A 144,179-nucleotide genomic window follows, 5' to 3' on the forward strand; every position below is an offset into this window, starting at 1 on the left:
TGAAGTCAGGTAGTGTGATTCCTCCAATTTCATTTTTCTTTTCCAATATGTCTTTGGCTATTCAGGGCCTCTTTCCCTTCCAATAAATTTTATTGCTAGTTTTTCTAGTTCATTAAAGAATGTTGTGTTGATTTTTATTGGGATTGCATTGAATGTGTAGATCAGTTTTGATAGGATAGACATCTTAATAATATTTGTTCTTCCTATCCATGAACAGGGAATATTCTTCCATTTATTTAGGTCTTCTTTGATTTCCATGAACAGTGTTGTGTAGTTCTCTGTGTATAAGTTTTTTACATCTTTAGTTAAATTTATTCCTAGGTATTTGATTTTTCAATTTACTATTATATATGGAATTTGTTTCTTGATTTCCTCCTGAGATTGCTCATTATTGGTGTACAGAAATGCTATTGATTTTTGAGCATGGATCTTATATCCTGCGACTTTACTGAACTCATTTATGAGTTCTAGAAGCTTTCTTGTAGACTTCTCAGGGCTTTCTATGTATAGGATCATGTCATCTGCAAATAATGAAATTTTTACTTCTTCCTTTCCAATTTGGATGCATTTTATATGTGGTTCTTGCCTCAGTGTTCAAGCAAGTACTTCTAGAACAATGTTAAATAGAAGGGGTGATAGAGGACATCCTTGTCTTGTTCCTAATCCTAGAGGGAAAGATTTTAGGATTTCACCACTGTTAATGATGTTGGCTGTGGGTTTTTCATACATACCATTTATCATGTTCAGAAAATTTCCTTGTATTCTGATCTTTTGCAGTGTTTTTATCAAGAAAGGGTGCTGTATTTTGTCAAATGTTTTTACTGCATCCATAGATATGATCATGTGGTTTTTTTCCTTCAGTCTTTTTATATGGTGTATTACATTGATTGATTTTTTTTATGTTGAACCATCCTTGCATAACTGGAATGAATCCCACCTGGTCATGGTGTATAATTCATTTAATGTGTTGTTGAATAAGATTAGCAAATATTTTGTTGAGGATTTTTGCATCTAGGTTCATTAAGGAAATTGGTCTGTAATTTTCCTTTCTTGTGGTGTCTTTGTTTGGCTTTGGTACTAGGGTAATGTTGGCATCATAGAATGAGTTAGGCAATGTTCCTTCTGTTTCAATTTTTTGGAAGAGTTTCAACAAGATTGGCATTAGTTCTTTCTGGAATGTTTTACAGAATTCACCTGAGAAACCATCTGGCCCAGGTCTCTCCTTAGTTGGGAGGTTTTAATGACTGATTCTATCTCTTTACTTGTGATTGGTTTGCTGAGACCGTCAATTTCTTCTTTTGTCAATATAGGCTGCTTATGTGTTTAAGGAATTTGTCTATTTCCTCTAAATTGTCATTTTTGCTGGAATGTAGTTTTCAAAGTATCCTCTTATGATAGTCTTTATTTCTGTGGGGTCAGTGGTGATATCTCCTTTCTCATTTCTTATTTTGTGTATTTGCATCTTCTCTCTTTTTTTCTTTGTTAGTCTAGATAAGGGTTTGTCAGTTTTATTCATCTTCTCAAAGAACCAGTTCTTGGTTTTGTTTATCTTTTCAAGTGCTTTCTTATTTTCTATTTCATTTAGTTCTGCTCTTATCTTTGTTATTTCTTTCTTTCCTCTTCCTTTGGTGTTCCTTTTTTTTCTTTTTTACTAATTCCTCCAAGTGTGCTGTTAGTTCTTCAATTTTAGCTCTTTCTTCTTTTTTGATGCATGAATTTATGGCTATAAATTTCCCTCTCCGTACTGCTTTTGCTGCATCTCATAAGTTTTGGTATGTTGTGTTATCATTTTCATTAGTTTCAAGGTAGTTATTAATTTCTTTTGAGATTTCCTCCTTGACCCACTGTTTTTCTAAGCATGTGCTGTTTAATTTCCATATCTTGGTGCAAAGTCTGGGCCTCTGGCCCTTGCATATTTCCATTGTGGTCAGAGAAATTGTTTAGTATGATTTCGATCTTTCTGAATTCACTGAGACTTTCTTTGTGGCCTAGCATATGGTCTGTCTTGGAGAATGGTCCATGTGCACTTGAGAAAAATATATATCCTGCTGTATTTGGGTGTAATGTTCTGTATATGTCTATTAGTTTCAGATCCTCTAATACACTGTTCAAAGTTTTTGTTTCTTTATTAATTCTCTTTGAGATGTTCTGTCCAAAGTTGTTAGTGGTGTATTAAAGTCCCTCATTATAATTGTAGAGACATCTATTCCTTCACTTAGTTTTTCCCGTGTTTGCCTCATGTATTTGGAGGCACCCTTGTTAGGAGCATAAATGTTTATGATTGTTCATTTGTCTTGAAAGATTATCCCTTTCACTAATATGCAGTGTCTATCTTTGTCTCTCACAATTGTTTTGCATTTAAAGTTTATTTTGTCTGGCATTAATATAGCTACTCCTGCCCTTTTTTGATTATTGTTTGCTTGTAAGATTGTTTTCCAGCTATTCACTTTCAACCTCCTTGAATCTGTGTGTCTATGATGTATTTCTTGTAGACAGCACATAGTTCAGTCATATTTCCTTATCCAATCTTCCACTCTGAATCTTTTGACAGGTGAGTTTAATCCACTGACATTCAGTGTTATTACTTTCCAGGAATTATTTTTGTTAGCCATATTTTCTTTGGACTTGTGTTTGTCATATTTTTCATATTTTTCTTCTCTTTTTGTCTTTTTAGTTTCTCTTACCCTCTCCTCCAATTCTGTGTCTTTTATTTTTTATTTCTTCATGCAGAACTCCCTTTAGTATTTCTTGAAGGGCAGGGTTCTTGTTGGTATACTCTCTTAGTTTCTGTTTATCTGTGAATATTTTGAACTCTCCATCATTTTTGAATGCTAGCTTAGCTGGGTAGAGTATTCTCAGTTGGAAATTTTTTTCTTTTAGTACCTTGACTATGTCATACCATTTTCTTCTTGCCTCCATGCTTTCAGATGAGTAGTCAGCACTTAATCTTATGGAGCCTCCTTTGTATGTGATGTTTCTCTTTTCTCTTGCTGCTTTTAGTATTTTCTCTTTTTCTCAAACATTGGATAACTTGACAAGTTTATGTCTTGGGGTAAGCCTGTTAGGATTTATGCTGTTTGAGGTGCATTGTGCTTCCTGGACATGTACATCCATCTCCCTCAGTAGATTTGGAAAGTTTTCAGCCATTATTTCCTCCAACACCCCTTCTCTCCCCTTTCCCTTCTCTTCTCTTTCTGGGATGCCTATAATGTGTATGTTTGTGCATTTTGCATCGTCATTCAGGTCCCTAATTCCCAGCTGGATTTTTTCTATCTTTTTATCGATCAGTTCTACTGTCGGTTTGATTTCAGATGTACTGTCTTCCACATTACTAATTCTCTCCTCTGCCTCTTCTAATCCACTGTTTTTTGCTGAGAGTGTATATTTTATTTTTTGAATTGTGTTCATCACCATCATATCCGTTATCTTTTTGTGTGTGATTGCAATTTCTTCTGTATTCTATCCAAGTGTTCTCTTCATATTTTTAATCTCTTCCTTTACTTCATTAAATTGGTCACTAATACATGTTTTGAGAGCTTTAATTACTTGTTCCTCTTCTTGGTTTTTAGTTTGTTTATTGGATTGGGCCATGTTTTCCTGATTATTGGTTTGGCATGTAGTTTTTTGTTGCTGTCTGATCACCATTTTATCTTGATGGGTTTAATCAGTTCCTTAGTTTCTTTGTCTAGTCTTGATGTTTAATTAGTTGTTGTTCATGCATAAGTGTTATGCCTTCTCTTTGTCACTTTGTTCTTCTTACTCTATTTTCTTGTTGCTGGCTAACTTTAAAGGAAAATATTAGGGCCAGGGAAAGCAAAATGAGTAAGAAAAGAAAATATATAAAGTAGTATTGGTAATAAATGTTAACAGAGCAACAATGTGAGATCTAGGAGAATGGATATTAGACTCATGTAAGTTGTGTAGAGTTATAGCAGTAAGTAGAGTACCTATAATGAGACAGTCAACTGAATATGGGGAGGAATATAGTATGATTTAAAAGGCCAGTGTTTTCATGAGAGATGGAAAGAGAAAAGAAAGACCATAATATAAAGAGTGAATAAAAGACAGAAAACAGAACAAAGGTATTAGAAATAAAAAGTCAGTCAATTTGGGGGCCAAACAAAGGGAGGTGGAATGTAAGAGAAACAATAGATGATGGAGGACAGTAAGATATAGAGGAAAGGGGATAGTGTTGGTGGCCAAAGTCAATATACACAGAAAAGAGGAAATGGAGGATGAGGGAACACAGCAAATGTGAAGCACTCCCTGCAGCACCTATTATATTAAAAATAATAAAATAAAAAAAGAAAAGGGAAGGAAAAGAGGGAAAAAGGGGGGGGACTAAAAAGGGAAGGAAGCAAGCAAGAAAAGGAAAAAGAGAAAAAGAGAAGAGAAAAAGAGCCTTGGGGGGATAAAGAGGAAGAAAAAACCAGAAGACAATGCAGCAATAACAACAGCAACAACAACAAAAAAACACCAAAGTTTCAAGCTAGGAATCCTCTTTGCAGTTAAATAAGATGCTCAGGGATCTGACTTTCCCCCTTTCTCCCTTCCTCACTTCCCTCTCTCCCAGGGCAGCAGGAAAGGTGCATGAGGGGTCCAGTAGGAGATTCAAGTGGGTCCTTGGTGAACCAACTCAACACAGAAGACAATGACTCTTTATTTCCAGTGAGAGAGCACCTACACCTCACCAGAAACTCCAAATATGCTATTGGAAGCTTCAAAAGCACATCCCACAGTCCCTCCCCTTTAGGTGTGCTAGGAGAGGGCTAATTGATTTTCTGACTCCACCTTTTCCCAGACCAAGTTTTCTATCCCAGGGTGTTTTGGTAAATTGGGCTTTCTCAGTAGATTCACCTCTCCTTTCTTCTCAGGCTCTCCGCAAGCCAGCTGGTATGCTCCTCCAAGCTCAAAGAAAAAAAAAAGTGGAGGGCTAGGATAATTAATCACTGACGGACCTCAGGGCTTGCTGGATTCAGGAATGGGAATTCCAGGATATTGCAGACTCAAGGTATGTGAGTCTGCAGAGCATGGGCTATGGGGATTTAGGGGATACTGACCTGGGAACCAGGCATCTGGTAAACATGGGGTTTGGGCACGATGCAACACAATCAACAGATTTCAGTGATCGCAGCAGCCGCCAGCCCTAGGGAGAAGGGTCCCACCCACAACTTCTGCCCTCCGTATCAGAAACCCAAAATTCTACCTCTTGCAAGAACCTCTTTTGTCACTGTCTCACCAAATCAACGTCCAGACACCTCCTGCCCTGCAAGCCCCTCAAACAGCCCAGTCCAGCAGGACTCTGACCCTACTCAGCTGCTTCTTTGCAGGAGAGATTATGAGGTGCACTCTCTCTGGCTCCATCTTGCCCTGCCTCCCTAACTTATTTTAAGAAGCCAATATCACCCTCATTCCAAAATCAGATAAAGATATCACAAGAAAATAAAATTACAGACTGATATCTCTTTAGAATATAGATGCAAAAGTCCTCAAGAAAATACTGGAAAACTGAATATAACAGAACATTAAAAAGAATTATACATGGTGATCAATTGGGATTTATCCCAGGTATGTGATGTTAGTTCAACATAAGAAAATCAATTAATACAATACATAAGCTTAACAGAATGAAGGGGAATAAATCACATGATCATTTCCATTGATACAGAAAAGGCATTATAAAAATTCAGCACAGCTTCTTGGTAAAAACACTTAGAAAACTAGGAATAGAAGGTGTGGCAGTTTGAGATTGTTTTTGAATTCCAAAAAGAAAGATTTTGTTTCTAAGCTGGTCTGTTCCTCTAGGTGTGATAGCCTTTGATTGTATTAAATTCAGCTGAGATGTCTTTGATTAAATTGTGTTAGGAATGGGGCTTTGATTTGACCAGTAGAGTGTAACTCAGTTTGAATCCCCAACCCCTTCATGGGTTATGTGAATGGACATTCGATCAAGGAGCTGCACAGAAGTAGATACACAGAAAAGATACATAGAGGAAGAGATACAGCTCCATAGACATGTCAGAGGCACTGGGAAGAGAGATGAGCTATTTGCCTAATAGTTTGCTGCTGAGCCCAGAAAGAAATGAGCCCTGGGGAGAGATAGGAGCCTTATGCCAACCTACAGCTGAGATAGGAAGAAGCTGGACCCATGGGGCCTAAAGAGGGAAGAGGAAGGCTGAACCCTCACAGACATTGCCCACCATCTTGCTTCAACATATGGCAACAGAGGCTGGTAAGGAAGTAATGTTGAGTTGGACTCTTTAGGGCCTTGTGACTATAAGCTTCTACCCCAAATACATACCCTCATAAAAACTAACAGATTTCTGGTACTTTGCATCAGCACCCCTTTGGCTGACTAATACAGAAGGAAACTTCCTCAACATTACAAAGGTCATATATGAAAAACCTACAATTAATATCATACTTAATGGTGAAAGACTGAAAGCTTTCCCTCTAAGGTCAGGAAAAAGAAAAGAGTGCTCACTGTCATCCAACATTGTACTAGAAGTTCTAGTCAGAGCAATTAGGCAAGAAAAAAAGACATCCACTTTGCAAAGTAAGAAATAAAACTTCACTATTTGCAGATGACATGATCCTATATAAAGAAAATCCTGAAAAATCCATGACACAGATCCCAGAGCTAATAGACAAATTCAGTGAAGTGATGGGCTACAAGACCAATACCCCAAAATCAGTAGTGTTCCTATACATGAGCCATGAACAATTGGAAGAAGAAATTTTTAAGAAATCCATTCACAAGAGTAAATAAAAGAATCAAATATCTAGTAATAAATAGTACTATGGATGTAAAGAACTTGTACACAGTAAAACACAAAACACTGCTAAAAAAATCAGACCTAAGTAAATGAAAGGACATTCTGCGTTCATGGATTGGAAGACCAAATATTGTTAAGACGTCAATTCTACCCAAAGTGATTTACAGATTTAATGCAATACCAAACAAAATTCCAACAACCTTCTTTGAAGAAATGGAAAAGCCAACTATCAAACATAACTGGAAGGTTAAGAATTCTCGAATAGCCCAAGCTATCTTGAAAAAGAAGAACAAAGTTGAAGGACTCACTTCACAATCTTTAAACTTATTACAAATCCACAGTAGTCAAAACAGTATGGCTCTGGCACAGAAACAGATATATAAGCTAATGGAATGGAATTGAGAGTTCAAAAATCAATCCTCACATTTATGGCCTAGTGATTTTTGTCAAGGGGGCAAAGATCACTCAATTGGGAAAGAATAATCTCTTGAACAAATGATGATGATAAAACTGGATCAACATATTCAGAATATGAAGGTGGACCCATACATCACAGCATATACAAAAATCAGTTCAAACTGGACCAAATATAAGAACAAGAACTATACAAGTCCTGGAAGAAAATATAGGGAAGCATTTTCAGGACCTTGTTTAGACAATGGTTTCTTAGACTTTATACCCAAAGAACAAGCAACAAGAAAAAACACATAAATGGGACCTCAGCAAAATTTAAAACTTTTGTTCATCAAAGGACTTTATAATGAAAGTAAAACAACAATCTACATAATGAGAGAAAATATCTGGAAACCACATACCCAATAAAGGTTTAATATCCAAAATACATAAAGAAATCCTTCAACTCAACAACAAAAAGACAAACAACCCAATTTAAAAATGAGTAAAAAGTCTTGAATAGGCATGTCTCCAGAGAAGATACTATACAAATTGCCAAGATGCTAATAAAAAGATGCTCAACATCATTAGCCATTAGAGAAATGTAAATCAAAACCACAATTAGATACCATTTCACACCCATTGGAATGGTTATTATAAAAATGGAAAATGACAAGTGTTGGAGAGGATGTGGAGAAATAGGAACACATATTTATTGCTGTAAAATGGTGCAGCCACTGTGGAAGACAATTTGGTGGTTCCTTAGAAAGTTAAGTATAGAATTACTATATGACTAGGCAATCCCATTTCTAGGTATATAGCCACAAGAATTGAAAGCAGGAACTCAGATATTTGCATGCCAATGTACTACAATTTTTAAAGATGGAAGCAACCCAAGTGTCCATCAACTGATGAATGAACAATCAAGATGTAGTATATACACACAATGGAATATTATTCAGCTGGAAATGGACAGAAGCTGTGATCCATGCAACAACATGGATGAACCTTCAAGGCACCATGTTGAGTGAAATAAGCCAGACATGGACGTGAAATAAATTAGAAAAAGCAAAGTCATACAGTCAGAATCTGGAATATAGGTTACTAGGGGAGGGTGTGGGGATAGAAATAGGGAGTTAGGCTTAGAATGTATAGTGTTTTGATTTGGGATGATGGAAAGGTTTTGGTAATGGATGGTGTTGGTTGTTACACAACGTTGTGAATGTTATTAACAGCACTGAATTATATATTTTAATATGACTGAAAGTGGGAAATTTTAGTGTTATATATATGTACTTGAATAAAAATTAAAAAAAACAAAAAACTCATATGCTTGTGGTTTAATATCAGTGCTTGGCTATACCCATCTGTGTGAAAAGACATTTTTAAGATGGCCAATGTAAAATTTCATTACAGATCTAACAGATGAGCATTTTTATGAGCATTTTGATGATAGGGAACACTAACTTTCTAATTATGAAAAATATTCTCTCCCCCAAATAACCCATTTTTCTTATTAGTAGATCCATATTATTTTTTAAAAATATTGTTTTCTGTCTTGTTATATAATTATGTTCATAACAGCATTGATTTTACCTCTGGGCCCTGCAAATCCCAAAGTGTTTACTCTCTGTCTTTCCCAGAAACAGTCCCCGTACCCCCCCCCCCCCCCCCCCCCGCCCCAGGGTTCTGCTTATTACACCACTATAGTGTTGCTGACAAGGGTAAGTCTAAAAGACCTGGACCTGTGTGGGCCTAAAAGGCAGCACAGGACCAACCCCTAAGGCCTCAAGGAAAAGGGAGGCAACACTCGAACTCCAGAAGCTGAGGGCCTTGATCATTTGTTGGACGCAGGACGTGTCAATCCTCACTTCTCAGCAAATGAGCTTAGAGTTTGCTCTGTTGTCCCTTTGTGGCCTCGCCCCCCGTCACCTGGCCAGTGAACTCTTTCCCGCCTTTTTCACCTTGGGCTCAAGGGCAACCGTGGTAAGGGTTCCTGGGGTGGGATTCCTGGGGTGGTTTTCCTGGGGTGGGTTTCCTGGGGTGGGGCCCCTTTCCATCGCGGGACCTCCTCGGGCCCCGTCACAGACGGTTGTCTTCACAGCGGCCGCCTCCTGGGCCGCCCGTCGCCTCAAAGCAGCGAGCGCTACCAACCAACCGCCTCAGTGGCCGCCATCTTTGCCGTCGTCGCCGCAGCCCGCTCACCGCCCAGTCGAGGTGCTGACTGGTGATGTCTGCCGCCGACGAGCGAGAACCGGGCCCAGGCCGCGACCACGCCGTGGGCGCGGCGGAGATGGGCGCGGCGGAGGTGGGCTCCATGTTGGCCGCCGGCGGCAGCGAGGTGGTCCTCGACCCCGGGCCAGGCGGGGGCCGCCCAGCGCCTGTGGCGGGGGCGACCGGAGTCGCGGGGGTCATCTCCCCTGGGGGACCGGAGGCGCCCGCCGGGGCCCTTCAGGAGGAGGAGGGTGGGCAGGCGGCGGCCCCGGCTGGGGTGCAGGAGGGCGGCAGCGCAGAGGAGGACTCGGACATCGGGCCGGCAGACGAGGAGGACCAGGACGTCGAGTCGGGCATGGACGTCGTCGTGGACGCCCATCAGTTCCCCATGGAGGGCTTTCGGTTCATATTCCTGGATCTGGTCCACTCCCTCCTCCACCGCATCTATTATAACCACCATATCCTGGTCCGGCCCCACGGAGGCCGCGTGATGATGAGGCAGCGCCCCGGGACGCCCGAGGACCCGGAAGAATCACCCGCGGTCCCCGTGCCCGAGCTCCCCACCGAGCCACTCCCGCCCTGGCCGCCCCAAGACCCGGGAGAGGGCCCCGCATCCTGGGGAGCAGAGGGCCCGGCTGAGCGCAACGCGCCTGCCGGCGAGCCCAAGAAGCCGAGAGAGGAGGCGGCAGGCCCTGAGGGTGAGGAGCGGGCGGGCGCGGCTGCAGGGCGCGGGTGGAGGGGGCAGCGCCCAGGGGCCCAATCCGCGAGCGCCGGTGGCCTCTCGGCAGGCGTGTGGAGTCGGCGCAGCGGATTCCCCGGCCCAGCGCTTGCCTCAGGGGGAGCAGGCGGGTGAGGGCCCTTAGAACACTTAAGGCCGGTGTACCCAAGTTAAAGCCCAATCCTAGACCTTGAGAGTCTGGAGAAAAACACCTTGCCCTCCACCCACAGCTGTTTGATTAGCGATCTGACCTACCAATGCAATTATGAGCCCACAGATGGATGTCAGGGCTCAGGATGTTCAGGAAGGAGTTTGGGAGGAAATGGAAGGGAAGCCAGGAGGAAAGAGCAAACAAATTTTGGTTGATGACTTTTAAAAATATGAAGATTCTCAGAAAGTCCATCGCCTAGAATGATGAACTGATAAGGGAGCACTTAGAAGAAATTAAATATTCAGGAAATTGGGGAATCCATGAGCTCCACCATAGAATTTGTCTTTGAGGCAAATGAATGGTTTTCCAAAAAAAGTTGTGACCAATACACACGGAATGCAGTCAGACCCTGATGATTCTGATCACTTCTTCTCCAAAGAGCCAGAAATAATCAGCAGCATTGGGTGTGAGATTTACTGGAAAGAGGGTAATAATATCACCTTGAAAACTATCAAGCAGCAGTGTAAGGGCCACGGAAGTGTATCAACTGGTAGGAAGATGCCTACCTCTATTTTCGTGAGTTACTTTTATCCCTCCTGATTCTCTTGAGGGAGGAGTACTGGGTGCTGTTACTGATTATGAACTGGGATGTTTTTCCATGAATGTTTGGTCCCAAAGTCTGTATTGTTCTTCACTAAAGAAGCGACTAAGCATCAGTATGAAAACTCGGATGAAGAGGCCCAAAAAGCCGGTGGTGAGGAAGAGAAAGAAGCAGAGCAGGAAAAAGAAAAGAAAAATGAAAAACAAGGACCTGGAAAGGATCTGAACCTAGCAGAGGGCAGCCCCTGAAAATCCAGGTATCTAATGTGTAGCCTTGAACATCACCCAACCATTCCTGGCATTTACCTGTTACTGATAGCTTTATGTTTGTTTACAATTCTCTTAGTAAATTAATTACAAAAAGGATAGATTAAATTAGCTTTAAATTCAGTATAGCTTAGTAGTTAATAGAATACTTGTATACATAATAATAGAAAATGCAATATATTTTGAAATACACTACATGGCTACTAATTTGTTCTGTGAGGTCCTTTGTCCTCGACCTGTAAGATTACTAATGGGTGAATGCAGGAGACCTAGTAACCAGTATTGTTTAGAGAACCGTTAACAAAAGCAGCAGCTAAAGTAGCTGGGTCATGTACCAACTGGGCCTTTATCACTTGGCCACTGAAATGCAGTCTCTTGTCCTAACCAGGAGACAATGCCGTTTAGAATGTGACTACTTACAAATAGTTAAAACCTTTAAAGTGTTAAGTAGGACCACATTCAATGATAATACCTAAGTATTCATTCAGTAGTAGATTTTTGAATTCTACATGACAGTCAAAAGAAAAGAAACTTAGTCATTGTATGATTATTGTTTCTTACAGTATATCTTCCTTTTGAGTATATTTGAATGATTTATTAACATTTTTCTTTTTCTTTTTGCATTTCACAGCTATAAAAGCCTCTTTCCTATATGATAGATATGCAAACTAAGGGTCTGGGAAGATAAGGGATATCATTTGTGTAACTAACACAGACTTTTAAGGTAGAGAGGTTTATCTAAATCCCGGAATTGTCTATCAAGAAAAGAAAATGAGTATTTATGGTGTTGGGCAGGAGAGAGACAAGGTTGGTGCAGTCACATGATAGAAGCTCTTGGAGGAGCTCCCTGATATCCAAGGGTACAAGTTACAAGAGGAAAAGGTGGTAGTCTTTCCTTGTTGAGATATAAGCATACAAATGCTGCAGACATACATAAAGGGCGACTATTTTCTTAGATTTAAAAAGCTACTGGTGCAGGTTAATGTTGTATAATTGTTCATTTTATCTCATTTCATCCTTTAGTTGGGAGGAATAGAAAGAAAAGGATGGAGAAAGAAGAAAGAATCTGTTCTTCACTTTTTTTAGGTTTTGCAGTTTTTAGAAGCCCAAGGGATTTTTGTCAACACTGATTTCATCCCACAGTTCATCACCCAAAAAATGATATCCAGTGACGTCTGACTTTTCTCTTACCTTTCACAGATATAATTGACAGCATTTGTTCAAGTTAAAAATAAAAGTTTGTTTTAAATGACCAACCTGAAATATGGGTAGATTTTTTTTTTAGATAAATAATCTTGACTCAGATCTCTCTTTTTGTTTTGGCCCACCTTATCTTCATTGAAAGGGATCACTTTCCACCATTTGGTAAGCCTATTTTCACTTATTTTATTGAAGACTAAAATATCTTAAAACATCAGGTTTAAACAGTTCTTTTAAAGAGAGGGTTGAAGGTCAAGCCATTAGAGCTATGCTGCCCGTTTCATTATTTGCTAGCCACATATGGCTACTCAACACTTGAAATTTAGCTAGTCCACTTTGAGATGTGGTACAATTATAGAAAATAATGTAAAATAACTCAATAATTTTTATACTGATTATATGTTGAAATAATGTGTTAAACCAAATATAGTCTTAAAATTAATGTCACCATTTTTTTACTTTTTTCTATTAAAATTTTTACATGGCAAATTATATATATAACATAACATTTCCATTATAACCATTTCTAAATGTACAATTCAGTGGCATCAATTATATTTACAATTTTTGCTACCATTATCATCATCTATTACCAAACTTTTTCTTCACCCCAAACAGAAACTCTGTACCCTTAAGCAATAACTCCCCATTTCCCTTCCAACCAGTTCCTGGTAACCACTAATCTATTCCTGTCTCTATGAATTTGCTTATTCTAGATATTACATCTAAGTGGAATCACAATGTTTGTCCTTTTGTGTTTGGCTTATTTCACTTAGTATAATGTTTTCAAGGTCATCAACATTATAGCATGTATCAGAACTTCATTCCTTTTTATAGCCGAAAAACATTCCATTCTATGAATATACCACATTTTGTTTATCCATCTGTCAAATAAACATTTGGGTTGTTCTCATCTTTTGGCTTGTGAACAATGCTGTTATCAACATTGGTGTTTTTACTTTTTAATGTGGCTACTAGAAAATTACACATGTGGCTGTGTAATATTATGGGGCAGAGCTGCTTTAAAGCATGTTTTTGAAGGAAACCTTATGGATGACCCAGCTTTCCTGGAGGTCAGATGGTGCTGCTGAACCTGGGTCCAGACTTTGATTTGGAGCAGGTTCTCAAAGTGTGGTCCCCCAACAAACAGAGTCACATCACCTGGGAAGTTGTTTAAAATGCAAATTCCCACCCAAGACCTACTGAATCAGAAACTCTGAAGGTGGAGCCCAGCAATCTGTTTTAACAAGCATTCGAGGTTTCTGATGCACACTAAGGTTTGAGCACCTCTGGTTTAGAGCAAGAGGGGAAGAAACTGTGCTTTTTCTACAGTAGGACCAGCTAATTTATTGGTTTGCAACTGTTGCAGGTAAATTGAACTGAAGGCAAGGGCTGGCTTGGGAGGCTAGAACTCACAGTGGGCTGAGACACAGATGGCAAAGATTAGGTGGTAGCAGAAAAATGCATAAGGGAAAAAGCTAGCTGCAGAAGGATACAAACATGATACTATATATATATATATAAATTCTAAAACATACAGAATGATCACCATATACTATTGTGTATACAAATATGTAGAGTTAAAGGCATGCATATGGCTGGTGCAGACAAATGTAGCATGTATAATTGCATGCATGGAAAAGAAACACCTCATTTAGGAAAGTGGTTATTTCCTGGGGAAAGAAAGAGAGGGGAATTCTGTTGCAGAGGGGTAGACAGTAGGCCTTCAACTCTATTTGTAATACTATATTTCTTAAGCTGGGTGGTGGATACGTGGATGTTTTTAGCAGTATTCTCTATAACTTTGGGTAGGTCTGAAATATTTCCTAGTAAAAAATGAGAAATAAAAAAGGGAAAGGGAGAGAGTAGGCTTAATCTCTGGAATCTCTTGAAGGAGAAAAAAAAAGGTGAAGTCATAGTTGATGAGAGTGGAGGATAAGAGAAGGGGGAAAGCCTAGGGATTTGAGGCTAGACAACTTTATTTCCACATTTAGTTAGAGTCCTAGGTGCTCTCTCAGTAGCACTGATACCTTCTTTCATATTGTGTGGTAGCACATCTCGTATTCTAACTTATATTATTTTTAAAAATTGAGGTGAAATTTGCATAGCACAAAATTAGCCTTTTAAAAGTGAACAATTCAGTTGTATTTAATAATTCACAATATGCTACAAACACCACCTCTAGTTCCAATACATTTTTTTAAAAGATTTATTTTTATTTATTTCTCTCCCCTTCCTCTCCTCCCCACCAGTTGTCTGTTCTCTGTGTCTATTTGGTGCGTGTTTTTCTTTGTCCGCTTTTGTTGTCAGCGGCATGGGAATCTGTGTTTCTTTTTGTTGAGTCATCTCGTTGTGTCAGCTCTCCGTGTGTGCAGTGCCATTCCTGGGCAGGCTGCATTTTCTTTCGCACTGGGCGGCTCTCCTTACGGGGTGCACTCCTTGCGCGTGGGGCTCCCCTACGCGGGGGACACCCCTGCGTGGCACGGCACTCCTTGCGCGCATCAGCACTGCGCATGGGCCAGCTGCACATGGGTCAAGGAGGCCTGGGGTTTGAACCGCAGACCTCCCATATGGTAGACGGTCGCCCTAACCACGGGCCAAGTCCGCTTCCCCTCCAATACATTTTTATTATACCAAAATAAAAACCTGTACCCCTGAAGTAATTTCTCCCCATTCCCTTGTCCCCCCAGTCTTTGGCAACCACCAAATTCTATCTATATGGATTTACCTATTCTGGATATTTCATATAAGTGGAATAATATAATATATGATCTTTTGAGTCTGGCTTCTTTGACTTAGCATACTGTTTTCAAGGTTCATCTGTGTTGTAACATGTATTCAGTACATCATTCCTTTTTGTGGCTGAATAATATTCCATCATATGTATATATTGATTTGTTTATTCATTGGTTGATGGACATTTGTGTGTTTTCACCTTTTGGTTATCATTAACAGTGCTTCTCTGAACATTTGTATACAAGTATTTGTGCATTATTTTATATGTGAATACTGCCCCTACCTGCACCCCTTGGGTCAAGAACTTCTGAATGGTTGGGTCTTTAAAGAATTTTATTTATCTTCCTTTTCTAAAGCCCTAGACACTGAGCTTTCCACTTATGAAATGCTCAATTAATATCTGTTAAAGTGAAGTAACACTTCAGCAACCCTGTTATGTCAGTGTTGATATTTTAAAAGAAATTATCATGTAGTATTCTTTATGGCTAGGACTACATGGTGAGGCATAGGCACAGGGCTCCTTGGCATCATTACTGAAACTGAAAGGACAGGCCAAGTAGACATTTACCCATGTAGTGTTTGAGGGCCTTCAAATTGGTTCTGATTTGTTAGTGTCTATGCTGTACTAGTTGTTAATATAGTATTGCTCTTAGACCCAGAAGGGGAAACCTCTGTCCTGAGCTCCATGCTTCAGATGCCACACTTTGGCCCTCTTCCAGCCAAACCACCCCCCCAAAGGGCCATGAGTTCATATCTGGGGACCAAGGGGCTGTGCCCCCACTAGACCATGCTCCAGATACTGGGACCACTGAACAGTCTCAAATCTGCTTCCAGGGCCTGTGTGTGCCTCTTCCTGGGTCTGTCCTTTGGAGTGCTGACTATACAGGCCTAAGGGCTGTTGTATGCGGGGAGCAGGGGATGGGGCCTGGTCTAGTAGTCTAGAAACCAGGTCAGGGGCAGGGTGGGGAGATAAGGGTTAGGGAGGAGGAACGGATAGCTCTTCCCATACTACTGGAGCAGGCTTAGAGGAGTCTGAGAATTCTAAATTCCGGCCTAGCCTCTCAGGTCATTATGAAGTGACATTTGTCATTTAAGAAAATATAACATTTATTTAATGGCTTATTAGTTGATTGAAACATTTCAGATATTTAGACATAGGATACATGGGCCTCCTACTAAACTCTTGTCCTGACCCTGAAAAATGTTACAGGTGGGCCAGATTAAATATCTGATGTATCACCCCTTCCCTGTCTTTACCACACTTTGTTACCTGGGAACACACCTGGGCCCTGTGCTTCTGAAAATGGCTTGTTGCAGTAACCCATCCTGCTTTAGGGCTCAACCTAGTCCCTGGGCGAGAATGGAGTACAATCACCAACCGTGGCATCCCTCTCCCACCAGTCTCTTTCTTTGCTCGCCGGGCAAATCCTCTTCTTCAATACCACTTCTTCCTCCTCCCCCCATAAAATAGCCACCTGGGGCCATTAGCATGGTCAGACACACCTGTGTGGAACCCCTTTAGTATCAGCACAAGCCCTCTGAAGAACATTCTCCTTCTCTGACAACCCTAAGGTCTGAATTGCCAATAGCCTAATGATTTTCCTTTGCAGGTCATGAACAGACTTAGATGGACCACAGAACAGGCTTTATTGTATTTATTTACTTTGCTAATAGCAAGAATCAAGAAAACTACAAAAAAAGTTGAAAACTTATCAGAGCATGCCTCTATGCATCAAAAACACTTAATCTCTTCATTTTTAAAAACAGAGTTTTGTTGTTAAACCGTGGGAAAGAAATTATTAATGGAGAGTTCTCAGAGTGAGAATAACGTAATAGTGAGCTACCCTGAGAAAAGGGGCGAGGGAGGTGTAACAGCTACTCTACCAAGATTATCTGGTGAAGGGCATCTACCTAAATGAACTGTTCACTACGGGAATACAAAGGAATCCAAATCACATCAATAAAAAACCTAGCATTATCAAAATTATAAAAAAGATACAGAGTCAGTAAAAATAGATGTTTTATAGATAAAACGCAAAATCCAGCATGGGGTTGTATGGTGTCATATACTGTCATCAACAAAACCAAATAACAAGGATTTAAGTTAGCGCTGGCCCCTAAATGCCTCTAGGTTTTTTGCATGGGGCAGGTACCCCACTCAGAATTTAAAAGCACAGTTAGATGTCCAAGCCTTCATTTCTGGTTAAGCAAGTGGCTCTGAGGTGACAGAGGCAGATACAGCAATAGCCATATCGAGAAGTCACTTTTGGGTCCCCTAAGAAAATGACTTATGTTTACTGTTCAGGCTCTAGGAACTCTGTTAGTATTTGATGAGTTGGGGGGACTGGAATAAAGGGTAAGGACATGGAGAGGAAGATTTAACTAACTTCCAGAGAACCTGGATGGAATTCTAGGGTGGTTTGCTTCATGGAAATCCAGCCAAGTAACAAACTGACTTTTGTGGTAAAGATGCCTATATTTTCACTACTCTGCCTATGAGCTCTTAATGAAGATGGCCCTACCTAAGAAAAACACTGTGGCAGGATGAGAAGGGAAGAGTGAAAAATTACTGGACTACATGCTCCCTCTCCTCACAGTTGACCATGACTCTCGTCTTCACTTTTCCTCTCCAACTATCCTTTTTTTTTCAAACCTTCCCTCTTCCTTTTGGCAAGGGGAGGTATGAGTAGTTGGATGAGGAGATGGGGGCTATTCATCCTAGTAACTTTTGAGGTATGTGCCTCTAGGAATGAGGGCAGGGAGAAGCTGATTTGATCACTCAGGTTAGCAGAAAGTCAGTTCAATGGCTTTGGGATTGCAATCTTGCTTTGGTTTAAAACCTTGTGAAGTAGAGCCTATTGAGAGAAGCAACTAGAAGCCAGGCTACATGGAGGAGTTCCCACCTTAAGGCTAGAGCCAGAGGGGAAGGGACCTCTCCAGTATTCCCAGACTTCCTTCATGGTGATGAGTTTGCCATCTGCCTGAGACCGAAGGTACATTTTTTGGCATCTGTAGAAGGCTGAATTTTGACAGGGTCTTAAGTGCTTAAACAACAGGATATCTATGACAGGCTATACATTTCTGGGTGATTAGAAAGGATCTCATTGGCATTGGGGTAAGAGGTAAAACACTGATGGACTAATCATCCTGAGGAAAATGATAATCCCCAAGAAATGTTCTGCCTTATAGGGAGGCACTCGCTGCTGCCGGACTTGTGGCAGGTTGGCATGGAACATATGCATAGCAAGATCTCCACATAGTGCTTTGTCTGTTACTGTCACCCAAGTTGTAGGCATTGGGGACCCCAGGGATACAGAGAATGTGTTTCAATGGGTAGTAGGTTGATTGGGGGATGTGCTATGCAAAGGTTTTCTTGGAGACCCAGAATTTTCACTTCATCCCTTCTTCTAGGAGCTTATAACTGCTTTTGCAAAGCTTGGCACAGTAATCAAAGAAGTGAAGCATTTAACTAAGCTTATAAAGCCTAAAAGTCAATCCTTGGGCCAAATTATCTGGACTTTTCCATTAGAAATACTTGATATGGTCAAGGGAAATGACAATCTTTTAGTTGCTCTAATAAAATGTTTTTGCTTTCTCCCTTCTAAAGCACATTGTCCAAAGTTAAATATTTCACAATTCTACACCAGTGCAAATATTTTCCATATTTTTATAGAGGAAATGCTGAGTTTCCTGATGCTGGGAGTCACTGCACTAAAGATTAGGAATTCCTGGCGTTTTTTCATTCAACTAATTATAAGCTTTAATTCCCATTTCTAAGGCATTTTTGGTTAATAAAAAAAAGTCAAAGCTAGGAAACAACTACACTACTAATTACAACTATTGGTAATTATGATTTTAAATGTTGATGGTCTACCCACGAACTATTTATTGCATAAGCTCTGATATATGGCTCCATGCTTGGGCTTTCTTCTTGGCCAGGGAGAACCAGACTGGTTCAATTGGTTCAATCAGCTCAACTGGTTTGTGGCACACAGCTGGGAGAATTGAAGATCTTCTGATTCCTCTTCCCATGACAGGCACTTGAAATATCTCATCTTCAAATCCAACTGGAACCACAGCAAATAACACACAAGCAGTAAGAAGCCCCAGAGAAATTGGGATATGTTGTTTATGGGATGCAGTCACATTTTTCCTCTTTTCAAATTTCCTCTGAACCCCATGCTCTTAATGTTTTCCAAATCCTGCACCCTTCATTGCCAGGCCTCTAAAAGTCAGTGCATGAGTAATGCCATGAGTGGTGAGTGAAAGAAAAAAAATCAGTATGGCTATAGTCTGAGGGGCCTGGATATGGGAAGGCCCGAGAGATAATACCTGCAGCTGTAACTGCCCATCTTTGGGGGGTTAATTTTGGACTGTCACATCTTACATTTTTGAACTGACCCCAGAGTGGATTTCTGCATGGTATATGTTCAGTTTTAAAATTCCAAATAAGGGAATGTTATTTTTGTTTTGCCAATTCATGATGTGCTATGAAATGACTGATGACTCGATAGATCCACACAGTAACAAATCTACTCTAACAGGTAGTAACAAACTACCCTACCAAACAGTCTCCTTACCTCCAGTTCTACTCCCTCCCCATCCTGTTTTATGGCCAATTGACTCAGTGGCTTAGACTTAACCAGTGTTTCTCAACCCTGGCTACACATTAGAATCACCTGTGGCTCTTTTAAAACTACCATTGCCCAGGCCATTGCCTGAACCACTTGATTAGAATCTCTAGGGATGGAGCCAAGACCATCTGTAATTTTCAGAAAACTCAAAGGTGACTCTAATGCACAATGAGGGTTAAGAACCACTTGACAGGAGTATAGTACCCATGTAGACCACTAATAGCTATGAACAGATCAGCTGCTGCTGTTTCATGGCCAGACAATGGGCTTGTATGTTCCTAGTCTCATTTTTTCATGAGAAGGACTAAGGGAAAGAGACAAAGACAGTTCAATATAAATCCATCCTCCCCTCCCCCTGCTCCTGCTAAAAAGAAAAGCACTCTGGTAAACACACCCTACTGATGAGACCACATTCTTTTATATCCCAGGAACATGTTTTTCAGCAGTCGTTTCCCTATCTCTCACACCCCTGCACAGAATACAGAGGGGCTGAAACAAGCCACTCAAATAATTAAAAGCACTTGAATTTTGTCAAAAATAGGCTCAATTCAAGGCCATTGGGCCTTTATAGTGGATTATTTTTAACAATTTCATTAGCAATGTAGATGATGAGAAAATGTTGCTTTGCTATGAACTGGAAAGTGGCTTGATATTCTCCTCTTGCATACCCAGCCACAGTATTTTAGTGATCACAGTTTTGTGCCTATACAGCTTCCTCACTGGAGTAACAGACTGAAGAGTTATACAGTGGATTTATGTTAGTCATAATTGTTGAATTTTCCTATAACTGGCTAACATCTGTGTCTAATTGAAAGGCCATGAGAGAATCATGAAATTGATTTGGGGGCAAGAGATAAGCATTGCCTGAGCTTGAAATTGCAAGAGGTTCACAACATTGTGCCAGGGTTATTTTTGGGGTGTGTGTGTGTGTGTGTGTGTGTGTGTGTGTGTATGTATGTAGTTACCTGCTTTGGTCAACTTAGGTAGCATCATTTTTGCCATCTTCTTCCGTCTATAGATACAGGAAGTTAAACTCCTTCTTTGTTGGTATTGATTTACGAGGTCAGCTTCCTTGAATATAAAAATGAAAACAGAAAGTTTATAAGTTCTGATATGGAAACAGCCAGTTATTTATTCAGAAGACCATAGGGTGCAAGCCCTGTTCTGGATAATATGAATTCAATGGTGGTCAAAAGGAATAAGACATAGACGATAGATGATATCTATATCTATATAGATATCTATATGATATCTATAGATAGAAAGAGAAGGAAAGAAGGAAGGGAGGGAGGGATGGAGGGGGAGAAGGAAGAAAGAAGGAAAGAAATAGCCCCTTGGTTTTGAGTTTAGGTTCACAAAACCTAAGCTGCCTTGTTTACCACCTTTCAGACCTGGAAGAACATCTGTAATTTATGATTAGGTCATCTGATCATACAAGTAGTATAAACAGTGCAACATGAGAATTATTTAATTTGAGAGCAACCTTTCCCCTAGCTCTTTTCAAGCACTTAACAGCTAACTCTAATAGAACGTTGAGGTTACAAATCCTTTGATTCATCGAAGTGAGTTCTGTAGTTCTATTTATTTTTTTTAAAAATTTGTATTTTTCCATTTTATTTATTTTTTCTTCTTTATTTTTTTTAAATGTTACATTAAAAAAATATGAGGTCTCCATACACCCCCCCACCCCCTCACCCCACTCCTCCCACATCAACAACCTCTTCCATCATCGTGGCACATTCACTGCACCTGGTGAATACATTTTGGAGAACTGCTGCACCACATGGACAGTGGTCTACATTGTAGTCTACACTCTTCCCCATCTCACCCAGTGGGCCATGGCAGGACACACAGTGTCCAGCATCTGTCCCTGCAGCACCACCGAGGACAACTCCAAATTCTGAAAATGCGCCCATATCGTATCTCTTCTTCCCTCTTCCTACCATCAGCAACTACAATGGCATCTTTCTCATAGTTCTATTTAATAAAACTTGCTAACAGCTGACTTGAAGGATTTCTTGTATTAGAAAGCAATATAACTGTAGATCTTTTCAAAATAATACAGCTTAGCCTTTTCAAATTAATCTTCTCCACAACTGATTTAAATAATGAATTTATATAACCTAGTGCATCTCCCTCTGGCAAAGCCTCATCCAGAGGCATCCTCAAATCCTTCAACCCAGAACCCTAATAAAGGTCTACATCTACCAAGGTGGACTTTGCTTCTGTAAGATCCTGTTACCATAAAATGCAAATGGTTAAAAAAGTCTTTAAAACAAAGAGTTTTAAACAGGTCTTCATGTGGTCTCTTACCAAATTGAGTAAGCGCTTAAAAGTATTTTTTTGTTGTTGTTGCAGTTTTGACAACAGGGGTTCTCATTCCAACACCTCCCAAGACATTGCAAATGGGACGTTGGAAGCAAGATGTCATCCCTTATCTATATGTGGTATCATTAGCCTAGTTCATAATACTTTTTTTTTTTTACCTACAGAGGTGCCACACTAAGCCAAATCAATATGTAGAAATCCAAACATCAGACAAAGGTAAATCATTGTGTCCTAGTATGGAAAGGTGCCCAGAAAATGAAATATTAAATGAAAAAGTAGTATGTACAGTTTGATTCAATTTATATTTTAAAAATACATGTACTTATTTATAGGCATAAAATACCTATAAGGAATAGTCACTGAACTCTTACCCTAGTGGTTACTTTTGGAGGTTTTTATGACTTACTCCTTATTTCTTAACAAATCTTGTGGAACCGTGCTATAGAGTATGTAGGATAGGGTTTGGTTTACAAAATCTCCCCGGATTTATTACTTTTCACAAACACTTTGTGGCAGTTTGATATTATTTATGAATTCCAAAAAGAGATAGAGATTATGTTTGTAAATTTGTCTGTTCCACTGGGCATGATAACCCTTTGATTATATTAGATTCAGCTGTGACATTGATTAAATTATGTTAAGATTAGGGTTTTGATTCAACCACATCATTAGAGTGTGACTCAGCATTGAGTCCCAGGCCTCTTGGTGGGTTGATAAAATAGACTCTTACATGGAAGTAGATACACAGGAGAACACAGAAAAAGACATGGCAGAGGAGAGATGAGACATTCACCTGATAGTTTACAGCTGACCTTGTGAAAAGACCAGACCAGCTGAGCCCAGAAAAAGACAAGCTCTGGAGAGAGAGACAAGTCCTCCAGCCTACAGCTGAGATCAGAAGAAGCTGGGCCCTTGGAGCCTTAAGTGCAAGAGGAAGGCTGAGATTTTGGTAAGGAAGTAACCTTCAGTTGGACTCTTTAGGGCCTTCTGACTGTGAGCTTCTACCCCAAATACATACCCTTTATAAAAACCAACAGATTTCTGGTACTTTGTATCAGCACCCCTTTTGCTGATTAATACACCCTTTAAGAAATAAAGCACAACATGCTTGTGAAAGAACAAGCATGAAGATTTTCCGTGAAGATTCCTCCTCCCTTAATGAATGCACTCGAAGAAAAGGGGAGCTGCCTGCCTCATAAAGTTTCCAATAGAAGCTTACTCAGGGATTCCAGCCACCTTTGGGAGTGTTTTCTGGGCTACCCCATGTCCTACCCCAAATCCATGCTCCTTAATTTCAGATTTGGTTCCAGCTCTCATCATGGTATTAGGCTCCTTCACAGGAACATGGGCATGAAAACTCCTCTGCTTCTGCTTTGCCATTGTTATCCAAGCTGGCTCTGAGGTGGCATAATTTGACTGTTGACCAGGAGCTTTTTCTGAGAAAGGAATAAAAAAAGAGTTAGAACTGGAACAAGACAGCAGGGACTTAAGCATGGCTGGGGCCTACCCACAATAATGTCCCTTCTTTACTTGTTATCTGTTGATGTTCATTTGGCAATTATGAGAAGGGCCCTCTTCTTTCCTACCCTGCCCCAAACCTGGCAAGGCAAGAGTTCCTGGGGTACTTAAGAAGCTTATACTTCAAAATGGGCATGCCGTCCCCTTTCTGGTCCCTTTCCCTCTCTTATACCTTATTCTTCCTCTCCCCAAATCAGGGTAGGATAATGTTTGCCAGGGGGCTGGGAAAATTCCAAGGGGTCAAGAGACTCAGGCTACTGATAACATTCCTCTGTCTCCAAGGGAAAAATGAGGAAGTATTTCTTACTTCGGAGTCCCTCACACAAGACTGTGTGTGGGTATTCATGGATGTTTTTTTTTTAATTTTTTTTATTGACTTTATAATAATATTACATTAAAAATATATATGTGAGGTCCCATTCAACCCCACCCCCCCACCCCCCCTCTCCCCTCCCCAACAACACTCGTTCCCATCATCATGACACATCCATTGGATTTGGTAAGTACATCTTTGGGCACCTCTGCACCTCATAGACAATGGTTCACATCATGGCCCATACTCTCCTCCATTCCATCCAGTGGGCCCTGTGAGGATTTACAATGTCCGATGATTACCTCTGAAGCACCATCCAGGGCAGCTCCATGTCCCAAAGACGCCTCCACCTCTCATCTCTTCCTGCCTTTCCCCATACCCATCGTCCACCATGTCCACTTTTCCCAATCCAATGCCACCTCTTCTATGTGGACATTGGATTGGTTGTGTCCATTGCACCTCTATGTCAAGAGGAGGCTCAGATTCCACATGGATGCTGGATGCAATCCTCCCATTTTTAGTTGTAATCACTCTAGGCTCCATGGTGTGGTGGTTGTCCTTCTTCAACTCCATCTTAGCTGAGTGTGGTAAGTCCAATAGATCAGATTGTAGGTGCTGGAGTCTGTTGAGGCTCAGGACCTGGCTATCACATTGTCAGTCCAGAGATTCAAATCCCCTAAATATATCCTAAACCCCAACATTAACTGCACCTCCAACACATTAGCATGAAAGTCTTATGAAGGGAGATCCCATCTGAGTCCAGATTCATCACACATAAACACCATTTACAAAGAGGGGAAAAATGTTCCAAATCTCTAGCTATCAGGGAAATGCAAATCAAAACTACAATGAGATACCATCTTACACCCATAAGATTGGCAGCTATGAAAAAAACAGAAGAATACAAGTGCTGGAGAGGATGTGAAGGAAGGGGAACACTCATCCACTGCTGGTGGGAATGCAGAAGGATCCAACCATTCTGGAGGACAGTATGGCGGTTTCTCAAAAAACTAGCCATAGATTTGCCATATGACCCAGCAATACCACTGCTGGGTATATACCCAGCAGAACTGAAAACAAGGACACAAACCAATATATGTACACCAATGTTCATAGCAGCATTGTTCACTATTGCCAAAAGTTGGAATCAACCCAAATGCCCATCAACAGATGAGTGGATCAATAAAATGTGGTATAACTCAGCTAAGATGGAGGTGAAGAAGGACAACCACCACACCATGGAGCCTAGAGTGATTACAACTGAAAATGGGAGGATTGCATCCAGCATCCAGGTGGAATCTGAGCCTCCTCTTGACATAAAGGTGCAATGGACACAACCAATCCAGTGTCCACATAGAAGAGGTGGCATTGGATTGGGAAAAGTGGACATAATGGACAAAGGGTATGGGGAAAGGCAGGAAGAGATGAGAGGTGGAGGCGTCTTCGGGACATGGAGCTGCCCTGGATGGTGCTTCAGAGGTAATCACCGGACATTGTAAATCCTCACAGGGCCTACATGATGGAATAGAGGAGAGTATGGGCCATGATGTGAACCAATGTATATGAGGTGCAGAGGTGCCCAAAGATGTACTTACCAAATCCAATGGATGTGTCATGATGATGGGAACGAGTGTTGTTGGGGGGGGGAGAGGGGGGGGTGGGGGGGGTGGGGTTGAATGGGACCTCACATATATATTTTTAATGTAATATTATTACAAAGTCAATAAAAAATTAAAAAATTAAAAAAATAAAAATAAAAAAAAAATAAAAAATAAAATGTGGTATATACACACAATGGAATACTACTCGGCTGTAAGAACAAACACACTACAAACACATGTGATAACATGGATGAATCTTGAGAACCTTATGTTGAGTGAAGCAACCCAGACATTGAAGGACAAATACTACATGACCTCAATGATATGAAATAAACAAGCTGCCCTAGATAGCAAGAGACTGAACGATAGGCTTACAGGAAATCATGGATGTTTTAAGGCATATACAATATTATGTGGTGAATGTGAAGGTACAAGAGTTTGGGGAGAGATTAACGCCCTAAAGGCCACTTAGCCCTAGCTTCTTAGATATTTTAGGTGAATGAAGAGACTGGAAGTACAAACATTTATATTAAGATTTCAGGCTGAGAGTCTGAACATAGTGCTCTATTAATAAGTTGGCTTTACTCTCCTGTTACTTTTTCTGGAACTGTAGTTGGTGCTGGGGTTTAATGTATACCCAGAGGACCTGAATCTCTGGACTGACCATATGATAGCCAGGCCCTGAGCCTCAACAGACTTCAGCTCCTACACTCTGGTTTATTGGACTTATACCCCGCTCAGCTAACAGGGAGGTGAAGAAGGTCAACCACCACACCAGGGAGCCAAGAGTGCCTACAACTGAAAGCAGGAGGATTGCATCCAGTATCCATGTGGAATCTAAGCCACCTCTTGATATAGATGGGGAGTGGACGCAACTATTCCAAGGTCCACAGGATGGAGGAATAGAGTATGAATTTAGAGTGGACTTACCGATATTCTATTCATGAACTATTATGATTAGTAATCGAAGAAAATGTGGCATTGGTGTGGAGAAGGTGGCCATGGTGGCTGCTCGGGGTAGGGAGTGGGAGGAAGAGATGAGATGTGGGGGTGTTTTCAGGACTTGGAATTGTCCTGGGTGGTGCTGCAGCGACAGTTTCCGGACATTGTATGTCCTCCCATGGCCCACTGTGTGGACTGAGGGAGAGTGTGGGCTATGATGTGGACCATTGACCATGAGATGCAGTGGTGCTCAGAGATGTATTCACCAAATGCAATGAATATCTCATGATGATGGAGGAGATTGTTGTTATGGGGGGAGGAGTGGGGTGAGGGGGGTGGGGGGTATATGGGGACCTCATATTTTTTTAATGTAATATTAAAAAATAAAGACAAAAAATAAGTTGGCTTTAAAAATTCACTTGCGTTGGGGAGGCTTAGTACATGTAAAAGAATTTTGAGAAAAGCATGAAGTTATAGCATAATGTAAGGTATAGAGGATGGGAGAAGAGGGAATGGGGAGATCATGTGATCATATGTCCATTACAGAATGTGGATGGGTATCCACAGGGAGATTCCCTTGAGAAAGAGAAGAGTCAAAATTAACCACCTCCAAATCAATTAATCTAAAATAGGGCACTATCTTGTCCCCAAATCCACAAGCCAACCCTAAAGGAACATCTCAGTTGGCAAGATTAGAACACACTTCCTCTTATTCAAGACTTTGATTTCTAGTTCTTCCTTCCACTTGGTACCTACTTGCCCTCTGGGAAGATAAAATCTTACCTGGGATCTTGTGAGCAGGTTGCTTCTTAGCCATGTCTTCAGATTTGGGCCTGATCTGTTGCTTCTCTGCCAAGTCAGGTATTGTAGTGAGGTTCTCTGAGGTGCCCAGGTGCCTCTGGAAAGTGCTTCTTCTGACTCTCTGTTCTTTACCAATTGGTGATGGAATTGGGCCCAAGCAGGATGAAGGAAACTTGGTAAAGTCAACTTGTTTCTCACCCTTGTATTTCTGTGAGGAAGGAATTTTCTTTAGTCGAACTCCGAAAAGGTTTTCAGCATCAGTGCCATTGGTGGGTGAGCTAGAATGGCTGTTATTATTTTGATGACTACTCTCAAGAACTTCCTTCTTACAGTAAGGACCCCCAGAAAGGGATGTTTGCCAGGCTGGAGCGATAGTAAACTTCACAGATTTGGTAGCAAGGGTTGAGATGTTCTTAACAAGGTCTTCAGACACTTGGCTTTCTTTCTTGGTTTTGTTTGGAGAAGCTAGACCTTTTGGTAAGGGCCAGCTACTAGAATTGCCCTCAAAAACGATTCCCTCAGCAGTAGTTTTCATAGAACTTGAATAAGCTTGTTGGTGATTTTCAGGGTTTCCAAAAGTCTGAAAAGGGTGTCTGGGAGGCATTTGCTCCTCAGGACAGCCTCCCTCTAAAGGTACACTCCCTGAGCCCATTGAGAAAATCTGTGGCTGGAATTCAGACCCATCTAAGGTTTGGAAAGGATGTCTGGATGGCAGCTGTGCTTCAGAACTCCTCCACTCTTCAGGAAAGCTCTCAGAAACAGAGGCAATTTCTTGCTGGTGCTCAGGCTTCCCCAACGCCTGGAAAAGGTTTCTGGGAGGCATCTGCTCTTCAGAACTTCTCCCCTTCTCAGGAGCACTCTCTGAACCTGAGAAAACTTGCTGGTCTTGAGGCCTCCCCCAGGACTGTAAAGGATGCTTCAGAGGCAGCAGCTTCAAAGACATGCCACTTTCAATGTCAGAACTCTCTGAACCTGAGAACACTTGGTGCTCAAATTTAGGCCTCAACAAAAATTTAGAAGGATGATTTGAAGGCAGGGGATCCATATAAATGCCCCCCTCAATATCAGGGCTCTCTGAACATGAAAAGATTCGCTGTGCCATAAACTTCACAAATGACTGGGAAGGACGCCTGGGTAGCCCCGATTTCTTAGAAATGTCTTCAACAGGGTTCTCTAGACGTGAAGACATTTCCTGGACTTTAGACCTTAAGAACTGAGAAGGATATCTGGAAATGCCCTCCTCAACAGTAGCACTTTCAAAACTTGAGGAAATTTGCTGGACTTTATGTTTAACAACAGCCTCAGAAGGCTGTCCAGGAGGCAATGGCTCTGTAGAAATGACTCCCTCAGCTACAGAGCTCTCTGGACCTCCAGAGACATGCTGCTGTAATTCAAGGTTCACACATGACTGGAAAGTATGTCTGGGAGGCAGCAGCTCCACAGAACCACTCCATTCTGCAGAAGTACTCACTGAACCCGAGGAGTCTTCTTGCTCAACTACCAGTCTCATCAGGGACTGAGAATCGTGTCTAGGAGGCAGCAGCTCCATAGAATTGCTCCTCTCAACAGCAGTGCCCTCTGGGCCTGCAGAGACTTGTTGGAATTTCGGCCTCACCCAAGGCTGGAAAGGGCATCTGGGAAGCAGTGGCTCCATAGAACTGCTGCATTCTGCAGAAGCACTCACTGAACCAGAGACTTCTTTCTCAGCTTTTGGTCTCATCAAGGGCTGAGAATAATGTTTGGGAGACAGCAGCTCCATAGTAGTGTTCCCCTCAGCCACAGTGCTTTCTGGACCAGTGGATACTTGCTGCTCAACTTTAGGGCTCACCCATGGCTGAAAAGTGTGTCTGGGAGGCAGTGACTCTACAGAACCACTCTGTTTTGCAGAAGTACTCCCTGATTCTAGGATAATGTTCTGTGGCTGGAATTTAGGCCTCACTGAGAACTCGGGAAGACCAGAAGGCAGCACCTCCATTAAAATGCTCTTCTCAACACCAGTGCTCTCTGAGATTTGCTGGACTTGAGAATTTGTCAAGGACCGGGAAGAATATTTGTGGATCAGTTGCTCCATAGAAATAATCCTCTGAGAAACAATGCCCTCTAAACCTGTGAATTCATTTTCTTCAACTTCAGCGTTCATCAAGGGCTGGGAAATAATTTTAGGAGGCAGGGGCTCCATAGGAATGCTCCCCTCAACAGTAGCACTCTCTGGACTTGCAGAGACTTGTTGCTCAATTACTGGTTCCATCAGGGGCTGAGGAAGACATCTGGAAGGCAGTGACTCCATAGGAATGCCCCCTTCAGCAGCAGCACTCTGTGGAACTACAGATATTTGTTGCTCAACTACTGGTCTCATCAGTGGTTGAGGAGGACATTTGAAAGGCAGTGGCTCCATAGAAATGCTCTCCTCAACAGCAGCTCTCTCTGGACGTGCAGAGACTTGTTGCTTAACTTTAGGGCTCACCCAGGGCTGGAAAGGGCATGTGGGAGGAAGCAGCTCCATAGAAATGCTCCTCTGAACATCAAGAATTTTTGGACCTGTGGACAGTTCTTTCTCGACCATGAGTCTTGTCAGGGGCTGAGAATGTGGTCTGGGAGACAATAGCTCCATAGAAATAGTCCCCTCAACAGTAGCAATTTCTGGACCAGGGAAGATTTGTTGCTCACTTTTAGACCTCACCAGGTGCTTAGAAGGGATTCTGGGAGGCAGTGGCTCCATAGAAATTCCCCACTCGAAAGCAGTGCTCTCTGCACCTTCAGAGACTTGTTGCTTAAATTCAGGGCTCACCCATGATTGGAAAATGCATCTGTGAGGCACTGACTCCACCGAATAGCTCTGTTCTGCAGAAGCACTAGCTGAACCTGAGAAGACTTCTTGCTGAAAATCAGGAGTTGTGAAGGGCTGAGAAGGGCAATTAGGAGGCAGTTGCTCTGTAGAGACACTCAGCTCTTCAGGAGTGTCCTCTGAAACTGAGGAGATTTCCTTTTGGACTTCAGGCTTCCCCAAGGCCTGGGAAGAGTATCTGGGAGACAGATCTTCCTTACCACTGCTCCAATCCTCACCACTATTGTACTTTTCAGTGCATCTATTTGATTCTGTAGAGACTTCATCTGTAGGCTCCCCCAGAGCCTGGGAAGGGCACCCAGGAGTCAGCTGCTCCTCACAACCACTCAATTCCACAATAAAACTTTTTGATTCTAAGACTTTTTGTTCATCTTCAGGCTTCCCCAAGGACTGAAAAGAGTTTCCAGGAATCCACTGCTCCTCAGCACCACTCTTCCTCTCTGGAGCACTCTCTGAATCTAAGGAAACTTTCTGGTAGTCTTCAGGCCTCCCTAAGAACTGGGAAGAGGGTCTGGGAATCACCTGCTGCTCAGAACTGCTCAATTCCACAACTAAACTTTGTGGTTCTGAGAAGACTTCTTGTTCATCTTCAGGCTTCCCCAAGGACTGGAAACAGTGTCCAGTCCTTGGGGAACTTCTTTGCTCCTTAAAACCACTCTCCTCCTCTGAAGTACTCTGTGAATCTGAGAAGACTTGTTGACAGTCTTCAGGCCTCCCCAAAGCCTGAGAAAGTCTTCTGGGTAGCAGCCTTTCTACAGAAATATCTTCCTCTGCCATAGCACTTGCTGTGCCTGAAGCATTTGCTATAAAAGTCTGGAGAACATGTCCAGGAGGTTTTTCTTTACAGATAGTTAGGATATCCTGGGCTGACTCCATTTTAAATTGGGCATTTGTCAAATCAAGGCTGGAAGCTTCCCCTTCTGACTGCATATGAGAAGAATCCATAAACACCTGGGCCTCCAATGACACTGAGCGAATATCTTCTTGGGTTGTAGAAGGGCTTTCCACCACTGGTAAAAGTGGAGCTCTGGCTTCTGTCTTCTTGGCTCCAGAAGCCCCATCTTCATAGTATGATGGTAGACCACTAACTGTGGATTCTTTCATGTCCCCAGATATGGCTTGTGGTGCTAATGCGTTTTTGGCTTCGAAATTTATGCCAGCATTTCTCCTTCTCATGTCATCTTTATCTGAAAGCAACTCCTGAGGGGTAGCTGTTTCTGCTTGTGGAGTTGTGGGTTGCTCCACAAATTGCTTCTCCAAGGGCAGGTGCCAGAAGGAGCAATCCCTGGCAGTCTTCTCGGCAGGTGGGGACTCAGCTCTGTCTCCTGGGCTGTGCCCTTGGCCAGATTGTTTAAGTCTTCTTCCTCTGGTTCTGCACTCGCTTGTTCCTGAAGAACTTGGTCCTTTTCTTCCATGTCTTCTTCCATATGCTTCTGATATTGGGTAGTGCTGACTTCTAGCAGTATCAGTGTTTAGAGCCTCATCTGTTGTCTGCTTATCATAAATCTCAGCTTTGCTGCTTTTTTCTTGGTTTGAAGGACCTGTACCAAATAGAAAAAGGAGAAATATGTGTGCTTTTGACTTCCTAAAATAAGAATACTCTGCCCTAGCCCATGGGTACCTATTTACTGTTTAATTTCCTAGTATGAAGAAGCATCTATTGAGAAGATAGAAAGCATCTTGGTCACTACAAGCCTTGGCAGTTGAAAAATCTTAAAGGGAAAGCCCAGTTTTATGAACTGATTCCAGGGTTGGTTCATCACTATTTTATCAATAGTCTAGTCTACCATTAGGTATGGGACACATCAAAAGGCAAATTTTGAATTTGTAACAATGATTACCTTTGAAGAGACTGACTGGAATAGAGGAAAGGGAAATATTTACTTTTTAATTGACATCTACATTTTCTACTTAATATTTACCTGAACTGCTTGAATTTTTTATATTGTGTGTGTTGCTTTACTTTTTTAGAAAGTTGCCCACAGAAGTTATGTGGGAGGTAGGATCATGGGCCCCCCTTTCCTTCTATTTTCTACCCTTTTGTATTAAAATAATCCTATGTAATATTATATATACAAAGCAATTCTTAGAAAGCCTAAACAATTGCATCAGTCCACAGGCCAAGCACAAGGCAACAGTTACACAGATTGCTTCTCTGTAGTCCTTTTACTGAAGAACTCCATTTGATCCCCAGGTGGGAGGGAGCCTCCCTTCCTTTCCTCCCTTGCCATCTAATGCATATCTAGCTCCATCTTGTAGTTTCATATCTAGAATACAGCAGTAAGCAGACCTGGTTGCACTCCAAACCACTCCCCACTATATGGAAAACCAAAGTATCTACCCCCATGGATACCTCAGTTCTATCCTCTGTGCATAAAAAAAAACTATTAAAAATAAATATGAAAACTATTTAAAAGTAAAAGAATTTATTTAATTTATTTCTATGGGGGAACCGTTTTGCTAGTTTTCATGGGAAAATATGTTTAGGGGTATCCTGTCTTTGAGCCCACATGTGAAATTCTTTGTGGCAAAAATATAAAATAACTGTTCAACTTAATTTGTAGAAGTGGAATTTTGTGGGTTTTTAAAGAGAAGTTGTAGAAAAAATCATGCATAAAATACAGAGTTCCCATAAACCACCCTATTTTTAACACTCTGTATTAGTGTGGTACATTTGTTACAATTCATGAAAGAACATCTTTCTACTCATACTATTTACTATAGTCCATTGTTTGCAATAGGGTTCACTGTGTGATGGTAGCAAAACACTGTGAATGTAATTAACAGCACTGAATGATGTGGGTGGATGCAGTTAAAAGGGAGAAATTCGGGGTTGTATAGATGTTACTATAATAATTTTTTTAAAAGAAAGCATGGGACTGTAATTTTGTTTTATCATTACTTGAAATGAGCTTGACATCAGCTGGAGCCAACATCTGCATATGCACATATACAAACACACACACACACACAGGATTTTCACCCTGGTGGTATTTGTTGTTGGATTTGATGGGTGTTGGCTGCCAAGGACATCTACCTGCAGCTGTCCAAGCCCTCTCTGCTTGTGGAAATGGGAACTGGTCTTACTGTTAACACAAGACCTTTTCTTTCTACTGAAAGATAAGGGCAACTTTGAAAAATGAGTTTTGTTCAAATGTTACTCTTGTCTGCTTCTATTGCTGAGGGAAACCACTAATGGAGAAATCACTGGCTGCCCTCAATTTCTGGGCTTACTGAGGAACTCAGCAGAGGCATCACACTCAGAGGATTAAACGAACTTACAAGTAGACAAAAACATCTCCCTGGTTGGAAATTCATTTATATAAAGTAGGGATTCTGGTATGACACTTTACCCAAATCCCACAAGTAGCAGTTTAGATGAAGAAACTTAAACCACATTACTATGCATCTTAAAGTTCTCTGAGGGCCAAGAACAACAGGCCTGGGTAATTCTCTTTATATGTCTTTTGTCACATAACACTGTGTAGTTAATTCATAATACATGTTTCTGGATGAAGGTGGAAATCTGCCAACCTGCACTGCATTTTTTCAGCTTATTTTGTTCAGCTTCTTTTAGTTTGGTTGTACTCTTCTTTTCAGAAGCTAGTGGAAGACTTGGCTCCTCCTGCCTTGATTTCACCTAAAATGGGGAAGAAAGAGGTTGAATCAGACTGAAGTACTCACCACTCATCCCTGGATGGTTACAAAAGAAAAAAAAAATCAAGAAAAAAGTCCTTGATACTCAAATGACTCTGCTGGGAGCATAACAGTACTATTAAAGATCGAAGTTATTTTCAATGGCATCCATCAAGAACTTCCTGGTGATCTTCTTTTCAGTTGGAAGTGGCTCATCCAGATTTGGAGTTTCTGATTGATGAGCGACATGCTGCAGGGCTCTCTCTAAAACATGCCAGAAAATACTGAACCACATTGGAAGGCCATAAATAAATCTGAAAATGGCATTGCTAGGTATAACAACAGTCATGCCTCCAGCAACATTGGAATTTGTTCACCAGACTTGTGAACCAAGTTCAAATCCTGTATGGCTTGTTTTCATGGAATGTTGGATGGCAGAAACTTAAGTTGAGATCCTTCTGATATTCTTCTGCATAACTTAATAGTTAAGCCTTGGCAGTACCCTCTAAGAAGGCCAGCATACTCTGAGAAGGCCTGGACATCTACTTCTGTGTTTTGACATCTCTCTGACACATGGATGAATAGAAAAGGGTTGACTGGTGTTCTGCTGGGGAACTACTGTGATTAGTAAGGGAAGAAATAGTAGTGATGTGGAGAGGATGGCCATGGTGGCTGCTGATGGTAGGGAAATGTAAGAAGAGATATGGTGTGGGGGCATTTTCAGGATTTGGAGCTGTCCTAGGTGGGGCTGCAGGGATGGATGTTGGACATTGTGTACTCTGTCGTGGCCCACTGGGTAGACTGGGGGAGAGTGTGGACTACAATGTGGACCGCTGTCCATGTGCTGCAGCGGTCTCCAGAATGTATTCGCCAGGTGCAGTGGATGTGCCGCAGTGATGGAAGAGTTTGTTGATGTGGGAGAGTTGGGATGGGTGGCTTGGGGGGTATATGGGGACCTCATATTTTTTTGAATTTAACATTTAAACGAAAATAAAGAAGAAGAAAAAAAAGGATTTAGGATCATTTGTGACACAGGCTGCTACCACTTGCTCCCTGCTCTGGAATTTCTCAGATCTGAATGTCCCTTGGGAGGTTTATCCTTATCCCTAACTTATACATGTGAAAACCAAGATTCAGAAAATAACTTTCCCAAGGTCACACAGTTAGTAAGTGATGGAGCAGAGATTTAAAACCCGGTCTATCTGACCTCATTCACTCAAAAATCGATTATTTGAAGCTGAGTCTGTTTGCCCAGGCACTTTGAGTGGGAACATAAAGTGTTGTACATTTGTCTTTAGATGCTGTAATTAGCCCAATAAAGGGTATTTATTTGGGAAAAAAGCTACAGTTACAAGGCCATAAAGAGTCCAGCACAAGGTTGCTTTCTCACCGAAGTCAGTTGCCACCATGTTGAAGCAAGATGGTCGCTTATCTCTGCCTGGTCTCTCCTTTCCCTCCGGGCTCCCAGTCCTCTCTCCTGGTTAGGGCTTGTCTCTCCAGGTATCCTATATCTCAGCTGCAGGCTGGCATAAGGCTTGTCCCTCTGGGCTTCCTCTCTCTCCTGGTATAGGGCTCGTTTCTTTCTGGGCTTTCTATATCATCCATGTGTCAGAGAGATGTCAAAACAGAGAAGTAGATGTCCAGGCCTTCTCAGAGTGTGCTGGCCTTCTTAAAGCGTACTGCCAAGGCTTAACTATTAAGTTATGCAGAAGAATATCAGAAGGATCTCAGCTTAAGTTTCTGCCATCCAACATTCCATGGCTTCCAGGTTTGTGGTGAGGTGTCCAGGTGATAATGCATGTATAGGAACTGGCACATAGTAGTTGGTCACCCCCTGCTTGACACCAAACCAAGGAGGTCCTCTCAGGAACTCCCTTCCCTGCCAACTGTTCTTTCAACTCATACTTCCTCCATGTTTTAAAATTAAATTGACCAAACAATGTAATACCAATTCTCTTATAGAATGTATGCATGAACTCCTATTGGAGCAGATGAGGAAGTGGCAACTTCACTTATATAGAGAAGAAATCACAAGGAAATAAATATTCTGTTACCAAAAAGAAAAAGAAAGCTAAATTGAGATGTTTAGACTAGAGGCAACATGGTGGGATGAAGAGAACTGGACTGGGAGTCAGGAGACTAGGTTCTTGCCCTAGCTCGGTGTTTGGCTTTGGGTAAGTCCCTAAACTCTGTGTGCTCTAAAGTCTTTCCCTGCAAAATGCTTTTGCACTATGCAATCTTTTAGTCTCTTCTAGCTCTAATTTACAGCCCAGAATCAGGTGTTCTACCAAAGTGAATTTTCCTGCTAACTGACATGTCCTTTTAAATACCAGGATCTTCTGAATTTTAACTTATACTGAAAATCTTTTTCAAAAGCACTAATTCCTATCTTAAACAGTTTGGGGAACATTATACAACTTTTTGGATGGCTTTGCTTGATTATTTACCTTAATAATGAGCATGATCTATTATACTGGACTATGATACAATGCAACCCCGAGGGAACTATTGAGGAAGGCAAGATTCTTGGCCTCTTGGTCCCTGTACTAAATGACAACATATCATTTCTGTCATCTCTCTCTGCTGTCAGCTGTCACTTCTTTTCGATGTCAGGTCTTTGAGTCTGATCTGTGGCCATGTTTTTAACATAATCAGTTGGCCTAGGTGAAGCTCTGCCTCTTAGAAAGTCAGAAAGTCTTAGAAAGTTCCCAGGATCCACAGAATGGAGGAATAAAATATGGATTAGAGTAGACTTACTGATATTCTACTATAAAACTATTGTGACTAGTAATAGAAGAAATTGTAGCATTGAGGTGGAGAAAGTGGCCACAGTAGTTGATGAGGGCAGGGAGAGGGAAGAAGAGATGTGATGTGGGGGCATCTTTGGGACTTTGCATTGTCCTAAATGATATTGCAGGGTCAGATGCTGGACTCTATATATCCTGCCATGACCCACTGAATGGACTGGGGGAGAGAGTGACCTACAAGGTAAACTATTACCCATGTGGTACAACAGTGATCCAAAATATGTTCCCCAAGTGCAATGAGTGTGCCACAATGATGGGGGAGATTGTTGGTGTGGGGGGAGTGGGGTGGGGAGGTGGGGGGTATACAGGAACCTCTTATGGTTTTTAATGTAATATTTTTTGAGATGTATATATTTTTTTAAAAAATACAATTTACAAAAATGATGGGGGTGGGGGTGGGGAGTGGGTTATATGAGAACCTCTTATATTTTAAAATGTAACGTTCTTTGTGATCTATTAACTTTAATAATAATAAAAAAAGATGTATGGGAAAGTATCCAGGGCCAAGAAGGTATACATAGCAGCCACAGTGGGTCACATCTAATCCAGTTTGTGAAGCCCAACCAAAGAAATGCCAGCTTAACATGGTAATTTCCATGATCTCCACCAAAGAACCTGGGTCCTTAGTGCCTTATACCTTCCTTGAACTCTCTAATCTTCATCCATTGCTAAGGCACAGAAAGTAATATCTAGTCATGGGTACCCACGATTGTTCAGGTCTGTGCTGGTCACCTCAAATTGGCTAATGAATAGACACTGTCTGCATCATCAAGTTTAGTATGAAGGATAAGTATTTAAGCAAAAAATTATAGCATTATATACTATGGACTATGGAAAGACAACTTCATCAAGAAGCTCTATCTTCCATGTCAGTAGGGTGTTGAGTCCCCATCCCTTGGTGAGTGGGGACTCAGATAAAAGGCACAGCAAAGGACAGAGTTGGAGGGTTTTTAATGTTGGGGTTTTAATGTTGGGAGTTTGATGCTGAAGCCTTAAGCTGGAGCCCCAGGAAGTAAGCACACGGGAAAGAGAAGCAAGCCCCAGGAAGAGGGGAACCCTGAGCCAGAAAGCAGCAAGCCCTGGGAAGAGAGAAAACCTGAGCCTGGAAAGAAGCAAGACCTGGGAAGAGAGGAACCCAGGAAGCCTGAACCCTGGCAGATGTCAGCAGTCATCTTATTCCAACACATGGAAATAGAGTTTGGTGAGGGAAGTAACCGATGCTTTATGGCCAGGTATCCGTAAGCTCCTACCCCAAATAAATATCCTTTATTAAAAAAAAGTAGGAAAGAAAGAAATGTGATAGGATTTTATGATATCTATTTGTCAATGAAGGGTCTTTTGAAGGATTAATAGCTGAGTTCTAAATGTTTAGGATTGCTGGAGGCCTTATCTCCAAATGTGTGGCACAGTGCTGCAATTTATAGCTCATGGATATAATCTGATTACTAAAATAGGGCTATGATTAAATATCCTCTACAAAGAGGGTAGAGTGAATTCCCAGATGCTAGGCCAATAAGCAGTTTCTGGGGGTTTAGGTCTCTATTGCTGTTTTCTTCTTCCTTCCACTTTATACAAATTCCAAGTGGACAGGATACCTCATCCATTAGATGCATGCTTTCTCACGTCCTCTTGGGGTGTCAGGCTTAGGACACTGCCCTCAGCTTTGCCATCCCTTACTTAAGCTAACTATTCTCTTTCCATAGGAGTAGTATGCAAAGATTGGAACTCATTTTTCATTATAAACGAGTTTATTCCAGGCCTCTTGAAGGACTTACTATCGCTTGAAGGTTCTTCTTGATCTTTTGCTTCCGGGGGTTTAAAGCCATTTTGTGCCGAGCAGCTGAAGTATCCAAACAGCCCTGGGTGTTGGCTGGGATGCTGAAACCAATGGACAGTTGGGTGCTGCTCGGAGAGGGAAATGTGGCAAACGAGGTCAAGGATGATGAGCGAAAGAGTCCAGATGATACGTCAGAGGCACTCTGGAGAGAGTGGGAGGAAAGAAATGAGTCAACCTTGTATGAGTCACTGGTCTAAAAACTGGAAATTTCTCTGGCTGAAGAATACCTAAAGAATAAATTCTTCATGAGCCACTGTCCCTTTTCCCTATACTTATATTGACATTTTCAGTCAGTTGGCAAATTGGAGGCAAGGTGTACTTTCTTCTGATTCCCTTACAGGTGAAAACAAGAAACAGAAAGAAGTTTCTTTCTGTTAGAAGTTAGAAAGCATTCAGGGTCTACCCATTGCCCTCCAGATGAAGTTTAGAGGTCAGAGGGTTAGTATTTTCTCCTGTCCTATATCACCTTCTTATTGACAAAAAGGCATTTGGCAGGAGTCAGAGGCACAATCAGTAAACCACAGCAGGGCTCTGTATACACAGGAGGGCTTGGCAGAAAGAAGAAAATCAGGTCAGAAGAAGACCAGTCTGCAAGCTTCATTTGCATAAAAAGCATACTACCTTTACTTATATTTACTGTTTATGGTGCAAGGCTGATGGCATGATGGCAGAACACTGAAGAACATAGTGCTCCCACTGCCAGTGGGGTGGTGATGAAGCCTGTTACCTTGTCCTTCTTGAGGCTGGTCTCCACTTTCCAAACTATCTGGTTCTGGGGCACCTAGCTGTGTTCCTCTATAGGAGCTTCAAAATAGTCTCCTCTGAGCTTCTTGACATAGCATTTTCCACACCTTAAAGCAACGCTCTAGAGCTGCTCCCATTTTGAAGATGCTCCAGATATCTGTGCTAGCAGAAGCCCCGTTGAAGGCCAAGTGATGAGCCATCTCTCCTGCACACCAGTGGGAAATTATGTAATTTAGCAGATGGACAGAACTTCCACTTGTGTTTACCCACTAGTTATTTCCAAACTAGCTTTACACAGTGTCAGGGACCCCTTTGGTATTTGCAGCTTTCATATCCCCTCATGTTTGCCCATCATAATTGTATGTTGATCCAGTAATAACTTTAGCTACTATCTTGATTGCAAATATGGTTCTTTTATGGCCCATGATTCCAGTTTCTGGAGATTTAACATAGTGCTGATGGATCAGGCTGCTGACACATCTAGCTCACCATTCTGTTTTTGAATCTGATAAAAGGGGAAGGGATGCTACAGTTGTCTTTTATGGGATCAGTCTCACAAAATTAGGAGTGGTTCTAATCCTTAACTTCTCTGTGCAACTGTCATCCGTGAAATTATATAACCCCCTCTTCCTGATATTGTATGTTTAGCTTGTGTCATCTCTTGGAATTATGAATTTAATACTCAATATACAGAGTAGTATCTCTTCTTTTATTGTTCTGAACTTTTTTTAAGCTTTTGGGTGGTCTTATAGCTCTGGTCTTTTGGAACTGGATGACAACGTCTGTGCTCCCACTAGCCTCATGTGATCTGTCTGCCCATTGCCTGTCTGGCCAAATCTACCACTCTCTGCTCCAGCCATACTGTTGTTGGTTTGCCATTCCTCCAACACTCCGGACGTGCTCTCCTCTAAGGGCCTTTTCACTTGGTTTTTCCTCTGCCTGGCTTGCTCTTTCCCCATGTCTGTGTGGCTACCTCCCTAGCTTCCTTCAGGTCTTGATTCAAAAGCTACCTTCTCAGTTAGGCCTTCACTGATCACCCTATTTAAAATTTTAGTCCCTCATCCTGATACTTCATAATCCTTTTCCTTGTATTACTTTTTCTCCTTGACACTTTCATCACAAACTAGGGAAGTTACCACAAGAACCACCCACAGAAAAAGCAAACTCAGTCCCTAGCACAATACATATTTTGCTTATTTATCTTGTTTATTGTCCATATCCTCCACTAGAATATAAACTCCAGGAAGGGATGTCTTCACAGCAAGTTCCTCTGTTCCTTTTACCTTTTTAGTTATTCTTTCTGAGGTCTGCAGGAGCTCCAAACAGAGGTAAATGGGGAAAGACAAGGAGGTCTGTGGATCTGGGAAAATCTAAAAGGCCACCATGAAAATTGGCTTGTATGAAAACTAACTTACAATGTCTAGTCAGCAAGTACATACATATTTACTTTTTTAAAAAGTCTTCAATTCAGTTGGCTTCCCAAACCTTGTGGTATAAACACTACCGACAAAAGCATTGTTTATTCTAGGAAAACTCGCTTTTTAGTGTAATAGAAAAATCAGGCTCAGCAAAAATCTGGCAATTTCTAGATTGGGTGTATGCAGGAGAAAGCTTACCTGTTCCCAATGACTGCCTAAGCCAAGAGTCCATGAAACTTAATAAAAGTCATTAATCTGCTATTCTGCCTGTGCTTTGGCTCTCCTTAAGGAATCTCTGGCATTAGATCTAAAAATAGACCCATGGCTTATCCTCAAACTTGGGCTAAAAATTAGACAGCAAAGCCATCAAGTATTATTCCCACTTGTTTGAGTTCAGGCATGTGATTCAAGACAGCTCCAAGAGGATCTGGTTCTTGGGATTTAGAGTATGTGTATATTTTACAATTTCTCTTAAATTCACCAGTGAATTAAATAAACTGTATACACACTCTCTAGAACTCTGGGCAGTTTTTCTCAAAGTATGGTTGGGAACTCCCTAGCATCAGAATTACCTGAAGTGAGTGTCAAAAAAGCATATTTCAAGGACACACAAAGATGTAATGAATGAAAATATCAGGGATGGGACCTTGGAAAACTTTTGATAGGCTCTCCAAGTGAGTCTTCTGCAGGCCAGGGTTGAGAGCCAATGGCAAGACCTCTGGCATGAAGAAAAATGTTCCCATTTTCAAACAGAAGCTCAGCAAGTTCCTAAGTAACACATCAGTTGCCTCAGAACAGGAGCCAGGAATATGTGGATTCTCTCTGAGAAGTGGGACTCCTTCTGAAGCCCCACCTTTCCATTAGCCATATTGGTTAGTAGCAAATTAAGGAAGTTACCGCAGGAGCTACCTACAGGAAAATAAAACAGTCCCTTCTTGGCAGGTTTCTGAAAGAAAGGGATTGAAGGAAATAAGACTCCCTTCTGTACTTCCCCTACCCTACCCCACCCTATGACTCCCACTGCACACATCCTCCCTGTACCTAATGTGTATATTATTAAGGAAGGTTGAGATGTTTTTATTTTCCTGTGTTTTAGAGAGAGGTTAACTCAGAAGGCTTCTGATTAACAGCTAGAATTACATGGGCTCTATTTATCTGAACATCTGGGAGATAGATGATGCCTGACACCTACTAATCCAGACTCTTCTTGGGGAAGGAACTTGAGTCAGGCCTTGGGCCAAAGGAACCGATCTTTCAAAACTGGTTAGTAGGGGAATGAACACTCCTTCAATGTTAGCGGGAGTCAGGACTGCTCTTTAGAATATTAATACATATTTTAGCTCAATTATTTCCAGAGAGAGTGCAAAATAGTTCAGTCAGTGATGGATACTTTTGGTCACCCTTTGATACTTTCTTTGTTGTATGAGGCTAAGGTTTTCCATTTTCTTTCAGCTGTTGATAAGAAACACTTAAGTAGAGATAAAGAGCAGTTTGGCTGTCTTCCTGGAACAAAGGAAAGCCCAGATTGCTATGTCTTAAATCATAGCATTACCTGGTGGCTCTTTGTGCCCAGATTTCATTAAGCTGTCACCCTGGGGAAAAGTTCATGTTGAAACTATCTGAGAAGGTTAACTCTAGGATGGTGGAGAGCTAAGGTTCTGTGTGAACTATTCAGCCAAAGGCTGGAAAGGCAAATAGTCTTCGGAACATCTCCAAAAGAAGTACTACTGTTGGTGGGAAAAGTGGTTCTTGTTGGGAAACTTCTGTACCTAGAGGCTGTGAGACCAGATATTGGCTGTTAGGGTTTTAATTCCCTGAGTAAGTCAAAGTGGCTTATCTGCCCATTCATGAGAATTCCTGCACAGCTGCTGCTTCACTCAGAATACTTGTTAGATAAAAGAGGCTAGCTGTGGTCAACATTTTTCCAACTTGAAAATTCTAAGAGGTGTAATTTCAGATATTGCCTGTAACCTGTTTCCCCATCACTATCTCTTCGATTTCTTAACTAGTTCAAAGAATAAGAACATGGATTTCAGAATTGAACAGGACTGAATTTGAAATCCTATTCCTGCCACTTATTGGCTATTTGACCTTGGAAAGTTGCCTCAAAGTTACGCAAGTTACTCTACAAACTAGTTTCTATGTTTGTAAAATATGGGTGATAATAATATGTGATTTGGTGTGCTATTGTAAAAATTATATGAAATGATGTATGGGAAGTGGTTAGCACAGTGCCTTTCACATAAGAAGGTCTCAATAAATATTAGATTCTGTTGAGATTGCTGGACATTGGGTGTTCAAAATTAGAGAGCTGCTAGAGGCCACTTTGTTCAGTGAAAAGTACCATGGCCTTGGGCAGGAGTCCTGGGTTTAAGTTCCAGCTCTATCAATGACTGGTTCTGTGGCCTTGGCTAAACCTTTTCACCTCTCTTAACCTCGTTTTTTTTAATCTAAAATGAGAATATCAGTACCTTTCTTATCTTTTTATTAAGAGAATCAAATGCATTTATATGTGCAAAATCACTTTGTAAGCTGCAAATTAATATACAATAATGGGGATGGGGCATTATGCTGTCTTTTTGATAAACCAGAGAATTAAAATAAAGATTGATGTAGGCTTCAGAGACTTACTGCAAATAATAATGGTGACTTACGGAGTAGGCTTTTAGGAATAAATTAAGAGATGTGATAAGAAAGAGACAACCTTGCAATAATTTAACTCGTCATTAGCCAATACAGTGGATAACTGACACCTATTTACTTCCAATGTTAAATAGCAGCTTTTATCCTGCAATGGGACTAAAGCCAGGGCCTTTAATCAGCTCAAACTTTAAGTACCTAAATAACTGCTATATCCTTTTCATGAGTGAAAAGTGATTTTGTTGTATGTGTGTGACTTCTTTTCCACACAATTATTTTTCCTCATGAAAAGCAATATTGAAGAAAAATGTTCTACAGGTTTATTATGGAATACAGAGGAAGATGATCCAACTGGAAGAGATGGTGGGGGTCAGAGAAGCACTAAGCAGGAGGATCCTCTGGTCCAAGGGTGGGCTGAAGATAGCCAATGGGCTGGATTAATCAGGCTTTGTTAGGACAGCCTGCCTGCTGGGGAGTCTTGAGTTTGTCTCCCTAGGTGGCAAAAGCTGAGGCCAAGCAGAAGGCCATGGTGGCTCATTATGTCACATATACTAGGCAGAGATAAGGCTAGTAAGATAAGGAATCAATAGATGGATCTGGAAACTGGCAACAAGTCCACATGGACATCAATATCCCCAAGATGGCTGCTGGAAGACCCCCCACGAGATTCTGCCATTCAGAATGAGATTTACTCTGGAAGCCAGGAAAAGCCCTGGATATTCCCCAGGGGCCATATTATTGGGCCCTCCTGGAGGATTGATGGGTGGATTCATCAATCAAAACAGCAAATAGCTGGAACTTCTCCCCTGCTATTAGCAAAGGGGCAGAATAATGAATGGTTTAAAAAACAAGCACAAAGCTCTCTTGTGCTCTTTTGCCTTTGCCCTGTCCCGGTGCTAGTCCTGGTACCAGTTCGTGTGTCTGTTCCTGCCTTCTGCACCTGCTCTTGCCATTTTTCCCTTGCCATGATGACCATGCAAGTAAAACCTGGGCATTTATAATCTATAATGGGAAATTGTAGTCTGTAAATCAGCCTACTTTATCACTTTTCATCCCCTTCCTCTCTATCTGGGACCCATGATCTGTTATTTTCTCCCATTCTCTTCCCTCTCTACCTTAATAAATTACTGGCCTAACTAACCCAATGTGCTCTTGAAATTCATTTCCACAGCATAGTCAAGAACCTAGACAAAATCTAGGTACATACATGTTCACCTACACGGAAAGAACCAAAGCCACTCAACCAGGTCAGAGGGTTGTGAGACCCAAAAAGGAAGATCATTCAGGGAAGAAGCTGCATGCTTTGCTAACTGGAACCAAAAGGGACAAAGCACCCAACTCTTAAGTCAATGTGGAAGGAATAGGCTGAGACAACAAGAGCTTAAGGGAGTCCTTGCTATTCTGCCCCTAACTTGTGAGGAGGGTTAGGTCTTTTGCCTTCCTGGGGTTTCCAGGGTTTGCTTGCTCCTGCCACCAGAGGAGGCAGCAGCTTAGAGAAGGAACAAGAATCTAGCAAACTTGGAAAGGCTCCTCTGAGTGTAAAGATTAAGTTAGCTTTTAGTCTGACTTCTCTGTTTGAATGCTTTGGTTCTCTGCTTAGCATCCTAGTTTCTGTTCAGAGGGAAGGCAGTAGGAGCTGGTTTGTGAGGAGGCCATTGCGGGATGGAAGAGTTGGGTTTATAATCTATGAGCAGCTCAAGAGAAGTTATCCAGGCCAGCACATTTGGTTGGGACAGTGATTACAGTTGCTTCTTGGGTTACTGCTGCTACTGCTGTTGCTACTGTTACTCACACCTGCATCCCTTGTGTTTGCCAGAGCACACCAATAAACCAGGAAACATGGGAGAAATAGCTAAGAAACCCTCATGCCTGGGGGTGGTAAGGGTTTGACTGTGCCACCAGGATCTAGTCTTTCTGCCTGCCAGCCCAAAATTTAATTATAAGAATATGACTCAATTCTTGAATTTACACAGTTTATTAATTATTTTACAGAATTCAATTCTTGAATTTACAGTGTTTATTAATTACAGAGTAATTAATTCTCAAATACAGAGTTTATTAATTCAAGTAGGACAAATGTTTAGACTAGCGCTTTTAAATGTTGACTATAAATAATTTAACTCTGTTCATTAACCTAGAACATACATAGTTAACCTATTCATATTAAAAGAAAGAGAAAATTAATAGAAAGAGAAAAATGACATGTCTTTCTTAGAAGAAGATTTTATTTATTTATTTCTCTGCCTCTCCCCCGCCTCCACGTTGTTTTGCGCTTGCTGCCTGCTGTCTGTGTCTGTTCGTTGTGTGCTTGTCCTCTTTTTAGGACACACTGAGAACTTAACCCAGGATCCCCCATACAAGAGGGAGGCACCCAATGGCTTCAACTACCTCTGCTCCCAACACGTTTTAAAATATTATCTAATTTTCTTAATTGTAGTCCCAAGATAACCATTAAGAAAATAATTTTAAAATATACTTCAAAGGAAACAGGAAGGGAATCAAAGTGGTACAGTATAAAAAAAATCAATTCAATGCAAAAGAAGGCAGTAATGAGGAAATAAAGAACAAAAAAGACATAAAGCATATATGAAACACATAGGAAAATGTCAGAACTGCTTCCTTTTCAGTAATTACTATAAATATAAACATATTAAACAATGAAAAGAGAATGATAAGCAGAATGGATAAAAAAATCATGCTCCATCTATATGCTGTCTACAGCAGACACACTTTAGATCCAAAGACACAAATAGGTTAAAAGTGAAAGGATGGAAGATATTCTAAGCAAATCATAACAAAAGAGAGCTGGAGTGACTATACTAATGTCAAAGAGACTTTAAGTCAACATTTGTTACAAGAAACAAAGATTTAAAAGACTGAAATCATACAAAGTATCTTCTCTGACCAAATGGAACAAAACTATAAATTAATAACAGAAGAAAAACTGGAAATTAAACTATATACCCTTAAACAACCAATGGGACAAAGAAGAAATCATAAAGGAAATTAGAAAATACTGTGACATGAAGGAAAATGAAAATTCAACATAACAAAATGTATGGGGTAAAGCAAAAGCAGTACTCAGAGAGAAATTTATAGTTTTAAATTCCTATAGTGAAAAGAAAGAAATATCTCAAATAAATAACCTAACTTTACACCTTTAGGACCTAGAATTAAAAGACCAAACCAAACCCAAAGCTATCAGAAAGAAGGAAATAATGAAAATTACAGCAGAGATAAATGAGATAGATAATACAAATACAATAGAGAAAATCAATGAAACCAAAAGTTGATTCTTACAAAGATTAACAAAGTTGACAAAACTTTATCAAACTGACTAAGAAAGAAGAGAGAAGACTCAAATTACTAAAATCAGAAATGAAAGTGGGGTCATTACTATCAAACTTACAGAAATAAAAAGGACTAAAAGAGAGTACTATGAACAATTGTATGCCAATAAACTACATAACAAAGATGAAATAGACAAATTCCTAGAAAAATACATACTACTAAAAGTGAGTCAAGAAGAAACAATCTTAATAGACCTATAATAAGAAGAGATTTAATAATAAAAAACCTCTGAACAAAGAAAATCCCAGAGTCAGATGGCTTCACTGTTGAATTCTATTAAACATTTAAAGGAGAATTAACTCCAATCCTTCTCAAACTCTTCCAAAAAAAAACAAAAATAGGAGGGAACATTTCCTAACTCAATCTATGAGGCCAACATTATTCTGATATGAAAGCCAGACAAAGACATCACAAGAAAATAAAACTACAGAACAATATCCTTCATGAATATAGATTCCAAAATCCTAAACAAAATGCTAGCAAACTGAATCCAGCAAAATAGTAAAAGAATTATACATCATGACCAAGTGAGATTTATCCTAGGAATACAAGGGTGGCACAACATATGAAAATCAATCAATGTAATACAATACAGTAATAGAATGAAGGAAAAAACCCACATGTTCATCTCAGTTGATGCAGAAAAAAACTATTTGAAAAAGTCCAACACTCTTCGATGATAAAACACTCAACAAACTAGGAATAAAAGGGAACTTCCTCAACACAACAAAGGGCATTTATGAAAAACAAAAACAAAAACAAAAACAGAGCTAGCATCATACTCAATGGTAAAGGACTGAAAGCTTATCCCCTAAGATCAGAAACAAGACAAGGATTCTTGCTTTCACTACTTCTGTTCAACATTGTACTGGATGTTCTAGCCAGAGCAATCAGGCAAGGAAAAATCTGTATTTAAATTGGAAAGGAAGAAGTAAAACTATCTCTGTTTACAAATGAAATGATCTTATATAGAAAAAATACTAAAGAATCCACACAAAATACCTATTAGGGCTAATTAAAAAGTTTGGCAAAGTTGTGGATACAAGATAACACGTAAAAATCATTTATATTTCTATACATAGCAATGAACAATTTTAAAAGGAAATTACGGGAACAATTCCACTGATATTTGCATCAAGAAAAATAAAATACTTAACAATAACTTTATTCAAAGATGTATAAGATTTGTACACTGAAAATCACAAAATATTGCTGAAAGAAATTAAAGGAGGCCTAAATAAAAGGAATGATATCCGGTATTCATAAGTCAAAAGACTTAATATTGTTAATATAATACTCCTCAAAGATAACACTCAATACAACTCCACCAAAATTCCAGTGGTCCTTTTTTTTTTTTCCAGAAATTAACATGCTGATCTTAATATTCATATGGAAACTCAAGGTACCAAGAATAGTCAAAACAATTTTCAAAAAGAACAAATTTGGAGGACTCCCACTTCCTAATTTCAAAACTGACTCTAAAGCTATAGTGATCAAGACAGGGTCATACTTACTGGCATAAGAATACCCATCTACATCAATGGAATTTAATTGAGAGTCCAGAAGTAAACCCATACATCTATGGCCAATTGATTTTTATAAGGGTATTAAAACCATTCAGTAGGGGAAAGAATAGTCTCTTCAATAAGTTATTGCTGGGATAATTGTATATCCACATGGAAAAGAATGAATTTTGGTGCTTACCTCACAGTGTATACAAAAATGAGCCCAAAATGGATCAATGACATAAATGTAGGAACTAAAACTATAAAGATCTTAGAAGCAAATATAGTAGTATATTTTTATAACTTTGGATTGGGCAAAGATTTCTTAATATGACACCAAAAGAATAAGCAACAAAAGAAAAAGTAGATAAATTGCACTTAATCAAAATTAAAAATGTTTGTGTATCCAGCCGGTTTATAATTTGGATTGTAGCTGAAAGATGTAGTCTAGGGATGTAAATGTCAATTAAAAGAGAGTTAGAGAATTATCTAGGGACTGAATAACATAGTGAACCCAGAGGTGGATGAGGATTGTGGTTAATAGTACAAATACAAGAATGTTCTACAAACTAGAACAAATGTACATCACTATTGCAAGGTGTTAAGAATATAGAAATGCATGAGGGAAATACAATTACTGTAACTTATGGACTATAGTTAACAGCAATATTGTCATATTCTTGCTTCACTGTCAAAGAAGGTACTGGGTTAATAATAGGGACATTATGGAAAAAATGCACCAAATATATGCTATAGACCATAGTTACTGGTAATAGTCTGATGATGTTCTCTTATAATATATAACAAAAGTTCCACAGCAATGTAAGGTGATGTATGGAAATTTTGGATGTTATGCATGATTGTTTTTTAAGTTCACAACTTCTCTAATTTAAAAAATTATATATATATATATATAATTTTTGTGTGTTTCAAAGGACATTATCAAGAGTGAGAAGACAATCCACAGAATGGGAGAAAATATTTGCAAATAATACATCTGATAAGGTTCTTGTGAACAGAATATACAAAGAACTCTTACAATGCAAAAGACGAACAAACCAATTTTAAAATTGAATACATATTTCTCCAAAGAAGATATATAAATGGCCAAAAAAACACATGAAAAGATGCTCAACATCATTAGTCATTAGGGAAATGCAAATCAAAACCACAATGAGATATCCCTTCACACCCATTAGGATAGCCATAATTTTTTAAAAAAGGAAAATAACAAGTGTTGGTGCTGATGTGGAAAAATTGGAACCCTTACACATTGCTGGTGGGAATGTAAGAGGGTACAAACACTGTGAAAAACAGTTTGGCAGTTTCTCAAAAAGTTAAACATACAATTGCCATATAACCCAGGAAATTCCATTTCTAAGTACATACCCAAAAAATTGAAAACAGAAGTTGAAACAAAAACTTGTACATGGGAGGTGGGGCAAGATGGCATCTGAGTGAGTGCACCTCATAATCTCTCCTGCAAAGAAGCAGCTGAATAGGGTTGGAGCCCTGCTGGACTGGGTTGTTTTGGGTGTTTGAAGGGCAGGAGGTGTCTGTACATCGATTTAGTGGGACGGTGACAGAGGAGATTCTTGCAAGAGGTAGAATTTTGGGTCTCTTTCACAGAGGTCAGTGTTGTGTATGGGACCATTCCCCCTGGGGCTGGCAGCCTGGCAGCAGCAATTCCTAAAGGCTTTGCTGTGCTGGGGAGTTCCCAAGCCCTGAGCAGGCTGTTTCGGGGGTTTGCAGGGCGGGAGGTGTCTGGAAGTTGATTTGGTGAGACAGTGATGGAGGAGATTCTTGTGAGAGGTGGAATTTTGAGTTTCTGACTTGGAGGTCAGAGGTTCTGGGTGGAACCCCTCCCCCTAGGGCTGGTGGCTGGGCCACGGCGATTCCTGGGAACTTTGTTGTGTGGGGTGTTCCCAAACCCTGAGCGGGCTGTTTTGGGGACATGCAGGGCAGGAAGTGTCTGGATGTCGATTTGGTGAGACAGTGATGGAAGAGATTCTTGCAAGAGGTGGAACTTTCGGTTTCTGACATGGAGGTCAGAAGTTCTAGGCGGAACCCTTCCCCCCAGGGCTGGCAGCCCGTCTGTGGTGGTCCCTGAACTCTTTGTAGTGCAGCGGCGCCCCCAGCAGGCTCTTTTGGGGGCTTGCAGGGCAGGAGGTGTCTTGATGTCAATTTGGTGAGACAGTGACAGAAGAGATTCTTGTGAGAGGTGTATTTTGGGTTTCTGACACAGAGATCAGAGGTTGCGGGTGGACCCCTCCTGCTAAGCTAGTGCCCAGCTGTGGGGATCCCTGAAGGCTGGGTTGTGCTGCGGTGCTCCCAGGCCCCCTGTTAACCAGATGTGTGGTTCCCAGGTCTGTATCCCCTAAACCCTGGTGGCCCACGCTCCAGAGACTCATACACCCTGAGTCTGCAATATCACAGACTTCCCATCCCTGAATCCATCATGCCCTGAGGTCCATCTGAGGTTCTTGATTACCCTAGCCCTTGGCGTTTGTGTTTTTTTTCTTTTTTCTTTTCTTTTCTTTATTTTTTTGTCTTCATTGCTAATACTGCATTGCCTCCTGGTCTTTTCTCCCATTTTATACCACAAGGTCATTTTTCATTTATTTAGTTTTTTTTCTCCTTTTCTTTTTCTTGCTTATTTCCCTCTGTTTTCTTTGCCCACCCCCTTTTTTTCTTCTCTTTTTTTCCTTTTTTCTTTTTCTTCTTATTTTATTTTATTTTATTTATATAATAGGTGCTGCAGGAAGTGTTTAACAATTGCTGTGTTTCCTCATCCTCCATTTCCTCTTTTCTGTGTTTATTGATTTTGGCCACCTACACTATCCCCTTTTCCCCACATCTTGCTATCCTCCATCATCTACTGTTTCTCTTACATTCCACCTCCCTTTCTTTGGCCCCCAAATTCTCTGACTTTTAATTTCTAATACCTTTGTTCTGTTTTCTGTCTTTTATCCATTCTTGATATTATTGTCTGTCTTTTCCCTTTCGCTCTCTCATGAAAACACTGACTTTTTAATTCATACTATATTCCTCCCCATATTCTGTTGACTATCTCATTGTAGGTACTTTACTTACTGCTATAACTCTACACAACTTACATGAGTCTAATATCCATTCTTCCAGATCTCACATTGTTGCTCTGTTAACATTTATTACCAATACTACTTTATACATTTTTTTTTCTTACTCATTTTGCTTTCCCTGGCCCTAATATTATCCTTCAAAGTGAACTTAGAACTTAGACAGTAACAAGAAAATAGAGTAAGAAGAACAAAATGACAAAGAGAAGACATAACACTTATGCAAGAACACAGCTAATTAATCTCCAAGACTAGACAAAGAAGCTAAGGAACTGATTAAACCCATCCAGATAAAATGATGACCAGACAGCAACAAAAAACTACAAAGCAAACCAATAATCAGGAAAACATGGCTGAATCCAATGAACAAACTAAAAACCAGGAAGGGGAGCAGAACATCGGACAAGTATTTAAAGATCTCAAAACATATATTAGAGACCAACTTAATGAAGTAAAGGAAGAGATTAACAATATGAAGAAAACACTTGGAGAGGAAATTGCAGACATACTCAAAAAGATAACAGATATGATGGGGATGAACACCACAGTTCAAGAAATCAAAAATACACTCTCAGCAAATAGCAGCAGATTAGAAGAGGCAGAGGAGAGAATTAACGATGTGGAAGACAGTACATCTGAAATCAAACAGATAGTAGAACTGATCGATAAAAACAGAAAAAATCCAACTAGGACTTAGGGACCTGAATGACAATGCAAAATGCACAAACATACGTATAATAGGCATCCCAGAAGGAGAAGAGAAGGGAAAGGGGACAGAAGGGCTGTTGGAGGAAATAATGGCTGAAAACTTCCGAAATCTACTGAGAGAGATGGATGTACATGTCCAGGAAGCACAACAAACCCTAAACACCATAAATCCCAACAGACCCACCCCAAGACATATACTTGTCAAATTATCCAATGCTCAAGACAAAGAGAAAATTCTAAAAGCAGCAAGAGAAAAGAAAACCATCACATACAAAGGAGGCTCCATAAGATTAAGTGCTGATTTCTCATCTGAAACCATGGAGGCAAGAAGGCAGTGGTATAATATAGTCAAGGCACTAAAAGAAAAAAATTTGCAACTGAGAATACTCTACCCTGCTAAACTAGCATTCAAAAAATGATGGAGAGTTCAAAATATTCACAGATAAACAGAAATTGAAAGAGTATGCCAACAAGAACCCGCCCCTTCAAGAAATACTAAAGGGAGCTCTGAAAGAAGAAAGGAAAAAAGGAGAGGCAGAGTTGGAGGAGAGTGTAAGAGCAACAAAAAAGACAAAAAGAGAAGGAAACAAACAAACAAAATATGACAAACATAAGTCCAATCAAAATATGGCTAACATAAATAATTCCTTGAAAGTAATAACACTGAATATCAATGGATTGAACTCACCTATCAAAAGATTCAGACTGGGAGATTGGATAAGGAAATATGATCCATCTATATGCTGTCTACAAGAAACACATCTTAGACCTAGGGATTCATGGAGGTTGAAAGTGAATGGTTGGAAAACAATCTTACAAGCAAACAATAACCAAAAAAAAAAAAAAGGCAGGAATAGCTATATATAGCTATATTAGTATCAGACAAAATAGATTTTAAATGCAAAACAATTGTGAGAGACAAAGAAGGATACTACATATTAGTGAAAGGGGCAATCTCCCAAGAAGAACGAACAATAATAAATATTTATGCTCCTAACAAGGGCGCCTCCAAATACATGAGGCAAACACTGGAAAAATGAAGTGAAAGAATAGATGCCTCTACAATTATAGCAGGAGATTTTAATACACCACTATCAACTTTGGACAGAACATCTCAAAAGAGAATCGTTAAAGAAACAAAAACTTTGAACACTATATTAGAGGAGCTGGATCTAATAGACATGTACAGATCATTATATCTGAACACAGCAGGATATACATTTTTCTCAAGTGCACATGGATCATTCTCCAAGATAGACCATATGCTAGGCTACAAAGAAAGGCTCAATGAATTCAGAAAGATTGAAATCATACAAAATAATATCTCTGACCACAGTGGAGTGAAGCTGCAAATCTGCAAGGGCCAGAGGCCCAGATCTCACACCAAGATATGGAAATTAAACAGCACACTCTTAGAAAAACAGTGGGTCAAGGAGGAAATCTCAAAAGAAATTAATAACTACCATGAAACTAATGAAAATGATAACAAAACATACTGAAACTTATGGGATGCAGCAAAAGCAGTACTGAGAGGGAAATTTATAGCCACAAATTCATACATCAAAAAAGAAGAAAGAGCAAATTTGAAGAACTACCTGCACATTTGGAGGAATTAGTAAAAAAACAACAAAGTAACCCACAGGAAGAAGAAAGAAAGAAAGAACAAAGATAAGAGCAGAACTAAATGAAATAGAAAATAAGAAAGCACTTGAAAAGATAAACAAGACCAAGAGCTGATTCTTTGAGAAGATCTGTAAAATTGACAAAACTTTAACTAGATTAACAAAGAAAAAAAGAGAGAAGATGCAAATACACAAAATAAGAAATGAGAAAGGCGATATCACCATTGACCCCACAGAAATAAAGACTATCATAAGAGGATACTTTGAAAAACTATATTCCAACAAAAATGACAATTCAGAGGAAATGGACAAATTCCTAGAGACACATAAGCAGCCTATATTGATGAAAGAAGAAATTGATGATCTCAACAAACCAATCACAAGTGAAGAGATAGAATCAGTCATTAAAAACCTCCCAACTAAGAAGAGCCCAGGGCCAGACGGCTTCACAGGTGAATTCTACAAAACATTCTGGGAAGAACTAACACCAAACCTGCTGAAACTCTTCCAAAAAATCAAAACAGAAGGAACATTGCCTAACTCATTCTATGATGCCAACATTACCCTAGTACCAAAGCCAGACAAAGACACCACAAGAAAGGAAAATTACAGACCAATTTCTTTAATGAACTTAGACGCAAAAATCCTCAACAAAATACTTGCTAACCGTATTCAACAACACATTAAACGAATTATACACCATGACCAAGTGGGATTCATTCCGGGTATGCAAGGATGGTTCAACATAAGAAAATCAATCAATGTAATATACTATATAAACAGATTGAAGGAAAAAAATCACATGATTATATCTATAGATGCAGAAAAAGCATTTGACAAAATACAGTACACTTTCTTGATAAAAAACACTGCAAAAGATTGGAATACAAGGAAATTTTTGGACATGATAAAGAGTATATATGAAAAACCCACAGCTAACATCATTTACAATGGTGAAATCCTGAAATCCTTCCCTCTAAGATCAGGAACAAGACAAGGATGCCCACTGTCACCTCTTCTATTTACCATTGTCTTAGAAGTACTTGCTCGAGCACTGAGGCAAGAACCAGATATAAAAGGCATTCAAATTGGAAAGGAAGAAGTCAAAATTTCATTATTTACAGATGACATGATCCTATACATAGAAAACCCTGAGAGGTCTACAACAAAGCTTCTAGAACTCATAAATGAGTTTAGTAAAGTCGCAGGTTATAAGATCAATGCGCAAAAATCAGTAGCATTTCTATACACCAATATTGAGCAAGCTCGGGAGGAAATCAAGAAACAAATACCATTTACAATAGTCAATAAAAAAATCAAATACCTAGGAATAAATTTAACTAAAGATGCAAAAAACTTATACACAGAGAACTATACAAGACTGTTCAAGGAAATCAAAGAAGACCTAAATAAATGGAAGAATATTACCTGTTCATGGATAGGAAGACTAAATATATTAAGATGTCTATCCTACCAAAACTGATCTACACATTCAATGCAATCCCCATAAAAATCAACACAGCATTCTTCAAGGAACTAGAAAAACTAGCTATGAAATTTATTTGGAAAGGAAAGAGGCCCTGAATAGCCAAAGACATATTGAAAAAGAAAAACGAAATTGGAGGAATCACACTACCTGACTTCAAAACATACTACAAAGCTACAGTAGTGAAAACAGCATGGTATTGGCACAAGGAGAGACACACTGACCAATGGAACCGAATTGAGAGTTCTGATATAGATCCTCATATATATAGTCATATAATATTCGATAAAGCCACCAAAACCTCTCAACTGGGAGAGAATGGCCTATTCAACAAATGGTGCCTGGAGAACTGGATATCCACATGTAAAAGAATGAAAGAGGATTATCAACTCACACCTTATACAAAAATCAACTCGAGATGGATCAAAGACCTAAATATAAGAGACAAGACCATAAAGACTTTAGAAAGCAGTGTAGGGAAGCATATACAAGACCTTGTAATAGGAAATAGCTTTATGAACTTCACACCAAAAGCACGAGCAGCAAAAGAATAATAGATAAATGGGACTTCCTTAAAATTAAAGCCTTCTGCACCTCAAAGGAGTTTGTCAAGAAAGTGAAAAGAGAGCCTACACAATGGGAGAAAATATTTGGTAAACATATATGGGATAGGAGACTTATAACCTGCATATATAAAGAACTATATGTTAAAAATAAAAAGATAAACAACCCATTTAAAAAATGGGAAAAAGATTTAAACAGACACTTCAAAAAAGAAATACAAATGGCTAAAAAGCACATGAAAAAATGCTCCAAATCTCTAGCTATCAGGGAAATGCAAATCAAAACTACAATGAGATACCATCTTACTCCCATAAGATTGGCAGCTATGAAAAAAACAGAGGACTACAAATGCTGGAGAGGATGTGGAGGAATGGGTACACTCATCCAGTGCTGGTGGGAATGCAGTAGGATCCAGCCATTCTGGAGGACAGTTTGGCGGTTTCTCAAAAAACTAGCCAATAATTTGCCATATGACGCAGCAATTCCACTGCTGGGTATATACCCAACAGAACTGAAAACAAGGACACAAACCTATATATGCACACCAATGTTCATAGCAGCGTTGTTCACAATTGCCAGAAGTTGGAATCAACCCAAATGCCCATCAACAGATGAATGGATAAATAAAATGTTGTATATACATACAATGGAATACTACTCAGCTTTAAGAACAAATACACTACAAACACACATGATAACATGGATGAATCTTGAGAACCTTATGTTGAGTGAAGCAACCCAGGCATTGAAGGACAAATACTATATGACCTCAATGATATGAAATAAGTAAACCAAGCTGCCTCAGAGAGCTAGAGACTAGATGATAGGCTTACAGGAAATTGGGGGGTAGAGGAAGGATGTGAGCTGACACCTACATGGGTGAATTCTGTGATAATCTGGAGGTAAGTATGTACAAGGAGGGAATGAAATGGGGGCATAGGGTTACCTTTGGGTGGGGCTTTGTGGGCTTGAGAGGGGCTAGGGATGGGAGGATGGTTAATGTTGCCCAGGAAATTGGGGGGAGGGTGGGGCAACATATGAACATAGGAGATTGTCAGGTATTTAGTTGAGATTATAATGCTGAGAAAACCTTTTCAAAATATAATAAAGAAAGTTACCTGTTTAAGATGCTTAAAGAGGATAATCTGATGCAGGACAGGTTCCTAGGGAATATGTGAATGCTCATTTTGCCATGGTGGGCTATATCATTGGATAGAGACCCATATAATGAGAGTGAAGGTATACCCACATCCTGGGGAGGACTGATGCCCTTAAATAGAGGGAATTGTATCTCTCAAGAGAAATGGTGGCTCCCAGTGTATTAGGGCAGTTGAGTATGTCAGGCCCTAAAAACTGTTGCAAGTATCTCTGAACATGGCCCTTCAAGCAATGAAGATTGACTGTCACTGTGGGCCCTAAGGGGAGGGGGAAAGAGGTGTTGAATGGATGGAACCAATGTGACTGTGGGGCAATAGAAATGTTCCACAAGAGTACGCAAGGATGGATATAAGATGTAAAATTACACCAAAAATATATGGGGGCTGATAGGCTAAAATGTAAATCATAATGTAAAACATAAGATAACTAAAAATTTAGAAAATTGTATAGTCTAAAATATAAAACACAATGTAAACCCAAATGTTACCTTGTTTGAAAGCTTTTGTCTCAATATCTATACATCAGTTTCAGTAAATATAGTATGAATATGTAAAAAGATTATTGCTGTGGAAGGGAAAAGGTTTTATGTTGGATATGTGGGAGTACTGTATATTGTATATATGAATTACTGTGATCTAAAACTCTTGTGAAGATAAGCTTAATAATTAGAAAGAGGAAAAGAGAAAGATGGGACATGGACACTGAGGAAAGGACGGAAGTGATTGCCTTGCCAGTTTGCATACAGGGCAATACTTATTGCAGTGATGGAAGGCAAAACATCAAAAACAAAGCTTTTGCATTTTTAAATTTTTTGATATCCCAATTTATTTTTACTGTAATTTTTCCAAATTAATATGTATTCTATATCTAACCATTAAACTCATCGCTATATTCCATTTTACTATTAATGGAACCTGGCAATATATTGGGCTTCACTTTTCAGGAAGTTTTGGATCACAGAGAGGTTCAACAATGGCGGCAGAGGAATGCTGGTGTGGGATGTTGTTGACAGGGGATACATGGTTGGCAGGGAGTTCTCCAGGGCATATATCCAGGATACATAAAAATGTTTGGATATTTTCATAGTGGATAGAATTAGGAACAACAACTAAGGGAGTGCTGAGTTCCTAGCCAGGGGGAGCTCTATCACATTTCCTAAAGGAACAGCAACAATCCCCAAGTGCAACGGCAAAGACCAAAAAAGAATGAAGGTCCAACAATGAGCCCTTGATACTAATGACTATGTTTGTGAGTCTGTTCACCTGAAATGAGAACAAGGCCTGGAGTTGCAGGGTGCCTAAGAGTTGCCTCCTGAGTGGCTCCATGTTGCTCAAATGTGACCAGTCTCGAAGCCAAACTCAGCATGTGGGTGCATTGCCTTCCTCCCAGCGTGGGACATGACTCCCAGGGATGAGTCTCCCTCGCGCTGAGGGATTACTACCAAGTACCAGCTGATGATATAACTAGAAAATGACCTTGAATAAAAGGGTCAAATCGGGCCAGCAGAATATATCAATCTACATATAATACTGGGAGTTAAAAATACTTTTTGACCTGAATCAAGGGAGAAATGGAGAGGGCAAATAAGTTTATATGACTATGAGTCTCCAAAAAGAGCCAGGAGGTTATCAGAGGGGTTGCCCTTATGCACACCTCCGCAGAGTCCCAGAGACAGATAAAGTAGATACAACCCCAGGTATTGGTTCTTCTGAGGCCTACAGAGTCCCACAGGTTCTATGGACATGGCAGATGGAGTTCAGTGCCATGTCAACTGGCCCTTCTTTGGAGTTTGTGTTTCTGTGTGATGGAGCTGGACTCAAATGTGATCTTTTTTCACAAGCCTCTCCTGTTACTTTTACCGGAACTGTGGTTGGTGCTGGGGTTTAATATATACCCAGGGGACCTGAATCTCTGTACTCACCATGTGATAGCCAGGCCCTGAGCCTCAACAGACTTCAACTCCTACACTCTAGTTTATTGGACTTACCCCACTCAGTTAACATGGAGTTGAAGAAGGTCAACCACCACACCATGGAACCAAGAGTGCCTACAACTGAAAGCAGGGGGATTGCATCCAGCATCCATGTGGAATCTAAGCCCCCTCTTGATATAGATGTGGAGTGGACACAACCATTCCAAGGTCCACAGGATGGAGGAGTAGAGTATGGATAAGAGTGGACTTACTGATATTCTATTCATGAACTATTGTGATTAGTAATCAAAGAAAATGTGGCATTGGTGTGGAGAAAGTGGCCATGATAGCTGCTGAGGGTGGGGAGTGGGAGGAAGAGATGAGATGTGGAGGCGTTTTCGGGACTTGGAGTTGTCCTGGGTGATGCTGCAGGGACAGTTACCAGACATTGTATGTCCTCCCGTGGCCCACTGGGTGGAATGTGGGAGAGTGTGGGCTACGATGTGGACCATTGACCATGAGGTGCAGCAGTGCTCGGAGATGTATTCACCAAATGCAACGAATGTCCCATGATGATGGAGGAGATTGTTGCTGTGAGGGGAGGAGTGGGGTGAGGGGGGTGGGGGGTATATGGGGACCTCATATTTTTTTAATGTAATATTAAAAAAAATAAATGAAGACAAAAAAAAAAACAACTTGTACATGAATGTTCATGGCATCAGTATTCACAAGAGCCAAAAGGTAGAAACAACTCAAATATCCATCAATAGATGAAGGTTAAACAAATTGTGGTATAACTATACAATGGAATATTATTCAGCTATAAAAAGGAATGAAATTCTGATACATGACACAACATGAATGAACCTTGAAAACATTATCATAAGTGAAAAAAGCCAGACACAGAAAGATAAATATTATATGATTCCGTTTATATGAAATATCCAGAATAGACAAAGCCATGGAGACAAGGGAGATTGGTGCTTACCAGGAGTGGGGAGGAGATGGGGAGTGACTGCTAAATGGGTATGGGGTTTCCATTTGAGGAAAAGGAACAATTCTGGAACTAGATAGTGGTGGTGGTTGTTCAACATTGTGAATGAACTTAATGCCACTGAACTGTACACTTTAATATGGTTAAAAATGGTAAATTTTATGTTATATATATTTTATCACAATAAAAATGTTATCTAATTCAATCCTTGTACTGATTTGTCTGATTTAGTGGCATTCTATAAAAGATACTTATAGTCACATCTCATATCCATAAAGCAGTGATTATCCATCCACCTAATACCAGTCTGTGCTTTAACTTTGGTCATGACCTAATTGTTTCTTTATTGACAAAGTTAACTAAAGGCTGCTTCCCTCCATCAGATCTGTTAACGTCAAAACAGAGTTTTGCTCTGCCTGACTAATTATCTTCATTAAAAATTACCTTTTTGTTTACTTTTTAGTTTCCAAGTTTAATTGTTCTAAACTCTGTTTTAAAAGCCCTTATCAAGTTCAATAATCAGTTAAATTAGCCATACATTAATTTGAGAATGGATATATTAATATGGCATAATCTAATAAAAATTTGCCAATTGTTTATGGATATTGTTTGTTAGAAAAGCCTAGACATATGAAACTCACATATATTCCTTCTCATGTATAAAGTGATATTTCATATCTATGTCTATCAAATATTACTACATGCCCCAACCTTTGAAATTTTGGGATTTAAAACTACAGGTGATTCATTTCTGTAATAATCTCTATATTTTTTTCCCTAAAGTAACTGAAAACATGTGCAAACTATTATATTTTTCTGAAAAATGCCTTCCATTTGTTTATAAGTTAAAATGCTGATTATTTGGTTTGTAGAATTGTACAGAAAAAGTAAACCACCATGCAAATCAAAAGCCAGGAATGGCGATTCCTTCCCTGAACACCCCCTTACTATTGAGCTAGAACAGGATAAAAGAGTGTGCAAGAAAAAAGTATGACTCTAACATATGGCCCCCAAAGTACCGCTTAGGATAAGGCTAACACTCACCTTCTTCACTGCAAAGATCTTGTGGAGTGAAGTCTTTTGTGAACTTAGAGGTGTCTCATCATCCACAGAGTCCTTAGAGATTGAGTCAGGTCGGATAAAAGGTGAACTGATACTGGGCTGGCATGGGTACAATGGTGGGATCTGTCAAGGAGGAGGAGAGAAGAAAAAACTTAAAACCTGCATAATTTCCCCCAACTCAGTGGTGTTCTGTTGCTTAATGTCTGAAGGTCCCAAGAGGAAAAAAAAATCAAGCCTAGGAAAGAATTTCCTACCTCCCTGTCTTCACTTCTAGGGCCTACTCAGAACAGCCTTTGTTTATTCTTGATATATTTTCTGGATATTCTTTTAAAAAAATAACTATAATAATAACTACTAACTTGTAGTGAGGATTTACTATGTGCCAGGCAGGGACAGCTTTCCATTGATGTATCTCATTTAAACCTCACAATAATTCTTTAAGGCATTTGCTATTGTGACCCCCATTCCAGAAATGGGAAAAATATGGTCTGAGAGAAGACATAATTGGACCCAGTTTTCACAGTGGCTGAGCAAATATTTGAATAATATGCCTGGCTTGATAGCTCATGGTTTTAACCACAGTGCACTCCTATCTTGTAACTATAAGGGCTGGAAAAGAGAGGTCCCATACTCAGGAACAAGTTCAGGAAGTTTAAAGACAACAACCAGAAGAGGATAAAATTGGCTTGGTCTTGGTACTTCTGGCAGAGTTGTATTCCTGGATTTTCTCTTTCACAATATCTCTAGTTGCTCTGAATGTCATTTAATCAATTAAGAACCCTGCACTTAAAGGGACCCAGTCACTGGCCAAGTGCTATCAACTATCCTGCCATTTGGGATTGTTACCTTGTCACTTAAGGGACATTTCCCACACAAAGGCCAATTTGGTTGATGATATCAACACCCTATGCTGTCTTCTGTTCTGCTTCCTAGGGAGGGAGGGACTAAGGGAGCAGGCCAAGGGGGTGAGGTGTGAGCCCAAGTCAAACATTCCAGAACTCTTGCCTTTGGGCTGTCATGGCTTTCTTTACCTCCTTCACTGTGAGAGAAAATGCCCCCAGAATCTACTTTCATATTCACAAGAATATTCATCTTTAATCTTTCTTAAAAGGAATATCTCTGCTGCTGGGACTAAGAGAGGAGGGAGAGGGGGAGGAAGCCAGAAAACAGGTTTCCTCTTTCTAAATGCAAGAAATAATCCTGTGGTACTTGGTCATGGGTTGGCCAGGAGTATACTTCTGGAGGCAGGCAAAAGTTGGTGTTGATGTTCAAAACTGAAGACTGGAAATTTCACAGAAGTAACTTTTCCTGCTGTAGTCCAAGGGCTTTTGGGAGGGTAACAGGCTACTGACCTAAGGGCTGCTTTACGACATAGGGTCAGAGCCATTAGTGACTATCTCAGTGTTTTCTTTTCCATCCTTCATGGTAAATGGACCCAGCAGAACTCACATAAAGTGTGGAAACCAGAGTGAGAGGTGTGGGATCTCAAGTAAGTATGTCAGAAGTAAGCCCCACTCACCTTATGCTAAATGCAAACTAATCAGCTCTCCAGCGGAGAAGCATCTCCTCATGTGAGCATCCCAGTTACACAGCTATATTTAGGTATAATCCCACCCAGAGACTGAGAGAAGGAGGAAGGCAGCTGCTAAGGTTTATCTCCCTGGCAATGTCTCCAGATCTTCCTCTGTTAATTGCCTTTCTGGATCATTGCTCCACAAGAATATTGACTAAGCATAAACTATCACAAGTTTATGATTAGGTGGAGGTAAGAGACTGTCCTACGTACATGTTGTATTTTATGGGGACTAAGATTGTTACCCTTCTCCCTATTGAGGCAGGTACAAAGAAGCTGAGCATCTTAGAGACTAGGGTAATGGAAAGCCCATGGGTTTTGAAGTCCACACAACTGGGTCATATTCCTAGCTCAACCCCTTACTACCTGAGTGAGTTTGCACAATTTATTTATTCTTTCTGAGTCCATTTTATCATCTGAAAATGGGGACAATTATACCTACTTCTGGGGATTATTAGGGTCCAGTGAGAGGATGTCTAAAATGCCTAGCAAAGTACCAGGTACACAGTAGGGAGAAACCCCACAGATGTTAATTCTTTTCCTTCCCAGCCCCACAGCTGAGGACTCACAGAGCACCCTGTCTCCCAGTTTTCTCTGTTATCTCTTATGTACATTAATAGTAGAGTGTAACTGCCAAAATAGTTAAAGTGTTCCTAGGAAGTGTCAAGAGAAGTGAATAATGGTTATCCTGGTCAACAGTTATTGAGCACTTACTGTGTGCCATATGCTAGATAAGCTCATTATATATTTATACATTCTCTCATGTCATGCTTAACAACAAACTAATGTGGGTAGAATCAGTTGAAAATCAGGGTCAAGTTCCTCCCTCCATTTATTGGTGGAGGTCGAGTAGAGAATGGAAGGGGAGTACAGTCCAATTAGACACTGATGTTCAAGTCCACTATTACCTGCAGAGGTCTGCCTCTCTGGGGCTTTGGAGAGGGGTACATGTTACTTGCTGATCTTTCAGGTTCAGGTTCCAACATGAAGATACTGTCGTGAGACAGAGCTTTGTTCCCCATGCTGCTCTTTGCCCTGCACAGGAAGGAAAGTTCATGTAAAAGCAGCACAAGGGCCATAGGAATGAAAGATATATGCATATCCATATTATGGACTACCATAAATACCTTGGAAGAATGGCAAGGATGCACAGGTACTGGCACAGAGAGTTCTCCATAAGATATTAAGTGAAAAATAAATAATAGTATGATCCCATTTAATATATATACATATGCAAGTAGTTTGCATTTCTAGGGGAAAAAGTCTGTATGGATATGTCCCAAATTGTTATGATGGTTACCTCTGAGGAGTGTCACTAGGGACATGGTGATATTTCATTTTCTACTTTATGCTCTTCTGTAAAAAAAGTTTTCTTTTTTTTATTGGAGAAGTTGTGAGCTTTCAAAACAATCATGCATAATGTGCAGAATTCCCATACATCACCACTCCACTAACACCTTACATTGTTGTGGAACATTTTTTACAGATTATGAAAGAACATGATCAGACTATTACCACTAACTGTGGTCCATAGCTTATATTTGGTATATTTTTTCTGAACACCTCCTATTATTAATACCATGTATTAATATTGTACTTTTTTATAGTTCATGAGAGAACACTCTCATATTTGTACTGTTAACCACAGTCCATCTTCTACCACATGGTTCACTGTGTTATACAGTCCCATGCCTTGTACATTTTATCCAAAGTGTACACTCTGTGGCTCTCACTTTCAACATGAGTTCTGCAGTCATCATCCCAGTAATCCTCTGAACGTTTTCCTTAGTCCAAAAAAATCCCATTCCCCCCTATTATTGACCCTTAGCATTGATATAGTACCTTCTTTGACATTGATGCAAGAGTATTACAATATTGCAGTTAACTATAGTCCATAAGTTATATTGTATCTTTCCCACACATCATTATATACTTACCACCTTGGAATAGTGATGAACTTTGCACTAGTTCATAGAAGAACATTCTTGTATTTGTATTACTAACTCCAATCCTCATCCACCTCAAGGTTCACTATGTTATTCAGTCCAGAGATTATTCTCTAGCTTTCTTTCAATTGACATTTATATCCCTAGACTACCCCTTTCAGCCACAATCCCATGTATAAACCAGCATATTAGTTATACTCACTATAATGTATTATCATCAACCCTACCAATTTCTGCACTTTTACAGACAGGCTAATTAAAAATTCAACATACATTAAGCATAATACCCCTTCTCAACCCTGATCCTATCTCCTAGTAACCTATAGTCTAGGTTTTAACTCCATGTGTTTATATTTCAGATTTAGTGAGACCATACAATATATGTCCTTTTGTGTCTGTCTTACTTCACTTAGCATAATGTTTTCAAGGTTCATTCATGTTTTCATATGTATCCAAAATTCATTTCTTCTTACTGCAGCATAATATTCCATCATATGTATATACCACTTTTTATTTATTCATTCATTGGTTGATGGACACCTAGGTTGTTTCTATCTTTTAGTTAATTGTGAATAAAGCCACTATGAATATCCATGTGCAAATGCCTGTTCACGTCACAGTTTTCAATTCTTCTGGATATATTCTTAGTAGAGGAATTGCTGGATCATATGGCAGTGCAATATTTAGCTTCCTGAGGAACTGCCAAACTGTCTTCCACAGAGGCTGCACCATTTTACAATCCTACCAACAGTGAAGGAGTGTTCCTATTTCTTCACATCCTCTCCAGCACATATTGTTTTCTGTTTTTTAAATAATGACCATTCTATGAGGTGTGAGATGGTATCTCATTATAGTATTGATATGCATTTCCCTGATATTGAACATATTTTTATGTGCCTTTTCACCATTTGTATTTCCTCTTTGGAGAAATATCTATTTAAGTCTTTTGCCCATTTTTTAATTGGATTGCTTTCTCTTTCATTGTTGAGTTGTATAATCTCTTTATATAGCTTGGAAATTAAACCCTTATAGGATATGAGGTTTCCCTATATTTTCTCCCATTGGGTGGGATGCCTTTTCACCTCCTGGACAAAGTACTTTGAATCACAGAAGTGTTTAAGTTTGAGGAGATACCATTCATTCATATTTTCTTTTGTTGCTCATGCTTTCAGTGTAAGGTTTAAGAAGCACCCACCTACCACTAGGTCTTGAAATGCTTCTGTAGCAGTTTTATATAATTGACGAATTCCAAAAAGAAATATTGGATAATGCTTGTAATCTGATCTGTACCTGGGCATGATTGAGTTATGATTAGGGCGTTGAGTCCCCACCCTTTGGTGGATGGGGACTCACAGATAAAAGGCATCACGAAGAACAGAGTTGAGGGCTTTAATGTTGGAGTTTTCATTTTGGAGTTTGATGCTGAAGACTTAAGCTGGAGCCCTGGGAAGTCAGCATGCAGAGGAAAGAGAAGCCAGTCCCAGGAAGGAAGGACCTTGAAGCCAGAGATCAGCAAGCCCCAGGAACACAGAAACCCAGGAAGCCTCAACCTTTGCAGCCATCGGCAGCCGTCTTGCCCCAGACAGACTTTGGTGAGGGAAGTAACTTATGCTTTATGGCCTGGTATCTGTAAGCTCCTACCCTAAATAAACACCCTTTAAAAAAACCAACCAATTTCTGGTACTTTGCATCAGCACCCCTTTGGCTGACTAATGCAGCTTCCCTACATTTTCTTCTAGGAATTTTATGGTTCTTGCTTTTATATTTAGGTCTTTGGTCCATTTTGAGTTAATTTTTGTATAAAGTGTGAGGTACGCGGTCCTCTTTCTTTCATTTGGCTATGGATATCCAGTCTCCCAGCACCACTTGTTGAATAGACTGCTCTGCCCCAGTTGTGTAGATTTGACAGTCTTGTCAAAAATCACTTGACCATAGATGTAAGGGTCTGTTTCTGAACCATCAGATCAGTTCCATTGATCTATATGTGTATCTTTATGCCAATATCATGCTGTTTTGTTTGTTTGTTGTTGTTCTTTTTACCACTGTAGCTAAGTAATATGTTTTAGGTCTTCTTTGATTTCTTTTAGCAATGCATTGTAGTTTTCTGAATACAAGTGCTTTATATCCTTGGTTAAGTTTATTCCTAAATATTTGATTCTTTTAGTTGCTATTGTAAATGGAATTTTTTTCTTAACTTCCTCCTCAGAGTGCTCATTACTAGTGTATAGAAACATTACAGATTTTGCATATTAATCTTATATTCTGTCACTCTGCTGACCTCATTTATTAGTTCTAGTAGCTTTGTTGTATATTTTGGGGGATTTTCTAGATATAGGATCATATCATCTATATATATTTAAAGTTTTACTTCTTCCTTTCCAATTTGGATACATTTTCTTTATTTTTCTTGCCTGATTGCTCTAGCTAGAACCTCTAGCACAATATTGAACAACAGTGGTGACAGTGGGCATCCTTGTCTCATTTCTGATCTCAACAGGAAAAATTTCAATATTTCACCATTTGGTAAAATACTAACTCTTGATTTTTCATAAATGTCCTTTATTGTGTTGAGAAAGTTTCCTTTGATTCCTATCTTTTGGAGGGTTTTCATCAAGAAAGGATGCTGAATTTTGTCAAATGCCTTTTCTCCTTCAATCAAGATGATCATGTGATTTTTTCTTCTTTGATTTATTAGGTTCTGATGTGTTGTATTCCCTTATCAATAAAGAAACAGCTTGAATAATATGATAAATGGACTAAACCTAATAGACATATACAGAAAAATGCACCCCAAAACAGCAGGATATACATGCCTTTCAAGTGCTCATAGGCCTTTCTCCAGGATAGACCATATGTTGGGTCACAAAGTGTATCTCAATAAATCCAGCAAGATTGAAATTAAACAAAGCACTTTCTCTGATCAAAATGGAATAAAGTTGGCAATCAACAAGAGTCAGGAAAAGGGAAATTTCATAAATATAGGGAGATTAAACAACACACTCTTAAATAATCAGTGGGTCAAAGAAGAAATTTTGAGAGAAATTAATAAATATCTTGAGATGAATGAAAATGAGAATACAACATATCAGAACCTATGGGATGCAGCAAAGGCAGTGTTTCCCTTAAAAAGGAAGAAAGAGATAAAATCAATGAACAAACCACAGCTGGAGGAATTAGAAAAAGAACAGTAAACTAATCCCAAGCAAGTAGAAAGAATGAAATAGCAAAGATCAGAGCAGAAATAAATAAAATTGAGAGCAAAAATCAATAGAGAGAATAATAAAACCAAAAGTTCGTTCTTTGAGATTAACAAAATTGACATACCCTTAGCCAGACTGACTAAGAAAAAAGAGAAGATGCAAATAAATGAAATAAAAATGAAAATGGGGATGTTACTACTGACCTCACAGATATAAAAGATCATAAGAGGATATTATGAACAACTGTACACCAAAAACTAGACAATGTAGATGAAATGGAAACATTTTTAGGAACGTACAAAGAAACCTCAACTGACCCTGGAAGTAATAGTAGACCTCAACAAACCAAGAACAATTAAAGAGACTGAAACAGTCATCAAACAACTCCCCAAAAAGAAAGGCCCAGGACGAGATGGTTTCACAGGTGAGTTTTGCCAAGTATTCAAACATTTAATATCATTCTTACTCAAGCTCTTCCAAAAACTCAAACAAGAAGGAATGCTTCCAAACTCATTCTATGAAACGAATATCACCCTAATACCAAAGTCAGATAAAGATATTATGAAGAAAGAAAATTACTGACCCATTTCCCTAATGAATGTAGATGCAAAAATCCTCAAGAAAGTACTTGCTAATTTAATTCAACGAGACATTAAAAGAATTATTCATCATGATCAAGTGGGCTTTATACCACACAAGGATGGTTCAACACAAGAAAATCAATCTGTGTAATATGCCACATTAATAAATCAAAGAAGAAAAATCACGTGATCCTATTGATTAATGCAGAAAGGCATTTGACAAAATGTAGTATTTTTTCTTGATAAAAACACTATAAAAGAAAGGAATTGAAAGAAACTTTCTCAACATGATAAAGGTAATATATGAAGAACCCACAGCTAACATTGTATGCAATGGTGAAAGTCTGGATTTGGCAATGGATATTTAGATAGGATATCAAAAGCAACTAAATAGAAAACAGATAAATTAAACTTCATCAAAACTAAAAACTCTTTGCTTCAAAGGACACTATCAAGAAAGTGAAAAGAAAAACAACATAATGGGAGAAAAGACTTGCAAATCATATGTCTGACAAGAGTCTTGTATCTAGACTATATAAAGAACTCTTACAACTAAATAATAAAACGACAACCCGGTTTAAAAATACGCAAAGAATCTGAATAAACATTTCTTCAAAGACAAACAAATGGCCAATAATCACACGAAAAGATGCTCAACTCATTAGTCATTAGGGAAATGTAAACCAAAACTATACTGAAATACTACTTCATATCCACTATAGCTAGAAACTTAGATGATAACAAGTTTTGGTGAGGATGTGGAGAAATTGGAATCCTCATCCACTGTTGGCTGGAATGTAAAATGGTGTGGTCGCTTTGGAAAACAGCCTGGCAGCTCTTCAAAAAGTTAAACCTAGAGTTGCCATTTGACCTAGTAATTCTGGTCTTAGGTTTGCATCCAAGAGAAAAGAAAACACATGTCCATGCAAAAACTTGGACACAGATGGTCACTGCAACAGTATTTATAATAGTCAAAAGGTGAAAAGTATTCAAGTATCCATCAATAGATGAATGGATAGACAAAATGTAGTAAATACATACAATGGAATACTATCCAGCCATAAAAAGGAATGGAGTTTTGATTTATGCTACAACATGAACCTTGAAAACATTATGCTAAGTGATATAAGCCTGTCACAAAAGCCCATATATTTTATAACTCCATTTGTGTGAAATGTCCTGAAAGGGCAGAATAGACAGAAAGTTATTAGTGACGGCCTACAGCTAGGTGAGGTGAGATGGGGAGTGCTTACCTACTGGGCACAAGGTTTCTTTCTTTTCTTTTTTTAAGATTTATTTATTTATCTCTCTCCTCTTCCCCCTGCCCCAGTTGTCTGTTATCTGTGTCTATTTGCTGCACGTTCTTCTTTGTCTGCTTCTGTTGTTGTCAGCGGCACGTGAATCTGTGTTTCTTTTTGTTGCGTCATCTTGTTGTGTCAGCTCTCCGTGTGTGCGGCACCACTCCTGGGCAGGCTGCACTTTCTTTCATGATGGGCGGCTCTTCTTACGGGGCACACTCCTTGAGCGTGGGGCTCCCCTATGCAGGGGACACCCCTGCGTGGCATGGCACTCCTTGCGCGTATCAGCACTGTGCCTGGGCCAGCTCCACACGGGTCAAGGAGGCCAGGGGTTTGAACCGCGGACCTCCCATGTGGAAGAAGGATGCCCTAACCACTGGGCCAAGTCTACTTCCCACGAGGTTTCTTTTTGAGGTGAATAAAATGTTCTAAAATTGATTGTTGTGATGGTTGCACAACTCTGAATATACTAAAAACCATTGAACTGTATAAATTAAATGGGTGAATTATGTGGTATGTGAATTATTCTCAATAAAGCTGCTTAAGAATGAATTTTTAAACTTTTGAAGAGTTTTGTGTTTTGCATTTGTGACAGAAATGATACATGCAGGTTGGCATTTAAGAAGAAATCTTTAAAAGGTGACTAGACTAGCGGCTCAGGCTCTGGAGATCTAGCTCTGGGAAAGTCATTGTGAACCTGTCTGGATGTGGGGCAAATATGTGCATATGGCTATATTTCACCATGATACATGCTGATGTTTAAAATGGTACCCAATCTAAGGTGGCTTGTGGGCCAGCAGGAGAGGAGAGAATGCAGATGCCTGCCACTGTATACTAAACTCCTTCTCAACTTTTCCTCATAAAACTCTGCTATCCAGGCAGCCCCAGTGGTCAGGGCAACAGGCTTATCTTTACTAAAGCAGCGTTCCAGCAGAAAATTAACATGACTCTCTAGATAAACATTTTCAGGGCATGTGTGATTGATAAAGCCTTGAGAGAGCAATGTTTCTAGACATTTCTCGCTATATACATATGTTTGTCACGTACACATACACTTTCATTCACTTCTTCTCTATGACCTGCTGGGTTGATTCAGGTTTGGAACCAGAGTAGCATTTGTGATTACTTTACCTCCCCTGCTTTGTGTGGAAAGATAGAGAGTTAATCTTGGACCAAAAGTAGACTTAGAAATATCTCTTATTTCCATGGCATTCATCAGTCAGAGGACAGCTGTCGAACTGGCTCTCTAGTACCAATCCCTCCCTGGTCAATGGATTACATTTGCATGAGCCATCATTGAACATGCTCATTGATCTGTTCCCTAGAGACATAAATAAAAAAATCCCAAACCCCCAAACCAAACCTTAGCCTTAAGGGCAATAAAGTACATTACAACTGTACCCACTAAGAAATCAAATGAAGGAATAATTTGTCCTTTCCATCAGACACAGCTTAATACAGTCTTGGAAATAGATACTGGTCATATTGTATAAGCCAGAGGAGGTCTGGCTGTCAGTTTGTTTATGATCAATTGCATTGATCAATGAAAACAGCTGATCTCCCTTCCTAACTCCTGAGTGACATTCTCCAGTGTTCCTCCTCTAGCACATTAAGCAAAAGACTGGGGTCAGGGGTAAGTTATGCCATTTTAATTAATTTATGCTGCTTGTCAAAAAGAAGAAATATCTGTCTTGGGTCCTTAGAAAACCACCCTTTCCATATATGAACTAGTTCATACACTTGTACACATATTCTCTCCCTTAGTATGTGCACATGTGCTCTTTAGCATGAAGGATGCAATAGATAGAGTAAGTAGACTTTTTTATAGGGGGAGGATCAAGTAACAAGAGGAAATGCAGAACTTTAGTGCAGATAGCCCTTGTCAATTTGTAGAGACAACTCAAAGCTTTCTGGTTTTTAGCAGAGTGTTAGTCTTAGTTTTGCCTAGAGCTTTAAGGCAATGGTCTACAATGGAGATTCGTAGGGTATGAAACAAGCCCTTCTGTCCAAAACCAACTCCCCCACTAGTGAGACCATCTAAAATTCTTAGCATTCAATACACTTATTATGGTCCTTCTTAAGGAGACATAAATTTTAACTATATCTTTATGGTACAGGAAGTATTGGGGGGTGGAGGCAGTGTAACATACTGTCACATTAACAGCAAGCAAACTCTTGAGGGAACGGGCAGCAGCACAGGTGAGCTCTGTGGGATTTCCAAATAAGTCTGGAGTTTAAGATCAGGAGATCAGACTGAAGTGGAATTCCATAAAGGAGGGATTTGATTAGTCCAGGGACAACTGGGGGTACTGGGTATCGAGATGAAAGGGCACAATAAGGGAATATGAAGATATAGAAACTGGTTCATCACAGATGTAAATTAAAATAAGATATGGTAGTGGTAGCTGAGAAAGTCTTCCCTATACCTTCTGTGACCAGTTACAAGATTTCTTCCAGTCTTGTGGGGTAAAGAGAGGAAAAGCATTGAGTTGTTTGCTTGTTTGTTTGTTGTTTAGAGCAACACAGTGATTTCATGCTTATGCCTCAGCCCAGCTAGAAATCTTCACAATTTGAAACTTGAATCACATGTTAAGAGATCTGGCACATAATTTGCCCAGTAATACAGCTCCAAAGTCTGGGGACCAGGCAAGTCAACCAGACAAAGTCTCCTGAATGGTGGAGGCCACCCTTAGTCTATGAACCAGAGGCTACTTGCACCAATGGTAGTCCACACATCTCAAGTTATTTTAACTGTGACATGGAAGGGTTTTCCTGATCTATCTGTTCCCTCTTACCCACTGCTCCTGGGATGTCCATTTACTATGGTCTAACCCACTGAGCTGTGACATGTGCAAGCCAGACAATGAGCACATATATGAGCACAGGGAAAAGGCCCCCATTGGCAGGGAGGTCAAATACCCTGTGACCACAGGCCCATTGGTGATTTGGCTGCCAAAGCGGGACCCTTTGCCCAGACCCGATCACCTCCACCCCATCTGATCTTACCTAGTTTCAATTTGTTGAACTTCTGGAACTGGTTTCAGAGAAGACGGGTCAATATTGCCGCTGGACAAGCTTAGTTTTAACTTCCTCCCTCCCTGGGCATCTTCAGGCTCTTTTTTCTTCTTCTTGCCAAAAAAGTTCTTGAAGACTTTAAATTTGAATTTCCTCTTTCCTGGAAGTGAGAAATGGAAGTGAAGCATAGTATGATGTTGGAAGGAGGGAAGACAGAAGAGGAGGCAGGGACTTTGTGACAGCAGTGAGGACTGTGATCCCAGGTGCCCTGCAGATCTTGCTCCTGCCCCCTGCCCCCCGCCTCCGGCCACAATGCTCACAGCTCGATTCATTTGGTTTATTTCCTTCTTAATAATTCAGCAACAAAGTGTCTTAGTTGCTGGTGAAAGCAGGAGCCTAGAGACACACCTTGTGGGGTTTGAGCAGCCTCTATTCAGACCCAACACACCAGCATTCACTCTCTGCTTAACATCAATTATTAACACACACTTCTTTTCAGGTCCTAGGAAGTTCATTCTTGTGCAGGAATTATTGAGCCAGTGCAAGCACTTTGCATCTCTCTGGCCCCATTCCAGTGGCTGGGGTCATCATAATCCAGAAGGGGAGCTAAGTTTCCAAATGTGAAAAACACTTCAGAACCCTTGGGAATCCAAGTGGGAGTTGATACCACCCAGCCTGCACGCTGAAAGGCTGCAACCAGGGAAGACTTCCTTGAGGAAGGAATTTATAAGCAAGGGAGAGGGTCGAGAATTGGCAAGAAGGGGCTGTCCAGACAAAGAAACTGTATGTGCAAAAGGCATGCCAAAGGATTTAAAAAGTTATATGTGTTTTGTGCATTGTGTGTGTTATTCAATTTCTGCCAGCTGGTTTGGATTATTTACAGGACTGCTGCCCTGTGCACATGCAGATAATTGAGAATTTGCTCTGTCTATAATAACTACCAGGACAGCAGTGAGGAATGTGAGCTTTAAATTCTCCTAAGGTTCTGTCTGTTCGGGCTTTCTTTAGTTTCCTAATGAGAATATACATTTTTGTCAGGTCTCAGTAGGAGAGGAGAAGAGAGAAGCGAGTTTGTGCTACTTTCTTCTGAGGGAAGGAATTAGCCCTTATTGCTTTCACATGCAATATTTACCAACTCAGTTGTCTCATTCCAATCCCCAATGGTCTGATCGCCATAAAGTCTCTTGTCAGCACAGCATGCTGCGCTGGTGGCGAAGGCCAGCCAAGGAGTTACCAATAGAGCTGCTCTGATGAAAGGCTTAGTACTTTAATGGAAAGCACTGCCTGAGAGTCAAGAAACTCTGGAATCCTGGGCCTGGATCTACTTCAATTAGTTCTGTGACCTTGGGTAAGTCACTTAACCTCTCTGGGACTCAGCAGGAAAATGAGTAGATCGTACCTGGTCATATTCTCCCAAAGTGTGTTCAGAGGGCTCATAAGATTAACTGCATACAAAAAGGATCTACATTCCAGTCCATCTGGGAAATGCTGGGTTGGACAAAGTTTGACATGTCTTTTCTAACAAAAACTTTTCTGAAATTTGAACATGCTTATATGTATGATGAAGCTCCAAGAAACTGGACAATATTGTCTCCTAAATACATGTGAGCAGAATATCTGGCAGAATAAACCTTGGAAGATGCTGAAGTAGAGTTTCTTTAATCTCTGAAATGCTATGACCTATTTATGTACTGATTACTCATGGGCCTGCCTATGAGAAAGCTTCCTAAACTTGAAGTCCAGCCTCCCACCTAGCACTACAATCCATGCTTTTCTCTTTTCTCTGCCTGAAAATTGACTGTTGGCACCACAGGCTTTGCATCTGAATGCTCACTAGTCTACTCATTCATGCATTCATCCATTCTACAAATATTTATAAGATCATACACTATGTTCTGGACGTCACAAAGAAACGAATGTCTTTATGCCTTTGCTATTACTCCCATCAAGTCTGTAGGCATGCCCTCTTAGCAACTAACACAATAGAAAGCATCAGTAAGTATTCTTCGAGGGATAACTGAGTCCAGAATATCAACACAGCTCATCATGTCCCCTGACTTTAGACCACTGCCAGAGTCATCCCTAAGTGTCCTATAATTTAAACACTGGCACTTATAAAAGTTGATATGAGTTGCAGAAAATGTAGGTAAAGAGCTTATCATAGGATCTGGCATGTAGTAAGTGCTCAATAAATATGAATTTTATTATGGAATCAATAAACACTTGTTTATTAGGACTAGATTCAATTCCATCTGTGTTCATTAGAAGCAGCCCCATGTCTATAAATCAACAGTGAAACCTAAAATATACATGATTAGAAACAGAAGCCAGCAATGTGTGTGTGAGGGGGGGAGTGGGGTGCGGGAATGAAAGAAGACTGAAGGATTATTTGTTTGCTAATCGCTGCTTAATCATCAGTTAATTTCAGTTTTGGATAACTTGGGAAATTTCTTATCTGTTAGAATGTGTCTACAGGGGATCACAGTCATCTCTAATTTGGCAATTCTATGTCGAGATAGAAAGAATAAAAGGCAAAAATTCAATAGGAAACATAATTTCCCCAAGTTCCCTTCTTTCATTTTTGTCAGAAAAAAAGTTAAACTAATTTTATGACAAGAAATGAAAACATTTAAGATGCTGTTTTGACCCCACACAACTACTGTGAGACTGTGAGGATTCAATGTGAAAGTTCTGGGGTATACGACACATAATAGGTTGACTCTAAAATACCTTGCTCTCTGGCCTTCTCTCTTAACCTCCTGCCACCCCCAAAATGATTTCTAAAAATCTATGAAATATTAAGTTTTTATGTAAAGTTCAGATTATTATCAGTTTTGTGCTGGAAAAAATTTAACACTGGCTCTCTGGGGAAACGGTTCTTATTTGTAGTATTTGCCTATTTCTGTGGTATAACCATGCCTACCATGGCTGGTTTAAAGCTATCAACATTATATTTGGGAAGACATGTGCACAATTCAGTGTGCGCTGGCTTCACACACCACTGAATAATTCCTGCACAATGGACAGTGTCCTCTCACAAACAGGAAGGCGCTTGCTTTATTTTAGCCTATCAAGGGCTTGCATTTTCCAAACAGAAGCAACAAAATGTATTAATTCTTGACAAGTGGATCTCTTTCTGGCCTTCTGAAAAGGGAACATCAGTGCTACCTTTTTAGAGTGTTTAGAAACAGTGATTATGCCCCTCTTGTGTGCCAAAATCCCAGAACGGAAGGGAGGAGGGAAAACCAAGAGGATTTGGAGTTACAACTCCTTCTCATAAACCAGCAAAATGGAAGAGAGGAGAGTCAGCAGTTGATATCTCTATTTATGACACAATCTATAAACAACAATAATAAAAACACTTCCAATAAACTCTTCAAGCTTTAAGACTGAACTTATCAAACATAATAATTGTATGAACAAACAAGATTATGCACTAACATCTTTATATTCCTAAATTAACAAAATGGCTAGTGACATTAAAACTGCAATAAGCACTAAAAATTAAGTATGCGTATATTCCAATTTCCCCACAATTTTTCATTCTTTGCTTAATAGAAACAACAACTTATTTTCCCACAAGGATCCAAGATAATTAAACACTGTGCATCTCTTTCTACTGTGGGCACTAGAAGGAAAGAATGTTTCCATTCTGGTTTTCAAAAGCTACTAAAAGCAAACTGTGTACTATGGACCATGGCTGGTGGTAATAGTCTGAGGATATTATCTCATAATCTGTAACAAATATTCCACCATGGTGTGGTGTGTTGTTGAAGGTGTGCTGTGCTAAATTCTTCACATGTGCATTGTTTTGTTAATTCACAACCTCTGTAATAAAAATATATTAAAAATAATAATTGGGTCTGTTGGAGGAAAAATACACTTGGGTCTGTTGGAGGAAAAATGCACCAAATGTAAGATATGGACTATAGTTAGTAGTAAGATTTTGATGAGGTTCTTGCATAGTTTGTAACAAATGTTTCACAACAATGCAAGATGTTGGTGGAGGGGTGACTTCAATAAAAAATATTTTTTAAAAGCTACTAAAAGCACAAAGGATAGATAGACCTAGACAGTAGGTATGGGTGAAAACCGACTTTTGCATCCAACAATGTTTATAGAGGTCACCTATACACTAGGTAACTTTTGCCCCCACAATATACAGCAGTTGTGGTGAGTGAACTGACAACTGAGGGCTGATAGCTCTTCGAACTTTTTCTATAACAAAGACATTGATTTCCCTGTCTGAGTCTGAGGACTGGGCATTCTTAAACAAGTAGCTTTCAACATGCTCATCCAGTAAGGGCCTGCAGTGTGTCACATGCCAGAAAACAGCCCACTGAAAGCAATTTTTCCCCCAGGGAAGAAAATATTGCTAAATGCAATAAAGAAAGCATTGTTTTTGGACTGTATGTTTTCTTATCCTCCATGCACACAGGCAGCCCATCTGGGTTGAACTTAATGACCTCTAAAAATGCCTCTCATAAAGATGACCTTGTTCTCTTGCATTGCTGCTCAGAAAGCAAACATTTCTAACTAGGCTTTTTCCCCTTCAACCTAACAGCAACCTTGTTCTCTGGCTAGCACTGACTAGTTCTAAAAATGTACCCAAATGTTTGGTTTTCTAAAAAATATCTTGAAAACAGAGAAAAGACATCTCCTTACCTCAACTATTCATCAAGACGCTCCACACTGCCACCTTATTTTTTAGATAACTGCTAGCACATATCCAGAAAAGTCAGTTGTTTGGTAATTGGGCCTGCATTGGTGAGGAATCCTTTCATTCTTATTCACTCATTCATTTATTAAATTTTTTTACTATTTTTTTATTAGAGAAGTTATAGGTTTACAGAAAAATCATACATAAAATACGGAGTTCCCATATACTACCCAATTTTTAACACCTTGCATTAGTGTGGTACATTTATTACAACTGATGAAAGAGCACTTTTATAATTGTACTATTAACTATATTCCATGGTTTACATTAGGAATCCCTGTTTGAACCTAAAATTTTCCCTTCTATGCACTTTCAAAGATATAACTTAGTGCTGTTAATTATGTTCATAATGTTGTGCCACCATCATCATCATCTATTACCAAAACTTTTCCATCAACCCGATAGAAACTCTGTACAATTAAAGCATTAACTATTTTTCAAATCATTATAAACTTTATTTTATAGAAATTTTAGATTACAGAAAAGTTACATCAAAAGTATAGGGGATTCCATATTACCCACACCCATCCACATACATATTTTCCCCTATTATTCACATCTTACATTAGCAAGGTACATTTGTTACAGTCAAGGAACCAAATTGAATCACTGTTACTAATCAAGATCTGTAGTTTATGGTTTATACTTTGTCCTGTACAGTTTTATAGGCTTTGACAAATGTATAATACAGAACAATTCCAATGCCCTAAAAATGTTCTGTGTTCTACCTATTCATCCCTCCCCCTCCCCTCAGAACCTCTGGTAACCACTATCTTTATAGCATTAACTATTTTTGAGTGCTTACTCACTTCTCTGCTAATATTAAATGATGGTGATACAGAGATAAAGAACACCCAAACCCTACCCTCAAGGATCCATGCACCAGGCTCAGCAGCCCCTACCCCAAATAGTCAGTGAAATCAGGCCTCCAGCAAGCCATGAAGAGGTTCCTCTTTCTAAATCCTTCCAGACAAAATCTTCTGTACCACATACAACTCAAGAAAACTCAGCACAACACTGAAGAACAACAATGAACTGATAAATTAATTCCTGTCTTTAAACATAATGTCTCATTTTATGTCTTATGCCTCCATTTTTATGGCCATAAATGTTTAGTGACTTTTGCTTTCTTTGTTATTATTCTATTCGCAGTCACCTATCACTCTTAGGTAGGGCCACAATTTTGGGAATGGATACTTATCTGAGTAAGTTTTGCAGAAAGAGAATTTTTGCAAATTGAACCCTATTTAACAGAAGCCTGTGGTGAAGTCTTTTGTTTCTATTCTCCCCTTTCCTTCTCAAATTATAAATTTATCTCTTGGTAAAATCTGGATTTCTAAGAGAGGATTGTGGGAAGATGGCAGTGTAGGAAACTTGAGGAATCAGTCCCTCCAAGAATCAGTCGCTCCACCAAAACAACAATTGAACTGGCAGGAACTATTTTGAAACTCTGGAGTCTATTTGAATACTGGACAGCATCCAGAGAGGAACAAGAGGAAGAAACTGGTAAATTGCGGTAAATGCTGATGCTTTTCACACTTCCTGCAGTGGCTACCATCCCCCATTCCTCAGCCTTGTGGATAGCAGAAGGAATTTCTACTTGGGCTCCTGGTACAGCTTGCTGGTGCCAGAGTAGGACATAAAGACCTCATCCTTCGTTGTCCTGGGTGATGCTGCAGGGACAGTTACCGAACATTGTATGTCCTCCCATGGCCCACTGGGTGGACTGTGGGAGAGTGTGGGCTATGGTGTGTATCATTGACCATGAGGTGCAGCGGTGCTTAGAGATGCGTTCCCCAAATGCAATGAATGCCTCATGATGATGGAGGAGATTGTTGTTATGGGGGGAGGAGTGGGGTGAGGGGGGTGGGAGGTATATGGGGACCTCATATATTTTTTTAAGGATTTATTTATTTATTTATTTCTCTCCCCTTCCCCCCCCACCCCAGTTGTCTGTTCTCTGTGTCTATTTGCTGCGTCTTCTTTGTCCGCTTCTGTTGTCAGCAGCTTGGGAATCTGTGTTTCTTTTGGTTGAGTCATCTTGTGGCAGCTCTCCGTGTGTGCGGCACCATTCCTGGGCAGGCTGCACTTTCTTTGTGCTGGGCGGCTCTCCTTACGAGGTGCATTCCTTGCATGTGGGGCTCCTCTACGTGGGGACACCGCTCGTGGCATGGCACTCCTTGCGAGCGCATCAGCACTGCACATGGGCCAGCTCCACACGGGTCAGGGAGACCCGGGGTTTGAACTGCAGACCTCCCATGTGGTACACGGACGCCCTAACCACCACTGGGCCAAGTCCGCCGCCAAGACCTCATATTTTTTTAATGTAATATTAAAAAAATAAAGAAAGACAAAAAAAAAAAAAAAAAAAAAAAAGACCGCATCCTTCAAACTCCAGGGTAGTGTGGTCTAACGACTGATCATTGATTTTTTTTTTTTAGGAGGTACTGGAGATTGAACCTAGGACATAGGAAGCAGGTGCTCAACCACTGAGCTACATCCATTCCCCAATGAGGGTTGTTTTTTTCATTTATTTGTTTGTTTTTAGGAGGTGCTGGGGATTGAACCCAGGACATGGGAAGCAGGCATTCAACCACTTAAGCTACATCCACTCCCCTAATCACTGCTTTTGATCAGCAACTTCAGATCTCTGTGGGTGGCTGTGAGGGTGGGAATTTTTCCAACCCATCTCAGGCAATGATGGCAGAAGAATCTTAAAGACAGTAATCTTCCAAAAAATTATGGAAAACAGTTAAAGGGCTGCATTAACTGGGCAAGTGCTGAATCAAGAAAACATAGCCTCAAAAGCCACAGAAATAGTACCTGGCATCCTTAGTGGCCCCTCCCCAACCACTCTACAACAAAGGGTGGGGCAAGCTTGTGCTCTCATTTGTGCAGCCTTGTTCCACAAGGAGCAGAGTAGCTCCTGTGTGCATACTGGGGTGCATGTATGTCATTACCAATCTATTGGGTGGAAGTCTGTGGGACTGAACAAGGGAACTTATCTCCAGCTAGCCTCCCATAGTTTGTCCTGAGGGCAGGTGGGTGGCTGGCAGAAGTAGGGACAGTGTGAGAAACAATAAAGTCGAAGCAGCCTGGAGCAAAGGACTACCTGCATTAAGTTATACAAGAGAGCACTCAGGAGGGAAGGAAAGTCTACTTCAAAGGGAGAAGAGGGGGCTTACATTTGAACTCCTATAAACTGTAAATGGGGAATTCCTAAGGCCCCTAGCAAGCACAAGCACAAGCCCAAGAAAAGCAGGCTCCATAGTTCCGTGGCAGGCTCAGTTAAGACAGGGAGAGCCTGGCACTTTGCATTTGCCTTAGGCAGATGTTCTTGATAGGATGGCTAAACTCTGTAGGAGACCACCAGCTAAAGCAGAATCAATTTGCAAAAAAGTGAATGGTGCTTTTCACATTGGTTTGTTTGTTTTGATTAGCTCCTGCCATTCAAGAAAAAATCTCTGTTATATCAGTAGATGGATAGAAATTTAGGGAACAGACAGCTCAGAATTAATCAGATTAACCAGAATTAACACTTCAAAACATTAAATTGTACAGTGTGCAACAAAAGAATACAAGACAAAGAAAGAAACAGGAAATGATGGAATATTGAAAAGATAAGATAAAAACCCAGAAACCATCAATGAAGATGACCAGAATTTGGATGTACTGGACAAAGAATTTTTAAAAAATCATCTTCAGTATGCTCAAGGAGATAAAGGAAAACACCGAGAAAGAACTAAAGATGTTGGTAATACAATGAACAAACAATATGGGAATTTCTTTGAGATTCTCAATAGGAACCAAACAGAGATACCTGGAGTTGAGTAACACAATAAGTGAAATTAAAAATTCCTTAGACACAACTGCGGATTGGAGGTGACAGAAAAAAGAATCAGTGATCTCAAAGAAAGACAACTGAAATGATTCCGTCTAAGCAATAGAAAGAATAATAGAATAGAATAAAATAATAAATAATAATAAAATAATAGAAAATAGAATAAAAAAGAATTATAGAGTCTAAGAGACGTGTAGGACAGCATCGAGCATACCAATATATGCATTATGGGAGTCCCAGAAGGAGAAGAAAGTCAGACAGGGGCAGAAGGGCTATTCAAATAAATTTCCAAAATTTAATGAAAGACATGACTATGTACATTAATTGATCAAAGGAAAACCCCATATGATCTTCTCAGTTGATCCAGAAAAGGCATTTGACAAAAATCCAGCACCTTTTCTCCGTTAAAAACACTTAGAAAACTAGGCATAGAAGGAAACTTTCTCAACGTGAAAAAGGTCATATATGAGAAACCCACAGCTAACATCATATACAATGGTGTAAGACTTCCTCTCTAAGATCAAGGACAAGACAAGGGTGCCCACCATCACCACTGTTATTCAACATTGTATTGGAAGTTCTAACTAGAGTAATTAGGCAAGAAAAGGAAATAAAAGGCATCCAAATTATAAAGGAAGTAGTAAAACTTTCCCTATTTGCAGATGGCATGATTCCATATGCAGAAAATTCTGAAAAATGAATTTAGCAAAGTTATGGGGTATGAATCAACATCCCAAAGTCAGTAGTTTCTGTACATTTATAATGAACAATCTGAAGATGAAATTTTAAAAAAACTCCATTTACAATAGCAACTAAAAGAATAAAATATCCGGGAATAAATCTAACCAAGGATATAAAGGACTGACAATGTGATAGCCAGGTCCTGAGCCTCAACAGACTCCAGCACCTACAATCTGATCTATTGGACTTACCACACTCAGCTAAGATGGAGTTGAAGAAGGACAACCACCACACCATGGAGCCTAGAGTGATTACAACTGAAAATGGGAGGATTGCATCCAGCATCCATGGGGAATCTGAGCCTCCTCTTGACATAGAGGTGCAATGGACACAACCAATCCAATGTCCACAGAGAAGAGGTGGCATTGGATTGGGAAAAGTGGACATGGTGGACGATGGGTATGGGGAAAAGCAGGAAGAGATGAGAGGTGGAGGCGTCTTTGGGACATGGAGCTGCCCTGGATGGGGCTTCAGAGGTAATCACCGGACATTGTAAATCCTCACAGGGCCCACTGGATGGAATGGAGGAGAGTATGGGCCATGATGTGGACCATTGTCTATGAGGTGCAGAGGTGCCCAAAGATGTACTTACCAAATCCAATGGATGTGTCATGATGATGGGAACGAGTGTTGTTGGGGGGGGGGGGGAGAGGGGGGGGTGGGGGGGGGTGGGGTTGAATGGGACCTCACATATATATTTTTAATGTAATATTATTACAAAGTCAATAAAAATAAATAAATAAAGGACTTTTACACAGAAAATTATAAAACATGGCTAAGAGAAATCAAAGACCTGAGTAAATGGAAGGACATTATCTGTTTGTGGATTGGAAGACTAACTATCATTAAGATATCAATTCTACCCAAAGCAATTTACAAATTCAACACATTTCCAATCCAAATTTCAACATCTTACCTTGTGAAAATGTAAAAGTCAATCATCCAACTTTATGGAAGTTAGGTAAGAGGCCCCAAATAGCCAAAGCTATCTCAAAAAAGAAGAATATATAAAGTTGGAGGACTCAAACTTCCCAATCTTAAACCTATTACAAAGCCACATTAGTCAAAGTAGCATGGTATGGGTGCAAAGACAGACGTAACCCAATGGTATCGAATTGAGAGTTTAGAAATCATCCCTCAAATTTATGCCCAACTGACTTGACAAGAGTGCCAAGTCCACTCAATGGAGAAAGAACAGTCTCTACAACAAATGGTGCTGGGAAAACTGAATATCCACATGCCAAAGATTAACTCAAAATGGATCAAAGACCTAAGTATAAGGACCAGAACTATGAAACTTCCAGAAGAAAACATAAGGAAGTATCTTCAGGATCTGGTGTTAGGCAATAATTTCTTAGACCAGATTTTACACCCAAAGCACAAACAACAAAAGAAAAAATAGATAAAAGAGACCTCGTAAAAATAAGAATTTCTGTGCTTCGGAGGACTTTATCATGAAAGTAAAACAACAACCTACACAATGGGAGAAAATATTTGGAAACCACATATCTGATAAAGGTTTAATATCCAGACTATATGAAGAAATCCTACAACTCAGCAACAAAAAGACAAACAAGCCAATTTAAAAATAGGCAAAAGGCGACTAGACATTTTGCCAAAGAAGATATGTAAATGGCCAAGAAGTTCATGAAAATATGATAAAAAACACTAGCCATTAGGGAAATGCAAATCAAAACTGCAATGAGGTGCCATTACGCACCCACTAGAATGCCTACTATTTCAAAAAAATTACAAGTTCTAGAGAGAATGTGGAGAAATAGGAGCACACATTCATTGTTGGCAGGAATGTAAAATGGTACAGCTGCTGTGGAAATCAGTTTGGCAGTTCCTAAGAAAGTTAAATGTAGAATAACTATATGACCTGGCAATCCTACTTCTAGTTATGTACCCGAAATAATTGAAAATAGGGACTTGAACAGATATTTGAACACCAATATTCAAAACAGCATTATTCACAATTGCCAAATAATGGAAGAAAGTCAAATGTTCATCAACCAATAAATGGACTAAGAAAATGTGGTATATACATGATGTGGGCTATGGGTGGGAGGCTGTTCGTCTCTTCGTAGATAACCTAAGCTCTCTGTGTCCTGACTTGTGGGTGTGGGACAGTAAGAGGCTGCAGTCCTGCCCTTGGTGACCATGGCAACGACTCCAGTTCCAGGAGGCAATTTAGCAATGCAAACTCTATACACTTTAAATATTCAGGGAAAATGCAAACCAAATGTGCTAAAAGCTTATCTAGAATGTATGAAGTCCAAGCTAAAAGCTTACCTAGGATGTGGAAGATATATGCTAATTTAACCCTATTGAGCACTGAAACAAAGAACCATTTGGCCCTTCCTCTGTATAAAAGGAACTCAAAAATCTTGTTCAGGGCTTGGGTTTGAAACAGAAGGCTCCCAAGTCTGGCCTGCCATCAATAAATCATTTTTCCCTTCTCAAAATCATTCCTGAGTCCTGGCCTTTCTATACCCAAATAATTGAACTCTCTTGACTTCTACAACATACACACAATGGAATGTTATTCAGCTGTAAAAAGGAATGAAGTTCTGATACATGTGACCACATGGATGAACTTTGAAGGCATCATTTTGCATGGAATAAGCCAGACGCAAAAGGAGAAATGTAAGAACTCACAGGTGTGAAATAATTAGAATAAGAAAATTGGGAAGGAGTGGTGTTAGGAAATAAGGAGTTAATGCTTAAAATGTACAGTGTTTCTATTTGGGCAAATGTTTTGGTAATGGATGGTAGTGATGGTAGCACAACATTGTGATGTACAGAATTATATATTGGAATGTGCTTAAAAGGGGAATAGCTAGTTAAAAATGAACCAGGCTTAGGATAAAAATTCCTTTTCTCTCTGTCTTCTTTCCATTTTCTTTCATTGGCTCTACACTTATGTCTCAAATATCTAACCAAACAAGTATTTTTCTTGAGAGAATTTTCAATTTATAAATGTCTGTTCAAATGCTTTTCTTCCTTATTTTCTGGCAAATACCATCTGTCAACTGGTATTTTACGTGAATGGAATAACAGAAGGCTTGTGCTCTTCAGAAAGCATTAGAAGTTAATTCTTTCCACTATGATCCATATTTGGTTGCTTAAGGAGAAAAAATCCTTTTCAGCATGAGTAAGAAAAAATAAACCTTAACTAAAAAAGGGGGGGGGATTTTAGGTTGTATATATGTTACTAAAATAAAAATTCAAAATAGCCAACACAACAGTGATCTGTAATATAAACCATGGACTCTAGATAATAGTACAATTATAAAAATGTTCTTTCATCAATTGTAACAGATGTACCACACTAATGCATGGTCTTAATATTAGGGTTGATATATGGGAACTCTGAATTTTATGCATGATTTTTCTGTAAAACTATAACTTCTCTAATAATTTTTAAAATTATATAGAAAATTACAAACAAAAATTTATGGAAAACTGTAGCAACACAATAAAGATAGGACCACTAGGGGGAAAATTCTGGATTTCTATCTGTAGGAAAACGTCAGTTGATTCTCCCAGTTTATGGTCTGGTCTGATATTTTTTGCTGATTAAGAAGAAATACCTCTCCTACCTCAGTAAGTAAAATCTATTAACCATCCCTAAAGAATATTGCAGGGCCTCAAACAACTCTTTTGATTATCAGAGTTGGAGATGAAAAAGAAAAGGTTAGAAAACTGAAAACTATATGTGGACTAAGTCTAGTGTTTTTAGAAATTTGATAAGCACTTGTTTTCTTCTACTTGGTTCCTTTTCCTAGGGACTAAGCACAGCAAACAAATCTAGTTCTAGTTATCTAGATTTTACTGAGTTACTTACCCTCGTCACTGGCCTCCATAACTTCCAGACTGCCAGAAGCTTCACTTACCGATTCAGTCATAGAGAATCACTAAAATAAAGAACAAGTAAAAAATCAAAGGATCACCATTTGTTGTCCAGGGCATAAAACTCTCATTTCATTCCATCCCTTATGACCCAGTTAGAGTGTGAAACTATTCAAGAAAAGATATACAAAGGAAATTGTCATTAGGGAGAATTATCCTTCCTTTAAATAAAGACAATGAGTACATTTACGTGAAATGTCCAAAATAGGCAAACATACAGAAAAAGAAAGAAGAGAACTAGTTGCTCTGGGATGGAGGGGATAGGAGGTTTGGGGGAGTAATGCTAAAGGTGCAGGGTTTCTTTTTGTGGTGATGTAAGTGTTCTAAAATCTATTGTGGTAATGGTTGCACAACTCTGTAAATATACTAAAAACCATTGAATTGTATACTTTAAATGTGTTAATTGTATGGTATGTGAATTATACCTCATAAAGCTGTTACCAAAAAAATAGACAAATGCAAAAAAACTATTATTTGCTCTGTATTGGAGCTCATTAATTTTGGAGGCCTGTTGCTATTCATGGGTGTTCCCAGGGAGACAAAATTGTCTTAATCAACATCCAGATCAATAAAGATAAAGATAGAGATATTTGACTACTTAAAGATTTAAAACTTGTGGCCAAAAAAAGTAAACAAAGGAATGATAGACTAGGAAACAATACTTGCAGCACACATGACAAACATGTTAATTTGTCAAGAGCTCATATAAATCAATAAAGACAAACATGAGCACACATAATCAATTGAGAATCAACTGTAAGTTTTCTACTTAATCTAGTAGCCTTCTAGCAAAAGGTAGGGATGGCAGGTTTAGAGAAAAATATCAGTTGATAATCAAGCCTTTATAAATCAATGCTGAGATTCTTTATGGGAATTTGTGTGTGTGTGTATATGGGGGAGAAATGTTTGTTAGACACCGTGGCCCAGAGAAAGGGTACTATATTCATATAAGTCAGGAGGGCTGTGGAGAGGCAAGCAGAGACTTCACCCTCTATGACAACTCCCCTTTGGGTCTTTTTTTTTAAAAAAAGGTTTATTTATTTATTTATTTCTCTTCCCTCCCCACCCCTACCCCGGTTGTCTGTTCTCTCTGTCTATTTGCTGTATCTTCTTTGCCCGCTTCTGCTGTCAGCAGCGTGGGAATCTGTGTTTCTTCTTGTTGCGTCATCTTGCTATGTCAGCTCTGCATGTGTGTGGCGGCATTCCTGGGCAGGCTGCACTTTCTTTCACGCTGGGCGGCTCTCCTTAAGGGGCGCACTCCTTGCGCGTGGGGCTCCCCTACGCGGGGGACACCCCTGCGTGGCATGGCACTCCTTGTGCGCATCAGCATTGTGCATGGGCCAGCTCCACACGGGTCAAGGAGAACCGGGGTTTGAACCGTGGACCTCCCATGTGGTAGGCGGACGCCCTAACCACTGGGCCAAGTCCACCGCCCCCACTTTGGGTCTTGATATGCTTCAATATTTGTACATCAATTGTAACAAATGTACTGTCCACATGTAAAATGTTATTAATAAGGGAGAGCAGAAAAGGGGGAGGGCATCGAGTATATGGGAGTCACCTGTATTTTCTATGTGACTTTTCTATATCCTAAAGCTTCTTTGAAGATAAAATGAAAAAAAAGTAAGACGGTAGGGGACTATATGGAAGAAAATGTTACAGTATATACAACAGATCTTACAGTGATTAAAGATACCATGTCTAAATATTTTTTATTTTAAATTGCTTTAATTTTTTGTATTTTATTGGTTATATTTTAAATTATTATTTCATTTTCTTATTAATTTTATTTGGTTGTTTTGCTGGCTTCATTTTTGGAGAGGTTTTGGATCACAGAAGTGTCACAGTAGTGGTAGGGGATGATCATTAGTGCAGGGTGTGAGTGATGTGGGGATAAACGGGAAGGGGTTTACCTGGGCATGCCCCTAAGACATATGAACATATTCAAGTGTTCATGGGACATTGTCTTGGTGGGTGGAGACCCACACAATAACCAAAAGAATATTGAATTCCCATCCAGGGGAGTTCTGCTACATTCTCTAAAAGGACAGCAAGAATCCCCTGAGTGGAAAGGGCAATGTCCTGTGAAGGAACACAGACCATTATGTCAGACCCTCAATTTTAAAAAATCATTATAAAATTATCTCTTTTAAAAAGATACATGATCACACAAAATATTACAACAAAAAATATAAGAGGTTTCTATCTAACCCACTCCCCACATCCCCCATTCCTCCCACATGTACAACTTCTTTCATTAGTGTGGTAGATTCATTGCATTTGATGAATACATTTTGGAGCACTGCTACACAGCATGGATTACAGTTTATGTTGTAGTTTACAGTCTTTCCCAGTCCATTCAGTGGATTATGGCAGGATATATAATGTCCTGCATCTGTCCCTGTAATATCATTCAGGACAACTCCAAGTCCCGAAAATGCCCTCATATCACACCTTTTTTTTCCCTCTCCCTGCCTTCAGCACCTCCCATGTCCACTGTCTCCACCTCAATGATATAATTTCTTCCATTGCTAGAGTCACGATAATTCTATAGTAGAATACCAGTAAGTCCACTGTAATCCATATTTTATTCCTCCATCCTGAGGACCCTGGAATGGAGAAGCCCACTCCACCTCTAGATTGAGAGAGGGCTTAGATCCCACATGGCTAATGGATGGGATTCTCCTGCTTGCAGTTGTAGATTCTCTTGGTTCCTTGGTGTGGTAGTTGACCACCCTTACCTCCTTGTTAGCTGACCTGGGTAAGTCCATTGAACTGGAGAGTAGGTGTTGCAACTCTGCTGAGGCTCAGGGCCCAGCTGGCACATGAACAGACCAGAGATTCAAGTCTCCTGGGCATATACCAACCCCAGTGCCAACCACAGGTTCAGTAAAAGTGACAGAAGAGGCATGTGTAGAGAAGTCATATCTGAGTCCAACTTCATCACACTCAGGAGCACAAATTCCAAAGTAGGGCCTACTGGCCCACTGGTCCACTGAACTCCAGAGCTAACTCCATGACTGTAGGACCTGGGTGTCTCCGAAGCCCTTAGGAGCACCACTACCTGGGGTTTTATCTACTTTGGCTGTCTCTGAGTTCCTGCTGAGACATGTGTAAGTGTGATTCCTCTGATGACCTCCCAACTCATTTTGAAGTCTCTTAGCCATATAAACTCATTTGTCTTTACCATTTCCCCCTTTTATTCAAGGTCTTTTTCTAATTGCATCACCAGCTGGTGCTATCCCTCAGCGACAGGGAGGTTCATCCCTGGGAGTCATGTCCCATGCTGGGGGGAAGGTAATGCATTATATGCTGAATTTGGCTTAGAATGTGGTCACATTTGAGCATCATGGAGGAGGTAACTCTTAGGCACCCCACAGCTCTAGGCCAGTTGAAATTTCAAGCACATATGCTCGTAAGCATAGTCATCAGTATTAAGGGCCCATCATTAGACCATCCTTCTTCACTGGTCTTTGCCCTTCCAATTGGGGCATTGTTGCTGTTCCACTGGGAACAGGAAGTAGCTCTTAGGCAGTATATAATACGAAGCTAAGTTTCAGTTTCACAAGAAAAGTTTCATAAATACAATCATCCCAGTGTAGGCTATGACTCCCAGGAATGAGCCTCCCTGGCACTGAGGGATTAATGCCAAGAGCAACTAATGACGCATTTGGAAAAAGACCCAGACCTAAAGGGGGAAATATTAAGTACAAATGAGTTTTTAATGGCTGAGATTTCAAAGTGTGTCAGAAGGTCATTCCAGAGGTTATGCTTATACAAGTCTCAGCAGGATCTCATTGACTGCCACAATAAACAGTGCCTTAATAGTGCAGCTCCTGAGGGCTCTAGAGATACCCAGAAACTATAAGCAGGGACAACAGTTCAGGAATTCAGCATCCTGTCATTGGGACTTACTTTGGAATTTATGCTGCCCAGTGTAACAGAGTTAGACTCATTTATATGTTCTTTACACATGGCTTTTCTGCCCCTTTTATTTGAACCTGTAATTCACACTATACTTGATAAATATATGTTCCAGAGACTTAAGTCTTTGGGTTGTCCATGTGCCAGTTGAGCCATGAATTTCAGCAGAGTTGCAACACCTACTCTCCAGTTCATTGGTCTCACCCAGGACAACTAACAAGGAGATGATGATGGACAATACCCATCCCAAGGAACAGAGTGTCTTTAACTAAGAGAAAGAGAGCTCCATCCATCTGCCCCATGGGATCTAAGCCCCCTCTCAATTAGAAGCAAAGCATGCATCACCATCCCCAAACCCTCAAGATTGGGGAATGAACAATAGACTAAAGAAGACATTATTTTTCTACTATAGATTTATTATTATTCTAGTAATGGAAGAACTCTTATCATTGATGTAAAGGCAGTGGCCTCCAGAGGTTCTGAGGGGTGGCTTTAAATACCATCTATAAACTCTGGCCTCCAAAATTTCTATCTCCAGACTTAACCCCTCATCACAGCTCTATCCTCCTATAATCAACTGCCTACTCGACATGTCCACTTAACAGTGAATATCAAACTCTTGATTCCTCCAACATTCACTCCTTCCCCCAGCTTTCCCCATCTCAGTAAATGCCACTACCCTGATGCTCAGACTAAAACCTAGGAGTCATTGATTCCTCTCTATCCCTGACATGCTACATCAAATCCAACAGTAACTAGACCTTCAACATATTTCTGTGGTCCCACAATTTCCTGCTTTGCTTGAGCCACTGTTTACTTTTTCCTGGTTTACTGTAATAAACCTTCTACCTGGTCTCCTTGCTGCCATCTTTGCCTCCCTTTTCTCCACACAGCAGTCACGTCAGTCATGGCAGCCCCCCACTCAAAACCCCTCAGTGACTTCCCATCGCTCTCAGAGTAAAATCTGAGCTCTTTACCAAGGACCTTACATGATCTGGTCCCATCACCATGGCCTCCTGACAGCCAATCCTGCTAACCTTCCACTCTCTCCTTCCACTCCAGGCTCATTGGCCTTCTTGCTGATACCTTACACATCAAGGCCCTGGCAATCTCAGGTCTTTGCATTTCTGCTCCTTCTGCCTGGAGGGCTCTTTACTCAGCTATTTACAAAGCTGGCTCCTTTAAAGTATTCAAAGTCTCAGCTCAAATGTCACTTCCACAGAAAAAACTTCCTGGATCATCTGAATTAAAGCACCCCCTCATTTCTCCCTCATCACCTTACCCTTCATTAACATCTTCATAGCACTCATCACTACCTGAAATTATGTAATATGCTAATTTGATGACTTGTTTCTTGTCTGTCTACTAGAATAAAAATTTCAAGAGGGCAGGGACCATGTCTATTTTGCCCACTTCTCTATCTCCCAACTTAAACCTACAATAGTACCTAGCACATAGTAGACACTCAATAAATATTTGATGAACAAGTGCAAAAATTCAATAAAGGAAGGAGAAGCAATCTGTGAACCATCTTAGTGGTCAGAAATTTCTTAGGGGAAACGGACTTGGCCCAGTGGTTAGGGCGTCCGTCTACCACATGGGAGGCCCGCGGTTCAAACCCCAGGCCTCCTTGACCCGTGTGGAGCTGGCCCATGCGCAGTGCTGATGCGCGCAAGGAGTGCCCTGCCACTCAGGGGTGTCCCCTGCGTAGGGGAGCCGCTCAGCACGAAAGAAAGTGCAGCCTGCCCAGGAATGGCGCCACCCACGCTTCCCGTGCCACTGACGACAACAGAAACGGACAAAGCAACAGGACAAAGAAACAAGACACAGCAAATAGACACAGAGAACAGACAACTTGGGGAGGGGGGGAATTAAATAAATAAATAAATCTTAAAAAAAAAAAAAAGAAATTTCTTAGAAGCAGAGGCATGCTATAGGAGGTAAAGGAAGACTTGCCCTGGGTGAACAAATCCCTTGTTTCCCAACTTAGCAGGCCTGCCTTCCCTCCCAGCAAGATGAGCTCTACCCTTGGGTTATTCACCTGTGCAAGACCAAGTACTCTTTGGATCCCTCCTATCTTTGATGCATAGAGGCCATTCTGCAGTTTCCTAGCCAGATGAACTCTAGATGTGGACCCCATTCAGCGGGGCCAGACCTTGACCCTCACAGAGGAGGTGCTTTCAGGGGCAGAACCCATCTCTTTTTAATTTACAGTAGCCACCACTTCTCCCCCTTTTCCCTCAGTTGGACCTTATTAAACAGAGATTTGCTTCCCAAGCTTTGCTTTCTCATAGAGGCATCATTGTATTTCTTTCATATGTCTCATTATGGCTAATAGAAGTTTACCATGAATTTGTGCCTTAATTATACTAGGGCTTATTAATAGCAACCTTGGGGCTGCCTATTCTGGTCTGTACTTTTATTTATGATAATCAGCAAATAGTCCTGTCACCTCATCGGTATCTCACAAAAAGTCATAGTGCTCTTTCTAAAATACCAGAATGACCATGAACTTCCCCTGCTGGAACTCACTCACCAACTTTCTGTTGCCTATAGGATAAAAGCCAAGTTCTTAACATTGGGAGCCCTCCACAAGCTGGTGCTCCCTGTCCCCTCCAGTCTCCAAGCAGTCCACCTCCATTCACATCCTCATACTCTGGCATCCCAGAATCACTGGCCATTTCCCTAAACACACCATCTTTCACATTCTCTGTGTTCTGCATAGGCTGTCTAGTTCATCAGGAACATTGTGCCCCCAGTCTCTACATCCTTGAAATCCTACACATTCAAGACCCAGTTCAAAGGTTACCACCCCCACCCCCATGATCTCAGCCCTTTGCACATACCTCTGTCATAGCTGATTTCACTTTGAGGACAGGGACCACATTTTGCTTATCCAGGTATCAACAGCATTTAGCACAATACCAGGCACACAGAAGGTGCTTACTATACATGTTTTATGGATGGATGAATGTGGGAGTTGTGGGGGAAGGGAGTTGCAGTGGCAAATCGGGGTTTGGGGAGTGAGGGGTCCCTGCTTTTACATATATAGAACAATCTGCTGCCCACTATCTGTAAAGGATTCCTTTGTATGAAGCCCCATGAAAAACTAGCAAGCTGAGTAAGGAATGAGGAAATACAAGTATTTCTCCAGTAAACGATGAGGGGCCTCCAGAACCACTTCCAAAGAACATAAACAGTCATATGAAAGTCTGGCCCAGCAGAGATAAAAAGTTTGATTATCAAGTCATTATTAAAATGTTTGCTTGCTCTCGCTGGGCCAACCCCAAATGCTTATACCCCAAAGCTGTACTTTTTTTTCATCCTCAGGCTGTCTGATTTGAGGGCTGAACAAGGACTATAGGGGAAAAAAGAAAGGAGAAAAAGCCCTGTGTTCCAAGGTTGTTGAAATGTTTCAACCACAGTCTGATTCAGGTTCAAGGTCTCAGATTACTGCCTGACAGCTCTGCTGGCTTCCCAGAATGGGGAATGCTAATGGAAAGCATCTGGCCTCATGTTTTAAAAAATAATGTAATAGGATGAAATGCTTTTCATAGTCTGTGGTACTCCAAAGTCTAAGATGGTCCCCACAGTTGTCTCCTGGTGTGCATGCCCTGTATGATCCCCTCCCCTTGAGTGGGCAGGGCTGACCTAATCAGGTGAGCCCTTTTCAAAGAGGGTCTAGAGGTCAGAGATAGAAAATGTCAGAGAGATTCAAAGCTGTAGTAGAAGCTCTCCTCAAGACCTTGAAGGGGCAAACTACCATGTTGTGGAGAGGGCTATGTAGCAGGGAATGTCAGGCAGCCTCTAGTAACTGAGAAAGACCCTCAGTTGACAGCTTCAAGAAAGCAGGGACCTTAGCCCTACAACCTCAAGGAACTGAGTTCTGCCAGTAACCAGTTGGTTTAGAAGAGGACCCACAAAACTCAGATGAGACGTTGGCCCTGGCTGATCCTTAACTGCAGCCTTATGAGATCCTAAGCAGAAGGCACATGGAAACTGAGAGATGATATATTTGTGTTGTTGTTAGCCAATAAGTTTGTGGTCATTTGCTATATAACAATATAAAACTAATACAGAGTTCTACAGTCCACATCTTTAATTGAAGAAGAAGCTAAAAGCGGGATAGGTCTGGAGCCATGGAAGCTACAACACAGAACTGCATGCAGAAGCCCATGATGGAACTGTTTTCTCCCTTCTCCCAGGCCACCCCACCACAAACACTTCTTTGTGAAGAGCATAAATTTTTCCTTTCTCAAATGAGTTGTCAGCTGGACAGGTTAGACCCTGCCGAAATGACAGAATGGGCAAAAGCCCCTAGAAGGATCACCTTGTGAGATGGCTTTCCCTACCCCCAAGAAAATGTCTCCAACCCTTTTCAAACTATTGCTACACTGTGTCCTCAACCAAGGGTGTGTATATCCACCAATCAGTGGAGGAAGAACCTTGGAGTTCATCAGTCAGGAACATGGGGGCAGGGGAACTGACTGCCTCCCTCCTTGGAACTGCTCAGCTAGAGGCAATGTCTGATGCTAGGATGCCAACTCACTGAGGAACCTGGTCCCCTCCCTGAAAGGAAAATATCAGAAAAGGTCCCCTTTTTAATTTTTAAATAAGCTAATTTTAAATAATTTTTAAATATTAATTTTTAAATAAGCTAATCTCCACGATGACAGTGATCACCCTCCCTTCTTTTCCTTGCACGAAGTCGGCAGGAGGGCTCCAGAAGTTCATCCAGCTCCTGACGTCCAGCCCTTGGGCATGCCACCAAGGAGACAGCTGCCCCTCGGACCATACAATGAGCTCCAAAAAGCCCTACTCCATCAGCCCTCTGGGAGTCAGGATGGCTCTCATGTGGACAAAATCACCCCACTGATTGACAGAGTTCAATGAGGGTGGTAGGGGTTTGATACCAAATTCCACCCAGGATCCAACTACTTCCATGCAAAATCAGGGCTTTCCAAGTTAACATGACTGGCATTTTCCCAGAAGCCAAGAACAGCATTGGCTCTTAGCCACTTGGGGACCCACTAGTTGGCCCTAGTACTGCTTTTTCCTAGTGCTTCTAGGAGCACTCTCATTTCTGTGGCAATATATCCTACTACTAAGAGAAGAAACCAGCAGTAAAGATCCACTCCTTATCTTAGAGAAGCAGTTGCAACAGCCACAACAGCTAGAGCTTCTCCTCCTTCTTCTCTTCTTGCTCCTTCTCATCCTCTTTTTCCTTCTTTGCCTTTTCTTCCTCCAGCGATTCTAAGAGCTCCTCAACTTTGCCTTCAGTTCTGCCTTCCCCTTCTCCTAGCTGCTCCCTACCCTCAGAGCAAACCAGTAAAAGCTTAGAAAAACCCACCTCACCCTACCCCTCATACCTTAGATGCTCAGGGGTGGGATTTACGAATGTGAGGAACTTGGCATAAAAGGGTCTTTCTTCTATCACTCTAGTGGCCTCAAAGCCTAGCTGATGGGGAGTCCTATGCTGTCCCGTCAATCCACACATCCTATGATTAAAGGCTCTATTGCATAATCAGGAGCAAGGTCTAAATCCTACTTCAGGCAGAGCCTGGCCATGCATATAAGCAGAGTAGGTATAATTAATATTATACAATTAGAACAATTATCAATAAAAGTACTGAGTCCTTACTCTGTGCCAGGCAGGTGCTGTGACAAGTGATTTTACATGCATTATCTCATTAAATCCTCACAATAGCCCTCTGAGGTAGGGATTATTATTTTATTTTTTATCATTTTCATCCCTGTATCCCAGATGAAGAAACTGAGATGCATAGAAATTAGCTAATCTATACAAGGCCATACAAGTAGCAAGTAAATAGAGCTAGGACTCAAACCTAGTTCTGGCTGATCTCAGAGTCCATGATTTTAATCACTACATGTGTCTCCCCACTAACAGTTCTTGGCAAAATCTGGTGAGCGTTAAACAAATGCCAATTCATTCCTGCCCGGAAGATTCTCCCCTACTGGTCTGTCACAGGACTTGCAATTAGGATAACTGGCCAGGCATTATCAGCCCCTAACATCTTTGGAGAGATTCATTGATCATTTTAACAAATATTAAATAATTGAGTCCTACCAAAAATGGGTCACTGAATGTATATTGCGATGAAGAATCCTAACTTAAAGGGGCTAGGTCTGCAGCATGGAGACCCTCAGGTGGCGAGGCTGAAGTGGAGTACAAGCATGGGAAGCAGGAAAACACAAGGGCACTGGGTGACTCAAAAAAGGAGCCAGAATTGAGTCACGCAGCCCTGGGATGGATTTCATAGCTTTAAGTGTTTGTCCAGTGTCAGGAGTTCTGTTCCCCAACTCTCCTCAAGCTCTCAAGTCCTTTCCAAGAAGAGTGTGTCTGAAGATTTTAATTGTATTATTTCTTCGTTGTGGTTGCTGTTGTTACCACTCCTAGCCGTCAATAATACATCAGTTGGAGGAAAGGGGGTGAAAAATCTTCAAAGAGGAAAAAAGGCAAAAGAAGAAAAGGGTTACAGGATATGTATTTTGTATAGCTTGTTGGATTCTGTGGGATCTGACACTGTTTCCTGGCCTTAGAATTTAAAAGGCACCAAGGAGAGGAGACACCTGTAGTCACTTCCTGCCTGTGAGAGGCAGGGAACATAATGGAGGAAGGAGAAACCGGACCTCAAGAATGTGCCCCCAATCCAAGCTGAATTATCTGTGTCTTTTGTGAAGGCAACTTGTAACTTTCTGGTTTCATCTTAAAGCTCTATTTTGAGGAATCCCTTTGGGCCACAGGGTTGGGAGGGTGGCAATTTCATGATAAATAGCCCTTCTTCCCAGTTCTGCGGTGAAATAGAGTGGTCTCTGATTGACTTGTGTCCTGAAAGGGAGGGAATGAGCACAAATAGGGGTGCTGCTCCTGATCCCAAAGAGCACGCTCCCACAGAAATAAAAATGCCTTCAAGAATGTGAGGGCCTTGGCCATTCTTAGGCAAGGCGATATCTGAGAGCCTTCAAAATACCAGATTTTCTTAGCTCCTAACCCCACAGGCAACCCTGCAGCTGGGCAAAGAGACACAGCTGCCTACCTGGAGTTGTGGGAAGAGATATTCAAGTGTTTTCTGGATCCCAGGTCTTTCCCTTCACACCAGCCACATCATTGCCCTCTTCTTTTACCTGGCCTAAAATGTCCACCAATTCAAATCATACCCCTTAAGCCAGACAACACAATCAAAATATTATTTCCCAGGGCTTCTTTCTTTAGTACCCAAAAGTCTTTATACACACCAAATATGTGCTCAGATGTTTTTGGTGCTATGGAAGTAGTGACAAAATAAAATAGTTGACATTTACTGAACATTTAATAGGTACAGACACTATTCAAAGTATTCAGCATATATTATTTCATTTACTCATCAGAGCAATGCTATGAGGTAATTTGTATTTATTCTTACCCTTGTGGATGAGGAAACAGAGGCTAAGAACATGCCCAGGGTCCCACAGCAAATACATAGTGAAAGCATGATTTGGCCTAGACAGTTTGAGGCAGAGCCCACATGTGCTACACTAAAATAACCCACTTCCTGATGATGGAGAAAAGAGTATATATGAATAATTGGAGAATGGTGTTAGATCAGGGTAGGAGCCTGAAGGCATGGGTTCTGATTCTGCCCTTCCAACAAATTATCCTTGTAGTCTTGCCCAAGCCATAGCCTTTCCCTGGCCTCAGTCCTTACATCTGCAATGTGAGGAGGTGATACAAATAATCACTGGGTTCCCTTATCATCTTTTATGGTAAGGATCCTCGGGGTTAAACTCTACAATTTTGAGTATACATAGGAGGGGTCCGTAGGCCCCAAGAGTTACAGAAAAGAGAGTCGGAGTGTACATTGCTTGCATGTGTGGTAGAGGGGGCCAGAGGACAGAAATGGGGTAGAGGACCAAGGTTAAGCCAGAGAAGAGTGTCCGAAATACATCTCAATACCAGGTTTGGAGAGATTTGGGTGGGATAGGAAACACTAAGGCAAAGTCAGAATGCCAGAGAGCTAGATGTAAATGGGGTCAAAGAACAAGGGAAGATAGACATTGTCCATCATAATCTCCTTATTAGTTATCCTGGGTGAGTCCAATGAACTGGAGAGAAGGTACTGCAACTCTGTTGAGATTCAGGTCTCAACCGGCTCATGAACAGACCAAAGATTTAAATCTCTGGGATGTATATTTAACAACTATAGTGCTAATTACAGGTTCAGATAAAAAGGACAGAAGAGCTATGTGTAGGGAAACTACTCTGCTACACTGGGAAGCATAAATTCCAGAGTGAGGCCCACTGACAGGACACCAAATTCCTGAGCTTGTCTGCCCTGCTTAAAGTGTCTGGATGTCTCTAGAGCCCTCAAGAGCCCCTATATTTTTAATGTAACATCTATGTAATCTAAAGCTTCTTTTAAAATAAAAAATATTTTAAAACACATTAAGAAAAAAATAAAGAACAATGGAGAGAGAAAGTGAAGGTGAATAGCAGATAGGAGAATTGGGGAATGGGAGGCAGTCTAGCCACAGGAGCCACGAGGGTGCTTTTATGAGTTCCTGTATTTAAAACAGCAAAAGGGACTAAAAGGGGGCTGGAGAGAGGAGGCCAACCTTAAGATGAGAAATCTGCTGGCAGACAAGTTTGTTGATGGCTTGAGCACTGAGGTACCGAGAGTCAGCATAGATGAGTTGGGGATGGGGTCAGGGACAGCAGATGATAGCCATAAACCCTGGATGACCAGGAAGAGCCTGAGGACTCTGGCCTGGAGGGATGTGCTTGGGCAATGAAGCATCAGGGGTGGCACCAGATTTATTTATGTCCCTTTTGCCCAGGGTCAACTCTGCTTTCACACCTGACTTTGTACCTCCTTAGTCCAGTGCCTAGAACAGAAGGTAGAAGTTTCTAGAGCAATTACTGGCAGGCCACAGGAAGAAGACTCCAGGGCGAGGGTCACCAGATAATAATGGATTGGAAAATGAGGTGCCCCAGGGCCTGAGCCTGTATAGGACACCAAGAGGGCAGAGAAAGAGACCACCTGAAAGAGGGACAAGTGCTTAAATGGAAGTGGGAGGTGGCTGTCACCTCCCAAGCTGCACACTCTTCTGCTGACCCCTTGAGGGTGAAAGGAAAGCACAGCCGGCATCTCTTTTCTTTCTAGATACATCACCCATTGTAGCAGTTTGGCCAACCAAGGCCCAGCAGGCAACCAAGACACACCTCTGCATTGCAGGCATTTAGGCACTTTGCAAGTGGGGAGTATTCCAGTGTTCCAGACAATCAGTTACTTTGTTTCAAGCAACTTTCTTATCCTGGAGCTGAGGTACCAACTGACTTTCTCCTCCTGGATTTCAGTAGGAGTTGAGGTCTCTTCACAAAAGCTTAGTTCATAAGGCAGCAGGTCCAAAATGGTATTCTTAGAGACACTGGCTATGGCTCTGATTCTGCAGTATCCTACCAGTTGGCTTAGGTGAAACTGGGCAAGAATAGTAGGGAAGTATCCTGGGGACGATCAGGTTTCTCAGAGGACTGCAGTCTCAGTCCATCCTAAAAGGGTTTGGAATTTTGAAGTGGAAGAACAAATAACATTGAACAGTGATTTCCCACGTAAGCTTTAGAGTCAGAGTTGACCTGCATTCAAATCACAGCTTATTACCTATGCAGCAAGTCACTTAATTGCTTTACATGAGCTTCTGTGTAACAGTGCTTATCTTATAGAATTGTTATGAAGAATTAATAAGATAATGCATGAAAAACAGTACAGTGTCTGGTACATAGTAAGTTGCTCAATGCTTCAATATGTGTTTATCAGTTGTAACAAATGTACCACACTAATGAAAAATGTTGTTAATGAGGGAAAATGTGGGAGGAGGAGGGGTGAGACATATGGGAATCCCCTATATTTTTTATGTAACATTTATGTAATCTGAAGCTTCTTTAAAAATTAAAAAATTAAGAATAAAAAAATAAAAAAACTACTACTAAAGATACCGGCACTGGTGTGAGTAAAGGGTTGGAGGAGGAAAACGTAATCATTAGTTTGCATAACAATTATTGCATTCCTTGACCCTTACTCCCAGGGGTTCTGGTTCTTCGGTAGGTGGTCCTAACACTAGGCTTTAAGGAAATGCTGCTGTAAATCATGTTTGTTACCAGGCATGGCTGGAACAGAAAGAGTGATTTAGGAAGCATAAGAAATGGATGGCAGGGCAAGGGCAGTGACAAAAAAACAAGATGAAAGGTATTGTTTTAGTTTCCTTGGCTGCTGAAGCAAATATAATGCAGTGGGTGAGATCAAACAATAGGAATTTATTTGCTCAAGGCTAAGAAAAAGTCCAAATCAAGTCATTATCAAGGCAATGCTTTCTTTCTGGGTCTGACAGCTGGTGATCCTTGGTCCTGGTATCCTCTGTCTCATGGCAATGCACATGGCAGCCTCTCTTGGCCTCTCTGTTCTTTCCTGGGTTTGAGTGAATTTCACTTCTTGCTCTCTGTGGCTTTCTTTCTCTGCATCCGAATTTCATTCCACTTATAAAGGTCTCCTGTCATAGGATTAAGACTCATCCTGATTGGACTGGGCCACACCTTAACTGAAGTAACCTCATCCAAAGGTCCTATTTACAATGGGTTCACACACACAGAATGGATTAAGTTTAAGAACGTATTTTTCTGGGGTACATGCAGCTCCAAACCACCTACCCCCCTACCCCCCACCTAATGGTCTTTCTACATGCACAATACATTCATTCAATTGTAATATCCTAAATCTTTAAGGCATTTCAGAAGCAATGCTAAGAACAAAGTCTCATCGAAGTTGGTTACAGGCATGACCTGTCCTGGGGCACAATTATCTACTTTCAATACACAATGGAGGGAAAGGCATAGCATAAACATTTCATTCCCATAGGGAGAAACTGGAAGGAAAATAGGGGTCACAGGTCCCAAACAATTCCAAAACCCAACAGGGAAAACTCCATTAGATTTCAAGTTCTGAGAGATCAATGTCTTGTCCTCTGGGCCTGATGAAGTGGCAATTCCATCCCTTCAGAGTGCTTGCACAGTAGCCATACTCTCCCCAAACACTGGGGTGAAGGTTCCACCCTTTCCAGTATCGGGATGATGGACAGGCTGTCTGTGAATTCCAGGGCACAGGCAGCACCCTCTCTGAGCACTGGGTGGCAGCATTCTTCCTGAACAGCAGGGTGGAAGATGTGAACCCTCCAAGCACAGGATGGGCCTGCTCTCTTGGCCCAATGAGATGTCCTTGGTCCAGACCTCAGATTCCATGGTTCTGCTCTTAAAGTCATTTTTCCTACAGTTTGTTTCTTCCTTTCAGTCCAGACTGGAAGTGGTTCCACTGATAAAAATCTTACAAAAAAACTTGTTGGCTTTGCTTGTAGTTCACAGGGGTCCAAATTATCAGACAAAAGGACTTTCTACAGATCCTTCCTGGATAACTCCACTTCTAGTCCTGACTTCCAAGTAAATTGGTGACTGGTTCCATGTTCAGTTAAACCCTCATGTGAAGCCCTATCCTCTAAGGACTCACTTTCTGAAAGGTCAGAGAGTTCCCTGATATAGCCACTTCTGTCCCTAATCTCAGAGCATACTATCTGGATAGGCTCAGAACTTTCCAAACCATCAATTTCTGGTTTCTTTGTGCTCAGGAGTTCAGTTCTCAGCTTATCCCTTTCCTGGTTGCAAGGAGAAACTAGGCTGCACTTTCCATACTTAGCTTGAAAATCTCCTCAACTAAATACCTAAGTTCATTGCTTTCAAGTTCTGCCTTCTATCTGACATTGGAACTCGATTTCACTAAGTTCTCTGCCACTTTAAGATGAGGATTGCCTTTCAGTCATCATTTTTTCTAAGACCTCATCAGAAGTATGAGGTACTTTTGGCATCCATTTTTTCTATGAACAATCTCTTCAAAGTAATCTAGTCATTTCAGCACCTCACAATTCTTCCAGCCTCTACCCATTAGCCAATTCCAAAACCATTTCCATATTTTTGGTATTTGCAATAGCAGCAGCCTACTCTCCTGGTACTAAAATCTGTATTAGTTAGGGTTCTCTAGGGAAAACAAACTGAGAGGCAATATGTGTGTGTGTGTGTATATATATATATAAAATGAGATTTAAAAAATAAGTATTGGCTTATGTGATGGTGGGGATGAGCAAGTCCAAATTCCATTGGGCAGGCCACAGTTGGGAACTCCAGTGAAGATTTTCGATGAATTCTCCAAGAGAAGCTGTCTGGCATTAGTAGAGATGGAAATTCTACCTTCTCTTCCATTCAGTCCATCTATCCTGATTGGGATGGGCTACACGTTAACTGAAGCTAACTTCAACAAAAGTTCCTACTTATAATGAGTTCACACCCATAGGAATGGATTAGATTTTAGAACATGTTTTCCCAAGGTTTATATAGCTTCAAACCACCACAATGATTCACTGAATCTTTTTAAGCTCCCAGTTCACCCCTAAAGAGGTCAGATCTTGTAGAGAACCACTATAAACCGTGATTGAGTCTGTCTACGGGTACCCATATTTCAGAGCAGGTCCTTCAGAATCCTGTCAATATTTTCAGGAAACGATCCTACTTTCAGATGGTTTAGCAACTTAAGCTATTTTTTCCATTAAAAAAAATACACAGAGATACAGAAGATTTAGCTTAAAATTCTACACTTTTTTTTTTAAGCCATACCTGGAGCCTTTATTTTTTTGTCTTTATTTATTTTTTAATGTTACATTAAAAAAATATTAGGTCCCCATATACCCCCCACCCTCCTCCCCCCACTCCTCCCCCCATAACAACCTCCTCCATCATCATGAGACATTCATTGCACTTGGTGAATACATCTCTGAGCACCGCTGCACCTCATGGTCAATGGTCCACACCATAGCCCACACTCTCCCACAGTCCACCCAGTGGGCCATGGGAGGACATACAATGTCTGGTAACTGTCCCTGCAGTACCACCCAGGACAACTCCAAGTCCCAAAAACTTTCTTGTTTCCTCTCCTTCAAAAGAGATTTCTTAAAAACATTTTGAAATCAGGAGTTCATCCCTCTTGGACAACTACCTCATCCCCAGAGTTTCTTCTTCCTTCAAACCTGAATAAGCCAACATAAGCCATTTCTGCATGAAATAAAGTCTTTGGACTGTTGGCAATTGGCTTCTGGAACCATAGGGACAAAAGAAATCAATATCCACCACATATAAAAGTAAAAGCATGTCCTTCAAAAATAGGGGATAGAGGTTTACTGTGGACTTTTCCGTACCTCCTTTCCTTAAAGGGCTTCTGAAGACCCTTCTAACTGTCACAAATCAATAGTGAACCAATGCAGAAACCTCTCTTCATATGCTTATGGAAAACTCAAGAGAGGTAGACTTTTCCTGCCCTTTCTACTGGGCTCTGCTCAAAACATGAGTGGGCAGAGGAGCCTGGGCTCTCAGGAGCCTTTCTTTTATCCCAACACCCATGAGTCTCAGAAGAGTTACCCTTTGACTCACTTTCCTCTCCATTTTTCCAAGACAGTTGGACTTAGGGAAAGGAGAAATTTGAATGCAGTAAGGAACAGGGAGTAACATAACCCTCAGCTTGCAGGATGGGATTAGTCCTTGGCCCATAAAGTCCACAGGACAGAAAATAAGCGATGATACTGAAATAATAGATAATAGGAGATGTAAAAATGCAACATAACTTTGTCAAACTTTAGTAGCAATATTTTCTGAAATACAGTACGTATCTCCTTGTTCTTTTTTTTTTACCCATATGTTGACTTTCTCATGTCTGCATCACTTCTTTTTTCCCTCTTGTTTCCATCCCTCATTTCAACCATTGCCCTCACATATTTTAGTAGATAACTGAATTATATTGTTATAATTGTGTTTGTAACAAGGAATATAACTGTAAACGCTCAAATGAGATGAGTAAAATATTTTGTTTCTATTTTTTAAAAATTAAGTTGCTTTAACAATATAGGGCCCTTTGTTAATTTTTTTTCCTGTTGAGTCTTGGCTGTAACAGATGAAACAACTTCTCTTCCATATCAGTCTCTGAGCTTTTTGAGGACCAGAAACCCAAACTAATGAAGATCCTGACAAGCTGTGGGACCTTTGACAAGTTATAGAATCTTTTCATGCCTCAATTTCCTGACCTATAAAATGAGCATAATAGTAGAACCTATACCAGGGTTGTTGTGCAGGTTAAATGAAAAGTGTTTAGAATGTTGCCTGGCATGTGGAAGTGCTCCACAAATGTTACCTATTAGTATTATTATTGTTAAGCAAATTAGAAGTATAGTAGATGTATATCATCTCAATCAGAAAGGGACCATCAGTACCAAGGATTGATGCTCACTCTCCTCTTCCATTCATAGGAATCAATGTCAAGGTTGAGTACTTACAGCCGAGATCAGAAATAGCACCAAAGAATCATCACCCCACCTGCCTCCCCAAATTCTCTTGATGGCCTCTGTGTCCAGGAGACACAAGGACAAAGTGAGTGGCACTCTACAGGGCAGTCAGTGACATCACACCAATAACTGAGCAACAGCTATTGAAATGGCAATGTGGCTTTAATATTTGGTTTGACCTTAAGTGGTGGACATGGTCTAGGTACTATGAACCTCACCAGGTTCCCCAAACTATACTCATGCAAGGCCTGTGCCATTCTCAATGGTGCCTCATTCAGAGATGCCTTCTAGAGTGGCTCGAGCTCATACTGATCTTTTCCTTCTTGAATTTCCTCCTGCTCTAATCCTCTATAACATACACTTTAACACTTAATTTAAAACAATTACATGGTGTCTGATTTTAGGGTTGCTCCAGCCACTCCACAGGCATCTAAGACCCATACTTAAAGTTTCTCTAAGCCTGTTCTGAGGACAGAATTTGGGAGAAGGAAGTAGGTGGGATGAAGGAGGTGTAGATTCCATAATATCATGTCTTTTGTAATTCTCTTAATTCTCTGATCCAACAGTGTTTTGTGTTTTTTTTAGCAGAACTGCCTTTGTAACAGAAGGAAATCCAGCAACATGACCTTCTGAGGAAAAAGCATAGCACAGCTGAAAAAGGTTAGGCTATAGAGTTGGGCAAACCTAGGTTTGTATCCTATTACTAGCTGTGTGATTTTGGCCAAGTCATCGAACTGTTCAAAACCTAAATCTTCTTATCTTTTAAATGAGGCTAATAATAGTATCTTTACTATGAGAACTCATTCATTTAATAACTGTTTAGGGAAACAGACTTGGCCCAGTGGTTAGGGCGACCGTCTACCATATGGGAGGTCCGCGGTTCAAACCCTGGGCCTCCTTGACCCGTGTGGAGCTGGCCCATGCGCAGTGCTGATGCGCGCAAGGAGTGCCGTGCCACGCAGAAGAAAGTGCAGCCTGCCCAGGAATGGCGCCGCCCGCACTTCCCGTGCTGCTGACGACAACAGAAGCAGACAAAGAAACAAGACGCAGCAAATAGACACAGAGAACAGACAACCGGGGGAGGAGGGGGGAATTAAATAAATCTTTAAAAAATAATAATAATAACTGTTTAATGAGCACCTACTATATGTCAAGGAGAGATGAGAACAGCGATCAAGAAAGAGAAGGGCCTGCTGTCACAGATGATTTGATAAATAACTCATCTAAGGCAATACATGTTAACTACTATTATTATTGCTCTCCCTTCTCCAAAGGAAGGTTCTTCCTCCTATGGTGTTAATGAGGTACGTCCACTGATCTTCTTCTAGTTCCCCAAAAGTAGGGGCTGAAACTTACTGCAGTTATCCATATGCAGTTATCCATATGCTCTCCAGGAGCCCCTTGATGACCAGTAGGTTTGTAAAATAGCTGTCTGCATTGAAGGCTTTGTGAGAGCAAAGCCAACTGTATGTAATCTGTGCCCTTAGCTCATTAGCCACCACTGGATTAACCATCCACAAATACGGCTTGAGTTTAAATTCCAGACCCCTGAGAAACCTACTGTCCCCAGAAAACTTCTCTCTGGATTCACAGGGTTGGGCGACTTCTTTGGGAGAACTCCCCAGCCCTGGCAAGGCTGCTCAGGTTCCTCATTAACACGGTATTTGTGATTAACCCAGAGTTCCAGGCTTTGTCCTTCACCTTGCCTGTCCCTAGACAGTTCAGACTACTCTTTTGGATATGGCAGTGACATAGCAAGGAGGAGAACCTTTCCCCCCTTCCCTTTTCTCAATAAAGGACTGAAGAGTTTTCCCATGCCAATAGCAAAACTTTCACTTCCTCTTTCCATCTCAGAGGAAGGAGTACATATGAGCTTTACCTGTGAATGTCAGAGCTAAAGAATGTGAAGACTCCCCAATTCCTTTCAGCTGGGAACCCCTCCCAGACTCCTTGCGGTTCCCCTTTCTGATCTTATATCCCAAATACCTTTCTTTCCTTGGCCTTTCCATCAAGTTCTGACTTTATTTGAAGGAGGGAAGAGGGGAGGGTATTGGCCTCTTCTGGAAATCCTAACTGTTTTCCAGAGTCTCTCAGCTGTTTTGTGGAGAGGCAGAAGAGGCTATTGGCTCTCTAACAGCAGGGACTATAGCCAACTGGTAGACTAGGATAAGTGAAGGCTAGAGACATCAGAAACCTAGGCTTTGATTGATAAACAAAGTGCAGTTCAAGGAGTCTATTGGGCTTGCAAGCCTGTACTTGGGTACAAATATTGAATGAGACCAACCCCTGCAAGAAAATTATACAGCAGTTCATACACATAAAATCCAAGCCCATTTTCTCTTATAGAACGACAGTGATTACATTTTAATGATCCACAGTGACCTCTATTCTTCTATAAACCAACAACAGAAATGGGATCATGACCAATGAATCAGTCAATGGTTGTCTCTGTTTATCAGCTTTAGGTGTTTAGTGAACACATGTGCCTGCCAATTACTTAATTTAATCCATATAGCAACCCTGTGAGATTGGAATCATTATCTCCATATTACAGAGGAAGAAACTAAGGTGCAGAAAAGTTAAGTCATTGACAGCTAGTAAATAGCATTGTGAGGTTTAAAACCCATGTCTGACACCAAATCCCCATGCGTTTCCCACTACATTATGGTGTAAAGTAATTTCAGCGTGTATAGGTATGTAGTAGTACCTTTCAGTCCAGACACTGTGCTGGGTAGCTGTGCCTCAAACAATACTGCCTTCAGTGGCACACTATAAGCTGCTGTGAGAGGACCTCTTCTCTCCCCTTGGGCTAGATGCCTTGCTCATTTGTTAGCAGACTGGAACCCAGATAGTTCACACACTGCTCTGGTTCCCCAACCCCAAACACGGAGCTTCGATATGCATCCTTAAAGTGGTGCTTGGGCCCTCCTGTCACACTACTGGCTGCATGACAGAGAGAGGAGGACCCAACACTGTGAAGAGCTCCTGACTTCCTGCTGCTCTCCTGTACAACTTCCCCAATTCGGACCCTCTCATTCTGATTTTTGGACAGTTTGACCAAGGAGGCCCTTTGCACTGAATCTGAAAGAAAGCACTGCTGGACATAAACTCATAGCATAAAACTTACACCTAGAGAGCGCTTTGTATACTTCAAAGAACTTCCACGTCCATTTGACCCAAAGATTCTGTGACACCGACAGATAGGGTAGTGGCATTATTGTGATTATCATTTTTATTATTCCCATTTTACAGATGAGAAAACCAAGGTCTAAAGAGGCATGGTAACATGCCTCATGGTAATGCTTGTGAGGGCTCAAATTTAGGGTCCTGCCTCCGAAGTGGCCTTCAAATTATATTCTAGGGGAAGTCTTATTTTTAAGCCCAGGAGAAACCCTATTTACATGATGACAATTACTATACAACCATAAATCTCTGGCAATAATTGCTAACTTCTCTCAAATGCTTACTGTGCTGGGCACTGTGCTACGTGCCCTATTTCTCATGCATTATTCTATTTGATATTCATAGCCCTCTGAGAAGGTCCCATTATTACCTCCATTTAATAGATAAAGAAACTGAGGCTTAGAAAGCTTAGATGACATACTCAAGACCATAAAGCTAGGAAGTGGTAGATCATGGATGCAAACCCAGGACTGTAAAAGGTCCTAGATTAGGTAGAGGGTTTTGTGAGGGTTCTTTCTGCTTTCCTTGGTTACTTTCAAGTTTAGGGTAATAATCTAAGAGGGGCTGAAAGACCAAGATTTCAATAATTGGGAGTGTATTTGCATTATTCACTTGAATTATTTACATATTCTGTAACTACAATACTTTGTTCATATAACTTCAACTCAAAATAATGGCAGAAGGTGTTTTGTTGTTTTGTTATTTTTGTTGTTTCTGTCTAATTTATAGAGAAAACACCAATAAAAAAGGATCCAGCGTTATTGCCACCACCAGCCCCCAAGAAACAACCTGGACTGTCTGACCCCAGAACTATGCTCCACTAGACTATAGTGCCTCTAGAGTTTAGTCCAATATATGGAAGCCACTAGCCACATGAGGCTATTTAAATTTAAATTAATTTAAATGAAATAAAATTTAAAATTCAGGTCTCCAATAGTACTAGCCAAACTACCAAGGGCTCAATAGCCACACGTGGCTGGCGGCTATTGTATTGAACAGTGCAGATAGAGAACATTTGATCAACACAGAGACTTCTAATAGACAGCACTGATCTAGACACTCTTCAGGTTGGTCCTCCTCAGACTTCTGTTTGGTAAATGGTATTTGTTTAAGGCAAGGTTTCTTAACCTCAGCACTATGGACATTTTGGACTGGGTAATTCTTTATTGTGGGGGGCTGCCCTGTATATTGTAGGATGCTTAGCAGCATCCTTGGGATCTGCCAACTAGAAGTCAGGAGCACAGTCCCTTAGTTGTGACAATCAGAAATGTTTAAAGACATTGCCAAATGTCCCCTGGGAAGCAAAACTGCCCTCAGTTGAGAATCACTGAATTAAGGCTAGTATATATACTTGAAGTAATCAAATGGCAAGTCTTTTTTTAAACAATTGAAACTTTGAACTAACTCAGCTTGACCTTGTGAAAGCAAGCCGATTCACTGAAACTCTTCTTTTAGTGAATTATAAAGTTTATAGCAATTTTTATTAGGCAGGTGGTTTTAATGCGCACTGAAGATTCCAGGAAAGAATAAATTCATTCAAATCAGCAGCAGAGCAAGACTGAAGATGCCAAGAAGGGATTATACCCACATTCCAAAGTAGTAAGCATTAAGTGAAATAATTCACAGGTTAAATTACTAAACTGAGAAGAGCTATACAAATGTAAGCCTTTCTTTTATTTGATGGTGACTCCAAAGAAAACTCAGGAAAACAATGAGAGCAAGCTTCATGCTTTTCTCATGTATCTGCTCAAAATATGAAACTAAACCAAGTTCCAATGAGTCTTAAGTGATCTGAAGAGTCAAGACAGTCAATAAAATAGTCAAATCCCAAACGAATAAAAAAAAGGGATTACTATAATGTACTGCACTATTAGTTATTCAAATTTGCTATACATAACCATAACTATGAAACTGTGAAGGATAAGAAATAAATTGGTTTAAAAGGTGTAAAGATGTTAAATTAAAAAAATGAATTATGATATCACAGGACCACATTATATATTACATTTTGGCTACTGATTTCCAGAAATAACAAACAACAAAAAAATTGTGCTACTTGAGAAATTGGTGAAAGAATCTCAAAAATGATAAAGTTGGCACAACAGAAAATGGCTTTCAAAGGATTCAAAAGCAACCATTAAAAACATTCCCACATAAAATGCTGAAATTTTGGTTACTGATTAAGTAATATACTTTTCCACATTTTTAATATATTCCCAAGGAAACCAAACCTCCCTACAAAAAATGGAGCATTAGAATGCTGCTAAAAACAGAAGGAACTCAGTCAACTACATCTTCAGAGAACTCTCCAAATGCTTTAAAAACCATTCTCTCCTACATGATTTTTTCCCAAATAGTTAAGTATTTCAGCTATGTTTTAAATAGTCAAAAGAAACAAACTTTTGGTAAACTGGTCATATTGAAAATACGTTATTCAAGAAATTGGGGGCTAGACTTTCTGCTCTGCACCCCTACCCCCACCCATTAGGTAAGTGCCTGCCACTTTGTCTGCACCTCTCTGCTGCTGCTCTCAGAAATGGAAAGTACATGAGGCAGATTCTACAGGGTGAATGCACATTAGCAAGATGCAATACCCAGACTGCGCTCCTTGCCAGAGAACTGGAGTTAACACCGTTCTTCTAAAACTGGGGGGGGAGAAGAAGGGAGGAAGAGAAGTGAAGTGCCACAGAGACCTCTAATGGCCAAATTAATCGTGCTTTATTACAGTGAGGAATGGAAGTTGGGTAGAGCAGACTGAGAAGCTGCAGCTACCCATTTTGGATGCTTTCTGGCAGCCTATATTTGCCTTCCCCAACTAGCAGTTCACATAGAGCTCACGTGGGAGCAATACGTTGTCATTATCATCTCCCCCAGTCATGGCCTTCATCACCTTCTTCCTCCCAAAGCATTCACTTTCAATCTCTCTGTCATCTGGTCCTATAGCGAGTTACACAGAGAAAGTCTTCTTGTCTCCACATCATCTATTCAAGGCCAAAGGCTGAGGGTACAGCAGCAAGGTAAGCCCTGGAATGGGGGTGTTTAAATAGTTTCTAGGACACTTTTATACAGGGATCAGCAGCCTTTCAAGAGTCCATGCCCACTCACCATGTGCAGTGGTACCCGATCTGGAGGATGAAGCAGATGGGGGCAGCCAGTCTGTCCACACCCCCATGCCCGAGTCACCTCTCCTTAGCACCCCAGATGGATTGCTACTAAAAATCATATGGAATATCCCTGTGGGCCTGTTGCCAAGTCCCTGTCTATACAGTGCTTTTCCATGATGGGAGAGAGTTGCAGGGGCCAGGTGAACCCATGCATCCCTCAACTGTTGGAAACCTACAATTACCGAGTTGACTTTCAAGTTCTGATTCTAGGTTGTAATAGCTGGGGGGAGAAGAAAAGGGTTTGTTTTATGAATGAAAATGGAAAATACTCATGTATCCTTGCACACCCATCAATCAACCATATGACTAAATCCATTTTGCTTAATGTCTTCTTCCTGTGTGCTTGAAATGAACACACATACGCACATTCAACATCCAAAAACAACACTGCAGGCACACACGGAGAATATACAGCTTGGAGCTGGAGCTAAGGCAGCACCAAGTAACTGGAGACTGTATATTGCACAGCGTGAAACAAATTGAGACAATTAAGACAATTCAGAAATCGAACTTGATTTCCTCTCCTCATCCCAATTCCTTTCTTTCCATTCCTCTCTCTTCCTTCCTCTCTTCTCTTTCTGGCCTCTTGGTCTCAACTCCTCCACTGCCACCTCTATATTTATATCTCACTACAAGATCCCAGCTGTGCTGGCTGCTGACTGGTGCAAAAACAAACTGTTTTGGTGTAATCAAAACGCCACATTATTTAACTGAATCACAGGGAAAGTTATGTTAATGGTGTTCTAGTCAGTGGAATCAAGACTTGTAAAATCTAGGTTTGTGAGATGCTTTATTGTGCTAGTTGGAACCTTTAGGTTCGCCCCAGTCTCTCTCCCTAGCTTATCTGTGATATAAACATCCTCCTCCTGAGGGCCTTACTCAGATTCTTGGGCCATTTCCTACAAACTCTTTCAAAGCCAAGGCTGCAGGAGTGCCGCAAAGCACTCTTGCACCTTGAGGGCGGGAATCACGATGTGCACGAAAGAAAACCCCGGGAAAAAGTAGATATTTGCTGATCAATCACTGCAGCTCAGCAGTTTTCCCTTTCGGGCTTCTCTTCTTGCCTTTGCAAGTAAATTAATCAACAACTGCAGGCAGCGGCAGAATACATCCCGCCGTCTGGTCCTGGCCCGTCGCTCCCCGGAGCTCAGGTGAGCCAGGTAGGGGCGGCGGCGGGAAGCAGAGAAAGGCTGAAAAGCAGAAAAGCCTCGCAGCGACTGACCGCCCCGCACTGCCCTACGCAGGGTTGACCTATCTCGGCCTCCCGACCCGCCTCCCCTCCCCAGGCTACCCCAAGCCCGCCCGCTCCCCTCTCCCCGCACCCGCCCCGCCAGCGGCACCCCTGCCGCCCAGCATTCCCACGCACTCGCACCCTCACGCACACCTGCGCGAGTTCCCACCGAAGCTCACTGCTCCCAAGTGGCGTACACGCTAGGGCGCGAGCGAGGTGGACCCCCAGACGCGGCACGCGCCCCGCTGCCCAACTCCGGGTGGCTCTTCGTTGTTCTTTTTCGCGTCGAGCTCCCCGCTGGGAGGGTGGATGGGAGGATGGATGGGAGGGTGGATGGGAGGATGGATGGGAGGGTGGATGGGAGGATGGATGGGAGGGTGGATGGGAGGGTAGGGGGCCCTGCACCTCCGGCCGGCGCTCTGCCACCCTCCGCTCTTCGTTCTAGTTGGAGCAGGACGATTCCTCCCGCCACTTACTGTGAAGTTTTCAGGCAACCGTAAACACCAGCCATGGTGCTTCTGAGGGAGCCACTGCCTCTACACCCCAAGCGCCCACACGCACGCAGCCCCAAACCAGCCGGCAGATGTAATAATCAGGCAGTTAAAAGTTTCTTCTCCGAGGCCTATCGCTGTCTTCGGATCCAAAAAGGGTTGGGCTTATCCTTACATGGTTAGGGATTGTTAACGCCCCCTTTTCCACTGCCTCCCACACTCTGCAACCACTGCATCCTAAATGCAAAATGCCAGATACTCTTTCTTAGCCTGCTTGTATCCCTGCAGGGCTAGTGAATGTGAGGAGTGGTTTGTAGGGGAGACCCTAAGAAGACAGTAGAGGCTTCTTATCAGGGAGGAGCAGGGAAGGATACTCAACAGCTTTGGAAGGCAATGTAAGTAAGTCACTTTCAGGCATTTTATACAGTGCAGGCTAGAGCTAGCCGCTGGAGGGGAGAGGTAGAAGAGGGAAACTGAAGCAGAAAGGGAATTTAAACAGCATAGTTGCAAGCATTCTCACTTCAGTCTGAACACTGTTTGTGACTTGTTCAGTCCTAAGGTAAAACAGATGAACTCCTAGGGCCGTGGACAGAAAAAAAGCAATAGTTACTTAGAGTTGTGAACTCTCACCCTGCTCCTTCCCCTTGAGCTGAAAGTCCCTACCAAAGATGGTGTATACAGGGTGGATCCCAGTTTTTAATGTAGCTTGCATTACATAGATTCGGAGATACTGAAGAACCGATTCTGTCAGCAAAAAAAAACAAACAAAAGAACTAGAGAGAGAGAGCAAAAATGTGACAGAATGCCGGCATCTTTCCCAATCTTGGTTTAATTTCTCGGGTGTCCTGGCCCTGGCATCTGAGACAAAGAGGTTTTCAGTATTTTGAGTTTTCAGGTGTGTAGTGGGAGTGTGAAAGCAAAGCAAATAAAGATGCAGGCTTTTGACTTTTTAAAATTACTTTGAGAAATCAAGGGTTTAAAGAGATCAAGATTTCTCCTGTACAAGCATTTGTAGGGGCCATTAAACTCTGCCTAGTTTAGCCTAATCTGACTGCCTCTCTAAATCGAGCTTCCCCCCATAAGAATAAGGATAAAATTGGGCTGGGGGCCTTTCTGGGGTCTTGGCTAGTCTGGCAGCAGAGGGTCTGCTTTCTCTCTCAGTCTGCAGTAGGCAGCACTCTGCTTCTGGTATTTCCTTGGGCCTACAGATTAGAGTCTGTGGTAGTGTATGTGACCCTCTTTTTTTAAAATTTGGGGCAATGGGTGTAACTGGCAAAGAATCAGACTTATATTGCAGATGCTGAATCCACACCTGTGGCTACCTTTCTAGGCTAAAATGTGTGACCAGTTCTCTTTTAGGCACATGTGGCTTACCCACTCGGTATATTCTCTGCAATTATGTTTTGATTTGTTTTTGTTTTGTTTTGTTTTGTTTTTTAGGAGGTACCAGGAACTGAACCTGGGATCTTGTGCTTGTGAAGCATGTGCTCAACCACTGAGCTACAACCACTCCACTGCAATTATGTTTTATTTTGTTTTGTTTTTTGATATATCGGGTGCCAGGGATTAAACCCAGGAGCTTGTACGTGGGAAGCTGGTGCTCGAACATTGAGCTTCCCTGAGTTGTTTTTTTTTCTTTCGTTTTGCTTGTTGTTTATTTGTTTTTGCTTTTTTTCAGGAGGCTCCGGGAACCAAAACCCACGACCTCCTACGTGGGAGGCAGGCACTCAACCACTTGAGCCACATCTGCTCCTGCAATTATTTTTTTTTAATTAATTTATTTATTTCTCTCCCCTTCACCCCCCCACCCTGGTTGTCTGTTCTCTGTGTCTATTTGCTGCGTCTTCTTTGTCTGCTTCTGTTGTTGTCAGCGGCACGGGAATCTGTGTTTCTTTTTGCTGTGTCATCTTGCTGCATCAGTTCTCCGTGTGTGCAGCACCATTCCTGGGCAGGCTGCACTTTCTTTGGCGCTGGGCGGCTCTCCTTATGGGGTGCACTCCTTGCGCGTGGCGTTCCCCTATGCGGGGACACCCCTGCGTGGCAGGGCACTCCTTGCGCGCATCAGCACTGCGCATGGACCAGCTCCACACGGGTCAAGGAGGCCCAGGGTTTGAACCGCGGATCTCCCATGTGGTAGACAGATGCCCTAACCACTGGGCCAAGTCTGCCGCCAATTATGTTTTTAATCAAAGACTAACTTCTGGGATACCTGCCCCAGTTGTAATGTTGGTGGGTGTATAGGAATGGTCACTTTTAATACTGGCCAGAAGAAGCGAATTAGTTAGGCAAATCTGTGTTATTCCCCTAACCTGCAAATAGAGCACACTCCAAATACCATGGATTTCAGTGTTTTGATTATGCACGCTTTGTGATTACTTGATCGACTCCTTCCTTCCACTGCTACGAAGAATCAGGAACTGACGGTCCACAGAAAACCCGTCCTGTAATTCCCAGACAACACTGATGGCTCTCCCCACTGAACTCCCATAGCACTTGTAATCAGGGCTCTAGAGTTGCTGTGTTCAAATTTCAGCTCAGATTAAGTTTCTTAATTGTGATAACTGCACTGTGATTTTGTAAGAGAAGGTTCTTAGGAGATACACACAGAGTATTTAGAGGTAAAGTGTAAGGCTCTACAATTTATGCTCAAATAGCAAAGGAAAAAGGATATGTAGGGCCGTGTATGTGTGTATGTACAGAAAGACAGAGATAGAACAATAAAGCAAATGTTTGTAAAATGTCAGCAATTGGTGAATCTAGGTGAAGGATATATGGTCTTCATTATACTACACTTTGAACTTTCCTGTAGATTCAAAACATTTTCAAAATAAAAAGATGGGGAAAATATTTAGCCTGTGACTATTCAACTGTGTTATGGCAAATTCCTTACTCTTTCCACACATGAGTTCCTTTGGCTCTAAAATGGAAACAATAATAGAATTTACCCCATAGTGTTGCTGTGAAGATTAAAATGAGATAGTAGGTGCAATGCCCTTAGCCTGGTGCCTGTCACTTAGAAAGGCCTCAATAACTGGTAGTAATTAGTTATCATAATAGTGTCATTTTGAACACTTTTTTAAATTAAAGTTAATACATCACAAAGAATGTTACATTAAAAAACATAAGCAGTTCCCATATAACCCACTCCCCAACCCCCCACCCCCATCATTTTTGTAAATTGTGTTTTTTAAAGATATATACATCTCAAAAAATGTTACATTAAAAAACATAAGAAGTTCCCATATGCCCCACATCTCCTCACCCAACTCCTCCCATACCAACAACCTCCTCCATCATTGTGGCACACTCATCACACTCCGTGAACATATTTTGGAGCATTGCTGCACCACATGGATAATAGTTTATCCTATGATTCCCACTCTCCCCCAGTACATTTAGTGGGTTATGCAGGATATATAAAGTCCAGCATCTGACCCTGCAATGTCATTTAGGACAACTCAAAGTCCCAAAAATGCCCCCACATCACATCTCTTCTTCCCTCTCCCTGCCCTCAGCAACTACTGTGGCCACTTTCTCCCCCTCAGTGCTACAATTTCTTCTATTACTAGTCACAATAGTTTTATAGTAAAATATCAGTGCATCCACTCTAATCCATATTTTATTCCTCCATTCTGTGGACCCTGGGATGGTGAAGTCCACTCCACTTCTAGGTCAAGAGGGGGCTTAGATTCCACATGGATGATGGATGCAATTCTTCTGCTTGCAGTTGTAGGCAGTCTTGATTCCCTGGTGTGGTGGTTGACCTTCTTCACCTCCCTGTTAGCTAACCTGGGTAAGTCCAATGAACCAGAGAATAGGAGTTGCAACTCTGCTGAGGCTTAGGGTTCAGCTGGCACATGGGCAGTCCAGAGATTCAAGTCCCCTGAGTATACACCATCCTTAGCACCAACCACAGGTTCAGTAAAAATGACAGAATAGGTATGTGTAGAAAGGTCACATCTGAGTCTAGGTCCAGAAGCACAGATTCCGAAGGGCCTGCTGACATGTCACAGAACTCCAAATCCATCTGCCATGACTATATACCCTGTGGGTCTCTGTAGCCTTCAAGAGAACCAGTACCTAGGGTTGTATCTACTTTGGCTTTTTCTGGGGTCCTGCTGAGGTGTGCATAAGTGCAACCCCTCTGATGACCTCCCAACTCTTTTTTGAAGCCTCTTAGCCATATAAACTCATTTGTCTTTGTCATTTCCCCCTTTTATTCAAGGTCAAAAAGCAGTTTTTAACACATGATCCTACATGTGGCCTGAGATATTCTGCTGGTCTGAGTTGACCCTTTTATTCAAGGTCTCTTTCTAGTTGTACCACCAGCCAATGATTGGTAGTAAACCCTTGGTGCCAGGGAGGCTCAACCCCAGGAGTCATACCCCATGTTGGGGGGAAGGTAAAGCCTTTTTTTTCTATTCATACACATAGATTTATTAATAATTTTATATTTTTAGTCATATGACTAGTTTAAAGATAATTTTATAATCAGTTGTTTTCACTTAATGTTAGAGAAAAAATGATGCTCACTGGGACACAGAGACTGAGGATTGAAGGCAGACAGGAGTTTATTGGGACGCTGTCCCAGCCGAGGGGGTCTGAAGATTAGACTTCAGTCTCCCACCAGCATGGTGTATCTGAAGAGAGACTTCAGCTCGCTGGTGGAAGGTGCACATGTGAGTTGATACAGTACATCAATAGGCAGAAAAACATTGGTTCAAGAGGAGGGGTTGGACTCACTGAGTGTAGCCTGTGGTTAAGAAGGGGTTGTAAAAGTGAATTCTTCTTGTGCATGGCTTGGGGGTTAGTGGTCTAGGAGGTGGGGTATTCTTGGAATGCAGGGGTCTGGAAGGGGTGGGTCCTTATCTGCTCCATTCCCATTGTGATAAGTCTTATCCTTGGGGGAAAATTGCTGTTCTACACACACAGGCATCTTGCTTAATTTATCGGATTGGAGTCACAGCCTTATGACCTCTTTTTTTTAATCTTTTTTTATTTTTTTAATGTTACATTAAAAAAATATGAGGTCCCCATATACCCTCCATCCCCCTCACCCCACTCCTCCCCCCACTCCTCCCCCCATAACAACAACCTCCTCAATCATAATGAGACATTCATTGCATTTAGTGAATACATCTCTGAGCACCGCTGCACCTCATGGTCAATGGTCCACATCATAGCCCACATTCTCCCACAGTCCACCCAGTGGGCCATGGGAGGACATACAATGTCCAGTAACTGCCCCTGCAGCACCACCCAGGACAACTCCAAGTCCCGAAAATGCCCCCACATCACATCTCTTCCTCCCACTCCCTACCCCCAGCAGCCACCATGACCACTTTCTCCACACCAATGCCACATTTTCTTTAATTATTATTATTATTTTTTTAAAGATTTATTTATTTATTTAATTTCCCCCCTCCCTTGGTTGTCTGTTCTTGGTGTCTATTTGCTGCGTCTTGTTTCTTTGTCTGCTTTTGTTTCTTTGTCCGCTTCTGTTGTCGTCAGCGGCACAGGAAGTGTGGGCGGCGCCATTCCTGGGCAGGCTGCACTTTCTTTTCACGCTGGGCGGCTTTCCTCACGGGCGCACTCCTTGCGCGTGGGGGCTCCCCCATGCGGGGGACACCCTTGCGTGGCACGGCACTCCTTGCGCGCATCAGCACTGCGCATGGCCAGCTCCACACGGGTCAAGGAGGCCCGGGGTTTGAACCGCGGACCTCCCATATGGTAGACGGACGCCCTAACCACTGGGCCAAAGTCCGTTTCCCTTTCTTTAATTAATTACTAATCACAATAGTTCATGAATAGAATATCAATAAGTCCACTCTAACCCATATTCTGTTCCTCCATCCTGTGGACCTTGGATTGGTTGTGTCCATTCCACATCTATGTCAAGAGGTGGCTTAGATTCCACATGGATACTGGATGTAATCTTCCTGCTTTCAGTTGTAGGCACTCTTGGCTCCATGGTGTGGTGGTTGACCTTCTTCACCTCCATGTTAGCTGAGTGGGGTAAGTCCAATAAACCAGAGTGTAAGAGCTGAAGTCTGTTGAGGCTCAGGGCCTGGCTATCATATGGTCAGTCCAGAGATTCAGGTCCCCTGGGTATCTTAAACCCCAGCACCAACTACAATTCTGGTAAAGTAACAGGAAAGGCTTGTGAAAAGAGATCACATCTGAGTCCAGCTCCATCACACAGAAACACCAACTCCGAAGAAGGGCCAACTGACATGGCACTGAACTTCATCTGCCATGACCATAGAAACTGTGGGTCTCTGTAGCCCTCAGCAGAACCAATACCTGGGGTTGTATCTACTTTATCTGTCTCTGGTGTTGTAGAATTTGAGAGAGGTTCAATTATTTGCGTATAGAAAGGCCAGGACTCGGGAATGATTTTGAGAAGGAAAAATGGTTTATTGACGGCCAGCCAGACTCGGGAACTTTCTGTTTCAAACCCAAGCCCCGATTAAGACTTTCAAGTTCCTTTTACACAGAGAGGAAAGGCCAAATGGTCCTTTTCTTTCAGTTCTCAATAGGCTTGAATTAGCATATATCTTCCACATCCTAGGTAAGCTTTTAGCCTTGACTTCACACATTCTAGATAAGCTTTTAGCACATTTGGTTTGCATTTTCCCTGAATAGTTAAAGTTTATAGAGTTTGCATTGATAAACTGTTTCCTGGGGCTGGAGTCATTGCCTTGGTTACCAAGGGCAGGGCTGCAGCCTGTCACCATCCCACACCCACAAGTCAGGACAGACAGCTTAGGTTAAGGTCATCTCCGAAGAGACAAAGAGCCTCCCACCCATAGCCCACATCACTGGGACTCTGCTCATGTGTGCATAAGGGCAACCCCTCTGAGAACCTCCCGGCTCTTTTTGGAGACTCATAGCCATATAAACTCATTTGTCCTTTCCATTTCCCCCTTTTATTCAGGTCAAAAAGCATTTTTAACTCCTGGTATTATATGAGATAGGTAATGCATTTATATACTGAGTTGGCTTAGAGAGTGGCCACATTTGAGCAACATGGAGGCTCTCAGGAGGTAACTCTTAGGCACCCTGCAGCTCTAGGCCTAGTTCATATTTCAGGCACACAGGCTCATAAGCATAGTCATCAGTATCAAGGGCTCATTATTGGACCATCCTTCCTTGTTGGTCTTTGCCATTGCACTTGGGGGATTATTGCTGTTCCACTGGGGAATGTAACAGAGCTCCCCTGGGTACAAACTCAGCACTCCCTCAGTCGACATTTGTAACTGTGACTACTATGAAAATACCCAACATATATCAGAACATTTTTATGTCCCCTATAAACATGCCCTGGAGAACTCCCTCCCACCCATATGCCCCCCATCAATAACACCCCACACCAGTGTTCCTCCCCTGCATAGTTGAATCTCACTGTGGTCCAAAACTTCAACAATGAAGCCTAATATAATGCCAAATTCAATTAATAGGAAATTGTAATAGTGATAGGTTTAAAGTTTAGAAACAGAATACATATAATTTAGAAATACTAAAATAAAGCAAAAATAAGTTGGTGTATTAAAAAATGAAAACTATTAAAATGCTTTGTTTTTAACATTTTGCCTTTCATCGCTGTAATAGGTATTGCCCTGTATGTATAGTGGCAAGGCACTTTCCTTCATTTCTTCCTCAGTGTCTACATCCTTTCTTTTTTTTCTTTCCTAATTTTAATTTTGTCTTCAAAAAAGTTTTAGATCACAGTAATTCACACATACAATGTAGGGGACTCCCAGATATCCAACATCAAACCCTTTTCCCCTTTCCCAAGCAATGATCTTTTTACATGTTCATGTTATATTTGCCAGCAGCTGATGTACAGATTTTGAAACATAGCTATCAAACATGGTTCCATTTTGGTTTACATTATGGCTTATATTTTAGACTGTACACATTTTTAAACTTTTAGTTTCCTTAGGTTTTACAATTATGGTTTACATTTTAGCGTATAGACTTTTATACAATTTTGGTGTAAGTTAACATGTCCTATATCCATCATTGCATGATCTTGTGGAGTACTTCCATTGCCCCCCCAGTTGCCCTGTTTCCATCTATTCTATACCTCTCTCCCCCTTCCCTCAGGGCCCACAGTGACAATCAATCTTCACTACTTGAGTAACCAGATTTATAGATACTTTCAACAATGCTGAGGGCTTGACATACTAGACTGCCCTAACAGATTGGGAGCCCCCATTCTCTCGAGAGACACAATTCCCTCTGTTTGAGAACATCAGGCCTCCCCAGGATGAGGGTACACCTTCACACTCATTATATGGGTCTCCACCCAGTGATATAACACACTATGACAAGATGAACACTCACACACTCCCTAGAAGCCTGCCTCTGTACCAGATGCCTCAATAGTATCATTTTAATATTTGATTATATATATGCTCTTTGATTGCTCTTGAGGTATTTCACATACATATATTCTTGTTCTCCTTAACTGGGATTTGAAGCCTCCAGAGGGCATTTCTTACATTTTCCTTGTATCTACCATAGCACTTAGCCTTGTTCATATCATAGATTATGAATAGAATACCTTGTTGAATGACTGCGTTTACTGTTTTGTGGGATCTGTGGTCATAGCATTTACTTGAAAACGATGATATGCCCAAAGGCCAGTCAATATTTATGACAGGCCAGTAGATGAAAATGTTGGCATAGCATGGTGGGAGTTGTGTAAGAAGATAGGACTATAAAAACAACTATTTGGGGAACAAGTTATTTTTATTCTTAAAATCAAAGGTAGATAAACTTCATGCACAGCAAGACTTTTGGAAAAAATGCCTGCCTGTTGTAAATCTCAGGAAGGCATATATTTCATTACTTGGCATTCAGGATGGGAGTTGTCTCTATTAAGTAATTTGGGCATATCCTCAGGATGCCAGGCCAATAACGCAAAGTTCCAAGGGCAGCAGGGCCCAGCTTTTCCCTCCCAAGAAATGGAAAAGTGCAAATACTGCGAGTGAGTGAACACCACCCCCCTTGGAAGAGTTCCTGGATCAATGTTTCTATTGCTTTTGGAGAGAAATCTGATCTTCCTGACTCTAACCAATGATTCCAGTGAGTCTAAAACATGCAGAGTTAACCTTCAGAACCCTTCCAGGACCTTGAAACATGTAGCTCTTGAAAAACCTCTGCTAGCAGTAGAGCCAGAAGTGAAGAATGCTGGGATTTCCTCACTTTGAGCAGGTAGAAACCATTCCAGAAGGTTCCTCTCAGTCACTGTCTCTCCTCCTTTGTCTTTTGGCTTCTGTCTCCCTCCTTCCTTCTTTCCCTCTCCCCTCAGCCTACCTCCAGAGACTCAAGAATGATTTCCCACTAAAGGGTGGCAAAGGAGCGGGCAGGTTTAAGGGTTAGGAATGAGCGAGACAAAGCTTCTAATGTCTGAATCCATGTGACCCTACTGATCACAGCATCCCAGATGGAGTGACATCTCCCGCATCTTGGGAGGAGCTAGAGAGCCCAGTTGTGGCTTCTATGGAGTCATTCATCCAGACATACCAAAGTGCCTTCAGAATAGTTAATCTCACAATGCCCTAGGGAGTCAAGGGGCAAGTGAAACTCAGGAAGTAAAGATCAATAGAGCCAGAGCTGTCTTTCAAAGTGCTGGGCTAGGGCCAACTACACTTGGTGGGACAGAGACCTCCCCCAACCCCTAACATTTGCAAACAGGTCAGATTTGATGCAAATTCACATTAAAGTCCAAGGAGGTAGAAATGTAGAGGTGAAAGCCAATAGGGGGAAGAGACAATGCCAAAAGTCAGGGAGGTATTTGCTAATAGAAGTTTATAGCCTTGGTTGTCTCCTCCTCCTCCTCCTCCTCCTGCTCCTCCTCCTCCTTTGTCTTCAGAGTCACTGGGATCTCCTACTTCCAGGTCACCTTGGCTGGCTGTGTGTGTAAGGGGATGGAGAGAGGGAAATCAGGAAAGTCACCATCATTTGCCACACTCTAGACTTGTTCTTGTGGCTCTTAAAAGGAGAGTAATAAGATTTGAAGGAAAGTCTGTACTATATAGAATGTTTAAAGTTAGTTTTTAATCGCCTTCAGGCTATTTATTCAATAACGCAAACTTGGCATCAAGTGTGATACTAGGGGACCTGACTGACTGAATCGAGATAAGAATACACATTGTGAAATGTTTCTAAGTACACACAGAGCCATTCTCCTGCCTGCTTAGTTTGCCCAAAATTCATATTTTCCCTCTCCTAAGTGGAAACTGGAGCTCAGATGAAGCCAGTGATGTTGGCAGAGAAGGTACAAGGATGTGGAAGGCCCTAGCCAGTTTCTTGCTGGATACCTTCATTTTCTTTCTCGTGGCTGGGTGAAAACTGGAATGATTCCATCCATTCCCCCCAGCAACCTAGCCCTCAAGAGCCTGGGCATAGTGCTCCAGAAGGAGGAGGCATCCAATTTCCTTTTCCCTCACCTCCAGACTTGGTCAAAAGAATTATCCCCAACCTGAAAATCCCCAGGAACGAGAAAGTACGTGTATTTCTCACCCACATTTCACTCAGTTCAGAGCTTGGGGGCACGAAGCTGCCATGGCCTCATGGCTGCCACGTCCAGGACCAGAAACCCACTCAAGCTGCTCTTCCCTACAGATTGCCCTGCCCAAGTCCCAAAACCCCCACCCAAGAAGCAAGGGCCCTGCCTGGGATACCGCCCCTGCTAGAGGAAAGAGACTTGTCTGGCACAGTAAGTGAGATTTTAACCACCCAGCCAGGCAGAGACCTGTCTTGGCTTCCTGCCCTGGCAGCTGAGAGAGACTCAGCACCCTGATTCTGGAATCAGTGGTTCCCACTGGCCTACCCAAACAGCCTTCTGCCATCATTTTATTTCCTCTGTTACTTAACATCCTGGTCAATGAATTCTTACGCCTTCCTCCTGGTTTTCCAAGTTGACTGAACGGTCAGTCCAACAGGCAGAGGTATGTGACCAGGGCAGCTGGCCTCCAAGAATTCCCAAAGAACAAAGAAAAAAAAAGTTTGGAAAATTCTAATGGTACACAAAGGTAGAAAATGCTGAAACATGGAATTTCTCTCTTTCCTCTTCACCTCCAGCAAGTCCCTAGGCCCCTATTCTTAAAGTTCCTTTCATTACTTAGTGGGTTCCTTGGAGAAAACAAAGGAGTGGTGTGCATATGTATCAGTATGTATATTTCTTTAAAAAAAAAAACACAACCATGCTCTACACTGCTCTTGCATTTCTTTTTGTTCCACTTCATAAGTAAACTTGGTTGCTCAAGCTGTTTTCCCTCATTCTTTGATCAGCTCTCGAGTGATCCTTGAGAATGCAAATTTGAGAATCACTGCATTGGCCTCTCTCTCACTACACCCCCAAAGTCTCTGTCCTGTTTCCTCAGCACTTCAGAGCCTTGCTGTGTGCCAGGTGATAAGGACAGGTAATAGTAATCAAACCAACACATCGATGCATCGCCTACCTGAAGCCACAAAGAGCACAGGCCTGCTGAGAGAGGGTCCCAAAGAGAGGTGCTAATGGTGGGAACTTCAGGTATCAAGGCAGGCCCAGTACAGAGGGTATTTGATTTGGGGTAGGGTGGAAGAAAGCTGTAGATTTTCAGACTGCTGAATTTAAACGCTCTGGTAAATTTCCAGAAACCTCAAGATGACTTAGCCTTGACCACTCTATGCTCACCCATATAAGGGCTAGCTCGCCACAACCAGGCTCCAGATGTGGGAGGTATTTTCTTGAAAACTAGAAAAAGAATGTCAAACTCCTGGGTTCAAGAGAGGAAGCAGAACTTAAGAGCACACACACCAAATACATTCCTACAGACTGCTGAGGCTCAAAAAAGTCACAGTTCACCCACAGCTCTGGGTGCTGCTTAGGCCAGCCAGGGCGCCAGAGGTTTCTGGCCCTTTCTATAAGGGGATATGGGAAAGAGGCAGGCAGACTTGTTCAGAAACTCTCATTTGGATGCCAAAGTAAGCAAAGAAATGAAATCCCAATCATTTCCCAGGGGAGGGAGACAGCTGCCAATTCTGAAACCTCTTGTACATTCTTTCTAACCATTTTGGCAATATGGGGGGGCAGGGCTTCACACTTAAGTGACTCTTTCTATTTGAAGATAACTGGTTTATCTCAACAGTGCTTACCTCTAGGGTGGGAATTGAGGGTTGGGCAGCATCCTTTCTTTTTAAATTAGTGTACTTCTGGATCAGATGCTTTTATTTCCCCCAATGAGCATATAAACTATTTTTGTCATTCAAAAGACCAATAAAGGAAAAAAAAGTCATGGTGAAGGTGGGGGTGGCATGGAGAAATTGAAACAATTGATTTGCATCAAAGGTGCTCTGAATGGAGGGCCCCAGTTGAAAATTATCTTGAAGGCTCCTCCACTCTCACCCTACTCAGTCTGGGAGGCACCCCTTCTTGAATGCTCTCCTGCAACCCCCACCCTAGTCTCTTTAGACTGAGCATAGCCTCAGTACCCCAGACACGGCCCCCACCCACCTACCAAAATAACTTTTAATCTGAACTCTCTTCTCTCACACATAGGAAACTGCTTTCTGATCCATGATGATGACAGGAACATATGAGTCAATTAGAATCAAGGGAATGATATTTAGTTACATGTTAATAAACCCATGTATGTTCAAAGAAAGGAAAGGAACAAATCGCTCCTTCAAGTGGGATAGCAAAATAACATCCAGAATAAAGTCTGTAGTGTAGTTAACACTATTACACCATTGTTAATTTCTTCGTTTTGACAAATGGTTATTATGAAAGATCTTAACATTAAGGGAAGCTGAGTGAAGGGTACATGGGAACTCTCTGTACTATCTTTGCATCTTTTCTGTAAATCTAACATTATTCCAAACTGAAAAGTTTATTTTAAAGAGGGAGAGCAATAGAGATGGAAATTGAGATAGAGCTAGAGTCAGAATTAGTAGAGATGGAGAGAGAGATAGAGGTAGAGATAGAGAAGTAGAGATAGAGAGAGGGAGGGAAAGAATCCACTTTGGAATCGAACTAGGGAGGCTCAGATTCTGGCTCCACTACTTTCTGTGTGGCCTTGGGGCATGCTGTTTATCCTCTTTGTGTCTTAATTCTTCCTCTGTTAAAATTGAGATAATAACAATATAAACTTCTGGGAGCCCATGTAGCTCAGTGGTTGAGCGCCTGCTTCCCATGTATGAAGTCCTGGGTTCAATCTCCAGTATCTCCTGAAAAACAATAAATAAATAAATTTTAAAAATCATATATACTTCATAAGGCTGTTGTGAAGACTAGACATATAATGTAGGTAGCACTTAGCAGTGACTAGCACACAGAAGGTGGTTAATCAGTGCTTGTTTCCCATTAAAGATGCCTGCACCTCTTGCATGATATCCATGGAGCACATTTTTCCTGAGTACCAGTTACACTGAGTTTAATCAAAGAAGTGGGAGGCATTACTGGGGAATACATAGTTTCCCAGGAGAGCTCAGTAGGAAACTGCCCACTGCTGAGTCAGAGCTTCCCTGACCCTGACCTCTGGAACCCAGCACTTCTGCAAGGCTGATGGGAGTTTCTGAAGTTAGGCCTAAATCCTCCTGCTCAGGGAAGGCAAGTATGTCAGGGCAGAGAAGGCAAGTGTGTAAGAGCAGAGCCTTGCTAGTGACTTCCTAGCTTGGGCTGCTGAGAAAATGACAGAACAATCTGTGAGAACTCTTTGCAAAGGCCCCAGTTTGCAAAGCTCCCCCTCTTCTGCTGCAGCATTAGAGGTGGAGGTGGAGTGGAGCCTGGGGTAGAAAAGGAAAGGAGATGCAAGTGTGGACCCTGACGGAAGTAGGGCACTAGGCCAAGGCCAGGATGGAAGCTATGATGGCAGGGACAGGGGCAAGGAGGTCAGGGCCATGCAGTTAAACTGTCTCTGTCTATAGAGAAGAGTTGTCATCCTGGTAGTTTCTGAGTGGTATCCAAAGGACCACTCTCCACCCCAACTGGAGTATAACCTGGGGCTTAGCGAGGTCTCCAGGAAACTCCTGCTAGCACGTTCATTGCCCAGGAAGAGAAACCTGTTTCTGTACAAGCATATATTCTCTTGGTAATCCTAGAAGCCAACAGGGTTCAGAAGGGCTACAATCCAGGACAAGTAAGTTTTGATGGTGGGAGGCCCATAGCATGGAGATGTAAAACTGGGACACTTTTGAGGAGGTGGGCAGCAAGAAGGAGCAAGGAGAGGGAGCTGAAGACGTGTGTTAAATCATAGATTGGCTTGCAGTGAGCAAGTGGGCAGATGCTCTCATTTGTTCAAAACCTACACCCCCAGGGCTTTGTGCAGATGGGGACTGAGAAGACTTATACCAGGACTTGGACCTCTTCAGAGATGCACACGGACTCTCCTGAAACCTTTGTCAAGAGCAATGCCTTTTGTGAGCACAGAACTCCATGACCTCCAAAGCAGTTTTGCCCATACCAACTTATTTCCTTCTCTCCACAAACAACGATATGAGTTATATATGGTCATTATTATCCCCATTTCATAGAAGAGAAAACTGAGACTCAGAATGGTTAAGGAACATGCACAGAGTCACGCAGTATTACTCCAAAGCATGGGCACTCTACTACATCACCCGGGAAGACAGGTACAGGGTATATATCATGTTGGGGAAGGATGTTCACAATGTGGGTGGTATTGATATTTTGGACAGGAATATTTGTCTTTGGGTGTGACTGTGCTGCACATTGTAGAACATTTAGCATCCCTGACTCCTCCCCACCACTAAATGCCCTTAGCACCCCCGGTAAATTGTGATAACCAAAATGCACCCCACATATTTCCAAATGCCTCCAGGTGGGGGAAGGTTATCACCCCAAGATGAACTTCCTCATCTGTAAAATGGGGATAACAATAGGTCTTAGCTCTTCTGACTCCAAAACTAATGCAATGCCCATCACACCACAGTAATACCCTGTGAAGGTACTCTAGTAAGAAGACTACCTCATTTATTAAAACAAAACAAAAACTTCCAATATTTAGGCAGAGAAGAACTCCAGGTGAGAAAGGACAGCTTTTGACAATTCTTGCCCTCTCACTGCTACACCATTCTGTCTCCTCCTTAAGGTATGCTCCCTTCCTCCACCCTCACTGCCTCTCCCAAGCCCCACTCACACAAGGAAAAAAAGCCCTTTCCGTGTATTCCCTTGAGCAGGTTGACATTTTCAAAAGGAACTTCACCAAGAATTTTTCATTGCTCTTAGGATAAAGATCAAACTCCGTAGCAAGGCCTCCAAGGCCCTACTCACTTCTCCAGCCTCAACTTCCACCATTCTTCCCCTTGATCCTCCACTCCACCACAATGTTCTTCTTGCAGGTCCACCATGGGGTCTTTGCACATAGTGTTCCCACTCCCTGAAACACCCTTCCTTCCTTTTTTTTATTTTTTAATTTATTTCTCTCCCCTTCCCTGCCCCCTCCCCCCAGTTGTCTGCTCTCTGTGCCCATTCACTGTGTGTTCTTCTGGGTCCGCTTGTATTCTTGTTAGCGGCACCGGGAATCTGTGTTTCTTTTTGTTGCGTCATCTTGTTGTGTCAGCTCTCCATATGTGCAGCGCCATTCCTGGGCAGGCTGCACTTTCTTTTGCACTGGGCGGCTCTCCTTACGGGGTGCATTCCTTGTGTGTGGGGCTCCCCTATGAGGGGGACACTCCTGCATGGCATGGCACTCCTTGCGCGCATCAGCACTGCGCATGGGCCAGCTCCACACGGGTCAAGGAGGCCCGGGGTTTGAACCACGGACCTCCCATGTGGTAGGTGGATGCCCTATCCGTTGGGCCAAATCCCCTTCCCCCCCTCCATTTTTTTGTTTAGTTAAAGTCTATTCATCTACTCATCCCTCAGTTCTCACTGCCTCAAGGAAGCACTCCCTGACCTCCTGATAAGTCAGAGCCCATCTATAACGTGCTGTCATAACATGTACCTTTCCTTTATTGCACTTTTCACAATTGTATTTTAACATTTTTTTCTGTGACCAGGATTAATGTCTGGCTCACTCACTGGACAATAAGTTCCATGGGGGAGGGGGGACCATGCATGGTTTGGCTCACTGCTATAGTGCAGCACCCAGCTCCATGTTGGGCCACAGTAGAGAGCTTAATAAATATTTATTCAATGAATGAAAGGATGGGGGGAGGGGATGGGGCTCAATAGGGAGCAGGTGTGGTTCAAGCAGTTGAGCACCTGCTTCCAACATGGGAGGTCCTGGGTTTGGTTCCAGTGCTTCCTAAAAACAAAACAAAATACAAAAAAACAACAAGCAAACTAATGAAAAAACCAACCCAGGGGAGCCGATGTGTGGTTCAAAGGGGAGAAGTGGCTCAATATTAGAGCACCAGCTTCCCACATATGAGGTCTGGGGTTCAATCCTCAGCTCTGGTACCTCAAAAAAAAAAATGAATGGATGGCCAACAAAATTAAATATTTACAGAATATTAAAATAATGTATGGTCAAGTTTTCAAAGTACATGTTTTTGATCTTAAGAATCTCAAATAAAAGCAGTGGGGTGTTTTTCTGAGTCTTTTTTTTTTCCTATCCCCTTCCCCCGCCCCCAACCCCGGTTGTCTGTTCTCTGTGTCTATTTTGCTGCGTGTTCTTTGTCCGCTTCTGTTGTCAGCAGCACGGGAATCTGTGTTTCTTTTTGTTGCGTCATCTTGTGTCAGCTCTCTGTGTGGGCGGCGCCGTTCCCGGGCAGGCTGCACTTTCTTTCATGCTGGGCAGCTCTCCTTACGGGGTGCACTCCTTGCGCGTGGGGCTCCCCTAGGCAGGGGACACCCCTAGGCAGGGGACACCCCTGCGTGGCAGGGCACTCCTTGCGCGCATCAGCACTGCGCATGGGCCAGCTCCACACGGGTCAAGGAGGCCCGGGGTTTGAACCGCGGACCTCCCATGTGGTAGACGATCGCCCTAACCACTGGGCCAAGTCTGCTGCCCTCTCTGAGTCTTGAAGCCCCTCAAAACCCCTTCTCTTAAGGTGGCCACATTCTGATTGGGTGGGACAGGTTCATAGAAGCTGTTTGTTTCCCTGCCTCCATATCCCAACTTGCCTCCCAGTTCTATGGCACTCAGATGACCCCTCTCCACCACATCAGGGGTGCATTTACTGATGCCCACATACAGTAAGGCTACCCGCTTAGCCCAGTAAGCATTCCACACAGTCCAGAGTCAGTGTGGCTACAGCAAGAGTTCCTCTGCTCAGCAACATGGGCAGTTCCTCTGAGCTCTCCATGTAGGGCTGAGGCACCAAAGACCAGGACTAGATGACAAAGTCCTAGGTACCAGGGAAGAGGGAAGGAAGCATCCAGAATATCCACTCTGGAGTCAAAGAATACACATCCTCTGCCATCCACCACAGCCCCTAAGCTCTGCCTCACTGGAGGAAGGTGTGCCCGCCCTGCAGGCAGATTCCAGATGGGAGACAGAAAGAGCAGAGATTTCCTCCGTAGTCAGTACCTCTGTTCATCTGCAAAGATAAAATACAAGCCTAGCAGAAAGGATTCCCTCCCGATTGATGGGAACTCCATGATAAAGGTAGCCTGGAGCCTAGCGAGGTGGTTTTTTAACCCCTATGTCTTTACATCTGTGGAGCAACATTTTTGTGAGAGGAGATGGGAAGCCGATTAGTTTTTGGCACCGTGTAAAAAAACTGGTATTTCCTGACCAAACACCAGGGCAGCCAGAAGTTTACAGATGAGGACTCTATGGTTCCTTTGTTTGAAAATATGTAAGTTGTTGGAATAAAGAGGCTTTAATTCCTTACAGGAAATATTCTGTGCTAGGTTAATAGAATCCATAAGCATCTTTCACTGACAGCATGACTTTAGCATGGTCAGGCCAATGAAAGTACACTGTCAGCCTGGGCTGCAGAGGCACGTGGCAAGAGCCAGCTGTATGCTGTTGCCAGAGTCAAAGAAAGCCCACAGAGTGGGTAGAAATCAATCAAAACTTTCCAGTCTTTCTGAACAAGGTGGCTTTGTGGCTGTTCCTGGTGATTCTTCCCTGCATGTGCCCTTGTAACTAGCTCCTCTAGGACTCTGTTCATGCTGGTCTTCCGCCCTGCCCCAGAGCAAGAGCACTGGCTAGGGTCAGGAGCCCTAATCCAGGCAGGTCCCTTTTTCTCTTTTGTTATGTTTCATCTGGAAAATGAGAATTTGGGGTCAGAATCTAGTAACCAGATCTTCTCTATGAACCTTCCAAGCTCTGACAACTTCTGAATTCTTCTTGTTGGAAACGAAAATGCTTCACCCCATCCACCTGACTCTTCCCTCTAGGTGGGAAAACATCTAGCACTCATCTTCCTCCAAGAAGCTTTGCCTTATTAGGAATCCCACCCAATCCTAACCCCAGATGGCATAATTGCATTCAAGTTATCTCATGGGTGCCTTTTGCTAGGTAGGCCCTTGCCTACAAGAACTGTGCTTTCTAGTTCTTTTTGTCTCATACCCCACCCTCATCACCATGTACTGTAGTTTTCCTCATACAACTGGCATGCAATCCATGCTGTTGACAGACTCACTGACTGATCATGCAATTACATACTGAAGAAGAAATAAAATTGGAAGACTTTCTGAAAGAAAAGCAAAACCAGTTACAGTTGGTCCATCAAACAGCCTTCCTAAGCAAGCCAAGCATTGTTAAGAACAAGGATCCTGGAGTTAGATAGATGAGGCCTTGCAATCCAGCTCTACTGAGTACTAAGTGTGGGTTCTTGAGCAAGCCACTAACATTCCCTGTGCCACTTGGTTTTCTCATCTGTGAAAATAGGGATACTGTATTAGTCAGCCAAAGGGGTGCTGATGCAAAGTACCAGAAGTCTGTTGGATTTTATAAAGGGTATTTATTTTGGGCAGAAGCTTATGGTCACAAGGCCCTAAAGAGTTCAACTCAAGGTTGCCTTTCTCACCAGTCAGTTGCCATGTTTTGAAGCAAGATGGTTGTCCATCTCTGTGAGGGTTCAGCCTTCCTCTTTCTCAGCGGTATAGGGTTTGATTATTTTTAGGTTTCCTCAGCTCAGCTGCTCTGTCCTATTCAGCTGCAAGCTATCAGGCAAATAGCTTATCTCTCTTCCCAGGGCCACAGGAACAAAGTCCCCTTCTCTGCCCTGTCTATGGAGCTCTCTTTCTTTTCCATGTATCTTCTTCTGTGTGTCTTCTTGAGTGAGTGTCTGTTTATATAGCCCAACAAGGGGGTGGGGACTTAAACTGAGTTACACCCTATTGACATGGTTGAATCAAAGCCCTAATCTTAACATAATTTAATCAACATCTCAGCTGAATCTAATACAATCAAAGGGACTCATGCCCAGAGGAACAGACCAGTTTACAAACATAATCTCTCTTTTTGGAATTCATAAATAATATCAAACTGCAACAGATAACAATAATACTACCTTGTAGGGCTATTACCAAGTTTCAATGAGATCCTGCATGAAAGTCCTCAGCACAGTGCCTAGCATATTGGAAATGCTCCAAGCTGTTAGTTCTTTAGCAATGATGGTGATGAGGATGATGGTGATGTTAACCCACCCCAGGAGGCAGAGTATTCACAGGCTGTGACCACTGCTACTTCCCATTTCTAAAAAAGTAAAAGTGACTTCTAAAATCTTGAACAAATGACTGATCGCCTTCTGGAATATCCACGCTTAACTGCAAAGGTTCAAGAAGTGGTGATCTTAGGTCCTCTCAAATTGCCCTCATGGTTTAGGGAAATATCTTTAGAGATCATGGGATGTGGGTATGTAATGATATATCATATATGATATGATATGTAAAGGATAGATAGCAATGCATTCTGAATGGTGGACATGGGGGGAAGGAAGGGAAAAGTATATATCCTTGTACATCACCAAACTCTGTTTTGAGAAATGTATGGATAGTGCAAAGGGATATATAGGAGAGAATTCACACAGTTTCCAGAAATCCTTCCTCAACAATACCTCAATGACAGGCCTCTTTCATATTATTCCAATGCCTACTGGGCATCTCCATCTGGATGTTGCATGGGCACTTCAAACTTAAGTTGTCCAAAACTGAACTCATTTTCTCCCCTTAATTTACAATCATCTAAACCTTCTCCTCCCACCCAATTTTCCAAGTCAAGAACTGGAAATTCATCCTCAGTGTACCTTCTCTCTCAACATTTCACTGTCAACTAATCAACAAATGGTGTAGAGCCAAACTCATGAGTTGCTCTCCAATCCACCCATATCTTGTCCTTTCTATTGCGCTGCATCAACTCAGACCTTCATCAGCTTAAACCAGAGAAATATTCTTTTCAACTTAAACCAGAGAAATTTTCTTGTCTCTAGTTGTCTTGCTATTACTCAACCCATTCCACCCTCACATTCTACACAAACACCAGAGGGAACATTATAAAACTCAAATCTGCCCAAGTCAGATCCCTTATTCAGAATAGCCCCTGTCTCCCAAGAGGCTTCAGGGTCAGGTGGAAATGCTTTGGAGAGACACGATGCCCCAGGTTCCAATAACCCCTCTTCCCCTAGAAGCTTCAGACAACTTACATCAACCAAAGGATGGGCAAATAACAGGTGTATGAACTGCCCTAATTCATGATTGGTATGCCTTACTATTTTATACTTCTATGCTACTTCTATCTGGAAAGTGATCCTCTCCTCCTCCCCCAACCTGACAAATCTTTCCCACTTTACAAGACTTACTCAAACCTCCTCTGTGAGGTCTTCTCTGTCTCCCCTCACTACAGCCTCTCCTTTGTACTCTAATGTCCCCAGAAACAGACATTGAAAATAATACCCATGACACTGTGTTCTAATTGTCTGCTTATTTGCCTGCCTCCCCCCACCACACTGATGCCCCTCTAGAACAGGGGTATCATCTTGCATCTTTAGCACTCAACACAAGACCTAGCACATAGTAGGTATTTAATAAAGGTTTGTGGAATGCATTAATGGCCTCACTAAGTCCCAATCCCCAATAACCACAGATTAGGGCTTAATGAAGTTTCCCTGACTTTGGCAGGGACAGGATCGTAGAAATTTCAAGAGACTTGAGGTCTGACCTTGACTGGTGCACCATGAGAGCGTTCCCTTATTCCCAGCTCAACTCCTCCATCTCCACCACTCCCCAGCCCCAGATAAGAAGCACAAAGAGAAAACAGAAAAGCAGCACTGTCCTGGCCTTGAGCCTTTGGTCATGCGGTTCATCCACCCCCTTCAAATCCTCCCTCCAATCCTCGAGGCCTAGTTTGGAGATTCTTCATGAAGAAAGACCATTCTCACTCAGCCCCACTTCTCAGATGCTCTGGAAGGCTCATTGCCTGGGGAAGTCTGGTACCCAGTACAGACAGCCTTGTTCGGCTAGTTGGCTTTTCAGGGAATCTCAGACAGTCAGAGCGGGTGATTTTCTGGTCTGACCCTCACATTGTGCCAAGGAATCAGAGGCTCAGGAGAGGGAAGTGACTTGCCCTAATCCCCATGTCTCCTGGGACATGTGATCAAAATTGATTCCTGTTTTTTAAAAATATATAATAAACTTCATTTTTAAAGAGGTTTTAGATTATAGAAGTATAAAGGATTGGAAGTATAAAGGATTCCCATATACCCTTACCTCCTCTCCTTCCCAAGTCTTCCTCTATTAATAACATCTTACAATTATGTGGTACATTTGTTGTAATTGATGAATAAATATTGAAACATAGTTACTAACCAAGGTCTTAGTTTACATTATGGTTTGCACTTAATTCCTAAAAATGCCCTAAGTTTCATCTCTTCTTCCCTTCCCCTCCTCTCAGAACCTCTGGTAACCACTATCTTTATATCGATAATACAGGTTCTTCCATTACTACAAAAATAATAAGTTTACTTTGTCCGTGGTTGCATTACCTGCTTATGTACGTTCATTCCTCAACCTTGAGGATTTGGGAATGGTGATGCTCACTCTGCCTCAGATTGAGAGGGGTTTTAGATCTTATGGGGCAGATGGAAGGAATTGTTTTGCTTGCCGTTTGTAAATGCTCTCTGTTTTTTGGGATGGGGGTTGTCCATCATCATCATCATTTTGTTAGTTGCCTTTGGCGAGTCCAATGAACTGGAGAGTATGTGTTGGCTGCAAGTCTTCTGAGATTCAGAGTTCACCTGGCATATGAACAGACAATAGATTTAAGCCTCTGAGACGTCTGTTTAATGGGTATCGTGCTAAATATAGGTTCAAATAAAAGGAGTAGAAGAATCACGTGTAGTTAAATTATAAATGAATCTCACTCTGCTATATTAGGGAAATAAGTGATCGTATATTCCACAGTAAGGCCCACCAACAGCATGTTGATTTCAAGGGGTTGTGTGCCTTGCCTAGAGTGCCCAGATGGCTCTAAAGCCCTCAGGAGCACCCCTATTTGCTTTTTTCTCAGTGGCAGTTAGTGAAATTTGCCTGAGACATGCATAAGTGGAACCTCTGGAATGACTTCCCAACTAATTTTGAAACTTCTTAGCCATAAAAACTCTTTTGTATTTGGTATTTCTCCCTTTCAGTCAAGGTCTTTTTCCAAATGCATCACTGGTTGGTGTGTGGAACAATCCCTCAGTTCCAGGGAGGCTCATCCCCAGGAATCATGTCCCATGCTAGGGGAAATGTAGTGTGTTTATTTGCTGTGTTTGGCTTAGAGAAAGGCCACATTTGAGGAATAAAGAGGTTTTCAGGAGGCAATAGTTATTATTAGGCTAAGTTTCAATTTTACAAGAATAAGGTTCATAGTTACATGCATTAATACTGAGGGCTTGACTCCTTGTGTTAATAACAGGGGAGTGTATGGAGAAAAATATACCAAATGTAGGGTATAGACTGTAGTTAGTAGTAATATTTTGATGATGATCTTTCATAATTTGTAACAAATGTTCCAAACAATGCAAGGTGTTGGTGGAGGGGTGATGTATGGGAATTCTGCATGTTATGCATAATTGTTTTGTAAGCTCACAACTTCTCTGACAAAATATAGATAGATAGATAGATAGATAGATAGATAGATAGATAGATAGATAGATAGATTCCTGGGCCCTACTCTAGATCTATTAAATCAGAATAAGGATCTGGAAGGTATCATTTGAAAAGCACTCAGCTACCTTATGCAACACAACTGTTGTTTCCTCAGCTGGCTCACCAGAAGCTATTTGAGGGCAGATCCTGTTTCTCATCCCTCTCTATGTCCCACATAGCATCTATCACATTGCTTTGCACATAGTAGAGCCTGGTAAAGTCTCTTTTAGTGAGTAACCCCTGGGCTACTTCCCCACGAGAAAGCTAAAATTAACAAAGAAGACCATCTTGAAGTCAGTCTAGCTGAGGTCACTGCAGAAGAGTTGGCCTTGGCAACACTCCCCAAATGCTGTTTTCTGTCTGATTTTCCAAATGCCAAGGTCATCCCTGACAGTGATAATTTCAGGTTGGAAGATTCTATTTCCCTCAGAGTTAAAGTCCCAACTTCTTGGAATGCCTACAAACCTTTTTCTTAATTCTCCTCTTGAAAGAATAAGTCAACTTTCCAAAACCCTCATACATACACAAACATACACAAATGTACAATTACCTGGACATATAGTGGGATCACAATCTTATGCTTTGTTGGTTTCTTTCCCCAGCATGGGCTGTGATCCCAGATAGTCAGGAAACTTAATCACCACACAAGGGCTCATTACAGTTACTAGGCTGAACTCATTTAGGCAGGAAAGTGACCTCCACTCTTATTCTTCCAACAAAGAAAATTGGCAAAATAGGCTTTCTGCTTGAGCCTCAGTTTCCCCAAAATTCCCATTAAGCCCATTCCCCAACATTCTGACCAGATACAGTTTCTCTCTGCTGAGAAGGCCTGATATATTCTCCTATAGACCTAGCTCCCCACGAATTCTACTGACACTGCATCCAGGGGCCCTCTGGAAAGAAAAGTGGCCTGTATGCTCGTCAGTCATCAGAAAGCAGACACAAAGGCCAGTCCCAGCCTGGTGTTCAAAGTTCCTTCTGTTATAGAAAGGCCACTGCCTTGTCCCTGGATCTTTGAGCCCGGTTGGACAGGCCAAAGCCCCCATTAGAGGAAGGAAGGGTCACTCCCTTGTTTTACTGCTCATCCAACTTGTGGTGACCTGGGCATCATATACTCTCTAGCATCCATTATTACTCATCTGCATCTACAGCAGTGCAAAGGCTCCCCTTAGCAGGAGGCCTAGGGGCTGGATATACTCAGGCAGGACAATTACTTGAAGTCCCAGGGAGTGAGTACAAGTTGTATCTTGGGTTGCCAGAGGATCAGCATGGGGAAGTTTATGTTCAGTTACTTTCCAAGGGCCAGTGCAGAGCCAGAAACAAGAGATAAGACCTGATAAGTCAGACACCAGTTAGATTCTAGGAGGTGGGATGGTAAAACATGGGCAGGAGCAAAATGAGAAAGTCCAACTACCTTGAAAGGGCTGGGGATGGAGTTGCTGAGGTGTAACTAAAGCCCTCAAGGTTCTTGGCAGATGATCTTAGATTAAAGTCCCAGGGTCCTGGATGCATACAAACTACAGTTTTCTGGTAGGGCCTAGACAAGGCCTTGCCCTCAGGAAGTTTGACGTCTAAGCAAGGCCTTACCCTCACATAAAGAAAGAAATCCAGTCCCAGCACTGGTGCCTCCCAGCCCTGGGTTCCTAAAGCCCACCAGAGTTTGGAAACTAGAAAAGGCCTTTGACATGGCAGTGGTCCCTCTTGCATGTGGGAAGATGTTGCTGTTCCCTACTCTCCCATTTGCCAAGAGTGAGCTATTTTCCTGTAAGTGCAATGGACTGGCCCTGAGTTATCCACCTTCTCTCGTAGAGTCCTCAGCGTGGCTAAGGAAACATATTTTCCAAATCAGGCTGGCTTTGCTATCAAGGGTCTCCTGATTATGACAGCACCATGTTCCAAACAACTGAGATAACACGATTACCAGCACCCAGGAGGTACCTAGGGAAAGAAATGTTCCGGTCTGACCCTGGCCTGACATGCAGCTTTGATAATAAGATCTGAGCCCATACATTTTCTGAGCTTCATTATCATCAGCTGAGGTTGGGGGAGCCTGGAGCGCCTGTGAACCACACAAATTTTCTGATACTTTTTAGATCTCTCTAATTTCCTGAGACGAACAATAAGCTATTATAATCTCGAGGAAAATAGGGGAGTCCTTCCAAGGTCTATCATTCTGGGACATTTATAACAGGAATAAAAAGAACTAACACAACCCCCCCCATACCCCCCAACTGAGCACTATTCTTCATTCAAAGTACTATGTTGTGTGATTTACATAAATTCTCTAACCACATTCTCACAACAACCTTAGGAAAATGGGCCCACATCACAGATGAGGAAGCAGGAACAGAGAGGTTTAATGACTTGCCCAAAGGTCACACAGATAATATTAGGCAGAGCCAAGATTCAAACTGAGGTATGTTGGGCTCCAAAACCCTTGCTTTTAACCACCGAACCCATATTTCTCAAAGTGGAGTCTTGCTGAACACATGCAGATTCCCAGGCCCCACCCCAGACCTTCTGACTCGGAACTCTGGAAGGCAGGATCCCCATGCTAGGGGATTCTGAGACATTCAAGTTTTAGGACTTTGGTCTACACTATGCTGTCTCATGAATTTGGCATACACTGGGGGATAGAATGGCTCAAGCCTACATACCAGGCCTGACCCTGTTCAGCTCTTTTCCCAGTACTGGTCATTGAAACCCAGGACTCTTTTAGCCATGCCAGGCCAGGCCAGCGAAAGTTCTTCATCTAAACCAGAGACTCCTTCCTTTGAGGATTTGTTGAAAGCTCTGGACGGCCCCCCAACACACACACAGCCACATGTGTACAGATGCCTGCACTTCTTCAGACAGACCCTCTCACAAAACATGCATATGCACATAGACACAACCCTTTCCACATAAATTCAGGGTATTCATAGACTCCTGAAGCCCACTCATGAATCCCCTCTCCCCACCAGTTTAAAGACCCAAGTAACTTCTGATGTAGAAATTTGGATACATACTGGGTGGGTACTAAATGATATGATGATATTATGGAGTTGTTACGTTTATTTGGGATAATAATAGGTATATTGTTTGTTTTTCTTCTAATCTTTTTTGTGTTAAAGACATATACTGGAGTATTGTAGGTGAAATGATAGATTGTCTGGTATTTGTTTGAAAACATTCCCAACTATGTGGGGGTGTGGGATTGGGAGAGTAGCAGGATAGAGTCAAAAGGATTGGCCATGGGTTGATCACTGCTGAAGCTAGGAGATGGGTTCATGTGAATTCATCTACCATTTTCTCTACTTTTGTGTATGTCTAGAAATGTCCATAGTAAAAAGTTTTTTAAAAATTAGGGTAATTTGAGTGGAGTGTGAGCCACATTTCAATAAAGCTATTTTTTTTAAAAATGGCCTGATCTAGGTCCACCTAAATCTGCCAATGGACACACTAAAGGCCAAGAGAGAATCATTCACTATCTTACCTGATATTCCTTTTTTTCTTCTTCTTTATTTTCCTTTTAATGTTACATTAAAAAAATATGGGGAAACAGACTTGGCCCAGTGGTTAGAGCGTCCGTCTACCACATGGGAGGTCCAGGGTTCAAACTCCGGGCCTCCTTGACCCGTGTGGAGCTGGCCCATGCGCAGTGCTGATGCGCGCAAGGAGTGCAGTGCCACACAGGGGTGTCCCCCGCGTAGGGGAGCCCCACGCGCAAGGAGTGCACCCATAAGGAGAGCCGCCCAGCGCGAAAGAAAGTGCAGCCTGCCCAGGAATGGTGCCGCACACACGGAGAGCTGACACACAAGATGACACAACAAAAAGAAACACAGATTCCTGTGCCACTGACAACAACAGAAGCGGACAAATAAAAACATGCAGCAAATGGACACAGAGAACAGACAACTGGGGGGTGGGGAAAGGAGAGAAAGAAATAAAATAAATCTTTTTTTAAAAAAGCTACTCTCAATGTACAATATGATTAACTGATTAAAGATTTATTGTACTTATTTAAAAAAAAATATGAGGTCCCCAATACACCCCCTCACCCCACTCTTCCCACATCAACAAGCTCTTTGAAATCACAACAACAGCTGGTTAAAACTTCTTGGCCTTGCTAAAGTGGCAGGAACCACCCCCAGAAGGACTCATCAGGGGAGTTGAGAAGACTAGTTGCTGGTTATGAAGTGTCACAAGCACAAGGGGTAATTGCTCATCATAATGATGTGGACTATGGGTGGGAGGTTGTTTGTCGCTTTGTAGATAACCTAAGCTGTCTGTCCTGACTTGTGGGTGTGGGACAGTGAGAGACTGCAGCCCTGCCCTTGGTGACCATGGCAACAACTCCAGTCCTGGGAAAGAGTTTATCAGTGCAAACTCTATAAACTTTAAATATTCAGGGAAAATGCAAACCAAATGTGCTAAAAGCTTATGTAGAATGTATGAAGTCCATGCTAAAAGCTTACTTAGGATGTGAAAAATATATGCTAATTCAAGCCTATTGAGAACTGAAACAAAAGAACCATTTGGCCTTTCCTCTCTGTTTAAAGGGAACTAAAAATTCTTGTTTGGGTCTCGGATTTTGAAATGAGAAGCTCCGAGTCTGGCCGGTCATAAATAAATCATTTTCCCTTCCCCAAAATAATTCCTGAGTCCTGGCCTTTCTATACACAAATAATTAAACCTCTCAACTTCTACAACAATAACAGTCCTTTCCCTGCTAATAATAACCACAATAATGATAATTATCACTTACATTTCATGCTCAGAGCACTTCACAAAGAGACACTTAACTGAGAGTAACCAATACACTCCCAAGAAGAAAAAAAGCAGCAGATAACCACATTAACAGGCTTAGTTCCCTGCTCTTTAAAGAAGAAAGATGTTTCCTGAGTGGATTCTAAAAGGACCAGTTCTTAAAGCTAGCAACTAGTGATGAGGTTTGTTAACAAAACAGACACATGAATAAACACCAACAGGTTTTCTATGTAAGGATATGGGGCTGAGGGGGGTGGGGAGTTATACCCCTACCTGTATGCAAACATCTTCAAAGACGCCCATTCTCCTGCCTTCATGCCCTGAAGGACTGAAGGGACCTCCTCCAACGGGCCCCCAAATGCTGAGGCTCTTTGCTTAGGTGGTGACTAAACCTACAAAAATCTGCAGAGTGGGCCTAACCTCGTTGTAGCAGAGAGAAGTGGGGCGTTCGCAGTACTGAAGGCCAGGACTCGAGAATCTAAGAAGGAAGACTTATTAACAGCTGACCGGGCTTGGCAGACGTCTGTCCTAATAAAAACAGAGCCATGAATAGGATTTTTGGGTCCCTTTTATACAGAGAATGTAGGAGTGGGGAGTTAAATGGTGCTTTTATGCAAAAGGATTTTTTTTGTTCGTTTCTTAGAGTTTTAAGTGTTTTATCTGAGTACCAGATAGGTTTGAATGAACACATATCCCCCACATTCCAGGTAAGCTTGAATTAAGACCTTTAGTCTGCATCCTTCCTGAATATCCAAAGCCTAAGAACCTATATCACTTAATCAGCTTCCAGGAACTAGGCATACTTGGATATTGAATAAGTTTGAATTTATGCACAAGCTGTATTAACCTCACCGTACTTTTCCCTTTCCTAGATCCCCATTAGTAACATCTTCCTGCTTATTTTTCTGCTTTACAACTGTCTTTTCTGTTCATTTCCCCCAGATTTCCCCTGAATTCATGCTAGGCAGTAGGGGAAGAACGACAGTGTGTAATTACCTCTTCTGATATTCATCTAGGCCCGGCCATCCATTTGCCAACACTATGAATGCGATGACTTAAATTCTAATGAGCCCACCCAGCGCGAAAGAAAGTGCAGCCTGCCCAGGAATGGTGCCGCACATACGGAGAGCTGATGCACAAGATGACGCAACAAAAAGAGACACAGATTCCCCTGCCGCTGACAACAACAGAAGCAGACAAAGAAGATGCAGCAAATAGACACAGAGAACAGACAACCGGGGTGGGGGGGGGGGGAGAGGGATATTAATATTTTTTTTAATTGACTTTGTAATAATATTACATTAAAAATATATATGTGAGGTCCCATTCAACCCCACCCCCCCACCCCCCCTCTCCCCCCCCCAACAACACTCGTTCCCATCATCATGACACATCCATTGGATTTGGTAAGTACATCTTTTGGCACCTCTGCACCTCATAGACAATGGTCCACATCATGGCCCATACTCTCCTCCATTCCATCCAGTGGGCCCTGTGAGGATTTACAATGTCCGGTGATTACCTCTGAAGCACCATCCAGGGCAGCTCCATGTCCCAAAGACGCCTCCACCTCTCATCTCTTCCTGCCTTTCCCCATACCCATCGTCCCCCATGTCCACTTTTCCCAATCCAATGCCACCTCTTCTATGTGGACATTGGATTGGTTGTGTCCATTGCACCTCTATGTCAAGAGGAGGCTCAGATTCCACATGGATGCTGGATGCAATCCTCTCATTTTCAGTTGTAATCACTCTAGGCTCCATGGTGTGGTGGTTGTCCTTCTTCAACTCCATCTTAGCTGAGTGTGGTAAGTCCAATAGATCAGATTGTAGGTGCTGGAGTCTGTTGAGGCTCAGGACCTGGCTATCACATTGTCAGTCCAGAGATTCAAATCCCCTAAATATATCTTAAACCCCAACATTAACTGCACCTCCAGCACATTAGCATGAAAGTCTTATGAAGGGAGATCCCATCTGAGTCCAGATTCATCACACATAAACACCATTTCCAAAGAGGGGCCATCTGCCCTGGTAGTTAACCCCATCGGCCATGACCATAACTCCCATGGGTCTCTTTAGCCCTCAAAGGAACCAATATCTGGGGGTTGTATCTGCTTTATCTGTCTCTCTGACTCTTCTCAGTTGTGCATGAGGGCAATCCTTCTGCCAGCCTCCAGACTCTTTTTTAGAAACTCGTAGCCATATAGACTCATTTCTCCTTTCCATTTCCCCCTTACTTTAGGTCAAACAGCATTTTAAAGTCATGGTATTTTATGTAGACATGGATATTCTGCTGATCCGCATTGAACCTTCCATATAAGGTCATTTTCCAGTTGCATCATCAGTTGGTAGTTGATAGTGGTCCCTCGTTGCCAGGGAGGCTCATCCCCGGGTGTCATGTCCCACGCTGGGGGGAAGGCATTGCATTTACATGCTGAGTTTGGCTTCGAGACTGGCCACATTTGAGTAACATGAAGGCTGACAGGAGGAAATTCCCAGGCACAATGTTGCTCTAGGCCTTGTTCTTATTTTAGGTTTATCAGCTCACAAGCATAGTCATTAGCATCAGGGGCTCACTGTTGAACCCTCACTCCCTCCCGCTCCCCGCCACTGTACCTGGGAGACTGTCGCTGCTCTCCTAGGGACCACGACAGAGCACCACTGGCCAGGAACCCAGTACCCCCCCTACTGTGGTTTTTAATTGTTGCCACTATGAGTATATCCAAACATTACCATGCACCCTGGACATATGTTCTGTACAGCTCCCTGTCAGTCATATATCACCTGTCATTGGTATCCCATACCAGTATCCCTCCATTGCCATTGTTGAAACACTCTGTGATCCAGAACTCCCCGAAATTTGAAGCCCAATATAATGTCATGGTCCCTTACTAGGGAATGGCATATAGCGATGGGTTTAAAGGATAGATAAAGAACTTGGATAAAGTTAGATAAAGAACTTAGATAAAGAATGTTGACTTGAAAAAATTCCACATCCTATCTTTTTCTTTTTCTTCCCCCCCCCCCCTAATTACTCAGCTTTTCTTCACAGGAGTCCTAGACCACAGCAATGTATATATATAATATACAGCACTCCCACACATCCACCAGAAAACCTTTTCCTTTCCACAGTGATACTCTTACGCCCTATTCATATCATATTTACTTAAAGTGATGTACAGAGTCTGAGACATTAGCTTTCTAACAAGGTGACATCTGCGCTTACATTATGGTGCATACTTTAGGATACACAGTTCTTTACATTTTTAGTTATCCTATGTTTTACATTATGGTTTACATTATCAGTCTGTCATCTCCTATATGTTATGGTGTAATATTACATGTTTTATAACCATCCTTGTGTACTCTCAAGAAACTCCTCTCTTACCCCCTATTTACTTTGGTTCCACACATTTAACGTCCATTTTCCCTTCCACCTTGGTGCCCACAGTGACAGCCAACCTCCGTTTCCTGAGGAGCCACTTCCAGAGATAGATGGAATAGTGTTCAGGGCCTAACTTGCTCAACTGCCCCAATGCCCTGGGAGCCACCCTTTCTCTCGAGGGATACCGTTCCCTCTATTTGATGGCATTAGTCCTCCCCAGAATGTGGGTCCACCCCCACTCTTACTACTTGGGTTTCTACCCCATGGTGTCACCCACTCTGGCAGAATGAGCATTTAGACATTCCCCAGGAGCCCGTCCTGCATCAGACCCTCCCCTCCGAGCATTCTAAACAGGTAACCCTCTTTATTATATTTTGATATGATTTTCTCGGCATTTTACTCTCCACCAACACCTGACCCTCTCCTGTGTTCGTATGCTACCCCTCCCTCCCCCCACTTTTGGGCAACGTTACCCATCCGTCCCTCCCCAGCCACCCTCAAACCCGCAAAGCCCCTACCAAAGGCAACCCCTTGCCCCTCTTTTATCTCTTCTTTGTGTTCATACTTACCACCATCTCGTCTTAAATTCCACCCCTGCAGACATCGGCTCATATCCTTCCTCCACCCTCCGATTTCCTGTAAGCCTATCGTTCAGTCTCTTGCTATCTAGGGCAGCTTGTTTATTTCATATCATTGAGGTCATGTAGTATTTGTCCTTCAATGTCTGGGTTGCTTCACTCAACATAAGGTTCTCAAGATTCATCCATGTTATCACATGTGTTTGTAGTGTGTTTGTTCTTACAGCCGAGTAGTATTCCATTGTGTGTATATACCACAATAAATAAATAAATCTTAAAAAAAATAATTCTAATGAACCAAACTGAATCAGCAACCTGGCCATTCAAGCTGCAATTTTTCCCTCAGGTTCTCCAAAGGGAAGTCCTACTTTAGCACCAGGTTAGCTGCAAATGGAGCTTTTCTTCCCCATATCTACTTCTTCTCTATTCTCTTGCTTTAATTACTTTTGCTTTTAATAATTTTGGTTATTTCTTAATAATTTTTCTATCCAGAAGAGCATTAAGGCACTTCTAACCAGTCTGACTCCCTAAGGATGCTCTTCAAAGTCCAGCCAGTTTACCAAACTGTAAGAGGAGCTGACTAGTACACTCTTAAGCACACACC

The 144,179-nt window shown here is 41.5% G+C and overlaps 2 protein-coding genes across 2 annotated transcripts; one reads left to right on the forward strand and one right to left on the reverse strand.

Moving 5' to 3' along the window:
- The first annotated feature begins 9,399 nt into the window (after positions 1-9,399).
- CT47C1 (cancer/testis antigen family 47 member C1) lies at positions 9,400-11,127 on the forward strand. Its single transcript, XM_012521309.2, has 2 exons — positions 9,400-10,228; positions 10,953-11,127. Exons 1-2 carry the CDS (start codon positions 9,400-9,402, stop codon positions 11,099-11,101), a joined length of 978 nt encoding a protein of 325 aa, XP_012376763.1. The 3' UTR covers positions 11,102-11,127.
- Positions 11,128-16,695: 5,568 nt separating this feature from the next.
- KIAA1210 (KIAA1210 ortholog) lies at positions 16,696-111,946 on the reverse strand. Its single transcript, XM_058290971.2, has 11 exons — positions 111,809-111,946; positions 85,345-85,414; positions 72,184-72,352; positions 63,061-63,187; positions 60,562-60,702; positions 38,256-38,459; positions 33,572-33,677; positions 27,175-31,578; positions 23,290-23,453; positions 20,655-20,760; positions 16,696-19,122 (listed from the first exon to the last, which is right to left on the reverse strand). Exons 2-11 carry the CDS (start codon positions 85,403-85,405, stop codon positions 18,941-18,943), a joined length of 5,664 nt encoding a protein of 1,887 aa, XP_058146954.1. The 5' UTR covers positions 85,406-85,414; positions 111,809-111,946; the 3' UTR covers positions 16,696-18,940.
- Between the last annotated feature and the right edge of the window lie 32,233 nt (positions 111,947-144,179).

The sequence above is a fragment of the Dasypus novemcinctus genome, chromosome X (genome assembly GCF_030445035.2).
Source record: "Dasypus novemcinctus isolate mDasNov1 chromosome X, mDasNov1.1.hap2, whole genome shotgun sequence".
NCBI lineage: Eukaryota > Metazoa > Chordata > Mammalia > Cingulata > Dasypodidae > Dasypus > Dasypus novemcinctus.

What these genes read in the sequence shown, in the direction of transcription:
- KIAA1210 (XM_058290971.2), bottom strand. Translation starts at nt 85,405, where the DNA reads ATGACTGAATCGGTAAGTGAAGCTTCTGGCAGTCTGGAAGTTATGGAG. An exon ending in ACCTGCTCACAAGATCCCAG is followed by an intron (nt 23,454 to 27,174) that starts GTAAGATTTTAT and finishes TTCCTTTCTCAG; the next exon opens with AAAAAGCTCCTGGTCAACAG. An exon ending in TTAAGGAGCATGGATTTGGG is followed by an intron (nt 20,761 to 23,289) that starts GTAGGACATGGG and finishes TTTATATTCAAG; the next exon opens with GAAGCTGACCTCGTAAATCA.
- CT47C1 (XM_012521309.2), top strand. Translation starts at nt 9,400, where the DNA reads ATGTCTGCCGCCGACGAGCGAGAACCGGGCCCAGGCCGCGACCACGCC. An exon ending in GCTTGCCTCAGGGGGAGCAG is followed by an intron (nt 10,229 to 10,952) that starts GCGGGTGAGGGC and finishes TCTTCACTAAAG; the next exon opens with AAGCGACTAAGCATCAGTAT.